General features: G+C 41.7%; 5 protein-coding genes and 1 long non-coding RNA gene across 9 annotated transcripts; 2 read left to right on the top strand and 4 right to left on the bottom strand.

The window, feature by feature from the left end:
- Window positions 1–723: 723 nt before the first annotated feature.
- LOC146648263 (organic cation/carnitine transporter 2-like) lies at window positions 724–8,654 on the bottom strand. Of its 2 annotated transcripts, none has more exons than XM_085389831.1 (10): window positions 8,071–8,654; window positions 7,776–7,879; window positions 6,661–6,815; window positions 5,718–5,889; window positions 3,489–3,630; window positions 3,213–3,307; window positions 2,872–3,086; window positions 2,590–2,772; window positions 1,435–1,570; window positions 724–1,123 (listed from the first exon to the last, which is right to left on the bottom strand). In XM_085389831.1, the coding sequence occupies exons 1-10, from the start codon at window positions 8,446–8,448 to the stop codon at window positions 1,051–1,053; spliced, it is 1,653 nt and encodes a 550-aa protein (XP_085245957.1). In that variant the 5' UTR covers window positions 8,449–8,654; the 3' UTR covers window positions 724–1,050. The 2 variants fall into 2 exon arrangements, with proteins under 2 accessions (XP_085245957.1, XP_085245958.1); XM_085389832.1 differs by having other exon boundaries at window positions 8,356–8,654.
- A 10,740-nt stretch (window positions 8,655–19,394) lies between these two features.
- onecut3b (one cut homeobox 3b) lies at window positions 19,395–33,055 on the top strand. Of its 3 annotated transcripts, none has more exons than XM_085388676.1 (3): window positions 19,395–21,161; window positions 27,322–27,410; window positions 31,163–31,406. In XM_085388676.1, the coding sequence occupies exons 1-3, from the start codon at window positions 20,069–20,071 to the stop codon at window positions 31,259–31,261; spliced, it is 1,281 nt and encodes a 426-aa protein (XP_085244802.1). In that variant the 5' UTR covers window positions 19,395–20,068; the 3' UTR covers window positions 31,262–31,406. The 3 variants fall into 3 exon arrangements, with proteins under 3 accessions (XP_085244802.1, XP_085244803.1, XP_085244801.1); XM_085388677.1 differs by having other exon boundaries at window positions 27,322–27,415; window positions 31,163–31,304; XM_085388675.1 differs by lacking the exon at window positions 27,322–27,410 and having other exon boundaries at window positions 31,163–33,055.
- A 4,803-nt stretch (window positions 33,056–37,858) lies between these two features.
- Window positions 37,859–55,268, top strand: LOC146648261 (uncharacterized). Its single transcript, XM_085388679.1, has 12 exons — window positions 37,859–38,158; window positions 38,347–38,409; window positions 40,259–40,684; window positions 40,891–40,951; window positions 41,531–41,666; window positions 41,892–41,987; window positions 42,215–42,507; window positions 42,790–43,013; window positions 43,296–43,496; window positions 43,611–43,800; window positions 44,053–44,150; window positions 54,813–55,268. Exons 1-12 carry the CDS (start codon window positions 38,057–38,059, stop codon window positions 55,047–55,049), a joined length of 2,127 nt encoding a protein of 708 aa, XP_085244805.1. The 5' UTR covers window positions 37,859–38,056; the 3' UTR covers window positions 55,050–55,268.
- Window positions 55,264–57,767, bottom strand: LOC146648260 (uncharacterized). Its single transcript, XM_085388678.1, has 3 exons — window positions 57,460–57,767; window positions 57,209–57,271; window positions 55,264–56,857 (listed from the first exon to the last, which is right to left on the bottom strand). Exons 1-3 carry the CDS (start codon window positions 57,559–57,561, stop codon window positions 55,748–55,750), a joined length of 1,275 nt encoding a protein of 424 aa, XP_085244804.1. The 5' UTR covers window positions 57,562–57,767; the 3' UTR covers window positions 55,264–55,747.
- Window positions 57,768–63,614: 5,847 nt separating this feature from the next.
- Window positions 63,615–114,662, bottom strand: lingo3b (leucine rich repeat and Ig domain containing 3b). The gene is made up of 4 exons (XM_085389653.1): window positions 114,459–114,662; window positions 73,030–73,639; window positions 71,529–72,272; window positions 63,615–71,385 (listed from the first exon to the last, which is right to left on the bottom strand). Exons 2-4 carry the CDS (start codon window positions 73,582–73,584, stop codon window positions 70,816–70,818), a joined length of 1,869 nt encoding a protein of 622 aa, XP_085245779.1. The 5' UTR covers window positions 73,585–73,639; window positions 114,459–114,662; the 3' UTR covers window positions 63,615–70,815.
- A 41-nt stretch (window positions 114,663–114,703) lies between these two features.
- Window positions 114,704–117,743, bottom strand: LOC146648258 (uncharacterized). The gene is made up of 3 exons (XR_014908623.1): window positions 117,656–117,743; window positions 116,497–116,585; window positions 114,704–114,843 (listed from the first exon to the last, which is right to left on the bottom strand). It is a non-coding gene; the product is annotated as an uncharacterized LOC146648258 (long non-coding RNA).
- Window positions 117,744–139,926: the final 22,183 nt, after the last annotated feature.

Below are 139,926 nucleotides of genomic sequence, written 5' to 3'. Positions count from 1 at the left end.
TGTTATTTTTTTAAGTTATCATGGGCAATAATTCTCCAGACTTTCGAAAGACCCTCTGTTTTTTCTTTGGACATTGGTTGATTTTTCACACAGGTTTGGCCAAGTTGTTGTACCTGACCATTTTCAGAAGACTATGTATCTGTTTTATGGTATTAAGCCATTTAACACTGACCTATGAATTATGGAAGCAAAAAAAAGCACTTTGAAACCAGTGTAGTGTCTACACATTGTAAGAGCTATTAGCTCAAACACAGCATGTCAGCATGGTGTGCAGTGTGTTCTTCAGAGAAAAACAATTGAAGAAACAAATGAACACAATCTGAAAATCATGTCTTTAGTGGAACACTGGAAGTGATGGATTTTCCTCATCAGAATCTGGACCACAGCACTGGGAACAGAACAAAATACAGCCAACAAACAAAAAAGAAGAGCTTGAATATTGTTCAAGAACCCTGGAGAACTATTCCTAAGAAAGCTTAAAAGAGTTCAGGACATACTGAAAAATAAGGGTGGTACCACTTTCAGGCTCTTTAGAATTGTGCAAACTATTTTTGTATTCCGAATGTATTTTTACACACGTTTCAATAAATCTGATTTCCCTAGCACAATATAATGAAATGAGGGGTGTTTTTCTAAATCAGCAAAAACTGGACAGACATGAAGACTTATCAAATTAGGAAAATCTATTTCAAAACCATCTACACAATTTATTTTTTGTCTACATCATTGTGAGATGCAGTTTATTTTAATAAATGTTGTAAATACAAGAGTGCATAAAAATACATTCTGAAAAACAAACAGACGAACAATCAAGTAGGCCAAAAACAAAAGCACCATTTAAGACTCTGGATGGAGAAAGTGTAAACCCAGGAATTTAAGTATATCACTAATTCTGCATGACAAGAACAAAGAAGCTCAGTTAACTTTCTTCAGATTAACCTCTCACAGTCCTACAGACACATCTTAAAGCTAACGATACATGTAGTTCATCTTCAAATGCATGTGGTCCTTCCACACTTGCTGTGTGATTTCCTTTCAGTAGATGGCACTCTAGTTCACTTCTTTGAAGCCTTCAGTTGCATCAGGTCGGGTTGAAAGAGCTTCCTTTGAACAGCAGGAGAAGCTTAAAGATATAAAGAGAAACGAAGGCAGAATGAACAGATAAATAAGAATGGCTAAAATACACACACACAAAAAAAAATGCTGCGATTCAGTTGGCTCTGAAGAATTTTTGCTCCTTTTAATTAAAATTTTTCTGATGCGAGCCAGTGTGTTTATATATACTGCATAATACAAATACATTAGTAACGGACTTATTATCAAAAGCTGGATCCTTTAATTTCAGGTCATGGTTATAGTGTACTCCCATCCACAAACATTACGCCATTAAAATAAAAGGGAAATCTGAACTCGGTACGTCCATCAACAGCATACCGTCTGATGTGTTTGGTCTGGATGAGAAGGTCAGGGAGTTTGCTGTTTCTGGTGTCTGGCAACAACATGCTAACGGCAGCAGCCATAATACTGGCTGTGCCAAAAATGATGTAGGGAAGGATCTTGCTGTATAGACCTGCAAGAAAAATAAAAGGCATTTAAAATGGAACGATGAGAGATCTTTTCACTGTTAAAAGGATTTCCACATCATGAAGATGTGCACAATACACAAGCATTAAGAATTATATTACAACATTTACAAATACATTTAAAACCAGATCAATAACGCAATATACTGGCAACAAAAAAACAAAACGGAAAAAGGGAAAAATGGTGTTAGCACATTCTCTTGTACACAATAATGGAAGGAGGTCAGGTTACCAAGATGTATTTCAGAAATAAAAAGATATACAGAGTCCAGAGAAGATGAGAAAACCATTGGGGAAATGAATATACAAAATTGTAACCAACTAAAAATAATTTCAAGAGAGGTGGAAAACAGACTTCCTTAATCAAACCACTTAAATCACACATGACAACTCTAGGTCACAGTAGAAATGAGGATGAGGCCTCTGATAATAACTGCATGTATAGTGTTATTTATTAAACCGTCAATCCTAAAGTGGACTTTGTCATTTGAAAGTGGCCTCTGTTGATTTTACACATTAAGGTCAATTCTGTTGTCACGGCTTCCTTCACTCAGGCTCATGAACTGCAAACCTATTACAGAAATCATGATCAAACCAGGATGCAATGTTAGGCTGTCCAATCAAAGTCCATCCATCCAGTTTCTTCTGCTTATCCGTTTTAGGGTTGCTGGGAGACTTAATTATCATAGGGTGAGACAGACAACCATAGATGCTTCACATCTAGTTAGCCTAACCCCACACATGTCTATAGACTGTACGAAGGAGCCAGACTACCCACACATGAGGAAAATGTACCGACTCCACACAGAAATGCCCTAACATGGATATAACTCTTCTCGCTGTGAGCCAGCAATGCTAACCACTGCCCCTGTTATCAAAGTGAAACACTAACTGAAATACTAAAATGCCAGATTAGCCCCGAACATGGATATTGTTGCTTCAGCTTTGATGCCCATGCACCTCCCCTAAGCTCTCTGACCGAAAAACAAAAAGAAAGCACACTTACCCATGTAAAGTAAATAAGGACATATGATAGCTCCTATTCGTGCAGCTGTGGCGCAGATCCCCAAGCCCATGTTTCTGACCACAGTGGGCATCAGCTCAGTGAAAAACACGTAGATAAAGCAGTAAGCAGCAGATACACCAGTCTTTCCCACCAAAGCCAACACCTGGACCATGATGGGCATGTCTGGAAAGAAAAAGGCAGTGATTAGAAAAAGTTTAAACAAAGTGCTAATCTACCGAGTGTTCTAGTTAATTCCTGGCACTGCTAATATTGTACACATACCTTCAGGAACCAGCTTTATAACCAGAAGCATGATACCGCAGAACATCAGCATGGTGAAGAGTAAAGTGGGCCGTGGAGCCCTATCAATCAGAAGCCAGGTGGCTACATACACAACAATGTCAATGGCTGCAGAAATGAAGCAGTTGAGGTAGATGTTTCCATGCAGGTTGCTGCTATTGAGAGAGAGCCCATAGTAGACCATGGCCACAGAGATCCTGCAAAAAAAGCATAATCAAGACTCAGCAATACAAGTTTGTTTTACATTAGACAGCATAATTATTGCTACTAAAACATGCAACACAATATCTGGCATTACTGTATGTTTCCGGAAAGCCCATTACCATATGAAAACACCTAAAATTGTTATGTTCCTTATGTTATGGGTGCGCATCAAGTCCATGTAAGTGTATGTCTGCTCTTCTTCATCTTTATTTTGCTGAATTAGACACAGAAAGAAACAGAACATTATAGAGCAAAGTCGTCTGTCCACACTGAATATATAATAATTTCAGATTGCATGGTGGAAAAGTATTGTGTGATTTCTACAATTTAAGTTATATTTTATACTGGAGCACAATGGCTTTCATAGCTCAAGGAAATAAAAAAAAAAATGGTACCATGAGCTCCAAGCAATCCCCAGCTCTGAATATGACCTCAGGGGCGGGGACTCTGTTCCACTGGGCAGCCTTACGTATGACAAGCTCAGCCTCCTCCACTCGACCTTTCTGCAAAAGCCAACGAGGCGACTCAGGAATCAAGCTGCACACACAAGAGCAGTGAAAAGCGTGTAGCAAAACATGCACCTCAAAACAAGATTTTTCCAGATTCAGTGAAAACACGTGTTATCTATCACAACTGTCACCCAAATGTCGTCCAGGCTGACTGACAACAGTGTTATCTTGTCTGAACTGATCGTGAGTGAACTTTGCTTTTGAGAAATTAGTTTCATGCGCTCGTAAAAAGGATAGTGAGGCTGGACTTTGTTTTATGTGTGTGCCATTCTGGTTTCTAAAAGAAAACGAAAGACTTATTGCATCACTCAGCAAAACCCTCAGTGGATTTGACAGCATAACAGTTTTCAGTAACGCCAGTTCAGTAATGTACGGATTTGATATACTGTGTGATACCAGATGTAACTAAATCTACATGTCAGAGTATATATGAGGAACAATTCTGAGGTTCATTAATTAAGTTCATTAATCTGTTTTATTTCATTATTCCTGTTTATTTAGATCCTGTACTGGGTTGGGTCCGTTGTTGTTTTCTCTCTCTCTGTCTGTGTGGTGGACACTCCTCCAGTATATATACACTCCTGTCAAAAAGATATTTTTCACTGGTTTTGACTCTAAGCAGTCCTTTGGAAAACTACGTACAACCTGTGATTCAGTAGCTTGTAGAACCACCTTTAGCAGCAATAACTTGAAGTAAAAGTTTTCTGCATGACTTTATGGGTCTCTCATATCGCTGTGAAGGAACTTTGACCCACTCTTTTTTACAATGTTGCTTCAGTTCATTGCAGTTTGTGGGCATTCGTTTATTTGCTCTTTTAAGGTTTTGCCACAGCATTTCAGTCAGGGTGAGATCTGGACTTTGACTGGGCCATGGCAACACCTTGATTCTTTTGTTTTTCAGCCATTCTGTCGCAGATTTGCTGCTGTGGCTTCAATCATTGTCCTGTTACATGACACAATTTGGATGAAGCTTTATTTGTCCGACAGCTGGCCTCACATCTGACTTAACAATACTTTGGTATACAGAGGTGTTCATGGTCGGCCTAGTGATTGCAAGGTGCCCAAATCCTGTGGCTGCAAAACAAACTCAAATCACCACCTTCCACCACCGTGCCTGACAGTTGGCGTGACATGTTTGTGCTGATAGGTTATTTTCAAATTTCCCTAATTTGGCCTTGCCTGCCTAAAGGGCATTATTTCAGAAATCTTCTGGTTTGCTTTGATGCAACTTGCCCTTGAACAGTTTTTTATGTTATATATTAACACAAAGACAAATAAAACCAAAAAAAATAGATTCGTTTAGCTTGGCTGGTTAGATTGAAGGATAAATAAAAAATATTCTAATTCCTTACGCTGAGTGACAGAATATGTACATGTAATGTATCTGACTAAACAAAAACATTATCTTGCAGGCATTGACTAACTTCTGTTCTAACTCTGCATTCATCAAACGTTCCAGAGTTACTTTCACAGTGAAACCAAATAGTACATGCACAAATTTTGATGTTGCCTGCTGTAACACGTCTGTTGGTCTCCACTCGCTGATCAAATATTTCTATAATGTATGTGAATATGTTTTATACTTTTCATAACAAGAAGCAAAGTTGCTGTTATGAGACATCCACATGCAGCATCACATGGAAATTGAGTTTAACAAGTAACTGTGGACTCAGTTTTCCAGTTTTGTTTAACAGGAACCTATAGCTACTTATTGACAAGGCTGGGCATGTCGTGAACACCACAAATATAAACAGCAGTTATGTGAGTTAGCTATGTCATTGTATCAGCTCCAGCTGCTCTGGTCATTTTCATCAGACCACAATATTATATATGTTTTATTAGAGTTAACCCAAGAGACTCTTATGTTATGTTTTTTTTTTTTTTTTTTTTTTTTTAAAAACAGCCAATAGCACTTACAATAATATCATGGTAAAATCTTTCCCCATTCAGATTTTTTACGTAACCTTTAACTGAATGCTAAAACCCGAATACTGACATGTTTCTCTAAAATTGCATTGCTAATATCGGATTAATGCACTGAAATGCAGGGGTGCACAAAGTCCTAATAAAATTCTCTGTGCACTGGTTACATGAATCATCATCCATTAGATTTACCACCACATTGGAATAAATAGGAAGCCTGGGAGGGCAGCAGCAACCAGCAGCATCCTCCAGCCACGTATGAAGTAAGCAAAGAGGGGCAATAAGGCATAACCAAAGCCAAACCCAAGACTGTGTCCCAGCAGAATGTAGGTCACCCTGGCAGACTTACTCAGCATTTCAGAACCTGGACAAGACAAAGATGAAGGATTGGGCTTTAATGAAAGGAAACATGAGAGGATTGGTTTTCTGAGACAATGGCTTAAAGGAGTATTTTACTTTAGCCTAGAGCCTTGGAGATGAAAAGTAAGCTACAAAAAGCCAAAACGCCTTTCTTTCAAGGAGCACAGCCTTAGATCAAAAGGATGCTCCTTCAATGCTTGAGGCACTTTATCTGATTTCATGGAGATACCTCTGGAGCTGAAAAATACAGCTTTGTTCAGACAAACAGGAGTCGGCAATCATAGTCAGAAGAAATTAAATAATATAATAAATTATGGTTAGGATCACCACAGATGCTGATTAGACCTCTCGGGGTTAAAGAAACTTTTATGTAGACTTTAATTCTGCTCGTTCACATGAAAGCTTCTATTGGCTGACCTTTTATTTATAAAATGTCACCACAGCGGAAGGATCAACGTGTTTGGCACAATTTTTTTTTTTACGCTGGATGATGTAACCCTACTAGAAACGTGTGTCTCCTCTGTGTTAGGTAAATGTGATATGTTTAACAAAAAGACAAGAAATAGTGATTAATGCTTCTTTAAACTGCCTCAACACAATACAACCAGGTTTTTAAGACCCAAAATGAATTGGTACAGCACAACCTTTCAATGGGTTTTGAACCACCGCCACGCTGAGGAACAGAAGCATGGCTCTGTGCTACACTTTGTTTCAGCCCTGGAGAATACATGCCGAGACTTCTTGAAGTGTGATAGGAGCAAATGGGCTGCCTTACCGAGTACGAGTGATGCAATGAAATTGGAAATTTGGCCAAGTCCTCTTAGACAGTTGAGGATAGTGAACATGACCCAGCTGACGGAGGTGACCTGGATCAAAGCGGTGACTGTTTGTAGGATCATAGTGAAAAAAAATACTGGCTTTCTACCAAATCTGTAAGAAAAGTTATGCAGAAATAGGGAATACAGAGATGTAAAGATGTAATGTCATGAAAACATAACAGTATCATAGTGAGTTTGGGCTGGTTATCAGTTTTACTTCTCTCTATTTTTTTGATTCTCTCAGATGGTATGGGTTTTAATTGTTTTCTGTCAGCACCACTGCTAAAAATTGTTTGGTTTCAGCTCATCAAATAATACATATGTAAATATATATATATATAAAAAAAAATTTAAAATAAAAAAACAACCCAAATACCAATAACTAAAAGTGAAAGAGACAATCTTTACTTGTAGCTTTGCCTGCTTGTTATGAACTAAGAAAAAGATTCCCTTCTACCACAGTAGTGCGTACACTATGTTGCTCTGTTGCCCACTACCTGGATATTTAGACTGAATATCTGCTTCCAGATCTTTGATCCGTTTACCAAACAACTTGCTGAGACAAGCGGATCATAGAATCCAAACTGGAAACAAACACAAGCCTCAGATGACATGAAAACAGCTCTGCAGGCTTCAACCTCAAACCTGCAGAGTTCTAAATACACTCTTGATAGTTTTCAGCCAGGAAATACATACTCACACAAAAGAACATGCACATTTAATACACAGACCTAAATTTAGGAGCCTCTTTGAGCCACACTCCTCCATCTTTCAGACTGCAGTATTAAATATTTTTACATGACTTATCTGTTCTGAAAACAATTTAACTCTCCTCCTAAAACTTTAAAGCAACTAGTTTTATTTGTAGGTCACTTTAGCAATCATATATCAAAAGCTTTTTATGATTTTTTTTTTCAATTCACCCAGGTAAGAAAAAAAAACTTTTTTAACCTTTCCTCGTGAAAAAAAAGAAGACAAAGGCTACTTGTTAAAGCCACGATATCTTTCAGCCTCCTTATCTTAACGTTTTTTAAACAAAGGCTGATTACATATTTTTATATGACAGACTTACCGGTCTGATAGATGTCCACTAATAAAAGATCCAATAAGTGCCCCCACAAAGAAGAAAGAGGTGGAGAAAGGGACTTTCCATGCATTGTCGCACACAAGATCCCACTTCAGTTAAAAGGAGAGAATATGGTTATTCGGGTTACGTTCAGACAAAAATAATAGAATAAAGTGAGTTTATTTCGAATACATGAAGCAATTTTTACATGTTTTAGCTCTCGAAGTCTAATGTCACAGCCATACGAAACAATTCGTGTACTACAGGCTGACTGTCAGTGATCATTTAGGCAGTACTGAACCTCAGAAACGATGGTGGTGGTGTATTTGTCAGTGCTGAAAACCCAGCCGTCCAAACACTGTTCTGTGTCATTGAAGCCGGCTGCTTTTTCTGTCCAGTTTTCATTGAGCTTGTATCGAGAGCAGCTGCCCGGTCCCATCCAGCTGCCCCGGTCATGGAAACCATTCTCCTGTTCCCACTCTGTGCCGTTGCGCGAGGAGCTGTTTGGGCTTCTGCAATAATGTTCGGGTGTATCCGAAACAAAAACCACAATTACACCCATGTATCCTGCGGGCATTGTACTTACACTGAGCAGAACCATAACGAGAATTTGAAAGAGCCCGTAGTCGCCCAGAAAAGACGTGATTTCGTCAAAGTCTCTGATATTTCCATTTGACATGCTCGCAAAAAACCTGGAGGAGCGCAAGCGAACTGTTTCTAGAGAGTTGCTTTAAGATACCTTATGCAACATGTCAAACCAGACACGCCGTGCATAGACGTGTTAGAAATTAAAAAGAAAGAAAGAAAGAAAAAGAAAAAAGAAAAGCAGACACCTGCAGACTGTAACTGTACTCTTCAGTCATTGAATTGCTTTTGAACCTTTCATCCCACAAAGCACACTTTTCCTTCCTGGTAAAACTGGAAGGGCAGCTTTTAACGCTTGCACAAGCGTATTTGGCTTATGTAAGGATACCATCTGCCACTAGACTACTTCTTTCCCTTACACGTACTGATAACTCCCTGCTCGCTGAATGCTCGATGATCAATCGGGATTTCGGACAGCTGTCTTATAAACGAATCTGTTAGTTGTCAATGTTAATACCAAGCCTAGTTAGTCATAACAAGCGTTCACATCAACGTCGGAATAAAATGTATGATTGCCAGGAACTTCTCTTCCCACATGCTGCCGCAGGGTTAGAAACCATAAACACTGACTGTGAACGCAGAGAAACACTCTGTTCTCAGTTTTCCTGCTCCGTGCATCAAACACCAGCTCTCCAAATCTCAGTTCGTATAAATCCAGACTAAACACGTTTTTTTGGTTTGTTTATTTTTGTTTGTCACTGCCTTTTATTTAATTACATAATTACTAATTTTTATAAACAGCGCCATAACTTTTATTTAAAAAAATAAAATCAAATTATTTTATGTTAATTTAACTTTTTTTAAATGTACATTTTATGTTATTGTTGTTGCTCATATGACTATCTGTGGATCAAGCCAGATAACACACACAAGTTAGTTAAACTGCAGGAATGTCTTAAAGACATAAAGACCTAAAAATCTTAGAAATGCGGTTTCTAGACAGATGTCCATTCTGGATGGCATTAATCTGGCCTCCAGAAACACTGATAGGAATCTTGGAGTTATTTTTGACCAGGATATGTCCTTTAATGCACATATTGAACAAATAGGACTACCATTTGCGCAATATCTGTAAAATTAGAAAAATCCTATCTCAGAGTGACGCTAAAAAACTAGTTCATGCATTTAATACCTCTAGGCTGGACTGTAATTCGTTATTATCAAGATGTCCTGAAAACTCCCTGAAAATTGAATTCATCTAAAATGCTGCAGCGAGAATATTGACAGATACTAGAAAAAGAGAGCTTATTTCTTGTATATTAACTTCTCTTTATTGGCCCCTTCTGTGGAACCAGCTTTGGATTCAGGAGACAGACATTATCTCTACTTTCAAGATTAGGTTTAAAACTTTCTTTTTTTCTAAAGCATATAGTTAGGGCTGGATCAGGTGACCCTGAATCCTCCCTTAGTTATGCTGCAATAGGAGTAGGCTGCTTAATTATTTGTTATTATTAATCTCTGGCTCTCTTCCACAGAGGCTCCTTTATCCTACTCACCCCCATCCGGTGGTAGCAGATGGCCGCCCCTCCCTGAGCCTGGTTCTGCTGGAATCAGAATCAGAATGTCATTATTGTCGTTGTCACAGGTACAATGAAATTACAAGTGGCACGTTTCTTTCTGCTAAAACTGACTTTTTCGTTCCCACTGTCGCCTAAGGGCTTGGTCATCGCGTTTTTCTCTGTTTTCTTTGTATTATTGTTGGGTGTGTAGCTTACAGTGTATAGCACCTTGAGGCAACTTTTGTTGTGATTTGGTTCTATATAAATAAAACAGAACTTAATTGAACTGAATATGCATTACCTATGTAGCTGTACACACAGTAATGTATATTCCTACACACACATGGAAAGAAAGAGCAACGTGATGTGCTGTCCTTCTTGACTGTACCTGAATAACCTGAGTGAAGGTTCAAGTAGGGAGATGAGGGATCGGCTGCAGCAGGCCTGTAACTGCTAATAGCATTGCCCAATTTCTCTTTGAAAGTTTTGTAGCTCTTGTGCTCTCAGGGCAAATTCTCATACCAACCTCTCTCTTTTCAATGCCTCTGCGCTACTGGAAACATGCCTGTTAGCAGTAAACAGCAGTTACTTTGACAGCGCTACAGTGTACAATTAGGGACAGGACTTTTGAATATCCTTTGTTCACTTTAATTTACTTTCACTTTAGTCCACATGTTACACCTCTACAGAGTTACACAGCCTACAAATAGGCTTACTCAACTGAGTATTGCTGAGCAGGAAAGGTCAATAGAAAAACTTTACCCCTCAGTTTTTCTATTTCATGCTGTTTGTACCATGAGGTGAGGTTGAACCCAGACAAAAACGTGGACTATTGAGTAATGATAAGTTTACCATTTGCTCATTTAATATTACACTGGAACCAGACAAGTACATCTCTATGTTGGCAACCAACTTAAAAGTCCATAAGTGAATTAATGGACTAACACAATTGTACTTGATATACTAGCAGCTAAGTTTAATAGAAGCAGCAATACCACAGGAGCTGTGCGCACAACCACCACAAGATGGTGCAACCCAGCATGGATTCCGGTACAAAAGGTACACCGGCTCTTAAAACAGGTGATTAACAGAAGCAACAGAATGAAATAAACATCCAGAACAGGCTTTATATGAAACACAGAAGTCCAAAAATGCACTTAAAATATATATTGTTGACTTATAGTAATTTAATTACATATAACATTTTCTATGTGATTTTGTTACAGAAAAACAATGTATTTGAATTTAATGGATTTTAGTATAATGAAAATGATGCGATTGGTACACCATGAATATTTCCTTGAATTGTATTAATTTATATATTTCCTTCCCTATTGATTTCTATATAGTCCAGTTACATTTTATTCAAAATTTTTACTTCATGAGGAAAGAATCTTTTTTTGCGTATGTAAATGCTGTGTCCAATACAAAATACCAGTTATGTAAACTGGAATAATTTATTTAAAATATGAAGGATTTAAGCATTGAAAAAACTGACCTCACTTATTACTTAGGGTTTAGTAACAAGGGGCAATTCACTTGTTCTAAAGCTAAAGTTCAGGCTCCTTGTAAAGGGTCACAACGTTAATCTTACCAGACTTTGGATGACTTAGATGACTTATTGGGGAAGAAAGAAGTTCTTGTGTACACATTTGATTAATTTGTCTATTTACTCCCCTTGAGTTTCAAACACACATTTGAATGAGGGAAATGAGTGAAGCGGTTAAACCGCTGACAAATCAAAGACATGAGAGCCGTGACATCAGAAAAGAACCCAGGTTAACAAATTTCCATAGGTACCAGAGCAGAGGTATAAAATGTATTTTATGTACACAACAATAAAACGGAAAACCCCTCAAATTTAAGTTAGTAACAAATCAGGTACCATCACATCCCCATCTTCCAATCCACATGCTGGCCACACCTTACCATTCTTTAGGCAGTGCTGTTGCCATGACAGTGCCTCTCTGGCCAGTCTATGGCGATGCCCTCTGACCCCTGGAGTGTTGACCTTTGGCCTGAGGGTCATCAAATAGGGTCAGGGGGTCAGCTCTTGCTAGAGGACAGTGAAAGCTCTTCACTGATTGGCTATGATTTGCCCTTTCCTTACCTTCATCTGGGTAACTGGCATATTGACCAAGTGGTCCTCTGCTTATTGTTAGCAGCTTTATCCAGTTTGCACAGAGTAGTGTGCAAGTGTGACACATATTTATGCGCCTGGCTTTTATTTTATACTTTGTGTATGTAAGCCTGAAAAAGTCATTGTTTTACCTCTCGCCTCCACCCATCACGCTTTCTTGAAGACCGAGTATGAGAAACACCTGATTAACTGCTGCACTTCTGCAGCCACCACTTACAGACTTAAGCTGCTGGGTAGCAACAGGGAAAGCCCTCATTTAGTAAGGAGCAGTTCAGCTTGGTCTCGTCTCTCTTTTCCTCTCCCTCCTGATGATCTATACCTTCTAAGCCCATCACTTGTCAATATCTTCACATTAATTTGAGAGAGACACTGTGTGGGGGCAGGGCAGTCTTAGAGGGCAGCGTACACGTTTGTGTGTGTGTGTGTGTGTGTGTGTGTGTGGGGGGGGGGGTACACAGAGGAGACAAGGACACAGGAAGGAGAGAGCGAGAGAAAGAGAGGCAGGGGAAGTAAAACGGGAAAAAACAGGGCAAATGAAAGCTGGAAAAAGGATGAGAGAGAGAAGAGTGTGCATGAGAAAGAGGGAACTGGGCAAAGAGGCTATGTATTCCTCATCACTCTTACACGTGGCTTCCCTCAAATATCAACAGCCCCCTCCGTTTGTCCAAATGAGCCCTGCAGTCAGCAGGGTCCGTAATGATAATGGCTGTTTGAGAACTGAGGCCTAGCGCGAGGAGAATCCATCATTGTCTGTCTGCCATCAGAACTCCAAGCCTCTGCAAAGAGAAAGTGTTTTACAACTGAGAGCCATGATGAGAAAAGAGCTGTTGTTTTTTTCTTTCCGTGCACACACGTCATGCACACACACCAAATCCTGACAACAATCTCGGACCCTTTAACCCATCATGAAAGACTTCCGGTGGATAATAAAAAATAATGGCTTATTCAATAACCATTCAGTCCTCCGCTGCCGTCCTTTATACTCTGATTTTTCCAAGTACTCAGAGACTCTTCACCTCTGACCCCATCCTGTAGGGCTGGACCACACCAGGGAGCAACAAACCTTGTAACACCGTGACCCCTTTCTTGGTGACACACATACATGATACATGACACATACACGGTGGCTGTAGCTCAGGAGGTAGTTGGTGGTTCGATCCCTGGCTGCTCCAGTCTGCATGCCAAAGTATCCTTGGGCAAGATACTGAACCCCAAGTGATGTGAATGTTAGATCTAATTGAGGGAAGGGAATAAATCATGTTTTGCCTAAAAAGAGTAGAAAATAAGATATAGAAGAACCAGTCCATTTACTTGAGCGTAAAAAACAGGGATGCAGTATCATCCTTCACTGTCAAATGGGTTCATTAGCCCGGTCCTAATAGTTTTTGAAAAATAAATTTCTCTCTGTGTTCATTTTTTAAGACTAATTAACGCTGTTCTTGGCTCAAAGGGGACGCCCAAGAGACCGTTTCTCAGCACCTCTCATTATTTTAACAAGACCTCATTTCATTTATCTCCCCAAAGCTACAAACAAGACACACACCGATAAAACACACATTCATTTTTACATAATTTTGCAACTCAAAACTCACTGCTCACTTTAAAGAAAAATCTGAGCGCAAACAGCCCACTCTGTTTCTGCACTGCTTTCGGTCGCATTCAAATTTGTCACCCATTTCTAACAGACTTATTGCAGAACATTTGAAAAGGTTTTAGGGTGGGTATCGAGTGCTCCGTGCTCCAGTGAATATTTCAGCCTTGAGGAATTCTTTGAAGTAATGGTCTGCTAAGTAACTTTTCTGCACTGAGCTCAATAGTTCCTCCACACTACTTACAGAAATGATTTTTCCTTTCCACGCAGGCTTTGTTGAAAAACGGTCTGTAGCACGCTTATTTGAAACCGAGAAATATTTGCAACATTGGGGCAAAGCAGGTGCACGTGTGTGTGTGTGTATGTATGTGTGTGTGTATGTGCAGCAGGGGGGGATTTTCACATTTTCCAGCTCTCCTGCAGTCTAATGGGTTATTTGTCATCAGCGGAGTAAAGGATTTTTAAAAGTCAAGCCAGGGCTGACTCCCTCCCTATCCTTTCTCTCACCCTCCTTCTCTTTCCCACTACCCCCCTGACACTTGCAATGGGCGATCGATAGGTTATTGATCAACTCTCTCTATCGCCAACCCACCAGACTAATCACCTTAACACCAGCCCAACTCCCCCCCCAACCCCCCAACTTCTCTTCGCCGTCTTTCCTGTTGCTCTGTGTTTGTGTTGCCCTGTGTCACACTCACTCTCACATTAAACTGTGCTTTTTCAACGTTTGGAGCTCGACATCGGCTTGATGAGTATGTTCCCATCAGAAGTACGCACACAGAACCTTGAATTTAGCCCAATAATAGAGCTACATCCTCGCATCTCCTTCTCTAGTTGCCAGTAATTGCCAGATATATTCCACCGGGCAGACGAAACAAGAAAATTTACCATCGAGGTAAACGCTCTTCATCTATCTTTCATTTCTTTCACTCTGCTCTCCGCTCACCGCTTCCATCGCTCTCTCTCTTTCTCCCTGTCTGTCTTTGTTCGAGGGGAAAATCGATGGAGTGTATGAAACCGGCATATTTCTTCGCCTCCTGCTGGAGGAGACCTGAGGGAAGCAGGCATGAAGGTGGCTCACAAAAGAGGTTTACATCCTCACTTTCCTGTTGTTTTGGTTATAGCCCAAATTTATAAAACAGGAAGTTCTTGGGTTAATCCTTTTGGTGCCTTTGGCAAAAAAATCGTGTGCATTTTCCATGTCATCTTCCCAGGCACAGACCGCACTCACTAGGTTCTGGCTGCAGAGATTGCAGAACCTTTAAAGTATTTTCCTTTCTAAGCATCAAGTCCCTTATTTGTTTCACCATGTATTAAAATCAGCACACCTAATCCGTAGAAAGCTCCACAAACACACAATTAAAAAAACACAAACACCTGATTTCCATGTCATGTGTTGCGTCTTGTTCTGTTTCATTGGTTTCAGGACAAACAAAGTCTGCCGAGGTCAGGAATGTTTTATTTATTTCTCTTCTTGGTGGAGCTCTTTGATTTGGGAGAAACAAATGAGGTCCAATCCGCCCCTTTTGGGCGCCACAAGGTTTTTCCAGTGGCACGTTTGCCTAACAAGCTGTTGCTTCACTTCTGTGTGGTGAAGATAAGACTTTTCCCCAAAAGCCTCTAATGGCAGATGAAAAACTGATCAAATCCCTGGAGGAGAGCTGAGGTGACCTTTGACCTCTGGATATAAAGCGGTTGAAGATGTCGCTCTCATTATATTCGTGGATTAAAAATGACAAGTGTGGTCTCTCCTAGCATTTGTGATCCATTAGGAAGATTACATTATTTACAATAAAGAGACATTTCAAATACTTTTGCATCACTTCTGAGCTGTGAAAACACACATTTGTTCTCAGTGTTTTTCTTAAAGGCTGCAACAAACTGCAGCAGCAGGCGTTCTCACACACACACACACACACACACACACACACACACACACACACACACACACACACACACACACACACACACACACACACACACACACACACACACACAGCCCTCACAGGAGAATTGATTGACTATTCTATCTCAATCTCAATACATCTCTCCTTCTGTTACTTAGCAACCGGTGCCTGTGAGGATATGGATGCTAGAGAAGTTGTACTCCTGTGCATTTTCACTTGATAAAAAAATGTGATTGATGAAAATGTCGCCATTACTGTGTTGGGAAATTCTGAAAAAAAGAGAGTTAGAAATAAAAGAGAAAGTGGGGTCTCAGGATCTCAAGCAGGGAGTTTATCCTTGATTTAAAATATAGAGTTAAAATATGTATTCTGTATTTCAGTATTAAAATTAATTTTCTTTAACCATTAAGATCCTTCACAGTCCTTAACAGCACCAAAACATGCAAAAGCAAACATGCACTTTAAGTCTTATGTTTGTTTGTTTTTTTAATTGTTTTACAAACACTACAGAAGTATGAGGATCTTATATTTAAATGATTCCATTTTTTTCTCTGTCGTATTGCATTTAAAAAAAGGCCAACATATTTCTATAGTGAGGCTACAGAGTTTCAGTCTTTAGGCTTTATTGTTCCCTCACCCAAAGACGAATTAAATTAATTTATCTATAGACAGAAGCAGGCTTTAGAAAATATGCAGACTACAGCAATATAACTGTTACAGGCAAAACCCAGACGCCGCTTAATGAATCTATAAAGTGTTTCATATCAGGTTTAAACCAGAACACTGGAGATTACATTTATTTTCCTCACTCCAAACAAGGTTTTCAACATCATGCTAATTTCACAATGTCTCACATGTTGTAAGAAAAACTGAGAGAGGTTTCTTCTGATAGCAAAGAAAGTTAAAAAAATTTATCAAAGCATTTCTCATTATGTGAATTTTAAAAAGATATACTGTGACACTGACTGACTCAATATTTGAAAATTAAAACGCATTTACTTAAAAAGTAACAAAGAATTAAATGATAAATTTAAATGTTTATATATATCATTTAATCCTTCGTTATATACACTCTTTCATGCACTCTTTTACTTTATTGCTCCCCAACTGTGAGTGTGAAATGTCTGTGCTGGATTTATCCAACAGGATGCTGCACGTTCACCAGTTCCTGACAACACACCAGCTAAAAAACGCTGAAAACCTCGTTTCAAATTTGTATATTTTTTTGTAAACTTTCGTGTTTCTGCCTCACGTGGACGGCTTAGATTTTTGGCTGTGGATTGCATATCTCACAGAAACAAAATTACAATCAATAAGTATAGATTTGCACAGAATGCAGTTAATTTAACATGTTTTGATAACCATACAGCAAAGTTTCTGAAGCCATTATTGTGTTTGCCAATAAATAGGCTGCGGGGTAACCAATGATGCGCCTGAGGACATTTTTGGTTTTGCTAGTCAGTCTTTCTTTGATAAATATCTGCACTGTGTATTATTATAACCATGTATTTTTTTTCTGCTGATGAACTGTAGAAAGCAGATTCTTTTCATCCAGAAGCTACATATGAAACATTTAATTTGGTTCTAATCATTTCCTGTGTTGTGCTACATTTATTACTGCTCTGTTATAATGGGTTCCCTGTATATGCAACAGGAACCGCGACTTTTCTCAGATCCACACTGCGTTTATCAAAACTGCACTGAATACAATATACCTGGCTGAAAAATCCAGGAATATACAGCTACAACATCCTACACACACACACACACACACACACACACACACACACACACACACACACACACACACACACTGACAATCATCCAACACTGGCAATCACACACGCGCGCGTAAAAGTGTGGTGTAATGTGTTGCGATCGTTTAGCTCCGGCTTGGTACCACATACCGACAACGAATGAAACAATAAAAACGGAATAAAAACTCTTGCTTGTGGACCTCGTCAATGCAAGAATCCAAATTAAAGGCCAAGGCGGATATTATTATTAACCGCGCTGAGTTTATGTTTTATGTTTTATTTATTTTTTGCTGTTGTCTTGAACAGAAAACAAACAGCTGACATTTATTTTTCAGCATTTTTCTGTTGTCAAACATTCACACGCTACAGGTCACCGCTGAAACGATCTCAAACAAATGCCTCAGTGTTTAGGAAACAGCACCGATGGAGGCTGAAATGATCGATGATCGATATATAGAGCGATGAGATCAATATCATCTTGGGGGGGGGGGGGGGGGGGGGGGGGGGGGGCTTAACCACGGAGCTTTATGGAATCCAGAAAGACTCGTTGGAATGGAAGATTTAATTTTAATTAAAAAAAGTCCTTCTATATTATAGTTATATCTAAAAAAGTATTATTTGCCAATAGCAATCAGTATTATTGATTGATAAAAATACATCTGCAAATATAAATAAAAACAAAAAAACAAAACAAAACAAAACAAAACAAAACAAAAAAACAGCTTAGCCACAGAGGGCAAAGCACACCTCTGCTAATAAAACAAGTGTGTGTGTGTGTGTGTCCGCTTTTCTTATCACATATAAGTATTTTACTTTCGAACAGTTCCAAGGTGTGAAATATTTACAATATAGCCCACAATTCCTATTTTTAGGCCTGTAAATAAAGCTCCACGTTGAATAAAAAATAATCGAAAAACAAGCAAAGTTCAGCATGCAGTCACAAAAAATATAAATTTTCATCATAAATGTCTTCAGAAATGGTTATAAGGTAAAATAATAATAATAATAATATTTATTTATTTTTAAAATTCTGTATCTTGCCTAATTTGGTACTTTGGCTGACTTCATTCACACTGCCTTTAAAAAAAATCTATTTTATGTTCTGTAATAAATTAACCGCATTACAGATGGATGAGGCCTAAAACTGCTGATGTCTTTCTCACGTCTTTCTTTCGTGGGTTTGTGGTTTCTTCACTTCTCTCTGTCTAAAATAAAACAAAACAAATACATAAAATATTATAATACAAACACGTTGGCCTCGAAAAACTATAAATGAATAAATAAATAAATAAACACAAATCTGGCACAAGATTAAAACTGAGATGTCTAAGGAAACCGTTTACAAGTCACACACACACACACACACACACACACACACACACACACACACACACACACACACACACACACACAGACGGGCAGCATCTGCATATCGGTCGGAGCTGAATGAAGCGGATGGTATAAACATCAGTCACCGGCACCGAGAAACTGTCCGAGTGTCCAATTAGGGACAAATAATAATAAATATATGTCTGCAAAGATGAGTGTACAATTCTTCTTCTCCTTCTCCTTCTTGTTCTTGTTCTTGTTCTTATTCTTATTATTATGTTCAATAAAGACATTACAGCTTCACTTTCAATTGCTTCAAATCACTAATTTCATATAAAATTAAGACGCGATCAAAAGTCAAGAAGCTGTGCTCTGATCGGTTCTGTAAATTTATTTACCTGTTAAAATGTTCCCGTCATTTACCTAAACTGTCATTTATTTATTTATTTATTTAATTTTTAATTTGTAAAATCTTGACGAACGATTTGGGAATAAAAATAATCTCGTCATTTTGCGCATCCGTCACTGAGGTGAAAATCCCAATTTGCTGAACTTTGGTGAACAAACGAGCAAGCTCTTCTCTTATTGGTCTGCAACGTTGCGATCCTAACTTTGTGACCTCCTTCACTCGCCCCCTCCACCACCCTAACCGGCCTGTGCCACGTCATTAATCTCTGTCAATCAATACTTCGATCAGGTTTATCACTAAGCGCATAAATGCAAAACCATACAGTCCGTGGGAAAACAAAGTTTATCTGTTAGGAGCTCCCGCGTCCATAAACAGATACCAACTGTATTTTACACAAATTTCGTGTCACTGGACCTCACCTGTCCTGACTGTCTGCCACGCGCACACAGGTGAAGGCGCACATGCACGCGCTATCAAATGACAAAGGTTGTTCTGCTCTATGGGGGATTTTTAAATCTTCTGCAAACTATAATCATGCAGACTCAGATAAAACTCGGATATTTTGTTTTTTTGTTTTCAAATTTTTTTGTATTTAGACTCGTTGTGTTTTAAACTCGGACAGGTAGACCGCGAGGAGGACTCTGCTCGTGTCCGCCCAATATTTGAAATACACAGATGCGCGCTCCCAGCTCTCTGGTACGAGGCTCAGCCTGCTCTTAGTGGAAGCGCTGTTGGACCAGAGATGAGATACAGCCCTGGAGAGCTCCTAGCCACATGAACGCCACGACGCCGCTGAGGCGCTCCGTCCCGTGTCTGCTTCAGACAGAACAGAACTCGTCCTCGCCTCACCGGACTGGTCGGATAATTGTTATCAATGGATTGGCATTCTAACGGGTTGGTATTTTTATTGCTCCGGTAGGGCTAGAGGGTAAGAAAGCGTGCGTGTGTTTGAGTGAGAGTGAGAGAGCGGTGAGAGGGAGAGACAGGGGGAGACGGTGGGAGGGTGGGACAAGGGAACATATATGCTTTCAGCCATGGAGCTCACCATGGAGAACCTTCACAGCGTCTCGTCACACTCCCAGGCGGGAGACCTCATGAACTCTCCGCATGCTCGGCCATCGCCGTCCCCCAGCTCTACTCCCCGGAATCTGGTCTCGCACGCTCCCGGCGCGCGGTCGGCCATGGTCTCCGGCATGCCCTCGCTTCTGGAGGGGTCTGGGGGAGACTACCGGACAGACCCGTCCGCGTTGTCCGGACACCTGCACCCGTCCATCAGCATGTGCGAAACCGGGATGAGCCTTAGCAACACATACACAACTCTAACCCCCCTGCAGCATCTACCTCCGATATCCACAGTGGCGGACAAGTTTCACCACCCGCATTCACACCACCATGCTGCCGCCCACCAACGACTCTCGGCCGGGAACGTGAGTGGGAGCTTCACACTGATGCGGGACGACCACCGTGGTCTTACCTCCATGGGCAATCTGTACAGTCACTACTCTAAAGAAATGTCCGTGTCCGGTATGGGCCACGGCTCGCTGTCCCCGCTTTCCAGCGGGCTGGGCTCTCTGCACAACTCCCAGCAGCCGCTCTCAGCCTACGGGCCCAGCGCGCACCTCCCCGCCGACCCCAAGATGCTTTCTCCGGTGTCAGGCTTCGAGACCCACGCATCCATGCTGTCCCGAAGTGACCAAGAGCATCTGGCCAGGAGTTTAGGGGGACATGGCCACGGCATGATCTCCAACATCAGCGGCATGCATCATCACCCGCACGGTCACCTTCACTCGCAAGCAAACGGCGCAGTAATGCTGGGGGACCGGGAGAGACACGGCCATGGACCCAGCCAAGGAGTATCAGGGTCAGGCATTCAGGCCGAGGAGATCAACACTAAGGAGGTGGCACAGAGAATAACAGCAGAGTTGAAGCGCTACTCCATCCCGCAGGCCATATTCGCCCAGAGGATCTTAAGCCGGTCGCAGGGCACCCTCTCGGACCTGCTACGGAACCCCAAACCTTGGAGTAAGCTCAAGTCAGGACGGGAGACCTTCAGAAGGATGTGGAAGTGGCTGCAGGAGCCCGAGTTTCAGCGGATGTCTGCTCTCAGGCTAGCAGGTAATATACAATCCCTTCAGCATTATTGCTTCACATAAAAAGCGTTCAGTCTTCCACCGTCGCCTCTCAAATAAAATAGAAGGATTCAGCACCACGGACAGTTCAGCCAGCAAAGGTGCGCAGAGGCACAGCAGCTTCATCAACGTAATTAGCCATACCCGCAATTCCTTCAACCGGAAGCGAATATGATTTGTGTAAAGACAGCGAACAAATCTATTTGTGTTTCCCTCGGATCTCTAGGAATAGTTACAGTGGGATGCAAAAGTTTGGGCAACCTTGTTAATCGCCGTTATTTTCCTGTATAAATCGTTGGTTGTTACAATAAAAAATGTCAGTTAAATATATCATATAGGAGACACACACAGTGATATTTGAGAAGTGAAATGAAGTTTATTGGATTTACAGAAAGTGTGCAATAATTGTTTAAATAAAATCAGGCAAGTGCATAAATTTCGGCACCACAAAAAAAGAAATGAAATCAATATTTAGTAGATCCACCTTTTGCAGAAATTACAGCCTCTAAACGCTTCCTGTAGGTTCCAATGAGAGTCTGGATTGTGGTTGAAGGTATTTTGGACCATTCCTCTTTACAAAACATCTCTAGTTCATTCAGGTTTGATGGCTTCCGAGCATGGACAGCTCTCTTTAACTCACACCACAGATTTCAATAATATTCAGGTCTGGGGACTGAGATGGTCATTCCAGAACGTTGTACTTGTTCCTCTGCATGAATGCCTTAGTGGATTTTGAGCAGTGTTTCGGGCCGTTGTCTTGTTGAAAGATCCAGCACGGCGCAGCTTCAGCTTTGTCACTGATTCCTGGACATTGAGTGGAATCCATGTGTCCCTCAACTTTGACAAGATTCCCAGTCCCTGCACTGGCCACACAGCCCCACAGCATGATGGAACCACCATATTTTACTGTAGGTAGCAGGTGTTTTTCTTGGAATGCTGTGTTCTTTTTCCTCCATGCATAACGCCCCTTGTTATGCCCAAATAGCTCAATTTTAGTTTCATCAGTCCACAGCACCTTATTCCAGAATGAAGCTGGCTTGTCCAAATGTGTTTTAGCAAACCTCAAGCAGCTCTGTTTGTGCTGTGGGCGGAGAAAAGGCTTCCTCTGCATCACTCTCGCATACAGCATCTCCTTGTGTAAAGTGCACCGAATGGTTGAACAGTGACTCCATCTGCTGCAAGATGATGTTGTAGGTCTTTGGTGCTGGTCTGTGGGTTGACTCTGACTCTTCTCACCATTCGTCGCTTCTGTCTGTCTGAGATTTTTGTTCGTCTGCCACTTCGAGCCTTAACTTGAACTGAGCCTGTGGTCTTCCATTTTCTCAATATGTTCCTAACTGTGGAAACAGACAGCTTAAATCTCTGAGACAGCTTTCTGTATCCTTCCCCTAAACAATGATGGTGAACAATCTTTGACTTCAGGTCATTTGAGAGTTGTTTTGAGACCCCCATGTTGCTACTCTTCAGAGAAATTTAAAAGAGGAGGGAAACTTACAATTGACCCCCTTAAATACTCTTTCTCATTATTGGATTCACCTGTGTATGTAGGTCAGGGGTCACTGAGCTTACCGAGCCAATTTGAGTTCCAATAATTAGTTCTAAAGGTTTTGGAATCAATAAAATGACAACAGTGCCCAAATTTATGCACCTGCCTGATTTTGTTTAAACAATTATTGCACACTTTCTGTAAATCCAATAAGCTTCATTTCACTTCTCAAATATCACTGTGTGTGTCTCCTATATGATATATTTAACTGACATTTTTTATTGTAACAACCAACGATTTATACAGGAAAATAATGACTATTAACAAGGTTACCCAAACCTTTGCATCCCACTATATCGCCTGATAGCGACTACTTGGAGCACATTTGCGTCCACCACACTTGCTGTTGTAAACTAAATTTGCAGGCCTGTAGTTTTTGATCTACACACAGCAAATCGCAATTGATTCACAATAAAACCTCGAAATAGTTGTCCTCCCAAGACGCCTGTTTTACGAGCTTGTGTTTGTGCGTGCGCACGCGCGCGCGCTTCGGTGGGGCCAACCAGTTGCGCGCGAGAATAGCGGGGTGACCCCAGGCTGCCTGATCAATACGCCAGTTCCCACTCTCCCTTTTAAATGTGGCACACCGATCGATGCCCGTATCGGAGCTGAAAGACGCAATGACTGCAAGATCTCTCCCGCTTTTCATTTAGTGCCATGTAGCACGAGCTTTACATTTAGAACAGGGGCAGGTATGATACAGGGTTCGCTTTAAAAAAAAATTTAACTCAGGACAGCAAAATGAAACTGTGATTTTCAGTGTTTTAAAACTTCAAACTTTGAATCACTAACACTCCAACCCGGTGTCCATTCAGAAAATTAAACATGTAGACCTAAATATTTATTTTAAAAAATGAAATATGTGAAAAATACTACTGCAGCCCATAGATGTGATCACCAGATCTATTTCAAAGCAACCTTGAGCTGCACAAACTGTTCTGATGAAATATTGATTGTAAACTGGGGCGGGGATTGATAACGTGGACAAGTACAAACAAGAAAATGTAGAGAATATAGAGTTTGTGAAGCTGAAAGCCACAAAAACTAACAAAACAAATAGGAAATGTTTCCCTTTCCCCCCTTTAAAATGACATATTTGTTATGAGATGGTGCTACTGAAAGGAATAGCTGTCCAAACCAATAAGATTTCACTGTATCAGTGAAATGCCAAGATAATGCAATCCAATAAGGAAAAATGGGCACAATAGATAGATAGATAGATAGATAGATAGATAGATAGATAGATAGATAGATAGATAGATAGATAGATAGATAGATAGATAGATAGATAGATAGATAGATAGATAGATAGATAGATAGATAGATAGATAGATAGATGAGGATTAGAAGCTGAGGCTTTGAGTGTCATTAATAGTGTTGCTCTGTCCTTTCAGTGTTTGCCTGGCTTTGCACATAGGAGATCAATAAGGCCGTTTCCCCTTCCCAACCCCCTTCTCTCCCACTCCCTGGTGCTCTCCTTCTGTGTTTCTCTCTCTCCTCTCTTCTTCTCTGCAGCACATGACAACAATATCACTAATCTTTCAGTGGTTAACCTGGCAACAGGCAGACGGGCAGGTTGTTTGGCTCGAGGAGCTCGGCGCCACAGAACAAAACAAAACAAAAAACAAAACGCTCAGTGGAGGAAAGGATAAATGAGAGCTAGTCAAACAATGCACTGAGCCATTTTCTATCATCTTACCTCTTACCAGAGCCATCTCTTAATGCCCATCAAACTTACTCGTGCCATGAGAGATTAATGTCGGTATTCTGTTTCTCATATTTTCTGAGGAATCCAAATGGGAAAAACTGGAATGGACAAAACTTCAGTCAACTTGGTTTAAGTGCAGAAGCAAGAAAAGCAAAACTGACATGTGGAAAAAAGGGCTGCAGGAGCTGGGAGATGCCATTGATTGAGTAAGGGCAGGCAGGTTTGGGCTTTGTGTGAACAGCCAGATAGAGGCAGGGTAGTGAAAGGATCAATACCGACCTTAATAATTGATAAGTTTAAGAGAGACGGAGGCGAGATGGGGAAGAAAGAGAAAGGCAGACAGCGGTTGTGTTAGCACTTGTAACAGCATCTTCTAGGTAAGCAAAGTCAAATCTGTGGTTAACAGCTGAGGACCACACAGCAGTCTTCCTGCCTAAACCCCACAGCACAGGGTGTGTAAGTGGTTTTCAAAAATGCTGTTTACACCCTAAACATCCTGTGAAACATCAATAGCACAGTTCTGACACCAACAAGGATGCTGTAGACTCCCACTGCTGAGAACTCGAATCAGATATTTATGAAGCTAGAAAAGAAACACGACTGTAGATTTGTAACAAGTGAAATCAGGGCTTGAAGGCTGATATCTAAAGACAAACACAAAGAGATCACAGCCTAGGAGGGTCTTACAAAGGGCACCAGAGCATCCAGCTGCCTGCCGAGACAGAGTAAGTGCTTTCTGTTTAAGTCAGCGAATCCTCAAAGCAATCCAAGGTTGTGATGTCATTTGATTTTAAAGGTTGCTATGCTTTATGGGGTTTGTAATGCATCTTTATGGAAGGCCTGCAAGCACATTTCATTGAGTGCGTGTGCACACATGTATGCGCGTATGTCTGTGCAAATGCTTCCACATGCACACGTGTGTGTGTGTAAGACTGGGTTATAGAGTGCGTCTGCACTATACATTGTTCAGGCTTATCTGACTCGCTCTGAATCGGTATTGATTTCCTCTCTTCTGCTCTCTTCGGCTCTCTCATATTCTCTCTCTCTCTCTCTCCTTCCCTCTATGCCTCCCCCCTTCCTTCTCTTCTGGCTCTGTACCAGCAGAGCAGAGCAGAGTCTTTGCCTCCCAGCCTTAATTCATCCCTGCTCTCTCTGTAACAGACAGAACTCATTTTGAATAGCCATTCCTGGCACAGTGGTGTCAAATATTTTGACACACTGTATGACTGCAGCTTAATGTGCTGCGACTTAGATTGGCAATACAGTACAACACAAAAAGAAGCTCTATATAGCTTCATAAACATTTAAAACAACCTCTAGCCAAATATTTTAATTCACATACAAGTAATAAAAATGAGCTGGTTGCAGAATACATAGAAAAAAGATGTGTGGTAATAAGAAGGTGATGCATTTTGTTTAATAAGAACTGATGCCCATAAGGAGGATATGTGGTTGAAATATATCAAATTTACCTTCTTTAGAGTAGAAATCAGGACTTGTGTTAAATAATAAACACATAAATAAACATCTGTTAGTAGTTTCTTAATTATCCATTTGCAGCACCTTGTTTTGTTAAACCTTATGTTGCTCATGGCAGTTTGTAAAAGGCCTGGTGGTGCTGAAAGGACAGCTCCTTCTAATCCCTCACAGCAGCATTTCGGTGTTAAAGGTGCAAACACCCAACCAATAAAACTGCATTAGTCAGGACTGAATTACAGCTTTTCAGCTCCGACCTTTTAATCTTTTTAAGCTCTTTCTTAAAAGTTATCACAAATTAAACTGACTTGACTTTAGAGTCCCTGCAGATGTTCTGTGTGTCAGAGAGCGTTTGTCTCGGAGATATGTGTAAGCCAGAACTCATTTTATCGTTATCTAGAATTTCCCTTTAATTTGAGCAGAAAATTTGTTCATTAAGCCAAACGGCCGGGAAGAGAAATAGTCCTTGTTTATAGGGACCAGATAATAATATCATTCATAAGTTACAGTACACGAGGTATTTTTAAGTGCTTGAAAAATATTTTTTGGTTAGTTTGTGTTTGTGTGTTTGTGTTCGATATTATTGCATGTTTGTTACAGACGGGACACTGCTTACTAAATCAGAGGCACGTTGTGCAGTTTTTTTTCTTTGTTTTTATTACATCAAAGGCTGAGATTATATTAAACTTTCGCGATAATAACTTAAAAAAAAACACACAGGAAAAAAGAAACAGAGAGATCACTTTGAAGGCCCAATATTTAAAGCTTGAATATAAAGTTTACAAATGAATCAGTCATCATCGAAGAAATAAAGTTCTACTAGATTAAACAACGGCTTGATTGTAAGTCTTTCTAAGTGTTTCGGGAACATTTCCCAGCGGCTTCTTTGTAGCTTAGTTTACAAAGATTTATTCGTTTTGTTCTCCTTTATTCGCCGTGTTCAGGGTCTCAAAAAACTGTCGAAATATTTGATTAAGGCTTGTGCTCCGTGGAGAGAATGCTGCGTTTAGTTTTTACGTTTTTAAAATAAAAACACAAATCTTAGAAAAACGAAGAGGCGCAAAACTTGGTTTACAGGGCTTACATGACTTTTATGGACTACGAGACAGGATCTAATACTCTGTAAAGCTGCCGATCACTAGTCTCAACAGGACAACACGGGCTTTAGTTGAGAAATAAACGACAGCTTTCAAATAAGCCAATCCTAATCAATCGAGGGTAGCCCGTTTTAAAGGACGAAGAGGCGGTTTGGTTTCAGCCTTGCGCAGTGTTGTGGTGGGAGCAGGGGTCATTCGGGCGCTTTACTTCCCTGCAATGCAATGAATAGGCCTATAGGTTGATCAATATAATCAATAACCGTACATCTGAGGAGGTGTGACAGAGAGTGATTGACACCAAACTGTTTCTCGCCTGCAGTAGTCCGTCCAGGGCGGGAGAGGGCCCGTCTCACCGCACACAAAGCCCGATCTCATCCGTCCGTCCAGGCGTCGACTAGCAGCAGCACGGTGCGGTTAGTTCACCGTCTGCCCCTCACGCCCCACACACACACACACACACACACACACACACACACACACACACACACACACACACACACACACACACACACACACACACACAGAGGTAAGACACATAATACTCTCCTGTAACATTAAACGAGTTGCCTTGTGCATTTTCATTTTCCCAAATCAAAGGAAACACAGGCCAGAGATGATCTTTTAATTGTAACTCACGTCCACTTATTGGCTTTCATCTCTCGAGGCTTGAGGACATAAAGCTGATGAGATCGAAGGATCTCATGTTTCCTCCTGTACACTAAACATTTCAATGCACACCAGCTAGAGAGTCTTCACACGAAAACTCTATTCGTTTCCTGGTATAAACAAACAAACAAACAAACAAACAAACAAACAAAACAAAACAACACCAAATATCTCTAATCGACTGCTTTCACACACGACTACCTAAAATGTGTTTTACCTCTTGTTGTTTCCAATTGACCTTTACTGTGCAGAGTTTTTGGCAAAAAAAGTTTCCAGATGCATGCCTTAAATCTCATTTTAACACAGGATCAGGAACCACGGGAGGCAGTCACGAGTGGTGTGCGTGACAGGTGTGGGACCTCTAAAGTCAAGCAGTTAAAGTTTAGAAACAAAACAGAATGAGTGTATATCAGTCCAATCAATTTTAATCGGATAATTGGCGATTTATTTATGTTATTCTAAGCAGAGTGTTGAAACGTGTAGGTTCGCGCATGTGTGCACACTTACTGCCCACTTGCGCACATTCACACACACTGAAAGGGAAAGCAGAGACAGCAGCCACCGGCAGCCACAGTCATAAAGCCGAGGTGCTCTTAAACGAGGCACAAGTGCAGCTTAACACACCGAACGGCCAGCGAGTTCATCTCTGGATCAGTAAGCGGTTGAGATTAAACAAAGTGGCGGTTGCCCTGATACCTTTGGCACCTTTGACACCAGGGACATATGAAAGAGATGACATGCGCAACTGCCACTTGAGACTGCTTGTCTCTTCAGAAAAGCCCATTTAGTAATGAGACACACTAAAGATAACCAATAACAGTTTGGTTCTTGTCTCAAGAGAGGTCGCTTTAATGAGTAGCCCCCACTTTTCCTTCCCTGTGGTCCTGTGTTTCTTACCGCGGCGAGGGACGTTCAAGGAGTCTCATTTGAAATTGATTGATTATCTGAGATATGCACTGACCATTGCGGGCCCAGGCCTAGTGCTAACTCCTCGGCAGATGTGTTTTGCAGGCACTGCACACAGGCCTCTGTGCTGCAGAGCAGCATCTGAGCTGATGGAGGAGACCCAGAGTGGTGTTGGCATTGTAAAATGGCCGGTAGCACAAGTTGTTCGAAAACAGGCATTACATATTAAATTATCACTATATTAGCACTAGCATTCAGTCATTACATTAGGGAGTATTGAGTTTGGTTTGAGACAGCACTTAGAGAGCCTTCAGGAGATTCTGGCATGGCTGGGCCTGAACCAATTGAATAAACGTTCCATGAAATGGTTCTGAAGTGCGGATCAATCAATATGGGGGCTATCAATCCGGGGGCAAATTAAAACAATTGAGAAAAACAACAAGAGGAAAAGAGTTGAGGAAGTCGAGAGGAGGGATGGAGGATACAATGCAGGGACGAGCACATAACCTACATTCAGCTGAGGAAAAATATCTTGGTAATTGTGCTTTGCTTGCAGTAACAAAGCGTGAACAATGACCATTCGCACACGTGCACGCGCGCATGCATGCATACACATGTGCACATTTATATTGATCCCCACCTCACAGTCAAATCTGTTTACTGCTGTTGTCTAAACCTGCTGTAAAGTCATCAATCATTTGCATACACCACCACCTCCACACTGCAGCCAGTCTTATTTATCTTCTGCCCCCACCCCCACCTTTCCTTCTTCTCATTCTTTCCCTGCACACACACACACACACACACACACACACACACACACACACACACACACACACACACACACACACACACACTGACAATCATCCAGCACTGGCACTGGTGTAGATATCAGTGATCATTCCTTGGCGCTTTTTAAGGTACATCCCCAAACTCAATCTCGTGCACGCGCACACACTTTATATGGCCTAAAAACTATGTAATCAGTGACCTATCTGAGACCCCCCCCCCCCCCCCCCAATTCAAAAGCACCCAGACTGGATGACTGCCACATTTTCTTTGTTCTTCCAAAGATTAACAATTTCTTCTCATCTGTCTGTCACAAGGCGCGTTCGCGAGCTACAATCCCCAGCCCGAGCGCGCGTCCCCCCAATACACACACACACACGCGCGTGCGCACATACACACCACCGAGTTCTCGCGGATCGATAGGGATCGATCGGGTGGGGAAGGGAGCCCTGATTACTGGACCACGTGTTCGGGAGAAAACCGCGGAAAATCGATCATTGCAGCTTTTTAGGGCAGCAGAACAGAACAGACTCCCTCCAGTCTCCACAGCCAGAGCCGAGCCTACTGACGGTGCATCCAGGCACGGCAGACCGCTTCTTTGTCAGCATTTCACATCTCCACCAGTTTCAGCAAGGCACACACACATCCACGATCACACTACTCTATTCACCATAACCGCGTTATTTCTCGATTAGTCACAAATCAAGCCAAATTGTTTACATACATAAATACTTCAAATCCGCATGCAGGTGAGTTATAACTCAGGCCTGCACAGGTTTTAGACATATTTCCTCTCCTCCTCTCCTCGGAGCCTGACGGTTTATCTCATGTCACCACACATTTGAAATAAACGTCTAGAGATACTTCAATGAGCAAGATGTTTACTCCTCTGAGTGTTACTGTTCATGTTATGTTCTGCTGCAGCAGCAGGTAGTAACCAACGAGAATATGTAGTGTAGCATTCAGGAACAGTAAGAGATCTGAGTGCTCATTTTCAGTCCTGTTATTAATATAAATGGTGCAAGAAAAACCCCGCTTAATTAACCAAGTCTCAAATTTGACTTGAACAGGGAAAAACACGGCACAGCTTAAAGATAAGGCCGCTGTTAACAAGTTTCACCCTGGCTAAATTTGTGATTTAAATGGACAAAACTAGACCTGTTCGGAAATCAATCTCAACACTTAGAGCGTGTTTGGCAACCTAAATAGCAATAATATTGGATTTTAAATGCGGAACATTAGTTTGGAAATCTACAAAAACTCTGTCATTGATATCAGGATAACCCCACCTGAAACAGAAACATGTGAGGTTTAGATATTATTTTAATATAGTTTAATATCTTCTCACTCAGAAGGCAGCCCGTAGTATAGACTCAATCACATTTTAAATATTTAAATTCGATCTGCTCCTCTCCTCTCTGTCTTCCTGCTTCTCATTCTTTCTTTTGTAGCTTGCGCATGCTCCTGTTTCACACACACAGAGTAATCTGTTCCCATAATGTGCCCTTTTCAAATAGCCAATTAGGGATCGTGATACAGGCCTAAACACATTCCGCTTAAGCATCAGGACTTCATCATCACACTGAAACATGATCATAAATAACCACTTTTAAACTTTTTGGTTCTACACTCTGCTTTTTGTTGCTATTTTTTTTGGAAATTTTTGTTCCCTGAGTATTATGTTAAATGTATAAATTATCTGTATCATATGTATTTTGTGCTCCACTATATGTGACACATATATAACATGTTATTCTTCTCTCCCTTCCTCCCTTTATCCGTCTCCTTCTTCTCTCCAGCATGTAAACGCAAGGAGGAGGACCGAGGACGGGAGCGGAACCAGGTGCCAAAGAAGCAGCGACTGGTCTTCACCGACCTGCAGCGTCGCACCTTGGTAGCCATCTTCAGAGAGAACCGCCGGCCCTCCAAGGAGATGCAGCTCACCATCTCCCAGCAGCTGGGCCTGGAGCTCTCCACCGTCTCCAACTTCTTCATGAACTCACGCCGCCGATGTCCAGAGCGCTGGGACGCAGAGGATCACAGTCTCGGGGCGCACGGCCACGTGCACACATCCCACGGAAACAGCAGCAGCAGCAACAACAACAACAACAACAATAACGGCGCCTCACCAATCCAACCTGGTACCTCCTCTGCTGTTTCCTTCTCCAAGGCCTGACGTCTGCAGGACGGATGTAGAGAGAATGGAGGGTTCCTTTCCGCTAAGACTCTCCGTCACTGCAGAGCTACCGAGCGCTGTGGCTTCAGACCACTCAACTGATCCATTTGTTCAGAGTACCGAGGACTCTGTGCAGATGGATCAGACCTTCTCGGTGTTATCTTTTGACCCGAATGCCACTCTTAGGGGCTAACATGCATTTTCAAAATGTGACTCTTGAAACCAAAGATCCAACAACCACATGTAGCCGTCAGGAAAAAAAAATCATCCTGAAAAACCAAAGAGCATCCATTTATACTAACCGCGCTGTGGGTGTGCGTGGAAACATGGAAAAGAGAGAAAGAGAGAGAGGGTTTTGCGTCAGGAAACAAGTAGCTTTAAAGACAGCCGGCCTGGAGAGGTCTTCACAAATAATCATGCAGCAGGTGTATCTGTAGGCCTGCGATCAGCTACACCCGCGTTTCAGTGCCACGCTGAGACTGATTGAGAGATGCGTTTATGTGTGACGTATATGTGAAACGATCTCCGCAGGTCGTCCGCTACCTGTGCGTAACGTTCACATCGCCCACAGTGGGGGTGTATTATTATTATTATGATTATTATTATGACTATTCCTCTGCAGCCACTCAGCCCGCTGCACGTCGGAGTAACAGCGCCATCTGCTGCCCAGTCTAACCACACGCCAACCTGTTCTCAGCGCGCTGGCGTTGCTCCTCACACAGCTGCAGATTGAACACCCAGAGAACCAAACAGGAGGAGAAATGGTTCAAACACACTCATCCAAACATCCAATGACACACATGCTGAATGTTTGCTTCTTTATATACACTGAGTGGCTGCACGGCCACAGACTGCATAGTCACTTGAAAGGTTATTTTCAGGTTACAAAAAGAAGAACAATCAAACAGGGATGACATGCCACACATAAAAAAAAGCTGTTGTCCTCGAGTGAAGGGAGTGAGGGAAGGTGGGTGCATTCTGTTCTAGCGGCCAAACACAGAGGTCAAATGTCACAATATAGGATCCTGAGTGCCAATGATGTTTGCCTCTTTATGATAATCAGAGAACAGACGCAGCCCACTTAGTCCCCCCTCCCCCACCCCCAGTGTGCCCTGCAGTGTCTGGTCTGTGTCATTACACACCTACAAATTGTGAGCACTATACGGCATGTTTGCCTATTTCATACCTCAGAAAAAAAAATTAAAAAAAGACAAGAAAAGAAAAACATTGATGTGATCCACATGAAACACAATGGAAATGTCTGTAAATAATCTTTAATTTCATCTCTCGTTCTCTCTGTCTTATCTATTCTCAATTGATCTACTCTCTTGATATGTGTCTTTCTTTCATTTTCTTTTCCCCCTCCCCAACTAATTGATGCGGGTAATAATAGTACCATAGACACATGGTTTCTTTCTCGTGACTATTGTGCTATGTCGTGCTGAAACAATATATAAAGAAGCACCTTGTTGACAAAATGTAAGAACTTAAAAAAAAAAATGAAACAGAATCAAAACAGACAAATCATCATGTCATGGACTGATCCTATGCACAGACGAGGAAGGGATACCAAACAGAGACAAACTGTGCATATTTGTGAATACCTGTTTGATGGAACAAACGGACTGCGTGGATGTGAAGGACCTCTTCCTTGATCTTTAAACTTTGACCTCTTTGAAATGGACAGTCACGGCATTCCTCTGCTGATTGTTTTCTTTTGTCACCATATGAATTGCCAGATTTTTTTGTGTCTTTTTATAACATTTTTTTCTGTGTGTGTATGTGTGTGTGTGTGGGCAAAGCCACTTGTTGTGTAGCATCTTCTAGCGGGAGATAATCATATAAGGGAGGAGACACAGACAGGAGGAGGAAGGGTGAAGCAGGGGAAGCGGGAGCATCAGAGGCCCCTCATGAGACTGGAAGGTAGCAAGGGACATTCCTCCATAAACCCATAAACTGGGAGGTGTAGTGCACGGAAACAGGTTGTTGTTATTTGGGAATGACTTTGGAGTCTAGACGGAGGAAAACTGCATTTTAAAAAAAAAAAAGTTAAAACCCAAAGCAGAGTGTTAGTGAGGGAAATATGTGTGTGTGTGGCTACCTCACAGAAAATAACCAGACAGTGACCCAGCCGTAAATACCAAAGATAATCCACACCTGCTGTGTTCACACTGGACCTGGGATGCACACACACACACACACACACACACACATGCAGAGTTGCAGACAGATGCAGATTTGGATGCACGCACTTCCACGGAGCAGTCGTGCTGCATAGCAAACACAGCCTGTTTGTTATGTGGGAAGAGTTGAGTGCCTTTTTCCTTCAACCAGGGGATGGACTGCTCTGATCACACACAAATATGCACACACATGTTTAAATGAGGGGGAGTAGGGGGGACACACTGGGTGAAGGGGGTGCAGCACTGGAGGGGTCCTTGTGATCTTAAAGGGCCACTTTTTCGGACTCTCGGCACTTCTTTTCACACGGTGAGGGGAAACCATCGCTTGCCATTCCGTTTTTTTTTACACACCGACGAGATCGTATCATCTCACCAAGTCCTCTTTTCACGATACACACACGCACACACACTCCTCCCAGAGATATTTTTGTGTCATTTGTAATCCGAGAGTCGGCGTGTGTGTGTGTGTGTGTGTATTTAGCTGTTTACAAAGCCCTTCACTCCTGCTCTTTCCTGTCTCTCGATGGCCACCATTTCAATTTAACTGGTCTGAAAACAGAAAAAAAAACCCAGAAACCAAAAAAATATATATAAAAGAAACCTTCCATCTGCTGTCGACACATGATGCACATTGGTGATCCTCCCCCGCTCCCCCCTCTTCGCTGGTCCCTCTTTCCAGGGTAGCATTACAACAAGGCAGGCATGTGTAGACAGTTCATCTTGATATACCTCAAATCTTGACTGTAAAATTTAATGTAGTGAAACAATAAGGACAATGTTTAGCAATGAGCGTGACATTAAAGTCACAACAAAATGATTGTTTGGGGGGTTTTATTTATAATTTCTATGAAACAAAGTGTGGAGCTTAAACTGGTTTTTGGTTTGACAGCTTTCCAGTTTTTTATTTGTTTCTTTTAAATTGTGTGCAGATTTGAACCGAGTCCTTTTTTTAGACTGAAAGAAGGGGCATGACATGGGTGTAGAAAAGTGCATAAGGGATAAATAAAGAGGCAATGACACAATACACATGCAGCAAAAGAAAAGAAGAAATCAACAAATAACAACACATCAAAGACAGAATGATTTCTGTTTTGCATCATTTTCTTTTTGTTCGTTTGTGTTTGAAAATTGTTTCCTATGTGTGTTGAAGTGATTCACATATTAAAACAAAAAGAACGAACCAAAGCACCTCTGTCATTTAGGAGTGGGACGAGCGATTCTTTTTATGCATGGATCCTATATTAGTGTATATAACCTGCGGGATGATCTGTTCCTCCACAGGTGGAGGTAAGGGGGAGAAACTGGGGGGGAAACAAACGAAAGACAAACAAACAAAAAAAGCTGGGTTTTGGTTTTCAAGTACATTCTTTTACCCTTGTGTGTTTTATGTGCTGTTTGTGTATTTGTATAAAATATGTATATTTGTATGTCTTTGAGATTCATTACTGTGTGTTTCCCCCTGTTGTTGTAACCTTTCCCTTTGTGTCCAGTAGTCCCTGCACTTCCATCTCTATATATCTTCGTTTCATACCACAGCCGCGAGTGTGAGTGTGGAGTTTCTCTGCTTTATTTTTCTGCATTTAATCTAAATTTGATCACCCTGGCTGTTTGTCTGCTTTAGGAAACAGTCGAAGCTGAAACAAACGGACAGCCAGGCAGCTGAAATACGCTTCCTTCCAGTGTTTTAAAATGGCGTCATTTGCTTTTTCCTTCAGTCAGACCTTAGAGATCTTGAAGCCCCAGTGTCGATGTTCTCTCCCTCTTCCCTTACCAATCAATCAATCAGAGCCAAGTGTCTTTGTGATGGTAGAGACAATCAATTTAAAATAGAACGGAGACAAAAAAAAGAGGAAAGATGAAGGGAGAGAGAAAGAGAGCGATGGAGGAGGGCAGAGAAACTGACTGCACAAGAGAGATGGGAGCAGAGGGGGAGTGATACTTTCATTCCTTGTGTGTGTGTGTGTGTGCATGATCACCTTTAACCTCTGCAGAGTGACCTTTACGGTGGGGGTCGAGGCACCTTGGACCCTCCCCCGGCAATGAGGGATCTAGTGGTGGGGATCTGACTTGTTAAGTGGACATCTAATCGAAGATGTTGATCAAATGCCTGCACACATGTGCACAGATGCATGCGACCATCAAGCAGAGAGCCTTTCCTCTGATCCTGATCTCAGTGATACAGTAAGGGTGGTGTCAGTCATGTGGGTCTGCCTTCAGTTTTTGGAGGAAGAATCAAGTAATAACTCGAGCAAATAATACACAAGGTGAAAACCAGTGTTGGTAAATTGTGTGTTTTGACGAAAACAAATAAAGAACGAAACAATTGGATGACTGATTTTCTACTTTTGTGTGATGCTTTTTACTATCTACTGTGGTACTCTGCTGCCACCTGGTGGCTCAAGGAGGGTCCTCAATTTACAGCTTCTCTCTACTCAGGTCAAATATCTCTAAATTCTTATTCTCCAGAGTTCAACCATCACCCCCTTTGTTTATTTATTTTTTACACTTATAGTAAATAAGGATTTAAATGTAAACAGGTAAGTTTAAAAAGTGCCCACAAAAACTGGAGATGGAGCTGGAGATGGCAGAGTTAAAGCCGTTGGGAGCGATGGAGAAGATTAGAAATGAGTATATCAGAAGGTTTGGGGACAAAATTAGAGGCAAGGCTGAGATGGTTTGAACATGTGCAGAAGAAGGATAGTGGATATACTGGACAAAGGATGTTCAGTGTGGAGCTGCTAGGCAGGAGGACAAGAGGAAGACCTCAGAGGAAGTCCATGGATGTAGTGAAAAAGGACATTAGAGGAAGATGATTGTCTCTGGCGACCCCTAAAGGCAGCAGCTGGAGGAAGAAGAGGAAGAACTCCCTGACTTTGTTGTATTGATTTTCTAAATTAATTTAAACATGCTGACATCTAAAATATTTAAACTTGTATAAAGTCCAAGATAAATATTATAAGATAAATATTTAAAAAAAATTAAAGCTAACAGTGCATATATAGAATAAGGGTTTGTTTCCATCCGTGCTCAGTTTCAGGTCTCCAGAAGTTGAGTCATCCATCCTTAAAATAAACTACCCGATGATGATATCACATCAAAGCTAAGATTTGCTTCACTGCACATGATTCAAAATTGAGTTTTTCTTGTGGAAAATCTAGACTGAGCCCATCCAAATAAGTAAATGTACATAAATAAAAAAAAAACAAAAAACAGAAGGTGATGTTTTTCTGAATCTTTGTCAATGATGGGAATAACGGCCTTACAAGTAACTGAGTTACAAGTTACTAATGGCGTTACTTTTTTCAGTAACGAGTAATCTAACTAATTACTATTCCTATCGTTACAACGGCGTTACTAACAAGAAAATGCGGTGTGGTCTATGGGGCGCCGTTTGTAAACTGAAACATGCCGAAATTAACAGCAACATTTTTCCACATTTAGCTCTAAATCTTACAAAAACATGTTTTTTCGAGTCATTTTTTACAACATTTAGTAAAATATTTGTAACTTTTCATATTTAAAACAGGATTTTAAATGTTAAATCTAAATGCTAAATGTTAAATCTAAATGTTAAATGTTAAATCTAAATGCTAAATGTTAAATGTAAATATTATATTTAAATGTAAATGTTAAATGTTAAATGTAAATATTATATTTAAATGTAAATGTTAAATGTCAAATGTAAATATTATATATAAATCTAAATGTTAAATCTAAATGTTATATATAAATCTAAATGTTAAATGTTAAATCTAAATATTATATATAAATCTAAATGTTAAATGTTAAATCTAAATATTATATATAAATCTAAATGTTAAATGTTAAATCTAAATGTTATATATAAATCTAAATGTTAAATGTTAAATCTAAATGTTATATATAAATCTAAATGTTAAATGTTAAATCTAAATGTTATATATAAATCTAAATGTTAAATGTTAAATCTAAATGTTATATATAAATCTAAATGTTAAATGTTAAATCTAAATGTTATATATAAATCTAAATGTTAAATGTTAAATCTAAATATTATATATAAATCTAAATGTTAAATGTTAAATCTAAATATTATATATAAATCTAAATGTTAAATGTTAAATCTAAATGTTATATATAAATCTAAATGTTAAATGTTAAATCTAAATGTTACGGGAAACTAAATATTTAGCTAATATGCAAATTTATTGTACGGGTCAACGGAAATACCAAAATAAAAGCTTCAAGAAAACCTCCCGCGCTAAAGTGTGCCGGTCGCGGTCAGGTTCTGTGTTTGCGCTCCTCTTACGGTCACTTTTGACTGCCATGAGCTGCTTCGACTATTCCCTACCAGCATGTCCAGCGATTTAGCTGAAAACATTGGAAGAGCCGTTTTGTCGGCCATCCAACGATTCAGCGGTAATGCACCCTCGACCTCACAAACGCCGCAGCACTTGGTAAGTTTATTGTATAGCATTTTGGACGGGTTGATAGCAGTGTTAGCAAAACTAGCAAAGCTAAATTACTTAGCTAGTCCTCAATTATTTCATTTGGTAGGCAGCAGACAGAGATCGAACATCATACAACTCTATTTATTTATTTGGTAGGTAGGTAACAGTCGTTCTTGATGTAAATGTTTCCTTAGGAATCCAGCAATGCACCTGGACCAAGTAGACCTGCCGTCTCCACTGGGATACCATACTGCTCGGTAGGCCTTCTTACACATATCATTTAATTCATTTATCATGAAATTTCCCCTTGTGGGACTAATAAAGGTATGTTATCTTATCTTAGCTGACTGGTTTTGATATACAGTCAGGTTCATAAGTAGTTGGATACAGACACATTTTCTAATGTTGCTTCTGTACATTACCAGAATGAATTAAAAATGAAACTACTCCAATGCAGTTGAAGTGCAGACTTTAAGTTTTAATTGAGTGGGTTGGACTAAATGAATGCATAAAAATGTGAGAGGGAAAAATTAATTTGTAAACACAATCCTATCATTTCAGAGGCTCTAAAGTAATTAGACAAATTAAATAACTGAAAATAAAATGATAATTTCTATTACTTTATTCAAAACCCTTTGTTGGCAATGACAGCCTGAAGTCTTGAAGTCATGGACACCACCAGATGCTGGCATTCCTCCTTACTAAGGCTCTGCCAGGCCTTTACTGCATTGGCTTTCAGTTGCTGTTTGTTTGTGGGCCTTTCTGTCCTAAATTTAGTCTTCAACAACTGAAATGTATGCTCAATTGGGTTAAAATCCAGTGACTGACTTGGCCATTCAAGAATATTCTATTTCTTTACTTTATTAAAGTCATGGGGTGCTTGGACTGTATGTTTTGGGTCATCTTCCATCTTTATTATTAAATGCTGCCCAATCAATGTGACTACTTTTAGCTGGACTTAAGCAGACAAGTATGTCTCTGAACACATTCAGCTGCTTCAGTCCTGTGTCACATATTCAGTAAACACTACCAGTGCCACTGGCAGCCATGCACGCCCAAACCATCACACTGCCTCTGCCATGTTTTACAGATGATGTGGTATGCTTTGGATCATGAGTCGTTCCACCCTTCTCCATACTTTTTTCTTGCCATCATTCTGGTAGAGGTTGATCTTGGTTTTATCTGTCCAAAGAATGTTTTTCCAAAATTTAGCTGGCTTTTACTAGATGTGTTTTTTTTTTTTTTTTTTTTTTTTTTGTTAAGTCCATTCTAGCCTTTCTATTCTTGAGGCTTATGAGTGGCTTGCACCTTGCAGTGAACCCTCTGTATTAGGGCTGTTCGATATGACGATATGAAAACATCTATCATTTCATATTATACGCTATCATTTGTTCTGTGGTGTCACAAAATAAATTTTACGTCAATATTTTTCATTGTTTTGATGGTCACTGTAGTGGCTGTATTAATTTCTTAATTTTCTTTTTTCTGTTATGTTCTCTTTGACCGCATGTTGTCTGTTCACAGTAAAATTTTCAAAATGCAAACACTACGTCTCAAATCAATTCCAGGCCTTTTATCTGCTTAATTGGTAATGACATCATCATTTTAATATGGATACCCTAAATTAAAGCTTAGTCTGCACATCATGTCCATGATATAATTTTGATTGGAATATGTTTCAGTAAACGGGCAACAAAATAAAACTTGTTAGGGTCCAAATACACACTGACCTAATTGCAGGCCTTTGCTACTCTAATTGAGTGCTCAAAGCACTTTATACAACAGATCTCATTTACCCATTCACATGCACAGATTAATACAAGCACTTTTTCTGTCCAACATTCGCACACAGTCATAGTCGGATAAACTCATTGGGAGCTCTAGATTAGAGCACCTGGGAACTGAATCACCAACTTGACCAACAATCACCAAATGCTAATCTACAAGATACAAAAGGTTCAGTTTTCTGTGTAATGGGTAGACAATAGTAAGATGGTCTGAGTCTACAGTTTGTTTGTTTGTTTTTAATGAACAGATAACAGAAACCTTACGGATGTATTGTAATGCATAGGTGTCTATCTGTATCTGTGTTTGAATTCATTTCAGGTTCCTCTTCCATCAGTTCCTCAAGCTCATGCTACGCGCTCACATTTTGTGAGAAAAAACAAGACCTGCAAACACTATACAAAAGATGTTGTGTGCTTGCCCTTGTCTTCAGCATCAACGTTTCTCATACCGAGAGGAGATTCACGAGCAAAACTAGCACAAGATGGCCTTATTGGGAAGATCTCCTTTACATCTGACTGGTCTGAAGCACAACTTAGAGAAGAAATAGCAGCAATCTTCAGAAGAACATTTGCACTGTCAACTGGCCAGACATTCCCTTTTGAGTATTTGAGTACAATTAGAGGATGTAAACGACTAATGAAACCAAATGTTTCTAGCAGTTTTCTTTGGGGTGGCCAAGAAGTTGGCTCGATTTGTTCCACCACCTGCCTCTATATAATGGCAGGGATACAAAAACCTGCACAGGTAAACATTTTATATTGCAGTGCAGAAATATTTATTGTCTAAAAAGTGAGTCTGTTCCCTTAACATAATTTTATTAATTGTATTAATTAATATTGCAGTTTCAGCAGGTGTAAACAGTTTTTAGTGCAGCCATGTGCCTCTGTGTTACCAGTGATTTGGTGCAACTGTATTTGATTTTATGTAGAACATGCTTTCTTTTCCCTCAGGAGGAACCAGAAGAGCTGTCTGATAGTGACTTTGAAAGTCCAGTCTGCCGGAGAAGACGAGGTATGTGATGTGAATGAAAACCTAGTGAGGTTCTAAGCTCGATGACCAGTTAGATTTTGTTACTGCAGTGCGTAATAATTCCTGGGGGGTTTGTTTGATGAGAGCATCGTTAATTTGTCCGATTGGGGCGATCGTGGCTCAAGAGTTGGGAGTTTGCCTTGTAATCGGAAGGTTGCCGGTTCGAGCCCCGGCTCGGACAGTCTCGGTCGTTGTGTCCTTGGGCAAGACACTTCACCTACCGCCTACTGGTGTTGGCCAGAAGGGCCGATGGCGCGATATGGCAGCCTCGCCTCTGTCAGTCTGCCCCAGGGCAGCTGTGGCTACAACTGTAGCTTGCCTTCACCAGTGTGTGAATGGGTGGATGACTGGGTGTGTAAAGCGCTTTGGGGTCCTTAGGGGAGACTAGTAAAAGTGCTATACAAATACAGGCCATTTACCATTTTAATGTTTACGAATTATCACAGGTGATTACAGCCAAGGAGGAATATGTGCCCAACTTTCACTTAAACTAATATAAGGATATATAAAGGCTGTTAACATTATGAAGCAAGTCATGCTGACCTTCTTTCCTTTGTTCAGTGCATCATGCGTTGTCTACAACACCAGGTGAAAGTGAGGCCAAGCATCAGGAAACAGAGAGCTGCATTCAAGAGAGTGAAAATGAGGGACAGGCAGAGGGACAGCAGATGTTTCCATATAATGTGGCAGAATTTGTGTAAGCTGTTGTCTAGGGGTTAAAGAAATCCTTCATTTTAGATGTTGTTTAGGATATTGTTTTGATGCAAGTTTCCAATTTGCATGTTTGGGGCTTTTTTGCTGAATGACTGTAACTTTAGGATTTACATTTAATTTTTTTTTTTTTTTTTTTTTAATGATGTAGTGTGAGAAATTCTTCAAGGCTGACATGTTTTATGATTTCTAATATCTCTTATCTACTTAGCCCTATTTTTCTGGAGGAAGATGAAGCTCTTGAAGAGGCAATTCAGCGTAGCCTCCTAGAAGAGTCTGATAGACAGAGTGAAGTTCATATTTCAAGGTAAGATTTGAAAGTAACCTTTGATAATTGAATATTTTATTTGCATCTTTACTTGCATCATTTTTTTGCAGTTACACAATTACAAAGGTAATTGCTCATTTCTGACTAATTTAATATGGACTATCACAACATAATTATATGTTGTAACTCTGTGCACTTGAGTCAAATGTACAGCAAATTTCCATTTTTCCCCAAGATCTGTTTGTCATTGTCCCTTTTTTATATAGGTCTTTTAAGAAGCTCAGCAAAGAAGAAATTGAAGGTCTTCTTAGAGCTCATAGTGAGAAAGTCATTACACCAGGAACAAGACAACTCCATATCAGTCGAGCCAATGTGTGGTCGACTGCTTTGCGTCAGTTCAAGAGACCCAAGTTTGCAGAAAGCTGTGAGATGCTTTATGTCACATTTGCAAGCGATGAACATGATACAGAGGAAGATGCTGCTGACCTTGGGGGGCCAAGGCGGGAGTTTTTCCGTTTACTGGTGAAGGCCATCTTTCAGGACAGTGGTGCTTTTGAAGGTAATAGGATTTCAGAGTCTAACTAACTAACTTACTTACTTACTCAAGGCCTAAAGGCTTGTTGACGACACTCGTTTTTATAATGTTACAAACGCAACAACCACCTGATCTGAACATTGTTTGACAGAACATTAACAAGTTAATAAATGACTACAGATAATAAATCTGTTATGTTCTGTGTGTCTGAAACAGTAAAAAAAAGTAATACATTTTTGTCTGTCAATCTCAAGATATCAGTTTGGGGTCTGTACAGAATATACTTTTTTGTGTGTTATTTTTCAGCTACACCAAATGGATGCACACTGAAATTTAACATCCTACACTTGCAAAATGGAGTATATCGAACCATTGGCAGGATGTTGTCCACGATAATAGTGCAAGGTGGAGAAGCACCTGCCTTTCTCTCTCCACATGTAGTAGACTACATTGTGTCAGGAGACATTCTTCAAGTACACCTAACACCGGATGATATAGGTGACCCTGAGTTAAGAGAGAATCTGAAAAAGGTGAATTGCAATATTATAACAAGAATATTGTAATATTTCCTATATTCACAAGTCTTCTGGTCTTCTTTTATAATATATAATAAATACACTTTTGGTTATTAGAGGCAATTCCATGTATTATATTTTCAATTTGTTTCCTTTTTGTTAAAAAAAAATATTGGTGAAATACAGCCAAATAAACCAAAACAAAAACGTTTCCAGTCCAATTAAAATGAACCATCTGCAGTATTTGTGTACACTGGTAAAAAACAAACATTTAAAGTGTTTTTCTTAAATATTTAGGTTGTAAATGCAACAACTCAACATGATTTGGAGGAAGCAGTCAGCTGCTGCGACTCATGGCGATATCAAGTTGAAGGTCTTCCACTCACAGTCACCATGGCCAATAAAGATCTGTTTGTGAAAAATGCAGCTCTATACCTTGCAGTTCTGCAACGGCAAAGCTGTTTCGATCAACTAACTGATGGCTTGTCCTACTATGGAGTGAGAGTTATATTTTTTCTGTATCAATTGGTCATTATTTTATAATCATTTAGAGTGAGCTACTTTTTATATTTAAAACTGGAATTTAACCATTATTTAAACTTTTCTGTCTAGATTTTATCACTCCTGAGAGAGAACCCCAGTTTGCGTGTTCTGCTTGACCTATCGGGGGAGGACAAAGATCTGACAGCCAGTTTAATTGCTGGGGTTCTCAGGCCAAGCTATTCTGTCCTTGGGAGCAACAGAAGAGTTAGAGAGGAGCTGATGGTGGTCAAATTTCGGGAATTTCTCCAGTGTGTCGAAAGTAAGCAGAAATTCACATAATGTAGTCTGGCCATGAAACAATTCGGGACACTAAAGTAAAACTTTGTCTTTTTATGTCACATGCGCGCACACAAAACAGGAATAAAGATGTATGATAGCTTACAACTGACAAGCAAGGCAAAGACAGAACCTCTGTATTTTTTATAAAAACATTAGCCATCATTTAGTTGTTAGCTCAAGCTTTAACTATTTTAGTGTCCCCAGGTTAACGGTGGTTTTTCTTTGTTTTTAGATGAAGAGCTGAGAGACTCACTTGGAGAAAGGACTCTTACCAAGGATGAAGAGGCATTTGTGAAGGCTTTGAGGCCTGGGCCCTATTTCAGGAAGCCGGTTTAGTGGAAAAACTGAGTAAGTATACCCTGAGTTAACGAAAACTCTGGGTTTTCGGTTTCACAAAGCGAGTTCAGCTGAAGCCTGAGTGAGTCACTATGACGACACACGCCGTGAAGCTAACCTGCCCCCTAGCAGGTTTACTACAACTAACCCTGACTGTCTCCGCCTCTTTGTCAGAAACCTGACAGTAGGAAGTGTCGGACATGGCGTGCCACTTCCTTGAAGAGCCAGTAGATCGTGAAGCCCAAATTCTCCGCAGAGCTCACCGCCGGGAGAGAGTGATCAGAGCGCGTTTGGACATTTTATCATTTCCTGATGATTTTCTGTGCGAACGTTACCGTTTCTCAGCACAATCTATAAGTTATGTGAATAACATCCTCAGGCCATATATTACGCATGTGACACATCGCGGACATGCTCTCAGTTCATTACATATTATTTGTATTGCACTTCGGTTTTTTGCAAACGGGAGCTTTCTGTATAATATTGGTGATGCTGAGCACGTTTCCAAGGCTACAGTCTGTCGGGCAGTCAGGAATGTTACAGTTGCACTGAAACGTCTCCTGTACACGTTTGTGGTGTTCCCCGGTCATAGACCCACAAGATTCATCAAAGAGGGATGCCACAAAATTGCAGGTATCAGGATGACCAAAACTTAATTTATGATGTGGTGATACTTGGACTACTACTTAAATTGTACATTTATTTTCACGGTTCCCAGGCGTGATTGGCTGTACAGATGGCACTCACATTCCAATCATTGCTCCTTCAGTAAATGAAGGAGACTATGTGAACAGGAAGTCTTTCCACAGCATTAATGTACAGGTACATAGTTCCCTGTAGCATTTCAAACTAACAAATTATTTCATCATAGTAATGGATGCTAATTTGTGTTCTCTGCACTGTGAAGATCATATATGATGCTGCCAACATTATCACAAATGTGGAAGCCAAGCGGCCAGGCTCTGTCCATGACTCACAAATATTCCGTGAATGTACACTGAGCACAATTTGGACATGGTGAGTTGAGAATACTTTAAAATATATAAAGACCAATTGCTTCAGGGACATTTGAACTGAAGTGTATCCTTCTGTCTTAGGAGAGTTCACTGGCTACTTGCTTGGTGATAGGGGGTATCCATGTTTACCCTATTTGCTTACCCCTTACCCTGACCCTGAACCGGGCCCACAGCAGCGATATAATCTGGCTAATTGCAGGACAAGAGCCAGAATTGAAATGACTATCGGAATGCTTAAGGCCCGGAAACGCTTGCCGCTGAAAATGCCACGCTACGGGAGTCGGTTAAATCTCTCACCGATAACGTGACCCAGCTAAACATTGAAAATAAAAAAATAAAAGAGTCCGTTATCGATCTACAAGCCCGTAGCATGAGAGATAATCTTGTGTTTTCTGGTATTCCAGAAACTGCCGGAGAGGACGCAGAGGCAACGGTGAAAAACTTCATTAAAATCCACCTGAAGCTGCCGGAGGACACCGTAAAGAACATCGACTTCGATAGAGTACATCGCTTGGGGGGCGCGCGGTCGCGGACCGGGAGACCACGGCCTATTGTGGCCAAATTCAGTCAATTCAAACAGAAGGAACAGGTGAAGAGTCGCGGCAGAGAGCTGAAAGGAACGGACTTCAGCGTGAACGACCAGTTCCCCAAAGAGATCCTGGAACGACGCAAGGTCCTGTTCCCAGTTCGACGTAGCTTTATCCAGAAAGGCTCCCGTGCTGTCATCGCTGTGGACCGGCTCTACGTGGACGGACAGCTGTACCGCGACCCCGGCACCACACCGTGGTTATACTGACTGCACTCCAGATAAGAACCCGCTACACTCTTTTCTTATTCATTCACACTTTCTCCTTTAAAATGTGTTTAACCTAGTAATATCAGTAGGATGTCATAGCAGATATAACACCGTCACCCTCTGTCATTGCTTTAATTGGAATGTTTCCGTTTCGTTTCCTTTTTTTTGTTGTCGCTCACAGTTCATGTGGTTTCTTTCTTTCTCTTGTCTTTCACTGCTGTGGTCACCTACTCCCCCACTCACCTACAAACAACACCCTCTATTTCTCCATATTTTCACAACACGATCACGCAAACACATCAGCTCAACGGCAGCACATTCACAACAGCCTCACAGCACGCACAGACTTGCAGGACACATAAGCAAGCCACGCTTGTTCATATTAGTGAATATTCACACACATAGTCAGACTTATGGAGTCTCTCACCACACTTCTTTTTCTCTTTCTATTTACAAACAAGGGATGTTTCCATATTCTCTCCACCTGTCTAAACGAAACACCCAGCATACATCATTAAACATACACGCACAATTAAGGGCATGCTGAGGTTTGTCACATGGAATGTAAATGGAGCTGGCACCAGAGGAAAGAGGTTAAAAATATTTAACCAGCTTAAAAAACTACAGGCAGATGTTGTTTTATTACAAGAAACTCACAAACCTGTCACAGGTTTAAATGAACTTAAAACACCTGAGTTTCCTAACGTGTTTGCAGCCGGTTATAATTCTAGACAACGGGGAGTAGCAATTTTAATACATAAAAATGTTAATTTTACAGTACTCGATACAGTTATAGATCCAGAGGGTAGATTTCTAATTATTAAACTATCAATATTGAACAAAAAACTATGTATTGTTAGTATATATGGTCCAAATGTTGATGAACCCTCATTCTTCCACGGTTTTTTTTAGTGCACTCTCTGAACACCTTGATTGCACACTCATTCTTGGCGGTGACCTCAACCTTGGACTAAATGAAGAAATGGATAGGCTCAACACAACAGGAACTCAGCGTAATTGGCAGTCCACAAATATAATCAAACAGTATATGAACGACTTTGGTCTTTGCGATGCATGGCGCTCTCTTCACCCCACCAGTAAGGAATATACTTTTTTCTCGCATGTTCATCACTCTTACTCTCGTCTGGATTATTTTTTGGTCAGCAGCTCACTGCTGTGTGACATTTCAGACACTGAGATTCATCCTATAGCTGTCAGCGATCATGCTCCTGTATCTTTAACACTAATGCACAAGAATAATACTACGCCAAGTAAAAACTGGAGATTTAATATATCACTACTTAAAGATGAAGACTTTATTAAATACTTTAAAAAGGAATGGACTTCATATTTAGACTTTAATGACACTCCCGGAATATCTGCTTCTGTTCTATGGGAAGCAGGGAAAGCTGTGATGAGAGGTAAAATAATTTCTTTCTCATCACACAAAAAGAAAGAAGAAAACAAAAATATTCAGGAATTAGAAAAAAACATCAAATCACTAGAAGAAGCCTACGCGTCCCACCAAGATCAGGAAACATTGAACAAAATATGCAAAACAAAACTAGAATTAAATGAAACTATTAATAAAAAAACAATTCCTTATACAAAGACTTCGCTTGCAGAATTTTGAACACAGTAACAAATCAGGTCGATTTCTAGCTAACCAGCTAAAAATAAATAAAGAAAAAACAACTATATGTGCTGCTAAAGATTTATCGGGGAACACAATATATGATCCTGGAAGAATAAACAACATTTTTAGGGATTTCTATGAAACTTTATACTCACCACAAATAAACCCATCTAAAAATGAAATTGATCTGTTTCTTGACAACGTAACTCTTCCAAAATTACTAGACAGTCAAGCAATGGAACTGGATTCGCCACTGACGCCAAGTGAACTCCAGGAAGCCCTGATAAGTATGCCCAATAATAAGGCTCCAGGTCCAGACGGCTTCCCTGCAGAATTCTACAAAGAATTCTGGACAATTTTGGCACCAGTATTCCACAGCATGTTGCAGGAAATCGAGGAAAAGGGCAGACTACCACCAAATATGAATTCTGCCAACATTAGTCTCCTGCTAAAACCAGGCAAAGACCCTTTATTTCCCTCAAGCTATCGTCCAATTTCTCTTTTAAATGTAGACCTTAAAATAATCTGCAAAGCTCTCTCAAAGAGATTAGAGAAAATGACCCCCCTCTTAATTCATCCTGACTAAACTGGTTTCATAAAAGGTCGGCACTCCTCAACAAACACTCGTAGATTACTTAATTTAATAGACTACTCATACGATAAAAACATCGAAGCCATAATATTATCTCTAGATGCAGAAAAAGCATTTGACAGAGTTAATTGGAAATTTTTATTCGCAACTTTACACAAATTTGGTTTTGGAAACTCTTTCATAAACTGGATAAGAATATTATACAATTCCCCAACGGCTCGTATCAGAACAAATGACCAGACATCCTCCAGCTTCTGTCTCCTGAGGGGCACCAGACAGGGATGCCCACTCTCCCCCTCACTTTTTGCAATTTTTATCGAACCTCTAGCAGCAGCATTTAGACAGGCTACAACAATTAAGGGCATAAAATGTAAGAACATAGAACATAAAATCAGTCTCTATGCGGATGATGTGTTGCTTTTTCTGCAAAACACACAAACCAACCTCTCTGAGGTAATTACTTTAATAAACTGGTTTTCAAGAGTTTCAGATTATTCAATTAACTGGCCAAAATCTACAGTTCTCCCCATTAACTGCTCCTTCCATAATTCTTCCTCTGCCCCACTGCAATCCGGAAATATTAAATATTTAGGTATTAATATTTCTCCTAAGCTTTCAGACTTAACTAAACTAAACCACATCCCACTTCTAAAGAAAGTAGAAGGCGATCTGACTAGATGGAAATCTTTACCCATATCACTCATGGGAAGGGTCGCCACTATAAAAATGATGATCTTGCCAAAAATAAATTACTTATTTTTGATGATCCCTAACAAACCATCACAAGATTGGTTCAGATCTCTGGATTCATATATTTCCAAATTCCTTTGGAAAGATAAACCCCTGCGTATTAGCTTAAAAACGCTACAAAGAACCAAGGATAGAGGAGGATTAGATCTGCCTAATTTTCACCAATACTTCTTAGCCAACAGGCTTCAGTTCATCTCAGAATGGTTAAAACATACCTTCTTAGTTGAGCCCTGGCTAGATGTTGAACAGGCACTATGCAAGGATCTAGAGATTTCAGACCTACCATTTATTAGCTCAAACATCAAAAGACATGAATGCTTTAAAAGTATCAACATCAGCTTTTCTCTAACAGCATGGTGGGAGTTTCTAAAAATAACGGAGTCTTCATTAATCCCATGCAAACGTACACCTATCTGGAATAACCCTGACATATTACAAAACAATAATATGATTAATTTCCCAGAATGGAGTTGTAAAGGAATTAAATACTTAGAACATATATTAGAGGGAACAGAATTTATTCCATTTGACAGACTAGTTGAACAATATGGGATCAACAAGACAAGGTTTTTAGAATATCAACAAATTAAATCCATAGTAAAAAAGAAATTTAACCTCAGTCAAGTTGAATTACAAACACCACTAAGTGCGGCACATTTTCTTACTCTTAAATCCCCCAAATTATTATCTAAAATATACAGAACACTTTCTAAATTAGATGAATCAATATCCCTTCCTACTGCAAAGTGGGAAGCAGATTTATCAGTCAACCTAGACCAAAACTTCTGGTCTCAGATTTGCTTAAAAACTTTTAAATTAATTAAAAATCCCAGTCTGCAATTAATACAATACAAAATACTTCATAGAGTGCACTATACAGGTCATCGGATGTTCAAGATGGGCTTTACATCTTCCAACAACTGCTCACACTGTCAAGGCAATACACCAGACAATTACATCCACGCTCTTTGGTTCTGTCCACCAGTGCAAAAGTTTTGGCGCGAGATATGTGAAGACTTATCAAAATGTCTGAAATGTAACATTCCAACCTCCCCCTTAGTGTGTTTGTTGGGCAGCTTAGATAATGTCACTTCAGAAAAGAATATAGCCCATATGATCTTCACTGCCCTATGCATAGCCAAGAAAACAGTCCTCATGAACTGGAAAAATAAAAATAATCTTAATTCTAACCAATATAGAAATTATCTATTAGATTACATTAGTCTTGACACAGCCTCTGCCACCACATTAGATCAATTGCTCTGGGCCCCTTTTATCAGCTCCATCACCTAGTGGGGGTGGGGGGGTCATAGTTTGGTCCCGCCTTCACTGTTGTGATTGGTGAGGGGGTAGGGACAGGCTTAGGGCGTCGGGGGGTTCCCCGGAGGCATCTTCCTTGGGGGGCTCAACCCGGGGTAGCGGTCACGTCCGGTTGAGGGCTCTGTTGGCTCTCAGGTGACTGTTTCCTCGCGGCTGCGTGCAGCGGGGCTAGGGGAGGGTCTGTGCTGACGGACGTGGGTTACTGACCTGGCAACCTGGCTGCCCCTGGGTGGGTCCGGGATGGGCGTGAGGTTTTGGGGGCGCTCCGTCTCTGGGCTGGGGCCCGGGCCGGGCCTCGGGGGCTCGGGTCCTGGTTGGTGTGTTGCCGGGGTTGTGGGCGGGTGGGTGCATGGGGGCCCGGCCCTGGAGCAGGGTGCCGCCGGTGCATCGAGCCGCCTGGGGGGCTCTTCAACTGGTGGGGGGGATGGTCACATCTTGCAGGAGCTTTCTTCTCTCAGGAACTCTCTGCAGGAGGGGGAGATACAGGAGAGGTGGAGGAAGATCTCAGCCTGGGCGTTTACCGTCTTATGTAGTCTGGAAGATGTGTGGTTGGTGGGGTGGGTGCAGTTTTCTCTGTGGTGGGGTTGGGTGGACTGTCCAGGGCTCTGTGGAGCCGGGGGGCGCTACTGCACTGGGCCCCGGTCTGATGGGCCTGGGCCCCCCTTCCCTGGCGGGTCGCGGAGGGTGGGAGTGCCTACTGGGGTCAGCGGGGGAGCTGGCCCCAGGGAGGGGTTACCTGCCCCTCCCTTCCTTCCCTCCCCATCTCCAGCTGCCTCCCTCTTCCCGCTCCTCCACAACCACCCACACATGCAGGGCCTTGGAGTGGGGGTATGTCACCAGGGTGCAGAGGAGGCTACCCCCCCCCCTTCTGGCTGCCTCTGCCTCAATTTTATCCCACAACTTAGACATTCACATTATTCACACTCTCATTACACATACATATAGGATCTTGGGGGTGGGCACAATCACGGAGTCCAAATCACCATCAGGGTGTATACCTCACCCCTGACGTCGTTGCCCACCTCTCAATTTTAAATACACTTAGTCATTGAGGGTTAGCAGGAGGGACTATGCGCTTACCTGCTGCTCCTTGGCAGGTAGCTCCATGCCCTCCTGGGTTTTAATTGCACCTTAGAACACATATGCATCAACACTACAATGAGCGGGTGGAGGGAGGTTTGGAGTCTTCTCCCACCCCCATTCTCTGCGGCCTGCTGGAGCGGGAGGGCTAGTAGGAGGAGTTGGCCGTCCGACTGCGGTCTGGGGTGTGGGGCCTCCCTGCTGCTGCGGAGTCGGGGTGGTCTGCCTCTCCCCACCGCAGGGAAAAGGGTAACACCACCTGGGTCTGGGTGCAATTCCCCCCTCCAGGGGCAAGGGTACCTAGACCCGGTTTGTAGAGTACGCTTGGGGAGTGTGATTGTGTGTACAGTGTCTCTTTATGTCTGTCTCCACGTTGGTTGAGTGTGGAGTGAGTGCATATGAGAGCATGAGGGTGGGAATGGATGTTTGTGTCTGTGTGTGCCTGTATGTCTGTGTCTATATGTCAGGTTGGGTATCAGACGCCACCTCTCTGGGGACACCTCAGGCCCTCCAAGGTTTGGAGGCCTATCTCCACCCACCACCACTTCCCCTGCCGGTGGCGGACTCCCTCAGGTGTCGGTGTGTTGGTGGTTCTTTGTGTCTGGGGGTGGGCGTCCGGGTGCACACCGGCTCACTCCTTGGCGGCCGCTTGTCGGGGCCTGGGGCCTGGGGCTCGGGGCTCGCTCGGGCCCCTTTGGAGGTGGGGTGCCCCCGGCCTCTCGGCCTAGGGCTCGGTCACTCAGGCGCAGCTGGGGGCCGGCGGAGCTCACGGGCGCGTCACTGCAACTCCCCCTGACTTCTGCTCCGCGGCTGCTGGGCGAGCCCTCATCTGGGACTCTCCTCAGCTCTTACTGGGACAGTGGCGCGACTGCCCCTCTGTTGGTCTTCCATGGTCTCTTGTGTTCTGGGGGCCTCTGGATGTCTGGAGTTTTGATCTCCTCCATACCCGCTTCACACCCTGGAGGACGGGGCTGTGGCCCCCCCACACTCCCTAGCAGATCATTACATGGAGAAACCTTTGGAATGCAAGCATGCTGATCCACACAGGTATGCACACATGGGTATTCACAGACGCGGACTAAAGCTTTCTTGGCTGCTGCCTCAAAGCACACTGTGCGCTGTCTATCTTGCGTGCTGCACAATATCGTTTATTACTTAGTAAATACTGATATCTATGACTAGCTAGTTTATTGTGATGGTGCTTTGTTTTCTCTATTATTATGTTGCTCTTTGTTGTTTGCTGTCTCCTCTGTTTGTTTTTGTTTGTTTGTTTTTTTGTTTTTTTTTTTTCTCCATACAGGTGACCCAGGAGTTTTTTTTTTTTTTTCTCTCTCTTCCCCCCCCTTCTCACCGTCTCTTCTCCCCTTTGGTTTTCTTTCTTTCTCTCCCCCTCCCTCTCTCATTCATTCCCCCTGTCCTATTTATTAAAAAAAAAAAAAAAAAAATGACAAAGGATGAACTGAAGCTCTGCCATCACGTAATGTCGCATACTGCTGTTTCTGATGTCATTTAGTAGAAAAGAAGAGAAAAAAAAAAAAAAAAAAAAGAATACTTTAAAATATATAAAGACCAATTGCTTCAGGGACATTTGAACTGAAGTGTATCCTTCTGTCTTAGGAGAGTTCACTGGCTACTTGCTTGGTGATAGGGGGTATCCATGTTTACCCTATTTGCTTACCCCTTACCCTGACCCTGAACCGGGCCCACAGCAGCGATATAATCTGGCTAATTGCAGGACAAGAGCCAGAATTGAAATGACTATCGGAATGCTTAAGGCCCGGTTCCAGTGCCTGCAAAGACTCAGGGTCACCCCAGAAAGGGCATGTGACATTATTGTGGCATGTGTGATTCTTCACAACATTGCCACAATTAGAGGAGAACACTGTCCTTCTGAACCAAACATCAGCAGTGATCCAAACCATGAACATCCTGACCCTCCCACGGACATACAAGATGGAAGCGCAGTCAGAGACACCATATGTCACAATCATTTCTTTTGACCCATCACCTCAACATGTTGAAAGAAGAATAAACAGATTTTTTGTTCAACTGGCTTTATTGGTCGCCTGTATTTCCTGTACACAAAGTATTAAAAGATGTACACCTCATAAAGTGTCTCTGTTGCTTCTTCCTCTGTAACAGCTGTCAATGTTTCTTCATTATTTTCCTGTAGTAAAGAAATAAACAACATTGCTGTTCTACTGTAAACTCATCTAATCTGTGGAGTATTACTCACAACTGCATGTTGGTCTGGCTCAACAGGAGGCTGCACCAGATGCAGTACACCATCACCATCAACTGATAGAATATGAGGTTTATACAGGTCACTTATAACTTACAAGGGACCAAATGGCAATTAACAAACATACCAATCACCTTACACTTCATTGTCATTATGCTCTCAAGGACAACCAAGACTGAGGGAAGGCAAAATCAGTCGGAAAATTACTTCACTACAAAATAATCCATTATGGTGAAGAGTTTATCAGATGAATGAGTGGCACTGCAAAGGTGACTGTGAAGAAAGGATGTATGCACATCATGTATTATTTTGAATTTACCCCTTATGTCGGCACTTGTGTCTTGCGGGGTTATTGACTCAGAGGATATCCCCGCAGAGATGCCTTTGGCCACAGGGCGCCCACTGTTTTGGCTGAGGGCCAACTGCTCAGCCTCTGTGTAGTGGTGGTGGAGGACCCCCACCTGTTTTTCGGGCCTCCGCTTTTTTTCTGTTGGCTATAACGGGCCACATTTGAGCATACAGAGTAAGCAAATATGTACTTGTAATGTGTTCAGATAATTTCAATAAGTGCTTACAGAAAGGAAATTAATGTAGCCTCTAACTGCAATTGATTTACATGGGACAAACAGACCAAGCACTGTGGCTCATAATACAATTACACCTTACCTGTTTGGACTATATTTTTATATTTCATTTTTACTTGCTGCCAGGCACGTTTGGGGCCTGTTGGGTTGCACCTGCGCTCACATCACATCACAAAATAAAATGTATAAAATAACAAATAAAATAACATATGATAAAATAACGTTAAATGGGTGGAAATCCCTAGATCAATGTTTAAATTAACACTCACGCATTGACTCTGTCAGCTATGCATGCTCCCTTTCTTTTGCAGCTGTGGCTGTGTTACTTTTTTCCGCGGAATTTGCATGTTATCGGCATATGCTGCCATCAGAATTTCGGCCTCAAGCGCTGTGACATACATTGACCGCGCCTTCTTTCCCTCCGTCTCCATGGTGACTCGCTTAATCTGTGCTCCGCTTATCAGGGCTTTATGTATCCTCGTCCGCGCGCTTCACTTGGGGTTAAAGCAACTCCGCGTTGACTGAACTAATTGTTATCAGCCTTTCTGAAACCGAATATTCCGAGTTGGACAGTTCGGGGTTACTCAACCCTGCGTATCGTTTTTCACTCTGAGTTTTCTAAACCGGCTTCCTGAAACAGGGCCCTGGTCACATCTTGGCTTTTGCCACCAGGAGCAGCAAGGTTCCAGCCATAGGTTTTCAACCAGCTCCTAAAATAACATTCATTCACGATGAAAGCAAACATCTCCCGATTGCACACACATGTGCAAATGAGCTTCAGCTTTTTGTGAATGAAACAACAATGGCTGATGATGATGCTTTTCATTACTGCTTCTTAGTAGCACTCATGAATGGAGCTTTATTCAGCACCATCTAAACATGTTCCAAAAAAAGTGAAATTAAAATGGTGGGTTTGTTAACTCTAATCCTGTTCATTAATTGTAGTTTCAAGTAACTTTGCTTCATACAAGATAGTTGAAATAAATTCTGACTGCATTTAATGTTGAAATGTAATAATTTTCAAAGCTTCAATAGATTTATAAAAATGCTAACTCTGTATTTTCAACGACAAATCAATAAAGTCACTGGTGTAATACAATAATTTTATTAAGCTTTTCTTTTTTAAACAAGGACACTTCAAAACAGTTTATGCACAGAGTATACTAAACATGCTTTGTAGAACAAGCCAGGATTACTTAGACATCTAACAGCAACATTTATTAAGACTATTGCAACTTTACAATGATTAAAACAATACTGTAGATAATCTTGTGAATTGATTTAAAGACTGACTGTTCCGTGTTGATAATTTTCACTGTTATACTGTATTACAGTGTGAATTTGATCTTCAATCTGAATAACTGGTTTTACCCATAAACTAAAAGTGGTTGTAGCCTTCTGAATAGCCTATGAGTCACTGTCAGTCATTAACTCTGAGTCCTTATGTGGCAGGAGGCATCACTGCTAGAGGGGAGGGGCTTCTGCAGTAGTACAAAAACTGCATTTGCTGTACAGCATTTAAGAATATTAAGTGTCATCACTCTTTAGAACATCACTGGTATCCTGTGGTTGAGGTCACACATTTACAAGTTTGTTAAAAATATACTGCTGTGTTCGTTGAAACAATGTTTTACCATTATTGTTGTCTTCTTCAAAAGGGTGAATGCTTGTATATAGCTCTTGTAAATCGCTGTCATTTAATGGGACAAACCTACTTTCAGAGTTTGACAAGGAGGGTATGGAGACCTCTGCTGTAGAAAGTTCTGGGTTGTGACGATGAGACACATGAGTTCCGCAGGCAAAAAGCTGGATGGGAGTTCTATTACCTTCAGTGGAAACAGAGTGATTGTTATATCCAGCTTTGAATTCCTTCAAAGTGCGGTTGATTCGTGGTAGAAACACATAATGAAGGCAAAATAGGTCTGTTGCATTTTCTAAGTCTAGGATACCAAGTGATTCCAATTCATAAAATATAGGTGCATAAATGCGGCTACAGTTGTTGTTTAAGTCTCGGTTGAAACGCTCAATCCTCTGGTTGTGCACAGAACTTCCCATTAAGACAGAGCTTTCACCCCTGCTTGCTCGCATGTCCTCCCAAATCTGAGCATTCTCTCCGTGATCAGTCCTGATATGCAGGGGTCTGCCAAATTGTCCAACAGCTGCAGTAAAGAGGGCTTTCACAGTCTCAGCTCGATTATTGCTGGAGCACTGAAGAAACATCAACATCCTGCTGTATCCATCTATTGCACCATGAACAACAAACTTCCAACGAATCAGTTTGTGATTTCCATCTATGTGCCATATGAAATTTGGATGAGGCACAGAATATACTCGCCGAGCAACTGCAGTTCTTCTCCTGGATAGAACACCAGCCGAGTCCACCCTCCGCAGTGACTTTCTTACGCGCCATCTTTGAACCACTATGTTTTTGGAACGCAGATGACCCATCAGCATCACTTCTCCAACATTTGGATGTTCAGTTTTTATTTGGGACACTATCTGATCTAACTCATGGTCACTGATTACATTGAATTTTGACTCTGAGATATTATAGTCTTGCAGTAACTTATACAGAGTGGGCCTGGAGATGGAAAGGATAGATGCAGCTTCAGTAAAAGATGTTTTCAGGGAAAGAACATTTTCCAATTCCTCTTTGGAAATCTGAAGCCTTCCTTGGTAACCATCCTAGAACACGGCACAGAAAATCTCAATGAGCACAATTCTATAACAAAAGATGGGTAATTTGAGGCAATTGTACTGTGACAGATTAGCTAGAGTAATATTTTATCAATAGTTTTAAAATATGAAAGTGAGCAATCAAAAGACACTTCACAGCAAAAACAGTAATAAAATATGACGTAAAACTTGTGAATGTTGTTGGTGGTGATGTGACACTGCTAGTGATGGACCCCTAAGAAGATGAAATGTATGTAGAATCAGAATCATTACTTTGACAGGATTTAATTTAAGGTGACATATTACACCAAAGAAAAAACAAAAATTAGTCAGCTAAATGATATGTGTAAGAAGGCCTACCGAGCAGTATGGTATCCCAGTGGAGACGGCAGGTCTACTTGGTCCAGGTGCATTGCTGGATTCCTAAGGAAACATTTACATCAAGAACGACTGTTACCTACCTACCAAATAAATAAATAGAGTTGTATGATGTTCGATCTCTGTCTGCTGCCTACCAAATGAAATAATTGAGGACTAGCTAAGTAATTTAGCTTTGCTAGTTTTGCTAACACTGCTATCAACCCGTCCAAAATGCTATACAATAAACTTACCAAGTGCTGCGGCGTTTGTGAGGTCGAGGGTGCATTACCGCTGAATCGTTGGATGGCCGACAAAACGGCTCTTCCAATGTTTTCAGCTAAATCGCTGGACATGCTGGTAGGGAATAGTCGAAGCAGCTCATGGCAGTCAAAAGTGACCGTAAGAGGAGCGCAAACACAGAACCTGACCGCGACCGGCACACTTTAGCGCGGGAGGTTTTCTTGAAGCTTTTATTTTGGTATTTCCGTTGACCCGTACAATAAATTTGCATATTAGCTAAATATTTAGTTTCCCGTAACATTTAGATTTAACATTTAACATTTAGATTTATATATAACATTTAGATTTAACATTTAACATTTAGATTTATATATAACATTTAGATTTAACATTTAACATTTAGATTTATATATAACATTTAGATTTAACATTTAACATTTAGATTTATATATAATATTTAGATTTAACATTTAACATTTAGATTTATATATAACATTTAGATTTAACATTTAACATTTAGATTTATATATAATATTTACATTTAACATTTAACATTTACATTTAAATATAATATTTACATTTAACATTTAACATTTACATTTAAATATAATATTTACATTTAACATTTAGCATTTAGATTTAACATTTAAAATCCTGTTTTAAATATGAAAAGTTACAAATATTTTACTAAATGTTGTAAAAAATGACTCGAAAAAACATGTTTTTGTAAGATTTAGAGCTAAATGTGGAAAAATGTTGCTGTTAATTTCGGCATGTTTCAGTTTACAGACGGCGCCCATAGTGGTCGCGTTACTATTTTTTAACAAACAGACGGTTGAAGCTGTCTTCAGTTTACCGTAATCTGGGCGCTACAGCTTTAAGCAGCTGCTCACGCCTGCGGAGGCAATCACTTTCTGCCTGAAGATCACTTTTTGGCACAACACCTGGAACTAGGGGGCAAAGCAATCGCATGAGTGCTGCTGTTTGACTGAGGAAGAATAAAGTAGTCGTCGTTAGCCAATCACACGACCACTTTAAGATGACAAAGCAAAAGGGTGAGATATACCAGTTTTTAAATTGTGTTTTTCCTCAATAGTTTCCTCATGTTTGCTGTCTAAGGACAGCGCTAGCAAACGCTCTCTGCTTATGACCAAAAAATTAAAAACAAACGAAACAAAACAAAAAACAGCCTGTTCGTTTTGGTAGAAAAATGCACCATGTTGACCAATCAAAAAATGATATGGCAACATGATATTTGGTTGTTTAGGAAGTGGAGGAAGTTTTAGGAGTGACAGCGAGAGAAAGAGAGAGAGAGAGAGAGAGAGAGAGAGAGAGAGAGACAGCAGAAAGAGAGAGAGCGAGTTTTGAGATGTGAGATATTTGTGACGTTTAGCGTGTTTGGGGTGTGTAGTGAATGTGTTGTCTTATGTAGTTAGTGTAGTGTGTAGTGTTGTGGATAGTTTTGTGTTCTGTGTCAGAACAATGAGGCGACTGCTGTCTCCAGGTAGAAACAGGAGTGATACACCTGCTGCTGTCAGACCTGCAGGTATCAGGCTGTGATGTTCTCCTTTATAGTGGATAGAAATAATTTTTTTGGAGTGGCACAAATAATTTGTGTGGCATCTTATTGAATGCAGAACAGCTGACACGTGAGGTTGTGCTGAAAAGAATGATACCAAACAAAGTAAATAGTTTTTAAAGGTGAAATGTAGAGGAAACATCAAAAGTAGTCAAAAATGGCCAATTATACCCTGGACCCCAGAGGGTTGAACCTTTCTTTCTTTCTTTTCTTTTTTTTTAAAAGTAAAGCAATAGTTACTTTTCAAGTTATTAATTACTTTTAGAATCTTGTAACTCAGTTACTAACTCAGTTACTTTTTTGAAGAAGTAACTAGTAACTATAATTAATTACTTTTTCAAAGTAACTTGCCCAACACTGATCTTTGTTAACAAGGGTAAGTACAGACTAATTATAATAAGTAGCTCTGCGGTCTTTTATCAACAAAGACTTTTAAAAAAAGTACAACATAAACACTTTTTTTCTAAAAAAAAAAAAAAGGTCTCCTGGATAATTGTTTAATTTCTGAGAATGAACCTGGTTAATTTTGGAAAGTTATTATTTTACTCATTGGTTGTGGGTATTTACATAATTGCTTTTTTAAGTGTGTGTAATTTATTTGTTCAATCTAAAACACATTAGGTCTCCAGAATTAATAACACCTTATGTTTGAGTGTTCCTGGAGCTGTGGTGCTAAATCTTGAGAGAAGCCTTTGGCTGTCAGAGTGTCACATTAATGCTCACAAACCTAACGTACAACTGCACAATCAGACATGCTTTGTAATTTTACCTCCATGTGTCATACAGTGGTTTTTAAATTAAACAGTCGAGATGTGACTGAAGTGCACAGTTTCAGCTTTAACTCGAAGGCTTTAACAAAACTTTGCTTTCACGACTTATAATTGTTATTATTAAACTATAGGAATTTCTATTCATGTTTAGTCTCCTATTTTCAGCTGCTCAAAAGTAGCCGGACAAACCAATGAACATTTTTACAATGACTGAAGTCCTGAAACCATGGACATTACCAGATGTTGTGTTTCCTCCTTCTCGTTCTTGTGTGTAACCAGTGGTTTGGACCTCGCTCTAAATTTTTGTGAAGGTGTCTCTTAATTGTAGACTAACTATAGATACTACTACCTTCTCCAGAGAGCTCTTTACTTGGTTAGATATTGTGAAGTTGATTTTAACCATGCCGTCATACATGTTAGTTATCCTCTGAGCCAAGCTGGTCAGTGCGTTCTTTCTTTTAAAGAATGAATCACATTGTTGATTTGGCTGCTTCTAAAGGTTTTGCTTTCTCTCCAAAAGGTTTTTGGTTTGATAGTCTGATGATGGCCTTCTTCACTTGTACAGACGTCTCTTTGAGCCCTTTAAACCAGATGTTTGAAAGCCTTAATTAATCATGAAATAATAGGATAACAGGCCTAACTATCATCAATTGTCAAGATAATTTTGAACTTCTGAAAATTGGGAACTGAAAATAGAAATGGCTGTAACTCATTTACTACGGTACTTTAGGTAAAGCTCTTAAATTAAAGCTAAAAGTCTGCACTTCAATCACATCTTGGTTTCAATTGAAATCCTCTCTGGTGGTGTACAGAGTAAAAATAACAATGACTGTTCAAAAACATATGGACTTAATTGTAGTTCTGAAGATCTACAAACGTGTGTAATGTTTGGTTCAACGTGGTGACATAAGCTTGTGTATTACTGGGCCATTCTATAATTAGAGTCCACAATATATCTTTTTGAAATATCAATTTCAAGCTATGATCAACTTTTAATAAAAAAATTAAATAAATAAAAATAAAAAAGGGTTCCATCATTACAATACACTACACTCGAATTAGTATTAGCTTTTTTGCGTGGTTCAATTTGCTAAATGTCATGTTTTACTCATAATTATTATTCAGATGCATGTTTTTTGTGTATTATTTTCATTATTATTTGTTCAAAAATAACCATTAAAACATGAAAACATTGTTTTAGAATAGAATAGAATAGAATAGCCTTTTACTGTCATTGTATATGAACAATGAAAATGTGGATTATTCACTTTCTTCGTGACCAAGAAATTTCTGTAATGTCTATTACTCAGCAATAGTTTGCCTCAAAGTCACATAAGCATCAAATGATTTCAGCCCCTTATGTGGAGCAAATTTAAAATAGGGGAGACCGGGGATAGTTGTAACATTTTTGACATTTCTGTCTGTAACTTGGAGGTCTTTTAAGGTAGTGGATTCAAAATGTAATGCAAATAGTGCAGCTATTTTCTCTGCAGCACAATTACCCATTGCATGGTATGGTCTCAAACACGAAGAGTGAAATGTTACAATTAACCCCATAGTCTGGGTTAGTTGTAACATATCCTGGGGTGAAATGTAACACAATGAAATAAGGGTACTAACAAAACATTAACGTGTAATCTTTGTTTATTCAACACATGAATGCACTTAGAGCCATTTATGTAGCTATGTGTGTGTGTGACAGAATGCAGAAATCTAGCTTTTGAACATATTCCAGCCCCCCAAAAAAGACAAATTATGGAATTTTCTGCAACTGAATATTTCATTAACTTTGGTTGGTCTTCCTTGAGTTTGGCCTCATTGGCTCAGTGGGCATTATAACCTACAACTCTTGCACCAATTTTGAACATAACAATGAAGCTGAAAAAATGTAGTTGTTCACCAGCATCGCAATTCCATTACTTTTTATCATGGCTTACCTTGGTGTGGTTTGCAAAGTGCTTCAGAAAGATGAGGAAATCTGTTTCTTGCACCCATCCTGATTTATTTCCACTACCAGTACTTCCTACTGGTCCATCTCTGACACAGTGGTCTGCATAATGTATGTGTGGGGAACACAAACAGTGGAGGAATTGTGTTGCCAATGGCATTAACCGCATATACAAATGCGACCAGTGAACCTCTCTCTGCTGATGTCGTTGCCCCAACTTGTTTAATATAAGTTAAAGTAATAGTGTGGCAAGTTGTAACATCTGCATTATTGTTACAACTAACCCAGACTATTGCTGTTACAACTGACCCAGACTCCTATAGCCATGAACTAGCTAACATTACAGCCAACGGCTAAAACATTAGCACTAAAGACCTACACAGAATATATCCCCATAGACATACAAATAACATAATTTAAGTTTGATGAGTTTAACTGCAAAGCAGATAATGCGATTACAAATTGAAATAAAGTAGAAAAACTTACTTTTTGGCATACAAATTACTTTTTTCATGTTAAATTGTCTGTGTTCGACAAAATCTGCTGATTTTTCACATGTGATAGCAGAACTGAATTGGGCATGCACAGGATGAGTCACATCATTTGAAACTTAGCCCTGATTGGAGAAATTGAAAGTGTTACAACTGACCCACGTTACAACTATCCCCGGTCTCCCCTACAGTGTGTTGAGTTTCTTCTTCTCTTCTTTGACATTTCTTCAGTGTGACTGCATCCACAGAGAGAGAGGGTTCACTGCTCATCAACTGTGACACCAACATGTTGTGTACTTGCTTTAGATGTTAGTTTGACAGAAATGTAGAGACTTTTTATTTAAATGTGAGTTGATTAAGACCATTAGCACATAGGAATTAGCACAAGGGATCAAAATGAAAGAAATGCCAACCATGTTACCTGGAACACAGCTGACAGGTTATCAGGGAATAGTATGACTGTTGTCATACTTTATTCCTACATTTAGTGTTTTTCATTAAAAATAATACATCACCTATTATAAAACCTTTAAAAATTATAATTTCATAGTAATTCACTGGATACTTTTAGAAAGGATTAATGTAGCTGATCTAAACTGTAGTTCATAGTCTAGGTACAGCATTTATATTACACTGAGTGAATAATTACAGTAAACTTCACTACCTGATTAAAGGAGCATTTGTGTTCCATCTGTATTATCTTCAGCAATATATCAACAAAGCAATTATTTCATGAAACATGGCTCATTTTGATATGATTCAGTGGTTTAATGAGGTGGCTTCCTGCTGACATTTGCACAATCTGATCCACAACTGCAAAGTGCTCCTTTAAATCATTACATTCATGCTCCGTGTTTATAGAAACACAAAAAATGAAAACGTCTTTATTCTTTAATTTTTCTCCTAAAACAACCTGTGATTTTTGTGTGATCAATCTTATAACTGTTGGCTAAACGGCAATAAAATTGATAAGGTAGATTTCTAGAGGGGGGAATAGTATATAATGTTATAAAACCCTCTAAATTCAGTTGATATCAGCTCTCAGAAATCCATCATCAAGCCCAAACTTCATATTTTCAAAACCTCCAAAATGAATGCGTCATTCACGTCTTCTACGACTAAGATTCTCTGTAACCAGATATTAAATGTTCATTTTATTTAAATATTTCAAAAATTGTCAGAGCTTCAGCTTGACAGTTAAAGGATTTTGAACACTACTCGGGTGTGTTTTGGAGATAACTTGCTTGCTTAGTAAAAATAACACTGTTTTCTTCACATTTTTGGCTGATATGAATTCTAACCCTCGCTATAGAATCACTCTGACGAGCCTCAGACTCTAATGTGACACACACAAAACAGGGAGGCACACAGGATTCAGTCGAGTCACATCATGCTTTTATGACGAAAAAGGAGCTCATTTACAAGACAGACGGTATATAAAACATACATTTAAATTAAAAAAGAAGTCATATGTGTTCTATAGACAAATACATTATTGTCTTATCCTTCCCTTTGAGACCAAGCAGCCATGGGACTGAGCAAAACATGGGCGATCCCCGGAGAGAAGAAACAGCCGATAAATCCTATTTTACTATACCTACACTATTTACAGTTCAACAGTCATTTTCCTCTGTCAGACATGGCAAGGAGGTCTACAGATTGGATGACATGATATGGCTAATAGATCTAATATGTACAGTTCCTGTTCTTCTTCTCCAAGGATCCACTTGCTATGGCACAAAATTTACATGCTAGAAATATTCACGTACACTCAGACGCTCAAGAAGCCGGAGAGGATCAGAGTCCAGGTTTGGTATTGATTGTATAACAGTCTCTTTGACATTAATGATTGATCGTTTTAACGCCATTCGACCTGATAAGCTGCTGTTTTTACGTTGGCTCTGCATTTAGTTGGAGCTCTCGGCACCCATTCCTAGGTTTCAGCGGTCAGCGACAATCACGCGAAAGAGGAACAAATATCAAAGAGTGATGGATGGAAAATGTTCTGAGATACTCAACGAGGTCAGTGCCAGGCTGATAGATAGATAGATAGATAGATAGATAGATAGATAGATAGATAGATAGATAGATTGATAGATAGATAGATACCTTAAGTATCAGTATTATTTTACCTGTTTGTATTGAATCAGAGCGCACCAAGAAATGCAGAGCTATACCAAATGAAAGCTTCCTCTAAAGAGTGGGAGAGGCAACAGAGCGTTTTATTACCCCAGACCTGGAAAAAAAAAAGCATAAAAGCTGGCACCATCTCGTTTTAAGAGGAAATCATTACAACAACAAAAAAGAGGTGTAGAAACCTAGGAATGAGTGCCAACCAGGTCTATGAGAGCTCTGTATGCCTCCTCCTACTCCAGAGAGACTTTGAGAGAGTGACAAGATTCAAGATAGATCAATGAAAGTATGCCATTAACAATCCTGTCCCCACACAGCATGATTGATCAGTCCCACCACCCTGCTTGGAATATCAATAGCTTTATCAACAGCTTACACATCAGAGCAGATCATCTGTTTGAAGATAGATATGTGTAAAAGTACAATCATCCCAAGTAAACAAATGCTTCTTTATATATATATTCGTGAATGCCGGTGACTCTTTGCCCCCTGGCTTTAACTTGTACCAGATTAAAACACACGTTAGTCGTTTCAGCCAGTCCCATGGCCAGCAACGATGGCACCCATGGCTATCTGTACAAGTGTAGGTGAGAGTTTGGCAAGACCAATCACTGTATATAAAAGGCATGCATAGATTTAATCTGCTAAGACCACAAGAAAGAAACTTGTTTTTTTTTTCTTCTCTAGAGAGTAGCCGATCTTTTGCTGAGCAGCACTTAATCATATACAGAGAAAGAATAATGCTGTGAAGTTTTCTGGGGGGAGGGTTTGGTGAGACTGGTGGTGGGGGTTTAAGTGTGTAATCTCCAGACTTAGAGCAGTTTGCTTTTTGATGAGATGGAGGCCTCTCCTGCTCCCACTGCAGGCAGAAACACACCCAGTGCCAAGACAGGGGTCACGCTATGGCTATAAGGAAATCAGTGAAGCACTGACTTATGAAGCTAACAGTCAATTTTCTCGCTTACCTGCTTGAGACCCCGAGCTGTTGCTTTGGTACAACAGTCATCAGGATTTGTTTCCTATACTCACAGTGACCACTGGGGGTCAGTATTGTCACACAGAAGGAAATGGAGGTGATTTTGTTTGTGTGTGTGTGTCTGTTGGGGGGTGGGTGGGGGTCTGGTCAAGGTTAAGATGAAGCATTTGTCTGTCTGGGGTGCTCTAAAGTGTTTCAGCAAAGCTCTGCAGCATGCTCACTTATATCAGGCGACAGCGATTGTTTGCATCACCGCCTCTTTGCCTGAGAAACTCATCACAGGTCATATCTCTGTCTGACACTGATGCTGTTAAACAGCTAAAAGTCTATTTGCATGACACTCTGTCTGAGAGGCCCGTTATGGAAATGGGACTAATGAGCCAAGTAATCACCCAATCAAGCCAGGCTCGCTCCTCTGTCATCCTATTACTGCTCGTCTCAGCTCTGATAAATCTCAAGTCTAATCCAATCAAAACCAGCAGCTGTAGGACGCGGAGCAAGAGATGGATTTATTTAGAGCTAACATGGAATCAGAAATGACAGGAGACAAAAATGTAGAAATGTAGTCCTGAAGATACGACTAATATGGTTCTTTTGATGTTGTTGTGGCCAAAATTGTAAGAAAACCGCTTAAAGCGTTTAAAGGAAAGCTTCCCTCAGTGTGCTAATGGAATGGAAACAATGGGACACACACCAAAAAACCCAAATATGAATAATTCAGGCTTGACGCCACGACTGTGGTGTGTGTCCAAAGGGTTTTTTTCGTCTTGTTTTGTTGTGGGTCTTTGAAGAGTTTCCTCAGTGGAAGGTACGCTAACGGTGAGGTTGCTTCTGCTCCTGCTGTAAATGGGACGTCTAGACTACGGTGTACCAACCGCAGGCAAGGACAAACCAGCGGAGGGAGCGGGGGATATCTCAGCCTACTTTCTCAAGAATCGTGGCAGAGGAGATGAATCAAGCTCGCCTCCACTGGTATCTACAAACACAGAGAGTCTGTCAGTCAGAGTCAGGCAGGCAGCGGCTCAGCTGCAAAGCTGTGTTGTGTGCTGCAGCCTTTTTGAGGAGAGCTGCTGAGGATTTTTTTTTTTGGAGAAGTGTCTTTTTTTTAATCAGTTTAGCATACCAATAAAACCTTTGAAAGCAAACCTCTGCTAGGAAATTTAAGATGCAGGACATTTTTTTTAACAGCATCTAGCTTCAAGCAAGCTTTTGGAGCTTGAATAGACACAAGTGCTTCGTTCCAACCCCGATCAGCTGGAGGTGTCAGGTTTTTAATGAATGGACTACCTCCTTGTCAAGATGACTCAGTGTACCTCAGTAGGCAGAAAGCGAGCGTATAGGCGTTTAGTCACGGCTCTGCAACAACCCAACCTCTTTTCTGCATTTGCAAGTTAAATTGTGTCAAGATATCATCAAGAGAAAGTACGTACAGTACAGTTCACAGAGTTTCACACGCAGAGAAAGATCCCAGAATGGCACTGTGCAGAGAGGGAAAAGTTCCAGACATTTTTATTTTAAGGAATGGGTGTGTGAAAAATGAGAACCAGTGGGTTTTTTTTGTTATTTTGTTTGTTTGTTTTGATTTTCAGGGAACCTGGGTCACCCCTTCCTTTCATCTTTTGTCTCCAATGATCTAATCACTGCTCCGTGTTTGATGGTATCACGAGGAGCAACACATCATAAGACAACAACACTTACTCACCAGTCACAGTGAACACGTGTCTACTACCGCACAACCATATTCCAGCCTAATACTGTGAACAGGGACAACGAGGAGATGAAGAAAGAAGACGGGGGCGGGGGACGGGAGAGGGGGCCACGAGGACGGTAAAGAGGGAAGAAGGAGAAGAAGGTCAAAAAATGAAAACACACCTTCATCTACGCTTACAATTTGAAATCGATGTTTACACAATAACACCATCCACAATCGCTACGCACATTCTCACTGTCATCTAAACCTAAGTTTGCACTGAGAAGTACCGGGGGATGGAAACACAGAAGGAAGGGCTGAGGGAGAAGAGATATCCACGAAGGCAACATCCTGTTCTCAACACCACCAGAGCCAAAATGGCTGCAGACCCTGTCAAAGACACTGTTAAAAAAAAAAACAGGCTAATTTGTTCATCTATTCTTGTTCGGCCTCATGAATCTTTAAGAGCTGTTCAGTTATTCATTCTGACAGAGAGGCTGTGGTTTCATCATTCGTTACAAGCGACAAAAATGGAGTTTGCAAGATTTAACTCGCAAAGGAGTCTGAGGGTGTCTCTTACCTGGGGGAAATGATTTTCAAACCATTAAGTTGCTATATAAAGCACCGTTAGACCCTCTGCTACCCCTGACATGTGTAAATAGCAGCTATTTTTCTAATCTAACTAATCTTTTGGCCTTTTGTTATTGCTATATCCATTCTTCCATCCTCTTCCGCTTATCTATAGTCTACCATGGTTTTATTTCTTTGTTTTCTTTTTAAATTCTATGAAACAACATTTAGCTTTAACATATTTTCCATTACTTTAAGGTTCTCTTCAGAGGCAGGGACATTAGCAGTGATAGCTATATGTAAATAGACATATTTACCTCACCACAGGAAAAAAAAATGTTTTGTTCTTTTTAGTTATTTTATTATTATTATTTTTAATCATCATTATATATATATATATATATTAACAGGATTTCACCACACAACAGGACACCAGCCCATTTCTCTTCCTCCTTTTTTTGTGGCTTCGATCCATTGCTCATACCGAGGCTCTCTGGGCTCTGGATAGCTTTAGCTATATCCACTTTTCCATTGTTAGTTTCTTTAAAATATTAATGTTCAGCTTGGTGATTTAAGTATCTGATTAGGTCTGTCATTACAAAAGTTTTTGGGGTGTTCCTCCCCTGCGTTTAACTTTGGTGAGCTTTGCTTATTTGCCTATGCTGCTGTGCACATGTTGTGCATACTGAAACGCACACACATGAGGCTCATTGGCCGGTCACTGCTGAAAATCCGTCGATTCCTGTCCCCAGCTGATCGATCGGCGCACCTCTAATTTGTTCTCATTCAGGATTTGGTTGTATTAAAAGACACTGCAGTGTGTGAGCTGCTCAGTTTTCATGTAACTAAAGTTAACATCACATTTATTATTACAGTGTGATGTATGGACATGTCCATTAAAAAAAATGGCAGCAGCTAAAATGTCAAATTCGAGTATTCAATAAGCCAAAGCTGTCATCAGGATGAGTGAATCAGGCTGTGTTTTACAGTCTATGGTAAATCCATGATTAGTGTGTAAAGTTTTAATTTCACAGCTTTTAGTAACTAGCAACTATCAGTTTCATCTGTTAACTTGCAAACATTTTTTTCTTCTCCACAGAACAGCTTTAGATCAAATCTCAGCTGTGAATGAACTTAACGCTCTGCCTGCTTTAGGCTTACGTGCACCTTGAGATCTGAAAGGGTGCTACTGCATGAGGTGTTGAGAAGAGGACAATCCCACATGGAGGACGAAGAACATTAAACAGCCAAAAGGTCACAGAGAACAACTGAAAAAAAGAAAAAGAAAATGAATTGAAGGACAAACAGAACACTTAAAAACAATTTTTTTTTTGTCTTTTTAGTCTTTTTTTCCATTTTTAAAACCACAGTACTACTCTCCACTATACGATGCACATGGCGTGGGTAGGGTTACACGACTTCATTTACATTTTAAATCCTCGGTCTCCAGCCAGGGACCCCTCCCAAAGGAGGACCCAGTGGGGGTGTGTGGGGGATTTGGGTGAGGAGGGGGGGAAGCACTGGGCTAGGGGGGCAGAGACATTCGCACACCGGCCCTCTGAGAGACAGACAGAGAGCAGCGAGTGCTGCACTTTGTGATTTGTGGATTTTTATTGGTCCGTGTGTCGCTGAGTGTTGTTCCTATCAGAAAAAATCACCTCAATGTGGTTCTATCTCCTCTGAGCACGTGCGTGCGTGTGTGCGTGTTATGAGGTGAAACTTTATGCAAGCCCGGTGACAGCAGATGGTCTTGTGATCATTGCGACAGCTTGTAGGATGGCAGTGGCAATAATTATATAACTGAATCATGCACACACTACTGTATAAAAATACAACCTACACAACTATGGCTTAGCTTATACACTCACGAATTCACATCACTTCTCTCTCAGAGAATGGACTTTTAGCTTTATGGCTCCACATAAAGTATTGCTGGAATGTTTTACAGTTTATCAGAGTAAATATGCATAACCATTCTCACTCTGTAGGCTAGTTATTTCACTTTTCCTGAGAAAAGGGGCTGTACGTGTGCCGCCTTCCACTCGTAGGATGAGGGTGTTAATGTGTGTTAATGTGAACACCTCCTAGTGGGCCCGTGTGTCCTCTGTCTGCCTCTAGGTATGAACCAACTCGCCAGGCTGCTCCCCCCTGGCAGCGCTGGTAGGGTTGGGTGTCCACCAACACAGCAGGGAGGAGGGGCAGGAGGCAGGTTGACCCTCTCGTGTTGAAGAAGAGCACGAACGGGATGCAGGGCAGAGGGAGCAGAAGTCACCTGCCTCTTCTACCCAGCAACCCTCTTGTGGCCACCATCCCGGTCCCTCCTGTGTTGGTTGGCATGGTTACAGTGGTGGCCTGTGACCGGTGGGCACGACTTTCAAACCAAACCCACCGGGCCACAGGCAGCTACAGCAACTCTCAGCCGGTGCGCTCGTCCCAAACTCACACAGCTAATGTTGTAAAACCTCACAAAGCTCACAAAGAAGAAAAAGCCAGATTTTTTTTCTTGCTTTACGCAAATCTTATTATTTTTCAGCTTTTGTGCATAAAAGCAAAGGCCATATGATAATATTCATAAAACATTTTGCTCTTTGTTATCCTTACTCCTCAGCGGTGGTCTGAATAAATAGAAAAACATATTTAACTGTCTTTCAAAGCTGTGTTTTTGTGAGTGGTACAAACTTACAGCTTAAAGCTACATGCATGATTAGCAGCACGGCAGGCTTTAGAGAGAGTGATTAATGGACAGAAGCTCTCTGTACTGAATTTCTTTTCAAATCCCTGACTCTACAAAAAAGAGAGAAATTGAAATTAAAAAGGAAACCTTATCATTTCTCATTAAAATAAATGAGAAACAGGACTATCACTGTTCCACAGGCCAGTGATCGTGCCAATTTACATCTTATCACCTATATTTTCTTTCTTCTGTGCCTATTAAGCATAAATGACAAGTAGCTAGCACTCCTTAAGGTATAATTTAAGCAAATTTTGACCACAAGCTGAATAAAACTGCTGAGAGATCAGGGTCACAAATCAGACCAAATTGAGAAGTGGCTCCGGTTTTGATGTGGGCGCTCGAATGAGTGGAGCCACGGACAGGGGCTTGTGCTGTCAAGCTTCTTTGCGAGTCAGAGGCTGTGTGCGTTTGCGTGCGTCAAACACGTTTATGGGACGTGCTCATGCCTCCCCTGAGGGACCCCTGGCTGCGTTGTTTCATATCATTTTCATGTTAAACTTCCTGGTCCCTCCTGAAGAGCTTCCAGTGACGGGTTCAGATTTCCGGAAGGAGTACTCCACTGTGAAGTTGTTCCTGCGTTGTCCGCGTCCCCGGCTCCACACGAACAACAGCAGGAAACAGAAGAGGACAACCCCGAGGAACGTGATGCAGCCCATTGCCGTGGAGACCAAGATGGTGGTCAGGTCAAAGGTGAACTTGAGGAAAACGCGTGTGCTGTTTAGATTTGTGTCGTTGAAGAACTCGCTGCTGTACAGTGAGCGGTTGAGAAAGAAGGCTGAGGCGGCATCCAGCGGTTGGCCACGCACCGTGAGTGTGGCAAAGTAGGTGTCATTGCCTCCGGCGTTACTGGCTATGCAGATGTATGTCCCACTGTCAGTGAGCTGGGCGTAGCGGATCTCCAGGGTGCCACTTGGGTGAACTATAATGCGCCCTGAACTCTTAGTTGTGATCCGCCTGCGCTGTGGGGAAATCCAGACAATAGAAGGGGGAGGGTCTCCTTCGGCTCGACACAGAAAACTCACCGGTTGGCCTTCACGAGCGATCATCTGGAGAAAAAGAGTGAGTGGATGAATAAATGCACAAGTTTAAAAAAGCACAGCAGATATCTATATGTAGGAATATTTTAAAACCTTAAAACAACCTTGTTTATGGTTGTAGAAAGTTTAACAAACTCATCACCATTCATTACCTGCTGCAGTTTTCGGTTGCGTATCTTAGGCTTCTGGCATGTGAAGTGATCGAAGAGTGCAGAATCGGTGAAGGAGCTGAGGCTGACGCCTTGCACCTCCACCGGCCCCGCACACACCGGCACTCTGCCGTCAAAGTTGAGGGTCTTGCGTCTTTGCAGGATCCACAACAGACGGCAGTCACACATCAGGGGGTTCCCGTCCACTCTGAGGGTCTCCAGACTGTTGACAGAATGGAAGGAGCCCTCTTCCAGTGTCTGCAGGTCGTTTGAGGAGAAGTTGAGCACGCGGATCTGTCGGAGGCCTCCGAGGGCATGGGGCTCCACCGTCATCAAACCTGTGCTTACCATGATGAGCTCCTTCAGCCTCAGCAAGTCTTTGAAGGCCCAAGGCTCTAATGTGGTGATGGGGTTGTAGGACAGGTTAAGGTGGGTGAGGTGGGCAAGGTTCTTAAAGGAGGACGAGGGGACAGAAGTGATGTTGGTGTTGGTGATGGAGAGCCAGTGGAGGTCCAGGCCCTGAAAACTGAGAGGGGAAATGTACTCCAGGTACGGCCAGTGGTCGATATCCAAACCCCGCAAGTTTGACAGCTTGCGAAAGTTCTGGTCCTCCAGGGCAGTGATGCTGAGGTGGCGAAGGCGAAGAGTGACCAGGCTGCGGAGGTAGGACAGCGTCTGACCAGAGATGGATGTCAGGTTGCAGCGCTCTATTGTGAGGTCCTCCAACCCCAGCAGACCTGAGAATGCCTGGAAATAAGAAAAACATAATGGGAATCTGGGAATCACTGTTTGCTTATACATATACATATATATTTATTTATGTTTAAGTAAGACAAACAGACAAAACTTGGTTCAGTATTTCACCAGAACACATTTTTGTTGTTGCTACTGTATGTGAGGTACATGCCAAGAAAAGGACTCGTTTAATTTTTAATATTTCATAATCATTCTCAAAGGAAAATATCAGATTTGTGGCCATAGCAACCAGCTCTGATTATGACGAGTTTTAAAAGTGCTGAGACATTTTTCTGGTTTTCTCTGAGGTCTTTGTGTTTTAATAGTGCCTTAATCTCTTAATACGTAATTAGAAACAATAAATTCAAATAAAAGTAACAGAATCATTTTTTACACACTCCATTTGAATGTGTGCTGCTGTTATTGTAAGTATTGCAGTATAACAGTAAAACAATATTTCAATTTATCATTTTATTTTTTGACACAGAAAAAAAATATTCAGATGTGTTTGGTTTCTTCTAAGTGTAGTCTAAGTAACAAACCAAACACTGAGCTGAGTGCTTTTTTTACTTATTCATGGGGAAGCTGGAAATGTGTTACATGGATGCTGTGTAACTGGTATCAGTGTTTTTATCTATGCAGGAAAACGAATAGACTTTGCCAAAATGTCACACCAGGATTTTTTAAAAATAAAGTGCAAATTATTGTATCCATTTCCCATTTCATCAATAAGCTCAATTCACTACTGGCCAGATGCTTAAGAGCTTACCTTGTGGGATATATAAACCAGGTCGTTGTCTCCGACCTCCAAGTGTTTTAGACTTTTCAGGTCCTGGAAGGTGTAGTCCAATAAAATCACCATCTTGTTCTCACTAAGGTCTAGGCTGGTAAGATTGCCAAGCTTGGCAAAGGCTCCCATGGGCACCAACTTCAACTGGTTCCCCCTTAACTTCAGCACTTTAAGACTCTGGAGGGTGGAGAAGGCATTCGGTTCTAACGTGGAGATGAGGTTCTCACTGAAGTCCACTTCCTCCAGTCGTGGGTACGGTGCCAGGTCTCCCGCCTGCACCCAGCGGAGCCGGTTCTTGCTGAGGTCTAGGAGCCGCGTCTCTGTAGGAATGCCCTCTGGGATGTTGGTGAGCCGCCGTCGCTGGCACGACACTGACCTTAGCTGGGCTGAACACTCGCACCGTGGCGGACAGGCGTGGCTGTTTCCTGGCAGTGTCAAGGTTAACATGGTAACCAGTGAAGTCGCCAGGACCCATCGCCACAGCTTCGGCCATGGCACTAAGGCACGCCCACCATGGCCAGGAAAGCCAGTCATGGCCCTGGTCCTCTGACTCCTCGCCTGTTACAGGCAGGGTGAGTGCGCCAGACACCTGCAAGACGAGACAAAGGGAAAAACAGGAGTTACAGAAAAGAAGTGAAGGGAGAAATAGAAAACAAGGACGGAATAAATATGTGATGAAGAAGGGAAAGAGGATGTAAGAAGATGGAGCCTATAATATACCCTATCAGCTCCCAACCTCATTAAGACAGGCCTAAATCCACAATGTTGTAAATTATCAATGTCTCCAGCAGTTTAAGTAAAGGAGTTGAGAATTTACTGCGGAGATTTGGGGCATTTCGTGACACAGCACTTAAACATCGCAGATGAGATCCCGTCACAGGAACAAGGAGCGCTTTAAGATAGTTTAGAAGATTTGTCTTTTCACTAATTCATCTGTGGTTTCAGCTGGAGAACCGGGATGCCTGGAGCCATGAGAGGGAGCTTCTTGCTTCAGCTGAATTCATGCATCTTGCATCTCCTCCGTTCTCCTTCCAGCAACGAGGCTGTCTGCTCCAGTTTGACAAACACAATGAATTTATTATAATCACCGTGCATAAACAAAGATGGAGCTCCTTAATAATCACAGTGTGTGTGGAAACCATGCACGCTGTGACGAGGAATAGGTGTTTGAGCCATTGCATGCATTCGAACAGGTACGCTTGGATGCAAGTTTGACATTTTGCTGGGTATGAATTAAAAATGCTTTGAGGGAAAAAGAGATGAATCATTTGTGCTTTAGCATTCCTTCAGGCAGCCGGTCATCTCTCCCACACACTGTTTTCAACATGAAGACAGTCAAAGAGCACCTGGCATTGGATCTGGAACACGGCTCTGTGTCCATCCAGCTAGCAGAAGTTTCATACTTGAGGAAGATGCCATTTAAAAAGAAAGTTTGGCTAGAAGAAAGTTTTTTTTCTTCTCTCAAACAACAACTACTGACCAGAAACCCCCAAATGTTAAACTGTTTGTTTATTTTTCAGATTCAATGGATATGAGAGAGAATATATCATCACCACCAGGGAGTATCATGTTAAAATGCACTCTGATGCTGTTTCATGTTAAAATGCACTCGGATGCTGGCAGAGGAGGAAGGCAGAGCTGAACAGATTAATAATATATGGGTTGGTTTGTGCGTAATGGGCAGTTTTCAGAGGGCCAGCCAAACAGTTAAAAGAGCCAAAAGTTGGTAGGCTCTCTCTTTTTGTCGATGAGGCCGTTGCTTCAAATTTCTTACAGGAAAACAGCCTCTAAAACGCCTAATCATATCCGACTGTTTCGATGCATTGGCATCAATGGGATCAAACGGGATGAAATGGGATTTAAGCTAAATATAAATGACAGCTGACAAATTCTATGCACACATATGCACATACTCGTATTTTCACACACAACCACACAAACTCAAGCTGTAGGAAAAAAAATCCTCCAGAGATTCTGTCTCATCTACTAAGCCTCAAGGTGGATAAGTCCTTCAATTTTTGACAGGCCTGGAAAACACTGTGTTTACAGATCCCATATCTGAACAATCTGATAGAAATCTGGCACAATCTCTCCTTTCGCTGGGAGACAAAACTCAAAACACAGAGAAGCTGCTGTGCAGAAACAGACTGACCCACTTCTCAGCAGCAACTCGGCCTCGCACTGTCAACCATCAGCAACTCACCATGACCACAACAACAGAGCGGCAAACTCGGTGGAATAGTGCCCAGGAGAAAAACAGAGAGATCAGAAAAACTAGCAAAATTCTATCAAAGTCCTGAAATAATGAGATTAAATCGCACATCAGGTTCTGTGTCCTCGTGTCTTCATGGTGACTGTTGTGGAAACACTGATGATTTTTCTCCTTCTTGCACCTTTTACCCTGCTAAAGATTTAGATTGCATCCCATCAACTATCATCCAAATAACATGAAATGAAACATGAAATTTTAAAGGAACCACGAAGTTAAAAAGTAGTGCTTTTGGTCACTATTTTGCTGCAAGTCAAAGAATTTACATCTTTAACCCTTAATCACACAGGCCTAGAGACTGGTGGGCAGGGACACAGACTTTATTAATCCCACACTGTTACAACAGCACAAGTGTCAGCAAGAAATAAAAAAATAAAAATCCATCCATTTTTTCAGCTGGGATGTTGGAGCCTATTCTAGCTAGCATAGGGCGAGAGGTGGGGTACACCCGGGACAGGTTGCCAGTCTGTTACAGGGCTAACACAGCGAGACTGACAACCATTCACACTGAGATTCACACCTATGAGCAATTTAGAATTACCAGTCAATGTGACCTCACTAACTGCATGTCTTTGGACTCTGTGGACTCAGAGAGAACCCACACAAACACAGGAAGCACATGTTAGCTCAACACAGACGGACAAAGTGCACAAATAAAAAAAAAGGCAAAAAACTATACAAGAGTTATTTCTACCATTCACAAATTGTCTCTATATAGAGTAAATACACCCACAGAGAATTTTTCATATTTGGAAAAGGTGTAGTGGGAGTGATAATACACACAAGTACATTTTTGCAGGTATCTATTTTTATGTGTGGATTATACAGTCTGACTGCTGTCAGGATGAAAGACAACATTCTTTGTTTCCTTTTTTAAAATCAAAATATCTTGAAAACGTAAATTGGCATTCATGGTCCCCCGAGGATGTTCTATAAAAGTTTTTTTTTTTTTTTTTTTTTTTTGTGTCCCGTTTGGATCTTTAGCCATCAGAATTGTTGTCTTAAGGCCAAGAAAGATGCCAAGCGGATTTATTTTACCAAGTGGATCATCATGGCCTTGCCATATTGGTCCATTTGATTGACCTTTATTATAATTATGAATTTATTTTATTTTCAGTTGCTACAAACGGGACAGACATGACTGGGGGATAGGACAGGGAGAAAGAATGAAAGAAAGAGAGGGAGAGAAAGAAAACCAAAGGGGAGAAGGTTTATAAAAGGTTACACAGAACATAGTTCAGTACTTGTGATTTAATGCTCATTTAAAAAATGTTAAGATTTTGGCACGTTATTGTTAAAATGTTGAACATTTGCCTGTAAAAAAAACCTTTTGAGTTAAAATTCTGACACATCTAGCGAAGATGTGCCCTGAGAGCGTGTTTGGGGCTACTGTGGGCAGACACACGAGCCCCAGTACCAACGTGAAATATAGGTCACATCTGGGCTCTGCACTATGGGGCCCAGACAGGTCCCAGTGGGATATCCAACAGTGTGGGTTGCCCACACTAAGCAAAGAGAGGCCCACAATGGGGCATATTATAGGGAGCGTACCCACAACTGCCCTACTGGGGCCCCACCTAGACCCCACAGTGGAGAGCTAATGCCATGGTATATTAGCGATACCAACTGGTGTGGAGTGTGGACCAGAATGTATTTTAAAACAGAAAAGAAAACAACTATCAGCTGCTCATTTAAAAAAAACGGGGTCACCACAACAGGTATATCTGCATGGTTCATTTAGCAGAGTTTTACACCCGATGCCCTTTAGATGCAGCCCCCTGCAGATTTGTGCTTTCTCCCATGGGATTTATTGCTTATTAGGCAAGTATGTAAACTACTACACTATAGATCATCTCACTAAAAACCAACCAACCAACCAGCCCTCCACTCAAATCCTCTGCATAACATGTTAGTATGTTTAAGAAATTTGAATATTCTCTGATACCAGAATTTACTGATGTTTTGAATCAGCTGTCTTATCTCAGCCTCATAATTCTGACACTATTTCTCCACAGTTGTCACATTTCCCTGTCTTGTGTTTCCTAACATACAGACCCCACATGGGATATCCTATATAGGCCCTATATGTGTTTTCTATAGACAGCCTATAGTGGGCTACCCACAGAATTCCCTCTTGAGAGCAGAAAGGGCAAAAATACGAACATAGAGTTTGGGTTTGGACAGGGTTTGCACACAAAAAAACACAGAGCACCCCATAGGGCAAAACTGCCGTGAGCCCATTTTGATCCCATGTGGAATAGATGCAGGTTGCCCACACAGCCTCACAGCTACCCACTGTGGGCCTGCATGGGCATGGTTGCTGGGCAGACATTCAGCTCTACACACAGCTGTTCCCATACATAGCCCGCTGCATGACTATAAACTCTTCACTCAGTGTATCCAGTGTCTCCATGTGTGTGTTAGTGTACATCTTGCCCAGCTCTTTGGCATTGTGATGGATGCAGCCTGTCTCCGCACCCCCATGAGAGTCATCCTACGGGTCAGTGGCAGAGTCACAGTATGAATCACTGAGCTTACATTGTCAAGGCAGACAAGGTCCTTACTGCTTGACTCAAGGACAGACTTGGATTCCTTAACACACACACTCTCTATCAGACACATGGGCCCAGTGCTCTACGCATCATCTCATGAGCAGGTGATAAATACACACCTTGACTCTGACTCCCAGGCCACATACTGAAAGAACATTTTTATATGTTGTTGCTTTAGTTGCTTTCTTTTAGATTAGCAGCCTGTCCCTCAAAGTTTAAAAGCTCAGTCTTACATCTTATCCTGCACCTGGACAGTGGACCTGCACGGAAGTCACAACAGGAGTCCCTAAAGCTGCCATACAACCTGCAAATGATCATCTTCCAGATGTTATGGTAACAACAGGGGCAAATCCCACAGTTGTAGCCAGCGAGGAAGATAGAGTCACAGGCCAGCTGTCCAAGGAGAAAAAAAAGAAGAATGGAAGGAGAAACAGCCCAGAAGCTAAAAATAACTAAAATTTGATGGCTGACCTAATGAGCAGATGTTTTGGAGCAACATTCTTTCTCAGCCACTGCACAGGCAAGACACTGATGACCACAGCCAGATGTTTCAGACACCGGTTGTTTCACCTGCTTTATACAGTCAGGTTAGTCTGATTATAAACACCACACACTCTTCCCAGGGCTGGACTGGGACAAAAAAATCGGCCTAGAGACCGGCCCCCCAGGTATTATAGGAAAAGCCATTTTTAAGGAGCCATTGGAAACTCTACTAACTAACCTTATGAATAAAATAAAGTTCACTATCAGTAACATCACAGCACCCACCCAGCTGTATAGAAACTCCGTCATGCTAGCTAGTAGCAGTAGGAGTTATTGTAACTGACTGTAAAAAGTCAGCACAACGAAAATAAACTGCACCTAAACTTGGTTTATATCTGACCCAGATAGACTGCAGGTCATAACTTCTTACCTGAAGAGCAGTTCACCTGGCACTCGGACCGGCGGCCGCCTCGGGTCTCTCCTCCTCCTGCCTCCCCTTTCTCTCATCCACCTGCTGGCCTCCACCACTTGCTAATGTTACTGAATCTGTGGAAGCTCCGCGATGCCACCACCAAACAACTGAGTTATTTTTACACGTCTCCCAGCATCTGGCCAATCCACCACCTTTCATTGTTTATACTGTTACCAAAAAAAAAAAAAAAAATCATTGGCCCATAAAAACGAACAATCACCATCGGCCCACCGGTCAAATGCCCGTATGCCCAATGGCCAGTCCAGCTATGACTCTTCCCAAATAACTGCAGGGAAAATAACATCATTGTGGTTTGGTGTGCATTTGTATTTGTGTGGCAGTGTGCCTGACCGTAAATAGGTCATGCATGTTGACTGGTAGCCTTTACAAGCCTTTATATTTAGCCGGCAGAGCGTAGAGCTCCTCTCCCCAATATCCCTTCTTTAGTGTCCCTTCTTCCTCAGCTTTCTCGCTCTCCTTCACTCTCTCTCTCTCTCTCTCTCTCTCTCTCTCTCTCTCTCACACACACACACACACACACACACATAATAAAGACCTCTCAAAAATAAAATCACACTTTAGCTTTCGTGATGGAGGTGCAGTCAAGCAGTCAGCATGTTATTAGAGAAAGCTTTTACATTTTATTCCTGCAAACAAACAGAGTCGCTAACTTGACAAGTTTTTATATATCAGAGGAAAGCTGACAGTTTGTACTTTCCATTGCTAAGTAGCTATAAGTCCAATATTAAATCTGTGCTTAGTCACTCCATTTTAAGCCCAAGTCAAGTGTGGAATAGAGTTTAGCAGGTCTTGTGGGGTTGCACCCAGTGCCAAAGAAGAAAGGAAAGTAAGGGGGCATTTTAATGAAGATGAGAGTCAGACAAATCTCTGTTTTGCCACATTATTGTGATCTACAGTGAATATTAACTAATGCAAGTCAATATAAGTAAGCCTAAAACGTCAAATTAAGTGTTTTTGTGCTGCTCGTCATCAAAGTTAGAGCTCCTGAAGGATCAACAACTCCCTGACTGCATTGCAGAAAGAGAAAAAACAAAAACAACACCCAAACTTAAATCCTAATGACCACAAAGGAAAACTGAAATCAAAATATAATTAGGGCGGGTAAAGAAAAAAACAAAGAGGAAAAGCCAGAGGAAGAGGCTCACAGTACAGGATCCCCACAGTGATGAGAGGAACAAAGCTGCAGTGGGAATGCACACATATAAAATATGAAGCGGAAGAAAAGTAAAACAGAGGAAGTACACAGGAACACACACAATGTAGTAACTAGATCAACATCTTCAAAGTTTTCAGTCATTTGTCTGCAACATCCAGTGACGGCAACACTGTGACCATAAACCAAAGCTCCCAAAGCGTCTGTAAAAACAGAACATTTTCCAAGCTGCACTTCACTGAGCTGCAGAATGCAACGTGAAGGACACTGCAGTTGTTTGAGTTTGCATAAAGAGATGATACTCATGATGGTGCTCTGTGCCACACTACCATATCATCGCCGTTCTTGAAGTACTCTGAGTCACAGAGTCTGCGAGTTTGGACTGATCGAGACTGACATGCAGTCTGCTTTGACCTTCAGCTGATTAGAGCCAAAGACAAAAACCTTTGACTCGACTGCAGCTGTAATGTTTAAATGGACTACACATTGCTATATATAAGATCTAGCTCATATTCAGCCTGAGATGCACTCACTTGCTCACTTTCAGGAATCTACTAGGCACAAGTTTGAATTACGGGCAGAAATAATGTTGCTACATCTGCATCTTGAATCAAGACTGTACAAGATATGGAAGACACAATGAAAACAAGAAAGGGGCTAAACAACTTCCCTCAATCATACCATCACAGGTTGTAGTCCTCAACCAAATATCACACACTGAAATGGCTCAAGGTAAAAAGTCTTTCCATGAATCTCTAAAACCAGATTCTCAATGACGTAGGAGCTCATCTGCTTCATGATCCTTCACAATTTACAGGTTATTGTAATGTGTGATGTGCAGCAAGCAGGTGAAAAGTTGACTGAACTTTACAAACTAATTCGAATTAAAGTCAAGGAGGTTCACAAACAGTCATAATTATGATAAATCTGACCAGCAAATATAAGCTTGACCTTGAGAAAAGAGACCCATTGAGACCCATTAGGTGATCATTCTGTGCAGGTTTCACAAAAATCAGACTGACACTGTGGGATGAGCAGCAATTCTTGTGAATTGTTGAGACGCCATTGCATAAGCTCATCGCTCTTCCAGCTAATGAAGGTGGCCAGTGTAAGGCTAGCTAGACCTGAGGTCCCAGTGCAATATGAATTTGGATATTCTTCTATGTAGGCAGTTATCAGAGAGGGCCTTGCCTATTTCACCAAGACACTATCAAACCACATTCTGCACACATTACAACATCATTGCTTCACTTTAAACCAGCGTGCGGTCCAGACCTGCCACCCACTAGAAACACATGACACCAAATGCAGCTCAGAGATATTTTTTTTCCAGTTTTTAACTACCAGGAATTATTCTCCTCAATTTTGAGGCCGTTACAGAGAGGTGGTCTGAAAAAAAAGTGACGCAACACGGTGGTAAACATGGCCCTGTCTCATTTTTTAAAAACATTTTACTTTGATCACATTTAAAATTAGCATGCAATTTTCTACGGTTCTTTTTAAATGAATTTAGGGGTTTACATGATTTGCAAATGATTGCATTCTGTTTACATTTCTATTTTACACTGCATCGAAATGCCCTGTTTTGAAAACCCCTCTGAAAACCCTTGTTCGCCCTGAGTCTCAGTGGTTGCACTAACCATCATGCTCATGCTGTTGAGCTGTGGATGCAAAGTAACATATCTGCACTGTCAGTCTAAATCCTATCATATACTCCTGACAATGCAGCACGGTGAGACGTGTACAGCACACCCCGCGTATTATCACCCTGTGCTGATGACTGTCTCCTCATACTGTGGATGATGTTTCATGAAATGAAAGATGCTTTCTGACTCACAGTATTCTACTGTATTGTTTCCCCTCTAACCAGGCGATCCCCAAAATACTTCACAGATCTCTGTGACTTCTCTCAGATTCCACCTCTGTTTCTTTCTTGACAAGCACTACAAAGCGAGACAGCAACTGATGCTGAGAGTTAGTTAGTTAGCAAAAAAAGTGTCATGAACTAAGAAAGCTGAACCTTTGCCTCAGTTGTTTAACTGCATCAAAGTCTGCCTCGATCACAGAGAAACAGAAAGCCAGCGCACTGCATCGAGAACAATGCCTGACAGCCACAGAGGAACAACAACAACAGAACAAACAAAGCTAAAACAAGCTGAGCTAAAACCCCACAAGACAAGAAATAAACAAATAAAAATATATGTGCTGTTTGTTTATTAAGAGGAGAATCTCTTCCAGCTCTCAAACAGCGTCTTCAAAAAAAAAAATTACTTTCATCACGCCAGAAATAATCTAAATGTTGCAACAACTGTTTGTTAAAAAAAGACTACACATATATGTGCACACACACATATATGTGCACACACACACCAAATGCCAACACCATAAATGTCCCTGATTTTAGACAGGAGCTGTCTGTGTTGGTGTGTGGGCAGAAGGTAACGCTAAATGGATTAGAAGGGAATGAGCCCAAAAGGTCGTTTCATCTGTGTGAGTACGAGTGTGTGTCTGTGTATGCTTTCACTTTGAACTTGAGCAGCACTGAGACCTTAGTGAGGGGTGACGCACACAGCAGGGAGTCAGACTGGCAAATGCTGTGACAGTGATAGCTTTAGTGTGTATCAGTTTCACTCGCTGCAACAGGAGGTGCTTAAAGTGATTAGTCACATGCAGCTAATCCATAAAATATGCTGACATAATGTCAATTAGTCAGCAAATAGCCACAGAAGTACCTTGGTATGGTAGCTTGGCTTTCTTTCACCTGAATACTAAGTAAAATGGTTTAAAAAGAAAAAGTCATCACGACTGGAGGTGGGGTGTTTTCGGGTTTTAGGAGATGTCAGATTTGAAGTTATTTAATGTGAGCTTTTGGTACAGATCTGGTTTCAGCTACACATCCAGGTATTATATAAAGATATCTTAAAGTTTTAATTTCTGCCAGATTTATGCTCTGCAACTGGCAGACAGGTACATCAGAAGCAATTCACTCATCATGTTTATTGTGGTTGGCCGTCAAATCTCACTGACTTTCAGTCTTTGGTCATCATGTTGCTGCCAATCGCTTCCAGTGCTGACACAGCTTTAGGCCCCTGAAGGTTTTAATCTATGTCAGACATTTCAATGAGGAGAGAGAATTAGAAGGAACTGAACATGATTTATTGATATACAGAATTCAGTTAAGGTATTTGCTGATTAGACTCCGATTGCCCATCACAGCCGAAGGGAATCCCAGCTGTGACAGGGATTAGTGCAGGACCCGTATGTCTAGACGCTGGTGGTGGAGATGAAGATGTAAGCTTCGATGGAACCTCAGTAACATGAGAGAGGTGGAAATGGGGAGTAGGTGGGATGCACAAAAGTGTCTGCCAGGGAGATTGACACATGCGCAGTGAGATTTAAAGCTTAGAGAGTGGAGGTTGAGTGGCATGAAGAAGGTGGGCAGAAAGATGATTGGACTAGACTAGTGATGTCACAATGAGCTTGTTAGTATTGAAAAGTGGAAGTCATGCAAGCTTGGATCAGCCACCAAACACCTGGGAAGCAGACAGATGTATGGATAAAGCTCTTCTTTTTCAAACTTTTGCATACAATTTTCATTACAATTTCTACATTTCCTAGCAACCACAAACCAACAGGCTAAAATGACTCATTTGTAGAGTTTCTGCACATATAACATGTTAGAAAAGCATTGTATAGTTTTCATTAAACAACAAGAGCATGTAATTTATATCCACAAAAATGTAATTATGCATGATACACTGTAATGCCTAACCACCTAACACTAATGTCACAGACAAAATTTTACTGTAGTACTGGTATGGACTAGTTATTAGCAATTGCTGACAGTAGACCCAAGGCTAGCAGACTACCAACCAAATGACTGACTGATCGACTCAACAACCAAAATAACAGACCAATCACCTGGCCAACCAACCAACCTACTGAGCAGTAGAAAAACAAAACACCCAGCCTACTATTCACATGTTTTATTGATTTAATAGTAAATAACCATGACCTGAATATTAACATGAGCTCCAGTTCTCTTAGATCTGTATGCAAACAGTATGTATGTGATTTATTAATACACTGAGTGATTTTGTAAGTCTATTTCTATTCTGTTGATATCAGCAGACAGGAGAAATCATACACTGAAAACAGCTGAAATTAATCTGAATCACTCCTTAATATATGCATATGTTGTATGTGTACATTACTCAGTATTAAGAGAAAATTAATATTTCTCAATATTAACTTCTATTGATCTGATCCCAGAGAAACAACACTTCACATACAGATCAAACGAATGTGTTTTACTGTATTTTTGACTATAAGCGATCAAGAAATCTTCAAATGTTAAGTGGATACGTCTATTTCAGAGAGGACACCTTCTGATCTGAGTAAAGGACGAGAATCAGGAGGTAATTTTCTTATTGGTTTCACAGGTCTCTGCACATCTCGCTTATTTTTTTCCAGTCAAGTCAGTTTCTGAGGTGCAGTTGTTTTGCAGTTCTTGTTGCAACTTAACAAGTAATTACTGTATGTAAAGTGTCCCTGTGAACATGCATATTGTGAAAACCCACCTCTTTGATGTCTCATGATACTTTGTTCCCTTTGCTCCCACTCATTGCTGGCTTTGTTATTTTTCTTTTTGCTGTAGTAAGCGAACTGCTCAGTACAGATCAACCAGACTATGATAAACATCAATGAAGTGTGTGTGTGAGTGTGCGTGTGTGTGAGTGTGTGCGACAAAGAGAGAGTGTGGGCAGGTTTCAATCCCCTGAAGTGATTATATGTGAGCATCAGTTCTTTCTGCTGTAATTATTTACTGTGCACTGGCTGCAGACGAGACCTGAAACTCTGTAGGTACTTCATGATAAATCAACCCTCTGAAACAGATGACACTCCTTGTGTTGCAGCTGATCGAGTCTAGTCGGTCAGATTACAGTAATAACTGAAAATCGTAAAGAATGAAAATTGGTTGAAAGTATTCATAGCCGAAAGCAAGCGCTAAATATTTCTCAGCATCTCGGCTTTCGCAGCAGCCATTCTGTGAAATCCCTCATGCACCTAAAATAGATTAAACTGGAATCCTTCTTGCAAACACACACACATATATACACATATACACACACACACACACACATACACAGTGTTTCCATCTCATTTTCTTCCTCTGCCTTTGTTTCCTCTCTCGCTTTCTGTCTGTAATCTGAAAGCTGAAGACAGTCCTGTTTGACAACTGTGATAAATATACACACAGGGAGGCTGGGATTAAAGGGAAAAACAAAACACCGCAGCATCCTGTGAATCACTTCAGATGCTGTTTGTTCTCTGCTAAAGTAGAACAAACGTCTATGAATTCATCTGCAGACCTGTTGTGTCCCATCTGTTGCCTTTCATTAAATCTTGATGAATGAAATATTCCAGTTAAAAATCTTAACTGACATACATTGTGTAATTTGTTGAGGGGAAAAATAATAATTTAAGAGTCCTGGTGTCACAAATCAACATTTTGATAGCTTGTGTGTTCCCTTAAGAGCTGTATGTATAGTATGTGCAATAAGAAAAAGCACCCACCTAGTACCTAACTAAGTAAAAATCCACTTCAAGTGTGAGAATGTCAATAAAAGCAAACGGTTTAGACATTTGTAGGTCTGGATGATTCAGTTGTCTTACTAGGATCCCACTGAGGAAATACATCAATCTGGCAGGGTTTATAAGGCCATTTCCAGACAATTTGAAGTTCATCATTCTACAGTGAGAAAGCTTATTCAGATGTGGCTAACCATCAAGATAGTTTCAGATATTCCCAGGAGAGGATGTACAGTGGGGCAAAAAAGTATTTAGTCAGCCACCGATTGTGCAAGTTCCCCCACTTAAAATGATGACAGAGGTCAGTAATTTGCACCAGAGGTACACTTCAACTGTGAGAGACAGAATGTGAAAAGAAAATCCATGAATCCACATGGTAGGATTTGTAAAGAATTTATTTGTAAATCAGGGTGGAAAATAAGTATTTGGTCACCTCAAACAAGGAAAATCTCTGGCTCTCACAGACCTGTAACGTCTTCTGTAAGAAGCTTTTCTGTCCCCCACTCGTTACCTGTATGAATGGCACCTGTTTGAACTCATCATCTGTATAAAAGACACCTGTCCACAGCCTCAAACAGTCAGACTCCAAACTCCGCCATGGCCAAGACCAAAGAGCTTTCGAAGGACACCAGGAAAAGTATTGTAGACCTGCACCAGACTGGGAAGAGTGAATCTACAATAGGCAAGCAGCTTGGTGTGAAAAAATCAACTGTGGGAGCAATCATCAGAAAATGGAAGACATACAAGACCACTGATAATCTCCCTCGATCTGGGGCTCCACGCAAGATCTCATCCCGTGGGGTCAAAATGATCATGAGAACGGTGAGCAAAGATCCCAGAACCACACGGGGGGACCTGGTGAATGACCTGCAGAGAGCTGGGACCAAAGTAACAAAGGTCACCATCAGTAACACACTACAACGGCAGGGAATCAAATCCCGCAGTGCCAGACGTGTTCCGCTGCTGAAGCCAGTGCATGTCCAGGCCCGTCTGAAGTTTGCCAGAGAGCACATGGATGATACAGCAGAGGATTGGGAGAATGTCATGTGGTCAGATGAAACCAAAGTAGAACTTTTTGGTATAAACTCAACTCGTCGTGTTTGGAGGAAGAAGAATACTGAGTTGCATCCCAAGAACACCATACCTACTGTGAAGCATGGGGGTGGAAACATCATGCTATGGGGCTGTTTTTCTGCCAAGGGGACAGGACGACTGATCCGTGTTAAGGACAGAATGAATGGGGCCATGTATCGTGAGATTTTGAGCCAAAACCTCCTTCCATCAGTGAGAACTTTGAAGATGAAACGAGGCTGGGTCTTCCAACATGACAATGATCCAAAACACACCGCCCGGGCAACAAAGGAGTGGCTCCATAAGAAGCATTTGAAAGTCCTGGAGTGGCCTAGCCAGTCTCCAGACCTCAACCCCATAGAAAATCTGTGGCGGGAGTTGAAAGTCCGTGTTGCTCGGCGACAGCCCCAAAACATCACTGCTCTCGAGAAGATCTGCATGGAGGAATGGGCCAAAATACCAGCTACTGTGTGTGCAAACCTGCTAAAGACCTATAGTAAACGTTTGACCTCTGTTATTGCCAACAAAGGTTATGTTACAAAGTATTGAGTTGTATTTTTGTTATTGACCAAATACTTATTTTCCACCCTGATTTACGAATAAATTCTTTACAAATCCTACCATGTGGATTCATGGATTTTTTTTTCACATTCTGTCTCTCACAGTTGAAGTGTACCTCTGGTGCAAATTACTGACCTCATCATTTTAGGTGGGGGAACTTGCACAATCGGTGGCTGACTAAATACTTTTTTGCCCCACTGTACCAGCAAATTCACCCAACGGTCAGACCATACAATGTTCAGAGAAAGTGCTTAGCTTTATAAATTTGCAACAAAACTAACCACAAAACTTCTGGAACAATGTCCTTCAGACAGATCTGATCAAAGTGGAGATATCTGGCCAAAATACACGGACCCAGATTTTGGAGAAAAACATAGCCGCACATATCGTGTCAGCACAAACCTCTTAAACTAACTTTTAAGCACGGTGGTGTCAGGGTTATGATTTGGACTTGTTTTGTAAGAAATATAACATCCAACTGGAATAAACTGTAAACTAAGCAAAAGGACAGAACACACAGTTGGCGAATGAGGGAGATCGCAGCACTGGATGGAGGGAAGCACGGACAATAAATACATGAGAGGGAATCAGGGCAGAGAGGAAACACCTGGGGAACACAGCTGGAAACAATCTAACAGACGAGACCGGAAGACCCAAAACTGAACATGACACGCACCCGCAGGAGACTATCAAAGTAAAGCAGGAAGTACGGGGACACACACACTGAGACACAGACTGACAAAACCCAGTGAACAGAGTGAGACAGAGCGAGGAGCAGTAGCGAGGCGCGAGAGACAGAGTGAGAGAGTGAGAGGTGAGAGAAAGAGTGAGAAAGCGAGAGGCGATGGGGCAAGGAACCCTAACAGACTGAAATGCTGTGGCGGGACCTTAAGAGACCTGTGAACAAATAAATGCTGCAAACCTCAATGAATTCTTGTTAATAAATGTGGGTCAAAATTCCTCCAGAATGATGTGAAAAACTGATGAAGCCATACATACACTGCGTAATATGTCGTGCGTTGTTGTTCATCTGAAGTCAATGTGTCTAAAGTCAAAACAAGAGAAAGAAAAGAAAAACAGGTTGGGGATGAAACCCTTTGTGCTCTACGTGAAAAACATTCATTCATAAGTTTTAATAACTTTTGTAATAATACAGTTATATTTTATGTGATGGCCTGGGGTCCTTGTTTGGCCTGCCTTCTGTTTCCTCCTTTCAGGTAATTATCTATGCCTCGTCATCACAGAGGAATGTCTTCATCTGTTTAAGGGTCTAAAAATGTTTTCCTCCCAAGGTGTCTCTCTTTCTATCTTGCTTTCTCTCTCTCCGCCAACCTGAACAGCTGGTGTCTTTCACGCATCCATCTTTGTTTTCATTTAATTGCGTTGCACTTATCCTTTGTTTGTGCCACATGTCCTATGGAAACACCCACAGATTTGTTTGTTTTTGGCTCAGCTTTGAGTTAAAGTTTTTATTTTGCTGTGGATCTCCCTGTTTTGCCCAGAATGAGCCGCATTTAACATCTATACGCTCGCTGTCAACAAATCCACCGAAGAATTGTAAGCAAACAAATTCTAGTATCACATATTTTTGGTACAGGCAAAACTTAAAACACGATATTCCTCAGTGGATCTGACCTTCATTGTTATTTAAAAACTAGAAAAATAATCCTGTGTGACATTTTCATTCATGTGATAATGTCATGCAAAGATAAGCAAATCCCACATCCCAGTCTACTGCTGGACCATTGTAATAATGTATATAAACTTTTAAAATTTGTTTAAAATATGTAGTCATAGGAAATCTGGAGATTAGAACACTCAGTTCTAATTTCACATTATTAGAACACTGGAATAGTGAAGCTAATTTAAAATGTAAGTGAATGATTATTAGCCATCAACTGGTTACTGGGACAGAAGAGGTTAAATGTTCTTCTGGTCTTCTGTCTCATCAAAAATGAAATGCTTTGAAAACAAAAAGCATTTCAGGCAGTGCTCACTTTTAGTGAACATGGATCTTTTTGTTTTGCTCAAAGGCATGGCACATTTAATTAGCTGTAGCTATTCTGATGATTCTCACACCCCGCGGTGTTTCGACCTGCTTTTTTCTGGCTCAAACCTGAGCACATGGCTACACATACTGAGAACGCAGACACATGAAAAACATACACAGCATGCTCTCTCTCTCTCTCTCTCTCTCTCTCACACACACACACACACACACACACACACACACACACACACACACACACACACACACACACACACACACACACACACATATAGGTATAGTATGTGTGGTAACAACAGCGCAACAGAGGGCAATCTGGGTGTCTTATTAGATTGTCCTGCCACCATATGGTCTCTGCTAAGGTGTGCTCAAGTGTGCATCTGCTCAACCTGTTTAGATTTTTTTAGTTGACTCCCAGTCCACTGCGTGACATCAGCTCCTAATGATGCGATTTCATCTGTGGGTTCAGGGGTCATAAATCGTGTGTGCACTGGCCTTTTCCACTAAGTCGGCAGCAGTTGTAGGATGCCAGGGCTAAAAAGTGAGCAGACTGGCTTACACCCTAACAAAAGTCACCTGTACAAACTTACGTGCAGGCAACTTAAACTCTCTACTCACTTTACTGCCTATCACAAGATTGTGAGTCAAGTGTGAGGTTTTCCCTGCACACATATTTGCCTTTTATTCATCATCATTTAACAGTTACGACACTATGAGTGGTCTTGTCATTCAGTGTTGCCCTGATTACTCAGCAGGTTGGAACCAATACTGACACACTCTCCATGCTGAAGGATGTGTGGAATCAACCTTTAATTTTCATATCAGATCTGAGAGACACTGCTGTGATATTGGACTGCACTCCTTATATGAACCATGGTTCTTCAGGAATAATGAAGAGCTCGCTCTGCCATATTCAGAGTGTTGACTTACAAGTCATTAAGTCTGGTACCTGCACTGCTGAAGGTACACAGAGCTGCACAGATTGTGTCTGTGCACACAGGAATAAGCCTGTGTTTACATGTTATGAGCGTACTGACGAGAAGCATTTAGCTTGGCAATTGTTTAACCTCGGGTGTAATTAACCATGAAGGGCAGAGATTATTACACTAACAGCAATGTTGCAAGTTTGGAAGAAAAAAACTGGGAGATGAAATTTTTTTAATCAAAGTTGACCTGTTTTATTGAAAAGAAAGCACACGCGAAATCATTTTGAGTGACACAATGACAAGTGACTGAACAGCCCTGAATTAGTCTCAGCCTTTAGGGATCTGTGGCCTTATTACTGGTGTGGATTGAAATGACTCATTAATTATCTCACACATGCTTCCCAAATACAAAAAAACACAAACTGGCCACTGCCATCAGCTTTATGTAGTGGCAGTATGGTATTTTCCCATTTGTGTTTTTCTTTTCCCATTCAGGGTACTTATGGGGCAGTATTTAGTAGGTCACTGGGATAAAACACACCGATAGACAAACTTCTCCTTGGCGCAAACAGGAGACTCTGTCATCGCATTTCTCATTACCAGGCCCTAGACGGGATATGAAGGGAGTTCATTTCTGGTGTAATTTCCCTTCTAAAGGCTAATGACTTTCCAGATAGCAAGATGGTGCGGCAATCCCCAGTGCCGGTCATTGGGAAGTGAAATCACGTCTTCTTGTCAGCGCCAACCGTGCGGCTGCAGATTGTGATGATAACTAGGCGACTCGTGTGAAGGAAAACATTTCCCTGGAGACATCTCACCTGAGAGGCAACAGCCCATTTTTTCACCCTGTACAACTCAGTGTGTATGGGCGTATGTTTTTCAGTGTGTGAGTGTGCTGTTACGTCCCTGTGGTATCAGAAGCAAGGAAATTAATTCAATTCTCCGGCTCGTTAAGATAGGTGAAAGCTGGACAGGGAATAAAAAAGAAAGATAGCCGACACTTCCTTGATATTCCACCGCAAATACGTAGGGTGCAGGACGAAGTGTGATGAAAACCAACTGATGAGGCGCGGGGGATTGAAATAGATAAGTGTAAAGCTGCATAATATAACCACAATATGAGTGAAGAATAGATTTGGGCATCAGGGGAAGAGATAATGGACATGGAGGACCGTAAAGAAGTGAGTGTGATGGATGGAAGAGGGGGAAAAAGGCAGACGGGAGGGAGGTAAGAGGGACACTCTGTCTCACTCTGTCACTAATGATGGAGGAAGGTCAAAGCTATTCCACAGTTGAGAGATTCTAATGATGCAAATTAGGCCTGACGCTCAGTCAAATGCCACAAGAGGGGCCCAGAAATCATGATGTTGCTGAATAACACACAGTGAAACTGTCTGAGGGTTGAAATTTAGCATTTTAAACATCCTAATTTATTTATTTATTTTAATCACAAGGCAGCAGTGGCAATTTAAAAGGCCACATCATCCCAAAGAACAAAACAGAGCCTGACTGACTGAGCCTGGTACAAATATATAACTGTCTGTGTGGCAAGTAAACAGCAAAGAAAAGGAACAAGTTGGAAGCAGAAAGAAGGGGGAGGGGAGCAGTGTAACAGCTTTTCCTCCAGCAGTCTTTGAAGAGCAGCACGGTGCTGGATTCGCATGGGGAGAATTTATGATGAATATGTACATAGCTTTGACCTGAATGCATAAACTGATCCCAAATGCACCTTCAGTTTCATTCAAGCTCTCTAAATTTCTTATTCTTTTTTAAGGAAAATGGTCATATTGCAAAATACAGGCAAAGAGGAAGACCGTGACATCATATAAATGTGTTGTTCCACATCAAGAAGGATGCTCATGCACAGCTGAAACGTGCAGAGTAGGTATGAGGATAAGCACGGCATATGTGTACATGGCAGGAATGTAGACAGCAGCGTAATTGCACTGCTTCATGGATAATGGTGACCCTGTTAGCCTGAAAGCTTATTGGCTGTCTATTTCTCTGATTCTGCCGGAACAACCAATAAGAGCCGCCGCCACCGTTTCAGATGTGGGGATGAAGGAAGAGAAAGAAGGGGGGGAGAGAGAAGGACGGTGAAATAGAGGTGAAGGTTAGGGGAAAAAACCACGGGTATGGATGGTGTGGGGAGGGGAGAGAAATGGAGAGTGACAAGGTTGGAGATGAGGGATAAAAGAAAGCAGGAAATGTGGAGGAGAGAGCCGAATCCTCTGTACTGAGGAAACAAAGGCGACAATCCCTAAGCAGTGATAAAGCCGCTCGGCTTGCGGTTGTACAACACCAACAGAGCATATGTGTATCTGTGTGTGTGTCTGTGTGTTGAACAGCTTTGTGTATGTGTAAAATGATGGTGCTTCACAGAACATTAGGTGATCATCACACTTTCCGGATCCTCTTCTCACCAGAGATCCCAGAGGAGGATATTTACTCCAAACACAGACACACATGTCTGTATACACACATATGTCTTTGAAGGCTTTGCAAACGCTTCAGAGACGGAAACAGATTATTGTGAGGAAGAAGAGAAGGAAGACGAGAAAGACCACAAGGGAGGAAGTTTCTGGAAAGGTCATAACCGCTGTTGAACAAATAAGAGCTGCGGGAGAAGTGAGGAAAAGGTGAAATGATGAAAACACACACACGTGCACACGCGCGATAAGAAACGGAGGATAAAGGAAGACGAGCCAGACGGGGGGGGGGGGGGGGGGGGGGGGGGGAGAGCGAGCTCTGGCCACTAAATAGGATGTCAGGTTTGCAGATAGGTCAGGGTTGGTTTGCTGATTGACACCCGACTATCTTGACAGCACTGTGACAGTTTCTATTTGCCAGTCCGTGTCTGCTCACACACACCTCAACAGCAAAAAACTATATTTTCATGTAATCGGAATCAAAATCATTTGGCCAGCTTCTCATAATGACATTGTTTGTTTCGCATACCATGATTTTAACATTAATATTCAAATTGGTAACATGTGAAGTTTGTATGCCGGGGATGCTTCCACTGATATTAAACCACAAGGTGACTTTGTAAGTCTGTATTTGCATTAAGGTTAAGATCTCCCATCTTAAGACTTAAATATTTTTACAACCTGGTTGTTAAAAAACCCTGCCTCTTGTCTCTATATCTAACTTCTTTTCTTCCTTTTAAATAATCTGGCTAATTTGTCTCTCATAAGTGAGAGAAATGTACGCAAAATCCCCACATTGCAGGAAAATTCCTTTAAAACACGGGTGATAACCGATCTTGACATTTATCCTCTGGTACATCCTTTTCTCTAGAAGACTTGGCCACCGCAGGAGGAATGTCAGTACCCCGCACTAAAAACTGATAAGAGAAACCCTTAACAGCTGATTAGTCAGATGATTTCTCTCCCAAAAAGCAGCTATCAAGTCAATGATGACAGACCCGCCTCCCTGAGAGAACAGTAGAGCTGTCAGGGTCCTTGAGCTCCTAAAAGAAGCTGTGGGACTCTGGCACCGAAGACACACAGAGATGATTGGAGTTCTCCCTAGGGAGCATCCAGTTAAAATTCAAGGACTCTCTCTTTATCCCTCATTTTTTTCCCTCTAATGCTCATCTCGCTCGCTCTCTCCCTCTTAGCGAGGTCATGGCTGAAAAGTTTCAATGATGCCCCAGGAGGCAGAGAATAATCATCCAAGTGTGCATCTGCGTCTATGTGTGTGTACTCAGCTGCATGATCGACCTTATGTGCGCACAACGCCAAGGGTCTGCATTTATGGCAGTGATGGCGTCATGTATGGATGTGTAGGAGGCAGATTGCTTGATGGCCTCTGTCACAGGGTTATCAAATCCATTGCCGGCAGCGGTCAGTGTAGCATTTGGACCTCGAAAAGGCCATCTGAATCAAAGTGAGGAGCATTTCATCCTCTCTCCTGTTATTTCCTTTTCATGAAGTATCATGAAAGTGAAACCGAGAGCTTGCGGGACTCATTTTAGGCCATTCGATAACTGTCATCTTAAACAGCAAACATTAAATTGGTGTCAAGCAGTGAGACGGCATGCGCTCTGTAATGAGATCAATGGATGCCTCTGAAAGGGAGGAAGCTGTTGACATAAGCTGTCAGCTACATGTTTTGCCATCAAAGCTGTTCAACAGAAATCTGCAAAAAAAAAAGAAAAGAAGAAGAAGCAAACAGCATTCATAATAATGTTTTCACACTTACTTAAAGATTCATACAGGGTAATGTTCAAACCTATCAATACACAAACATCATGTAAAAACAGACAAAAAAACACATCCAAACAACACAGCTGACTATATCCAGAGACAATCCTATCCTCTCTGCTTACCATGCAGTCCTTCCCAAGGACGCAGAAGACATAGAAGAATTGTCTCTATCTTCATGTAGAGCGAGTGAACTGGTGGGAGGAATAAGAGAGAGCAAGTGGGGAAGGAGAAGAAAGAGTGAGCGCTGCAGGAAAGGCGCTGACAGCTCGCCGTTCGAAAATAGCCTGAATAGCACTGCTTCAAAATAATTCCCTTTTTCTCCCTGATCCTAATTTCAACCACAGTGGCTGAATTATTCATTCTAGACCAATGACATGCAGCGAAGGGGACAAAGACTCATTGCTCTATTTTGATTCACATAATAAATTCATGACTAGATGTTTAAAAGAAAAAAGAAAAAGGCGAGGGTGGAAGGAGGAGTGGAGACAGTGGTGGTGGTGGGGGGGGGGGGCTGGGGGCGGCGGCTCGGGATATGCGGTGAGCGCGAAAAAGTGTGAAACAAAGATGAAACGGGAAGGGGCAGAGACAGGGGGAGAACAAGGCTCTCAAATGGGGAAAGGGTGCACAGGTTTGGGAGATAAATATTTCAAAAGGAGCTTTTGTGTAAAAACCCACACGAAAACATGAAGCCATAGCACACGCCACATCAACCAAGAATCAGCTGAGAGGGAGGCTGACACCTGGCGAGGAAAACTGAAAGGAGAGAGAATCAAATGCTAACTGAACACCACACTATGGGGATTAAAAAGCCCAGTCATGGTACATTCAAAGGGTGTTGTAGGTAAACTTAGCCATCACACCAAACTATTCACTGCACAGATTCTTGTCCTCTCAAATTACAGACTCACCACCGCCGAAGGACTGACCGAGAATCGTGAGTGAGTGGATGAAGGAGAAACTCAGACAGGCTACTGCTTGGTCATGACTGAACAAGAGACCCACACCTTGGTCACATGACTGATATTTAGCTGACTACCTAAGGCCACATGTAAGTCCACACAGGAAGAACCAGGCTCTGTTTGACATTCCATCCTCTGGTTGCCTAGGTAACCCTAGTTACTAGCAGGTTGCATGTAAATCAACAGTATCCTTTGCTCTCATTGGTAGTTGCTGCAATCGCTTGCCTGGAAAAAAGTTGATCTGGGGTCCTGTGCACTTTGCGTCACCAGCAGCTATTTCGTTCGCACTTGCTTGCTTGAACTCGCCAAACGTCATTCACGCTCTGTGGTCTCTGGTCAACATACTGCTGCTAATTACTTCGGTTGTGGAGCAGCTTAATATTGTTTATGCTAACTACTTGTAGTTGGTGAATGGTTCCAAAGAACTATATTAAATGAGTGTGATTACATGAACAACATCCCCAAGTGAACTCATGTTTGTGATGGTCCAGCTGTTTTTCCCTGTAGTCTCTCTGTGTTATCTGGCAGGTTCCTGGTAGGTGGGGTTAATTAGTAGAACTGAGAGCGCCCGGCCAGCTTCCCTGGAGCATATAAGAGCCGGGTGTCTCAGCTTTCATCTTTCTCTTCATTCACCCAGCACCACTGTATTTGTTTGTTTGGCTTTAGCCTGTTTACCCTACACAACAACACACGCTTCATGTTTGATCACTCATCCAGCTGCTGACACACTTTTAACACTGACTAACACATTAAATATTGTTACGTTTTTTTTTGTTTGTTTGGGTTTTTTTTTGCTTTGTTTGGTTAATAAACTGTTAAAAATTTGGTTCAAGTTGTGTCTCTCCCATTATTATTAGTCATGGCTGAGTCAGATCATAATGCTTATCAATATTAAAGGACTGGATGTTAGCTGAATAAGACAGCCTGTATTTTCTGAGGATAACACAGTGTAAGAGTGTTGCATTACAGGTTGTTTATAGCCACAATGTGTTACAAAGATTAAAGATTGGATTTGTTTTGTTTTTTTTACCATGAAGAAAAACTGTTGATATTTTTGTCAGTGTCCCAGAAAGAAACAAAAGCCTAGGATGTTGTTTTGATGCTGCGAGAAACTGGAGAAAAGCAGGAAAAACATTCAGCCTCTTAGCCCAGACGAACAAAAGAATCATTTTTTAATGTTCATGAATTCAAGTTTTTTTTCATCTTTTTTGTATCAGTGAGTACAAAGTTTTGAATTTAATATGAATGATATTAATTTCAGAAACATGTATTTTGTCCTGAGAAAAGCAAGGAGGCATCACCATGGCAACAAAACCTTAAAAGATGTGGTAACTGTCGCATTTTACCGCAAACCAATATCTTTTTCTAAACCAAGCAGTTTTTAATGGCTAAAAATAACCAAGAGAATTATTTACTTCAAAATGAGTTGAAAATCTGTGAGGTGACTCGAACTTGGCTCTCTGGTGTGAAATGATCCACTCCACCACCGACCCCTCCAACATCCAGATGTGAAATCTTTTGCCTTTTAAAAGTGGATGCGGACATGAATCTGTACATATGGGGTGGGCGGCTGTCATGTTCAGAGACCTGAACATAACTCCAAAACTTTCATTTTTTTTCAGCTATTCAGAAGTGAACTTGGTGGTGTTTTTATTGTCTTGCTGCATAAACCAAGTGTGCTTAAGCTTCAGGACACAAACCTGGACATGCTCCAGGATTTTCAGGTAGAGAGCAGAATTCATGTTTTCATCAGTTACAGCAAGTCGCTCTAAAGCAGCAAAGCAGCCCCAGAGCATCACATTACCACCACCATGTTTGACTGTTGGTGTGATGTTCTTTTTATGAAATGCTGTGTTTTACACCAGATGTAATCAGACTCAAACTTTAAAAAAATGTTCAGTTTTTGTTTCGTCAGTCCACAGAAAATTTTCCCAAAGTCTTGGGGATCATCAAGATATTTTTTGGCAAATGTGATATAAGCCTTTGTGGTCTTTTTGCTCAGCAGTGGGTATCGCCAAAAACTCTCCCGTGGATGCCATTTTTGCCCAGTCTCTTTCTTATTGTTGAATCATGAACTTTGACCTTAACTGAGGCAAATGAGGCCTGCAGTTCTTTGGATGTTGTTTTGAGTTCTTTTGTGACCTCCTGGATGAGTTGACAGTGCGCTCTTGGAGTCATTTTCACTCCTGGAAAGTTCACCACTGTTCCAAGTTTCTTCCTTTTGTGTATAAAGGCTCTGACTGTGGTTCCCTGGAATTCCTGGAGGCTTTTTTTCAAGACCAATGGATATTTCTTTTTTACATAATGAGAGGTAGGTTTTGTTAATTTATTTTGGGGGAAAAAGCTAAGTTATCATTTTAAAACAGTGTTTGTATTCATTCTTTGACTAATATTAAATTTGTTTAATCATGTGAAACATTTAAGTGTCAGAAATATGGGGTGGGGCGATGGGGGTGGGAAGGGGATAGATATCTCACAGCACTGTAAGTGTAGGTCAGTGTTAAAGTTATGTCCTGGCATCTTTAGTCATGATGAAGTCTTGATGAGGACAAATAGTAACAATAAGAGAAAACTGAGTACATGATAAAGAGGATTTTGGATGATTTTGCTATCCTGAACTGAAAACACTGCATAGTGTAACTTTTAACTTTTTTTTTCTGAAGAGAGCACCTAGAAAAACTTTTGTCAATTTGGTAATTTACGAAAAAAAGATGATCTACAGAAGAAGAGCCAAATTGCCACAGGCTTGTGTCCTTTTTAAACAAACCTCAATTTAACAAGCGGTTGTTACAAAGTGAGTCAGGGGACACGTGGCGCTACAGAATCTGTCACGCAAGAGCTGATGAGGAGCTGCTCTTTATAAATGGGAATGTAAATGTGCACATTAATAATTCAGGCTGTCTTTGTTTTACCTTTTCAGGGAGACAGAGCGATCTCTGTGGTTGCAGCCTCTATTGTCTGTACTTTGCTTTCAAATAATAAAACAAAAATGCCCCAACTGCCTTGCTAAAAGGCAACACACAATGGAGTGAATGATTTGAGGCAGTTTTGCTGTATAAACGAGAGGAGATGCCAACCAAATCACTTTGAAGAGGCAGCTAACCTTCAGGTCTACACGAACTTTAACAGATATTGAATACATTTGCACAGTGACTCAACTGTTGGCCCTTTCATTATACGTGACATGCATAAAAGACAACAACGACACGCATGTGCTGGCATGCCCAAGTGACTTTCACATGCCTCCAGTTCTGCAGGAAGGGTGACGACGAACATGCGACCCTGGACGAATGTGTGGGTCTGTGTATATATGTGTGTACGCCAATGGTGAACTGTCCTGAGGCATTTTGCAAGCCTGTTTGTGTAGCAGTGAGGCAGAAGTAATGTCTGAATCTGTGTTCCCTCAGAGCGAAATGTATGTGCGTATGTGTGTGTGCAGAATAGGGGGTCAGCGCTGAAGGACAGCAGAGAAAATCCATCCATCTACACTGAACAAGACTAATTACTCCCAAAGGAGTGAGAAAAAATAATTCAAGCCAGATACAGTTTACAGAAAACTGGATTTTTCTTCACTCTGTGCCTGAGGAAACACTCATGATACCACAGCTATGAAGTACTTTTTTCATGAAGCGATTAAAAAAAACAAAACAAAAAAAAAGAGGATTTGTTGTGAAAACATTTCTTCTGATTCTGGTGTTTCTCATCAGTACTCAAGCATGGCCCAAGCTAGAAAAGTTGTACAACACTGTGCAAAAGTCTTGAGCCACCTCTCATTTCTTTATACATAGACTTTATTATACAGACTAACTCAAGTGATGAGCTAGTTTTGTGTTTACACAAAATTTAGGTAACTACCATTTCAACATTTTATCTTTAGCAGTTTGTTACTAGCAGCTTGTCACAAAACACATCATTTGTTCCCATGTATTTAGCTGAATCTATTAACAGATCAGACAACAAACTGATTCCCAAAGAGCTGTTGCACAAAACCTTGGCATATCGCGTCTTGGTGTGCATTGTGTCCTTAAGTTGACAAGTTGAAGACAAAAGAATAAATGGGTAGATAGACTAAAAAACTATCTACACCAGATGAACAGCATCTGAAAGTTATGTTCTTCAGAAATTGGCACAGGACCTGAGAGAGACATCGTATCCTTTAGCTGATTCATCTACTGTTCACTGAAATCTCATCAGAAGAAGAACCACAGTGAAATATTAGAAGCTGCACAAGAAACTGAAAATAAGTGGCAACTCCAGGTCTTATCGAGTAATGAACCCAAACTGGAAATGTATGGTTCAAACCGTTGTCATAGTTTTGTAGTTTATAAATCATGATTATATAAAGTTCTTACCCTTTTCAACAAGCCCACTCTGCCCCAGTTTGTACATGAAGATGAAGAAGGAGGACCCAAGTGCAGACATGAGCAGGCAGGCAGAAACAGTTTTAGTGGGTTATTAAAGTGCAAATTGAAGCTTACAGGTGGAAAACTGGGACAACAAGAGTGAAACAACAAGAGCAAGCAGCCTTCCATGATGTGACAGAAAAACAAAGGCTAGATGGCAGGTATAAAACCACACAACACCTGGTGGGTGGATGTGGTGTGATCGACTGCAGGGGTGAAAAGAAAAACAAGGCAGATGCTTGAGCTATGATGTATAGTGTCGTACTTTGTCTGTTTCATCTGTACAATGTTTAGATTTCATAAGACCCATCATTTCAATCATCAAGTGAAAGCTAGTTCTCCCAGTGAAAGAAAAAATATTGTGTTCTGGTAATTGCAAGTTTCAGTTTGTCAGTTTTAGTTCTGCTTATTGATTGCTTAGTAAGTTAGCTTGACTTTAATCTAAAACACAGTCACACAAATGTAAATTGCCCTTAAAGGCGTTTCAACTTCTCCAAAACATTTTATTTTCCTCTCCAGCCGTTTCTCTCTCTGCCTTTTGTGGAGGAAATCACATTTTAATGTCTGTGGGGAGCAGTGAGCAGTGTTCACAAAATGATACTTGAATCATTAAAATCCAATTTGCAGGACTGGGGCACAGCACTCCATCACAGCTATCAGCCGAGCCGTCCTCTCAACGCCGCACCGTTTGTGTTGTGCCTGCACAAACTGAGGGATCAGAGAGGGAATCAATAGCAATACGGCATTCCTTAACAGAGTTCTTATGGATCAGAGAGCCGTTCATCTACTGAGAATCACAGATGAAAGAGAGAAAGAGAGTGACAGAGAGAGAAAGAGGAAAATGAAGCGTACGAGTGAGACTCACTGGCCTTATGTGTGTAAAGAGCGTGCACTGCAGACACACACACACCTACACACGCAAGCCCGTTCAGCTATCTTAGTGAGGACCTTCATTGACATAATGGTTTCCCTAGCCCCTAACCCCTAACCCTAACCATTAAAAATGAATGCCTAACCCTTCCCCTAAACCCAACCATAACCTAATTGTAACCCTGACACTAAAACCACATTTTGAGCCTCAAAAAGGCCTTCAAAATTGTGAGGACCAGTGAGTGTGTCCTCACAAGTGACTGTTGGTTCTCACAAGTATAGTAGAATGCAGATTTTGGTCCTCACAAAGATAGCTAGACAGGAACACACACACACACACACACACACACACACACACACACACACACACACAGAAACATTTGAAGAGTGTTCATGGCTCGAAATCATGCTGTTAGAATTAATGAATAACGTCCCCCCTGCCAAAAGGTTGGGCCTACAGATGGCATTACATGGCAATGCACACACACACACACACACACACACACACACACACACACACACACACACACACTGTGGAAGTGGAAGCCAATCACTTGCATCAGCAGTTTTGAGAATATTGTACATCAGTATGTTTAAATGTCAAACTAGGTCACTTCAGGGCGTCACATGAATTCAAAAATTAATTATCACACAACTGCGTAATAACACTTTCACCTCCTTTATCTCGCACACATAGACGGAGTACAGAGAAGCAGAGAAGCAGAGAGTAGAACGTGGAGCCACAATATCCTGTGTGTTATCCTTAGTTCAGCTGCATTATTAAAAGATAAGATTATACAATTTAACCTGCATTCAACATTCAATTAACAAAAGGCAGGGATGGCTACGCTCTCACAAACACACACATATGCACGCATGAACGTTATCTCCTTGACCTGCATTAGCATCTGCGGTGAGCAAAGCCGCACACTTCATGACCTGCATCAACTTTTAATGAAGTCTGAGAAACACGATTCCTTTATTCATGCAGGTGAAGTAATGGGAGGACTGCTACAAACACACACACACACACACACGCACGCACACACACACACACACACACACACACGCACACACGCACACACACTGAGTTGTTGGAACCAGTTCCTTTTACAGCAACAAGTGGTGAGACTTAAAACAAGCTCAGCTTTTGTGTCAGCCTTTCTGATTCAGCTGAACACCCGTGAGGTAGTTGAAGGTAGTTGGAGTCTCATTTAAAAGGTAACCACACAGATGTTGTATCACAAATTACTCCTAACTTAAAGGCCACACAGAGCTTTCAGAGCTTTTTACTGACATACTAATTTATTTGAGAACCAATGGTCTTCATGGTCTCTTTATGTGTTGGCTTCTCTACATTGCTCAAAAAAGTATATGTATGTTTTTTCTTTTAAGTTTGTCTTAGTTTTGTTCAAATGTTTTTATATAGCGCCAATTAACAGCAACAGTCGCCTCAAGGTACTCTATGTTGTAAGGTAAAGACACTACAATAATGCAGAAAAAACCCCATCGATAAGATGACCTGCTATGAGCAAGAACTTGGCGACAGTGGGGAGGAAAAACTCCCTTTTAACAGGAAGAAACCTCTGCCAGATCAGGATCAGAGAGGGGCAGCCACAGAGAGGGGCAGCCATCCGTCTTTCTCCTGAATCCAAGCTGTTTTTTGTTTGGTTGCTTTTCTCCAAACCACTCAGTAATGATTGCCAGTGTAAAATTCATGTGAAACATAAGCCACAGTGCTGATTTCTCATGAGAGATTAATGTTTTTCACTTCATCAAATAAACACTTTAATTTTAGATTTGGTACATTTGGTACACAAATCTGTGTAAACAGATATCTGCAGGCGGGGGAAAAGATTTCTCTTTTGGATACCAGAAGCTATCTGGTTTTCTCTTGAGGTCTGAGTAGTATTGATGAGTTAATGTGGGATGCTGGCTCATTATTTACAAAGGTGCAGGTCTTACCACTTGTTTTCTTTTAATGTGGCAACTCCTTTCATGGATGTTCTTAAACTGCTAGCTCTGTGCTGCTACTAACCCCGTCTGTACAGCTCTAATTGGCCAATTGGACAGTGGAAACAGCCGTTGATTGAGCACAACAGCAGGCTGATTTGAATAACAAAGACATTGTTGCTTAGTGATGAGTACCCAGACATCTGGTTTTTGAGAGATGATAAAACTCTGGAGAAAATTTAGAATCAAAAGTCATGCAATGGTGTAAACAGGTGGAGGTGTGGAGATTGCCGTGAACTACTGGTTTGATGACATAAGTCTGGATGTGCTGGTGCAAAACAGTCTCTTCTCATTTTTATGTATTTCAAATGCCGGTTGAATACAAATAAAATGAAATTTGCAGATATTATAGAGAATCACAGTAAGCGTCAACACAGCGCTGCCTGTTCAAGGTCATTAACTGCTAGCTTTAATGTGACAACTCTAAGAGCCAAACTGTGTATTTTTCATAGTCAACACAAAGTCTCTGTATTTCCATGACTTCCTTTTTCTCTGTTTTGAATGAGAACTGTGATAGTAATAGCTGTTGGCAGAGTGTGACATTAAATGCAGTTATGCGATGCTGCCACAAAAGGCTGTTTGTCTTCAACAGTTATTTTTCTGCTCTGTGTGGATGAGCAAGAAACCTTATTAGGAGTGTTCAGAGTGAGGTGTCAAGGAAGACAAAAGCGCCACACACATGCAACAATGAAAGGTTTCTTTTAAAAGACAAGACAAGCACTTAATGTCGGCAAAATGAGACTCTTTCGTGGCTCTATCAAGCTGGTGTTAAACTCTTTAACATGAAAATGGGATGGACACACCTTTAAGGACTTTGTATCTCTCAGCAGGGGAGAGTTTTGTAATTAGAAAGGAGAGATTTAGTTACTTAATCATGGCTAAATTGAATTTGAGCGTTTAATTGTAAAGACATTGAGAATAACTCAAGGGATGGTTGTGTCAGACTGAATAATGAAGCAAAGCCAAATGCTAATTCATTATGAGAGCTAGGCAAGAGATAGCAGGTGACCTTAAAACTTTTCCTATCGGACCCAAGCAGCAGGGAGACAAAAGAGACAGAAACCATGTGCATAGTGAATGAACAGCAGAACCTGGAGCGCTCAGGGGTCACGTCTGAGAAAACGCAGCCGAGAAAGTAAATTAAAGAAGGAGAAATGGAAAGTGAAAGGGCAGCGTGAAGAAAACAGGGCAAAAGTGTGAGGAAGAATAATTCATCACGAAGGAAAAAGTGAAGGAAAGAGAAACAGCAAGTGAAAGAAGGAGGAGGCTGAGGCCGCAGAAGTGTTGTACTTTTCACCTGCATGTTATTTGGCCTGCAGCAGCCGCCTGCTTGTTCATTATTGACTGGAATCATGCCCTTTACTTTACGCTGTACATGGGAGGCTTCACCAGCGGCCAGCACCTTAAAGGCCTAATAACCTCACAGAACACACGCTGAATGATACTGGAAGTAAGACCATTAACTTCAGTTTCTGAGCGACCTCTAATGCAACATGAGCCTCCGTACTGCAATTCAAGACTTTAATAAGGACTGGTGTTTTATTGTGTGTGTGTGTTTGTGTGTGTAGCTGAGCATGGATGTGCGTGTGTGTGGGCAGACGTGGGCGGTGTGGATGTGACTCTCTGCCCTTGTCCGTGCAATCACCTCATTCGCGATCGAGCAATCTAATAAAAACAATCCGCCATGCTGGACCTCATTCTTAACCTCAAGGTTGACTATTGTCCTCTCTCTCTCTCTCTCTCTCTCTCTCTCTCACACACACACACACACACACACACAAGCGCGTGCAGACACTTGTGCACACACTGACATCAAAAGCTCTTTCAGCACGCCCACATACCCCCGGTCATCGTCTCAATCAAATCCTTTCATTGCACAAGAATCTTTCCTCTTTTCACGCGTCTCCTCCGGTGGACACATAATGCTCAAATTTTGCTCCCTGAAGCTTGATCCTTTCACATATATCTTATTCCTCCATGATTGGTATTGGTGAGAATACAACAGTGCTCACAAAATTGAGGGCTGATCTGCAAGAAGCTGAAAAAAATTCTGAAACAAAGAAAACTGTTGATTTTTACCAACCTGCACATCAAGATGTAAAAACAACTTTGGGGTATGAGCGCCTCATATAGTTAACACAATAAGTGCACTATCCTACAGATGATAACACATTCTTTTGGTAAATATTTGGTACTAAGGGGTAGAGTTGTCAATAATACATAAATAAATAATGTCATGGCTAGACGGTCCTCACTGATCGTCTTGCCAATTTGTTGTGGTGTTTGTGTGTACTGTGTCGTGTTCTCCTCTCCATCCTGGGCATGTGTTTTTCTGCTGGAACATGTACTTCCGGAAGCTGTGGCACGGAACGGCAGTTGACCGGAGGGGAGTGTCCTAAGCTAGAATCATCGCACCTGTGCAGAATTACCTTGCCAGCGCAGACCTATTTAACGGGGCGGTTGAGTCACAACCAACGCTGGAACGTTGAACTAAACCGGGTAGCGTAGTCATGATTAGCATACCCGGTTTGTGAAGGAGAGGACGTTTTCGTTATTGAGCGTGTGTTTTTTCTCATCTGCCTCCAGGGTTCAAGGATTGGAGGAGGAGCCGGCACCAGGAGTTGTTGTGGATTATTACTGCACTGTCACCGTGAGGAGAGGTCGCCGTATCACTGCACTGCCCTTTTTGGATTATAGACTCGAACTGTTAACTCACCTTTTCACTGTAAATAAATCCACTGTCATTCTGCAAGGAGTCTCGCACCTGAGTCCTTTAATCCAATTCACCATGACAGAACGTTCCAGCCAAGTGGACTCAGCGGACTCGGCACCTTGGCGGCGCGAGCTGTCGCTCCAGGCGGCGCTACTAGAACGCCATGAGAACATGTTACAACATTTCTCCAAGGAGCAATCAGCGCTAATCCAGGTTGTGACAGAGCTAAAAGGTATGTTGCTATCTCCACCTGGAGCTGCTGGGGGGCCTTTACCAGTGCCACCTCCGATCAACGTCGCTGCTGCTTGCCCACTGCCCCCCTCCCCTCCTCTGCCACGGCGTGAACATTTGTTGCCAGTCCCAGAAAAATTTTCCGGAGATTTGGACAAGAGTAGGGGATTTTTAATGCAGTGTGCCCTCACGTTTAGGCAGCAGCCTCAGGCTTACGCCACTGGTTGTTCTAAAATCACCCTGATGGTGGAGCTGTTGACAGGTCGAGCCTTGCAGTGGGCACAAGCGGTCCTAAACTCCCAGCCTCAGATTTCCTACACTGATTTTTTGAGCAAATTTCGAAGTGTTTTTGATAAAGGAACTAACCCTGACAGTGCGGCACATAGGATGTTTGTTTTGAAACAGGGCCGGAGGAGTGTCGCTGACTTTTCGGTGGATTTCTGGATTCTTGCTGAGGAGACTGGTTGGGAGGAGACGGCGCTCCGGGGAGCTTTCTTGAACAGTCTGAACGAGGGACTGAAGCGTGAGTTGGCTTCCAAAGAATTGCCTAAAACCTTGAGTGCATTGATTAATTTATGTATTAAGTTGGACGATCACCTTCGGGAGTTCAGCAAGCGGACACCGGGAGGCGCTGGGTGGCGGACTGGATTACCGGCCCTGGAGTGGAAGGGGACGGACCCGCGGTCAGCGGAAGAGGAGGAGCAGCCGATGCAGTTAGGCGGAGCACGGTTGAGCTCCACAGATTGGAGGAAGAGACGCCAGACGGGTGAGTGTTTTGCATGTGGAAAGAAGGGACATTTTGCTGACGCATGCCCCTCTCGGGGAAACGACCAGGCCCGTCAGTAGCTGTGGGAGTACTGACGGGTGCGACCATGAACATTGCTCCCCATCTGAGTTGTTCTGCTAAGTTGGTTTTTCAATCTCACACTCACCAGTGCCGTGCATTAGTGGACTCTGGAGCTGAACAGAATTTTTTGGATGAATCGCTCGCTAGGCAGTTGGGCTTCCCCGCGGTTCCTCTCCGGGAGCCTCTTCAGGTTTCAGCTCTTAACGGCAGCCCGTTAGCGGCAATAACCCATCGCACTGTTGATCTGACTTTAGTTCTTTCTGGTAACCATGTTGAGAGAGTTTCCCTGTTTCTGTTTAAAGCCCCCGGCACCCCATTGGTCTTGGGGTTCCCATGGCTCAAACAGCACAATCCGCAGATCGACTGGGCTCAGGGACGCGTGACAGGCTGGAGCGAGTGGTGCCATGAACATTGTTTACGTGCAGCGGTGCCCAGTTTAGTGCCCCTAAATCCGGCGGCTCAGGTGAAGGCACCCGATCTCTCAGCCGTCCCTCCAGAGTACCACGACCTGGCTCAAGTATTCAGCAAAGACCTAGCAGTGTCTCTCCCGCCTCATCGCCCTTATGATTGCGGGATAGATCTGCACCCTGGCACCCCATTACCCACCAGCCGGCTTTACAGCATCTCAAAGCCTGAACGTGAGACGATGGAGCGCTACATTACAGACTCTCTCGCTGCCGGCTTGATTCGCCCATCTACATCCCCTCTGGGGGCTGGATTCTTCTTTGTACAGAAGAAGGACAGGTCTCTCCGCCCCTGTATTGATTTTCGGGGCCTGAACAAGATCACCGTCAAGAACAGATATCCCCTCCCTCTTCTTGTCTCAGCGTTTGAACTACTCCAAGGGGCGACTATCTTCTCCAAACTCGATCTCCGTAATGCATACCACCTGGTTCGTGTTCGTGAGGGGGATGAATGGAAGACGGCGTTTAACACCCATTTGGGGCACTTCGAATATCTGGTCATGCCATTCGGACTCACCAACGCCCCTGCTGTCTTCCAAGCAATGGTTAATGATGTGCTGCGTGACTTTATTAATCATTTTGTGTTTGTCTATTTAGACGACATTCTCATCTTCTCTAAGACTCGAGCCGAACATGTGAAACAGGTGCGACTGGTGCTGCAGCGTCTGCTGGAAAATCGACTTTTCGTCAAGGGTGAGAAATGCCAGTTTCATGTTCAGTCTGTGCTGTTTTTGGGGTTTATTGTGGAGGAGGGGCGGCTACGAGCCGATCCTGCTAAGGTGAAGGCAGTGGTGGAGTGGCCCGAACCCAAGACGCGTCGAGAACTGCAAAGGTTTATTGGGTTCGCCAACTTTTACAGGAGGTTCATCAGGAACTTTAGCCAGGTGGTTTCTCCCCTCACACAACTCACTTCTCCCAAACTGCCCTTTCTATGGTCTAGTTCCGCGCAGCAGGCATTTGCTCGTTTGAAACAACTGTTTTCCTCTGCTCCCATTTTGATCCAGGCTGACCTCACCCGACCATTTGTGGTGGAAGTGGACGCATCGGATTCGGGGGTGGGGGCCGTTCTCTCCCAGCGGGTGGGTGGCAAGCTGCATCCATGTGCCTACTTCTCTCGACGGCTGACCCAAGCGGAACAGAATTACGACGTGGACGATTGGGAGCTCCTCGCCATCAAGCTGGCCCTGGAGGAATGGAGGCACTGGTTGGAGGGAAGTGAACACCCCGTTGTGGTTTGGACGGACCATAAGAACTTGGCGTATATCCAGGCAGCTAAGCGTCTTAACGCACGTCAAGCCAGGTGGGCCCTGTTCTTTACACGTTTCAATATCACTATAACCTACAGACCAGGATCACGCAACACAAAACCCGATGCTCTCTCACGCCAATTTGCACCACACACGGATGACGGAGAGAAGCAGAGACCCATTCTGCCCGCCACTTGCATCGTGGGAGCTACGTTGCGGCCTGCCCTACCTGCGCTCGCAATAAGACCCCCAGTGCCCCCCAGGCCGGTCTCTTGCACCCTCTGCCAGTCCCCAAGCGCCCCTGGTCGCATGTTGCTTTGGATTTTGTCACTGGTCTACCGTCGTCATCAGGTAACACGACCATACTAACTGTTGTAGATCGTTTTTCCAAGGCGGCGCACTTTGTGGCGTTGCCCAAACTCCCGACTGCCTTAGAGACGGCTCGGCTCCTTACCGAGCATGTTTTTCGGTTACATGGGATTCCACAAGACATTGTTTCTGATCGGGGCCCCCAGTTTACTTCCCGGGTCTGGAGGGCGTTTTGTTCAGGACTAGGGGCCCGTGTGAGTTTGTCTTCAGGTTTTCATCCTCAGACGAACGGTCAGGCGGAGAGGGCGAATCAGGAGTTGGAAACCATGTTACGCTGTGTGGTTTCCTCGAACCAATCCACCTGGAGTGACCAGTTGGCTTGGATTGAGTACGCCCACAATTCCAGCACGTCGGCAGCCACTGGCGTGTCTCCGTTTGAAGCGTCGCTGGGGTACCAGCCACCATTACTTGCCATCACTGAAGGTGAGCTGGCCGTTCCCTCCGTTCAGCATCATATGAGACGCTGCAGGTGGGCGTGGCGCGCCACCAAGGCGGCTCTGTTGAGGACGACGGCGCAGAATAAGAGGTTGGCCGATCGTCGCCGCACTCCGGCCCCTGCCTATCGTGTTGGACAGCAGGTGTGGCTCTCTTCCAGGTATATTCCCTTACGAACTGAATCCAAGAAGTTGGCCCCGCGTTTTATTGGGCCCTTTTTGATCCAAGCTGTGTTGAATCCGGTGTCTGTTCGTTTGGCCCTTCCTCGCAACATGAGGATTCATAATGTGTTTCATGTTTCCCAGGTGAAACCGGTCCGGACCAGCCCTTTGCCCTCCTCCGGTGGACACATAATGCTCAAATTTTGCTCCCTGAAGCTTGATCCTTTCACATATATCTTATTCCTCCATGATTGGTATTGGTGAGAATACAACAGTGCTCACAAAATTGAGGGCTGATCTGCAAGAAGCTGAAAAAAATTCTGAAACAAAGAAAACTGTTGATTTTTACCAACCTGCACATCAAGATGTAAAAACAACTTTGGGGTATGAGCGCCTCATATAGTTAACACAATAAGTGCACTATCCTACAGATGATAACACATTCTTTTGGTAAATATTTGGTACTAAGGGGTAGAGTTGTCAATAATACATAAATAAATAATGTCATGGCTAGACGGTCCTCACTGATCGTCTTGCCAATTTGTTGTGGTGTTTGTGTGTACTGTGTCGTGTTCTCCTCTCCATCCTGGGCATGTGTTTTTCTGCTGGAACATGTACTTCCGGAAGCTGTGGCACGGAACGGCAGTTGACCGGAGGGGAGTGTCCTAAGCTAGAATCATCGCACCTGTGCAGAATTACCTTGCCAGCGCAGACCTATTTAACGGGGCGGTTGAGTCACAACCAACGCTGGAACGTTGAACTAAACCGGGTAGCGTAGTCATGATTAGCATACCCGGTTTGTGAAGGAGAGGACGTTTTCGTTATTGAGCGTGTGTTTTTTCTCATCTGCCTCCAGGGTTCAAGGATTGGAGGAGGAGCCGGCACCAGGAGTTGTTGTGGATTATTACTGCACTGTCACCGTGAGGAGAGGTCGCCGTATCACTGCACTGCCTTTTTGGATTATAGACTCGAACTGTTAACTCACCTTTTCACTGTAAATAAATCCACTGTCATTCTGCAAGGAGTCTCGCACCTGAGTCCTTTAATCCAATTCACCATGACAAATAAAAATCGATACTCAGATATTAATCAATGCTAAAATTAATACCGGAGTCACTCATTTACAACAAACAGTGTAAACAACTTCACACAAACAAGTAGACACAAAGCTCTTCCCCTCAATAACAGGTGAAATACTGGACATTCATAACACTGAAACACTATCAGAGGTCTGTAAAGGTCCCGTTTCAACAGCATGGAAGTGCACATGTCAATATTAGCCATCTAACTATTAGCAGTTAACCAATAGCCACACTAGCCACCTGTTATCCTTAACGTGGTAGCTAGTTGACTTTAGTTAAATAAAAGATAAATAATTACTGTAGGCTGAACAGATCACGGGTGGAATATTGAGCCGTGACAGAGCAGATTACGGACATGTGGAGAATGGGCACAGTCAGAAGTTTCTCACTGTGCAGACCAGCAAGAAAACCATAGATGAATGTGTGGAGAACTAATCCAAGCAAATAAAGAGAGAAATCTGGAGCACAGCAGCCGAATCAGACAACTTCAGTCTTGAAGAGCTGAGGAGAAAAGCTGTAGACTGAGGTGGAGCAGTGAGAACAGTGGGTGAGATAGACACTGCAGGGAAGATGTGAACAAGATGATAAACTTTTCTACTTTTGCAATAATTTTTCAAAATGTGTTTCGTATTTTTTTAAAGCCAGTTGTGAGGTCAGTTTTAAAATACAGGCAGCGTCTGGTTCAATTTTTCAAAATAAGACTTGCTTGCAATTACTTCTGTTCTTGCAGGATGGGGTCAAAATTTTCAAAAACTGTATCAAGCATTGAGTATTTTCCTGGATATTGGTATTGAGTTTGAAAGTCTAGTACCTTGACCACCCTGGAGGGAAAACAACTGTACAGATTCTTCAGTGTCAGAGAAACACAGTCATTCACTTACAGTCACACTTTCTAGCCATCTGACAAATTCATCTTTTTAGCTCCAGTTTTGGTCTCTACCATCTCCAGGAAATCTTTAGCCCAGTGCTAAAGGTCACGTTAGAGCTTGTTCATTGACAGGCAAAAAGAAAAAAAGAAAAAGAAAAAAAAAAGAGCTTGTTCATTGAAAGGAAAGTGTGCTGCTGATGTAAATGAGCTGAATGAGAAATTGGGGCCGGGTAGAGGAACCTGGTACTTTTTAGGGTATAAATCAAATTGCATCAGTACTACGACTAAAAATTCATACAAAATCAGCCAGTGTCAAATTGCGATAACAGAGGGAGTCAAAGAAGAAGAAAGCAAGTGAGACGATGTGTTGAAGAACAAAAAAACATATGAGGCCGTGGCGAGTTGAAAATCGACTCAGATGTGGTTACACTTTTACTTTGCAATGTTTGTAACGCAAAATGCTATTTGCTATTCAACGGACTGCATCTAAGCACACACACTCCCACAAATGCATCCGGGGTAGCTTGGAGTTCGATAAGATAGTTGAACATGAGACAAGGACACTTGAAGATGCAGATACAGGGATGGAACCACTGACATTCCAACTGGCTGGCAGACAACATACTCTACTTCCTGAGATAGTATGTAACCTAACATGTAACCGTAACCAATAATCATCTACTCCTATAGTAGTTTGCAAAGCATGTGACAGTGATGTTAACACACAGACACTGTCGACCAAGGCAGCTGGTGTAGAGTGTAAAATGTTAAAGATAAGCAAATCTTTCAATAGTGGAATGTTGACTTATTTTGTTTGACAACATTTCAAAATTGTAATAAAGGAGGAGCAGACAACAGCTAACCGAATCGACAAAAGGTACTTTTGGATGGCGGTACTTAAGTCCAGGTTCCGGTATTGGTTTAAATGTCAAAGGTACCCAGCCCACACATAATAATGCTGAGTTGTAAGGCTTAAAATAGGCATTCATGTTCATTAAACATTGTGATCTCAGCTCTATCAGGTCTATGTTAGGTTTAGTTAAAAAGTCTCACATGTGTGGAGGAGTAACTTCTATTTTCTGAGAGTACAGGGTGTTTCAAATAGAAGCAACCAATTTAAAAAGGCAATATATTTAAAAGTAATGAGCATAGAAGCTTGTGGTAAATTTTTAAATACAATATTAGTTTTTACATGTAAACCTTACAATGTTCTCAAGTGCTCAGTGTTTCCCCTTCCAGACAGACATATGTCCACACAACAGTCAAACTCGCAAAAGCACGTCTGCTCGGAAAAGTATGGTAATTGGCATAGATGTGGGCGAATAAGTCTTTTTCTTTAATGTGGATTTATCACAGACATTTCAGATAAGCTCGCTTCTACCACTAAATAAAGGTGTTTGGAAAGTCAGTTGTCTTCTTTACAAGCTCTGTGCCCACCTACTATAACATGGAATAATGGGGAAAAAAGTTAAAATAAAATACAACTTGTACAAAAAACGATTTTCTTTTGTAAAGATTTTGTTTCCAGCAATGATTTCATCCTCTTCATTCTTTTTCATCACCTTCTTCCCCACGGGTGGCTGAAAACTATCACGTTGCCAGCATGTCCACTCACTGGAAAAACACATCTGCAATAAGCACCTGTCAACACAGAGGCCAAACAGTTCCACCCACATTCTCCCACTTTCCTGTCACACTCTCGGCCCTTTCTGTCCTAAATATCCCTCTGACGAGCCTTTCACTACATCACTTTAATCTCCTCCTGTTTAATTTTATGTCGCGCTTGCCTTCTTCATCCTTCTATTCGTGACATTCTCTTTCTCTTATCTAACTTCTCATTGATTCAACAGTGTCTCATTTCCAGTCTTGGTCTTTTCACACACTACGCAGACTTGGCAGCAGAGAGGACAGCGATATTATGCTTCAGGTAGTTGGCAAGCGTCTGCACTTAAAGGGTCATACTGATGGTGGGAAGGTGGGAATAAGTGCATGTCTTTGTATACGTGTGTGAAGGCTGGCTCATTACCAGTGGCGATTATAGAAAGAGGGTAAAGCAACAGGAATAGAGGTAGCTGAAGAGTCCGTGAGTGCAGAAAAAACTCTCAGACACAAACAGCAAGTTTGCCTGTATGCTGGGAGCTATCTGCCTGCCAGCAGTGTCTGAGTGAGTTCTTTTTCCTGTTTAGTTTTCAGGAAGACAAGACCGAGCAGCGATAAAGTTAGAAACCCAAACAAGTTAATGAGGAGCAGGAAGTAATGAGCTGATTCCATGATTAGAGGCATAATTCATCTGTACACTGAACACCCCACTCCTCCCAGATTGAGCTTCATATTTATGTATCTGTTCCAGATCTATCTGAGTGGTATTAACATGAAGTGGCTTGTGTGCTCATGCTTCACTGCTGCTCCTTTGCTCATGGTTCAGGCAACCATTAAAAAATGGCCATGAAATGACCACCTATCCTTCACTTTCATTGTTGAGGAGACAGACAGAAAAACCAGCCAGCCATGATGTCCAGAGGGGAAGATTCAGGTAAAGGTAATTGCTTAGCAAGAGAATGAAACAGGAGATAGGATCAGGAGGAAAGGGAGAGAGGTGACAGTCTATAATTGGAAATGGAGAAAGGAGGAAGATGGTGGAAAAGGAATGAGACTGAGAACGAGGCGGGGGGTGTTAGATTCAAAGAAAAAGGGGGGGGCTGATAGCTAAAGCACCTAAGACATACTTGCCAATTGCCCCCTGCCACAACACACACACACACACACACACACACACACACACACACACATTGCCATATGCCCCCTGCCACAACATGACATAACACATGACCACGCATGACACGTTACCACACATGGCATCCTGCAGTGTAGCATGGGTAAAGTAGAGCTATTCATGTCTCAGACCAGAGTGAACAAACAAGTCCTCACTTCAGCTGTTTTTCAGCCAGGTTATCATTTCAGATAAAAAAAACAGACTGCAGACTGTGAGCAGAGCGCATAACTCATGTAGGTAATGTAATGAGCGATGTTATAACTAGAAGAGTCGGGCGATGTGAAACATGACAGCATTCCATCAGTGAAGGTTTATTAACATTCATCACTTGGTCAGCTTGTGAAGCCTTTTTAAATACCTCTAGCTGAGTGCACAATTCAGATAGGCGATAGTAAGAAAGCATGATCACACACACACACACACACACACACACACCCTCTCTTGTTCACTCTCTTTTCTTTCCTGCAAGTATCTAAGGGCAAGTAGGGAGCCTTGTCAGGATGGGTAGTCGTCAACCCTTAAGCCCAGCAAACGTGTACTGTTGCATTTCAAGTGTGTCTGCGCTCTATTTGAAAAAATCACAGTGGCTGTTGAGGACAAGATGTACATGCCTGTGTGTGTGTGTGCGCGTGTGTTCTGCACAAGTTAACATACCCAGGGCTGAAGCGTGGTCCCTGATCCCTCCTCATCTGTCCAGCTGTGTGCGTATGTGAATCTGTTTTCCTGTTCTCGTTGCCCGCAAGTTTCTGACGCCGCTCCGCACGTGCGAGCCCTCCGAGCCTCAGGTCTCCCTCAGTCTGTCTCACTCTCAGACCTTGGCATCAGCAGCTGTACCAAACGTACCACTCATCCCCCTCTTCTCTCTCTCCTTCTCCCTCCCTCCCTCCCTCCCGCAGGCACGCTCGTGTGTACGCGCCTCCGTTCACTCCTTGTTGATTAACGTCCCAAAATAAGAAGGGGGGCTCACGCTGAGACTTTTCTCTCTTTCAGCCGGTCCTCATCAGCTGGTCAGGGTAGCCTTCATCTCCCTCCGGTATGGCTGTGGGATTATGAGGAAAAGAGAGGGAGGAATGGGGAAAGGAGCGTGCTGTTGCTGTTGCCTCTGCCTCCTTCAGTATGAGCGCCTCTCTCTCGTTTAGCATGCTTTTCATCTCTCTCTCTCTCTCTCTCACCTCTCTCTCGCTGCTCTCTCGCTCTTTATCTCTCCCCAACCCCCTCCCTCCCTCACTTTTCTCAGTCACTCTCTATCTGCTACTGCTCAGGCTGTTAGGATTCACAATTCAGTGTGCTGCCGAGCGTATGGCTGAGGGAGCCTCTAAACAACAGGGCTGGATAAAGAATAAAAAGAATGACAGCAAAGATTAGAAGACAGAAAAACAGCAGATGTATTTGTAAGAATAGATAAGAGGATTAGTAGTGCTCCTACTACTACTGCTAGTACTGCAGTCATTTAGAAAACAGTAATATTAAAGGTAATTCTAAGACTTTTCTAATAATCCAGCAAACATGGGTTGTACATGTAAATCACAGTTAACCGAGCTCAATTTGCCAGTATTTTAATTTACTCCTTTACACGATTCGTAGTCGTTTCCTACATCATCTAGGTTGCTCTCTTTTTATCACTGATTGCACTGAATGATAACAGCCTTGCGAGGGTGCCAGCAGGTAGAGGAAAGTGCCGACTGACAATGTGCATGGGCTTGATAACAAATGATAAGGGCCATTCACTGCTGTGGCTACATCTGAATCAGATGGTGAGGTATATGTCATTTTGGGCTAGAGTTGCATTTGTGAAAAGTCCAACTCCAAATTCTTTGAGACCTAGCCTCAAGTACCCTCGGTGCAGAGGTCCAATCTCCTCTTCTTATTAGCATTGACCTAGGAACAACTGCAATTCATCATGCTAAACAGTGGGAATGTGAAAGGTGACCTTTAAATCTTAAAATAAAGGCATGAAGGTGTTGCATCCTGCTGCAGCAGCTCTATACCAAATAGCACCGAGCTGCTCCTGATTAAAGACAAATGGTGAGTATAATATACAAAAAGAGGATTTATGATGAAATGTCATTCTTCCAGTGAGTTTGTTCTTTTTAATCACCTCCCCCATTTTGCCTGGAGCATGCAGAGAGAGGGAGCGAATGAGAGAGGAGGAAAATAGACATTTTTATTGTTCGGTCCTGTTGCCTTGTCAGGGTAGATCAGATCACAGGGAACTGAGGTTGAAACACACACACACACACACACACACACACACACACACACACACACACACAGAAACCCATTCTTCGAGCCTGACTGCCCCTGAGGTCAGTTAACAGCTCATCACAGGAAAGGAGAAGTCTGGCCTGCGACCCCGAGGCCAGGGGTTGGGCAAGTCATGATGCCTGGTGGAGGCCAAGTCCAGCAAACACCTACCACTCCCACCTCTCAGCCAATCTGACCTGCCTGCCCACACACATACATTAAAACATCAGATCACGTGTTCTTCCTTTGCTGAACCCCCAAAAACATTATAGATAATATTATAGATAACTAAAAAAAAAATTCTTCTTTAACCAGAATGCCTTCTGGGTGAGGTGTTTTGGATATGTCTTACTGGGAGGACTCCCCGGGGTGGACCCAGGACACACTGGAGAGATTTTCCCTGCTACAAACAAACAAACAAACTGATCTTTCCCCTTTTCTAACTTACCAAGAATTCCTTGAACAGGTCATCTGGCTTTTTATTTAAGTAGACACAGTTTTTAGAACGCATTCCCGTCGAACATCAATGCTGATATTCTGGTGGAGATAAGAACTCAATGTGAGACAAGATTTTGGTTCTTTTCCACCTCTTCCCAAACCAAAGTCAAAAATATTAACAGATGAGTGATTAGCGATGAGTAATTAAACAATGTTTGACAACTCACATTAGTGACATTCAGTGAGGTTAATGATTGGTTAGGCACTGACTCTTCTGAGTCAGATCAACAAATATATGAACACAAAACTAGAAGCTTTTCAATTTTGACAATACATGAAAGCTTTCACTTTTGCTTTAATCAATTCTAGACTGTTCAACAATATAATTATTAATTGTACCCCTAAAAATGTTAAAAAGAAATAGAAGATTAGAACTCAGCAATATGGATTCAAAATCCTATCACAATATTTTCTGGTATTTATTACGATAACAAGAGTTACAATAAAAGATAACAGTAACCACAATCACATCTGAGCCACTTTTGTTGCATCTACTGACAGACAGAACTAGCTGACCAACTTAAAATGAAGGGGGGAACACACAAATTGTCACTTTGATAATCAATGGAACTGATACAAGGAGTTAAATGCATTACATATAGCTGTATTACACATAATGCTGCATTTTAATGACACAAGATAAATGCATGTCTTACACTTTAATCACTGATATTAACCCTAAACCAGATATCAATACGGGGTAGAATTCCTTCAAACAATGTAGCAACTTATTTGATGCATGTTTCTAAAATACACTATACATATATTTCATTCTTCAAACGGATAGGATCGCTGGCGCTCCTGGTGGTCATTACTGACACCAGGGAGCATGCGCGGTAGATGTTGGGAGTAATTTTAAAGCTGCAGTTCTTAGTAGGCAAGTTGCAGCTTAACATGAATCGTAAAACATTTTGGGAAATTACACCGATTTTTTTTAAATGCCTGACTACTAACACCTGTGAGAGGCATACAAGCTAGAATGCTAAAAAAAAATTACCAGACATCATTTGTTTTAAAATAAAACATACAGAAGTACTCCCGAAAATGTCGGATGTTTATCATTTAGTACACATTAACCAAATTTGTCATCCTTAAATGGTTGTACTTACCAAATAATCCTCAAATGGCAATGGATTTTATCCAGGCTTCTGAGCATGATGCAAGTTTCGGTTGAAAATGGCAGTTGTTCAAACTTCCACACTGCACATGTGCAAACTGAGAAGTACGGAGAGCCTGTTAGGACAATCCTCTTCAAATTAAAGTGCTGTTCATTTTAAATTAACTTTTTACGTTGGATTTAATGTACTGCATTTTGTTGTATTGAAATATTGTGTTATTAATTAAAATCAAAACAATATCCTTGTGTTTAGAGTTAAAAATCAATTGGTGACATTAATTTTAACATAAAACGTTTACATAATGCTAGCAACATCAATGTATCATTTCTTAGAGTGTAGCCTGTGCTCTGCTCCACATTACCACCATGGTGAAGATGGAGACTTTCAAACAGGAACTTCAGGTGTTTTGGATTTTGGAGTGTACCAAGCTGAATTCAAACAGAGGGGTAACCAGTACTGTTTTATATAAAGATATAATGAGTAGATTTAATGTTTGTGTTTCAGTGGGAAAAGTCTAGAAATGGTCATTTGAATGTCTTTATGTTGTTTTTGGATGAAAATGTCAACTACATGAGTTAACTGATACATTTCCATACATGGTTTGATCCTGGTGTAAGTGGGGTATATAGGACAGGGATAGATTCTCCTTAGAGAGTTCAGTGGAGAGCCTCATTATTAATTTGCTGGCTAGTTCCCCAGTAGCCACAAGCCTTGCCCTGGGTTTTGTTTTGGTCAGTTGCCAAGCTTACTTATGTTCTATTGAACAATTTGATACATTTTGTGTAGATTTTCTTTATTTTTTCCACATAAAACCATCCTGATCCGCTTTGTTTATCTGGTAAATACTGTAAAAATCGAGAGGAGATACTTCCTGTCTCCACATGCATTTATTCACTCCAACAAATTGTTCTAGCTAAGACTGATGGCTGCAGATTTACCACCTTTCATGAACACCACACTCTTCTTTAGAATAAAAAAATAAAAATTAAAAACTTAAAATTGTGGAATTTATTCCTTGGGTCTGCCTTAAACAGCGGTGGATACACTCATGTTGTTGTACAGTGATATGTGCACAATGTGCCGTCACAGTGGGTGCAGAGTGTTAGCATTAAGACTACAAATGCTGTGGGTGACACACTGAACCCAAGTGACAGTCTTCTTTCTCGAAAGCCCACATTTGGGAGGAATTTAAGTTGCACTGACATTTTGGACAGAATACGGTGGCATTTGAATTCTGAGTGCAGGTGGGACGTGGGTCAGACATCATTGTATCAGATGGCTTGGAACAAATATAAAAGGAATTATCGGGTGGAAACCAAACCTGCATAATGGAGCTAGGTGTGACTAAAAGCTACTGCAAGGAAGGTATAACTAGCCAAATACAGGTGAATGTATATAATAAATGGAGCTGTTTAGCATAATTTTTTTGATGTTCAAACCCAACAGGGTTTTTTATCTCGCTTGGAAATGATTCAGGCTAACAGCATGAATCACAGGCTTAGGCTTACTCCAAAATATGCAAATTAATTCCACAACAAGAGCAACTTCTTACAGAAAACAGAAGATTTGATTAAACATGAATATATATTAGCTGTCTCTTCTGTGTTTGTGTGTGTTCCAGTCTTTATAACCCCTGTAAGCAGCTGTGTCATGAAACTAATCACCGCCTTGTCCATTACTGTTGTGTTTGGCAACTTCTCTACATTTCAGTCTGTTCAAAAAGCTGACCATCAAAAGCCGGGGGAATTTTTATCCGTGACTGTGGTACACTGCCAAAAATACCACCAGCTGCTTGTATTACCTGAGCTATTTCCCATCAAGTAACTCTATACTGGGGATGTCAAAGTCTGAAAGCATGGCGACTTATGTGTTAAAAATGTACACATTTATTGCTCGGTAAGCAAAGGTCAAGTCCTTCTTTTTCTCCAAGTCCATTATAGTTCAATAATTTAATAGCTTAGGGTTACAACCACCTTTAGCATAAATAATTGGAAGTAATCGTTTTTCTGTAAGACTTTACCAGTAACTCACATTGGGGTTTTTTTGTTTTTGTTTTTTTCACTCTATTACTCTATTATTTATTAATATCTGCTTGGTCAAGAATGATATGCCAGTAACTGAAAGCAGAGGACTTTGACATGAACCACAGCCAGCAAACAACAGAAAAATCCAACTATCTTTGAAGAAACAGTGCTACCTAATCCATACATGAAACAAAACCAAGCAAAACAATGTGTTAAACCCAACTACGTAACTAAGCAACAAAAGGAGAAATGCTACAACACAAAAACATAGTTTGGCACTTCTGTTTCAGTGATCTGTACAAGGAGTGAGTTTTTTAGTTTGTTTGTTTTTAATCCTGTCCTGTCTGGCAGCTTTTGCAATTTGAATTTTGATCTGAATTCACTGCTGTGCCAAACACATTTTTCTTTTCCAAGATCAGTTCTATAATTTCTCTACAGGCTCCTCTTGTTCAGGCTTTATCTGTTTATTTCTTCAATTCTGTTTGTGTTATTTCAGTTATTACATCATAAGCGGTATACAGTCTGACAATGTTTAAGGTAGGACAGGCAGAAAAAAACAAACCCCCCTTACGTGGCAGGGTGTGTGAAACAGGGGCGTAGGAAAATTGGGGTGCAGATCAACCCCCTACTCTAAGGTCCAAGGATTGAACCACTGGCTATCTGATTCATAGTTAACAAGCTCTTCTTCATTGTGGATGACGTTTTGCCCACTCTTCTATACAACATTACATTACCACAGCTCTCTTAAGATCCCCCATAACATTTCAATCAGGTTAAAGTCTGGACTTTGACTGGTTCATGCTTTTGCAAGACCCAGTTTCAGCCAAACTTTAGCTGTTGAATGGACAGCCTCACATATGACTCTAGAATACTGTGGTATGCAGAGGAGTTCATGGTCGAGTCAGTGATTTCAAGGTGCTCAGATACTGTGGTTGCAAAACAAGCGCAAATCAAAACCTCGTCACTACTGTGCTTGACAGTTGGTATGAGGTGTTTACGCTGTTTGTGCCAAACGTGGTGCTGTGCATTATGGTCATTATGACCAAGCATCTCCATTTTGGTCTCATCTGTCTTGTAATTTGTTCAGATGCAAGCTGTGCTGGCATGTTTGTTTGTTTGTTTTTTTTAATAGAAAAAAGGCTTTCTCCTGGCAACATTTCTAAACAAGCCATACTTCTTCAGTCTTTTTCTAATTGTACTGTCATGTCACGGTAGCGTTTAATGTGCTAACTGAGGCGTGTAGAGCCTGAGATGTAGCTCTTAAGTTTTCACAGTCTCTGTGCACAAGACTCCATATGTCTACATTAAGAGGTACTTTATACTCTCTTCCAAATATAACTCTAGTGTGGTATGAACTAAACTAAGAGTCCACGCAAAACTCAGCTATGGCTAACACAAGCCTTCAGGACCCTGTTTTTCAGTGGGTTCTGTGTTTAGCAGAAAAAGATATAGGAAGGAGTGAATTTACTGTTAAGAAGACTTTATTTTAAATGTTAAGACATGCCACTGGTCAACAGCTTCATCTTGAACAACTCTATTTTTTTTAGCCTTTGCTGAAACTACATTGCCAGAACAACCTAAAGCAGAAAGTGCACAGCTGAAGGCTTGTTGCTTAATTGCAATTTCAATTATGTTTTCGTAACAGTTTTGACATTTTTAAATAAAACAAAATCAGAAGAAATTAAAGTATTTCTTCAGTTTCATATTAATTCATTTTGTTGACGTATTCTCAAAGAAATGCAGATGTTTGAATGTGAGAACATTTTAAGCAGCGAAAAGCCATACATACAAGTGGGTGATACATTTAGCGCTAGTCCACACCTGTGTTTATCAGTGGTTGATCTAGAAAAGTCTCTTTTCTTTTTTTTCTCAGACAGAAACACTTTATTTGTGTCTGACAATAACAAACTGACTGCCCTGTGGCTCAGCCTGTGTCTGAGAGAGGGCAGCTTACTCTCTGCTCTGTACCTGAGCCAGCCACGCCATGGCAGGTAATAACTTTGCTTTGGGTGCAGCCGAAAACAAAATGGATTTACGAGAAAAGGGTAACTTTTTTTGTCCTCTGTTGTTCACCTTCTCCGTGTTGCCCGTCTCATTCTTGCATGTCTGCTGCTCTTATTTGGCTGAGAGAGAAAAAAATCCCTGATGGCCCATTCATTAGCAACAAAATTAGGGAAGAGAGGAATAGCGGGTAACTGTGATGCTGTCGGCAGTACAACACTGTTATCTGCTCTAGTGTGCGTGTGTGTATGTGTGTGTGTGTGGGTGCCACTGAGAGTCTTATCAGTGGAAACAGACCTGGACGTGAGCAGGGTTGCGAGCAGGAGGAAAAGGTGGATGGGGGGGGGATTGGAGGAGGGGCAGGAGGAAGGCAACAGTGAAATTGAAGGGTAAGAAGATAAATAGGAGAGGGGAAACGGGAAGAGAGGGGACGATGGACAGTTGTATGAAATACATCAAACGGTTATGTGATGTGTTGTGAATGAGTACAGTGTGAAATATAAGTCTAAAGAGCAGGAGAGCAGGAGAAAAATCGGAAGAAAATGTGATGTGATATGAGTGGGTAGAAGGGGGGGAATGGGAGGAAGAAGGGAACAAATGTTGGTTGAGGGAGAAGATAACTAAAAAGTGATGAGGATGTCTGTTCAGGTGGGACAAGGCAGGCTTCAGAAATTATGTTTTTGATGGACTGATCTTCTACGCGGGTCCCTCGAGGGTCGCCACATGCCCTCATCTCTCACTTTAGCTCGTGTCCAGAATTTTGCCATGCGGCTTCAGATGGGCCTGAAGCGTTTTGTGCAGTGTGCTTTCACATCATGTATACAACAATGGCTGCTGCAGGAAATGACATTAAACTATATAGTTGATCTGTGTCACTTTATTTGAGTGTTAGAGTTTAAATTATGTGTGGTTCAAATCAAATTCTCATAATGGATTTAGTCTCTTTGGCACGAACAGGGCAACACATAAACTGATTGTTTTGGTCACTTGGCAGTAAAGTGTTGAAGCATTGATTTATTATTAATTTAATAAAGCTGTAATGGCACACTGACAAAGCCATTACACATCCAGCTGACACATGGCCATGTTCTCCACACCTGATGAATGTTCTCTCCCCATTTTTGGTCTCATACCAAGTCTGGCTCTTCAGCAGCTAACTGTGTTCATCTATGCTTTTTTTAATCAGTCACGGCTTGCGGTTTGGTGCTCTGCAAGACTGAAGAGAACAGCAAGTGATAAAAGTGACAACTCTTTGTCATTAAAAACGACACTAAATATTTGCAATGAATAAAAGCAAGTCAACCAGGATCATCCTGATAAAAGGAAGTGCCAGTTTGCTGTTGGAAGGCATTGTTTGCTTGTTTCACTGGGAGCTTTTTATCCTGAATAGTTGTACTCACTTCCTCCAGTACACAGCTGAATACAGTCCTGCACCCCTGAAAATTTTAATGACTCCCTGTAAGCTAGAAAGCAGCCTAAAACCTCAAACATGTGCTGCCCCCCCCCCCCTTTTGTGCTTTGAGCAGAAAGCACAAAGCTACATACGTTGCCCAGGTGCTCGGTCTGAAAGTACTATAACAATAATTTATGCCTCGCAGTGGACTCTCAACACCGTCATCTGCTCCTGTTATGGTTTCATCTCTCAAACCATAATATTTTCAGAACAAATTGGCTTTGTGAAACTGATTTCAGGGGCGCAACAATGTGCAAAACATCTTGAGCCAACCCTTATTTGTTTATTTTTTGCTATGTAATAGGAGCAGCAATTTATTGAAACTTGTGGAGACATAGATGGAAATACAGAATGTAAGGCAAAAAAAAAGAGTTTGTCCAATTCTAGTGAGCTTGAAAATCTATATTTTACCACTTTTATTCTTCATCCTCTGTTAGAACTCTCTTAGCAGCTTACTTGTAATTTATTTAAGTAGTCTTGTCACGGTGAGTTGTGTGGCTGTCAGTGGCTGGACCCACGTGCAGGACTCGGAGACAAAACATTAACTTAAACGACGGCTTTATTTGCTGGAGAGTCACCTTTGGACGATGCATAAATAACAACTTAAACTAACTAGACAGGAGATGCTGAAGGAAGACGACCATGGATACACACACAACAAACGTGGAGGACGCAACAACTGGCAGGGAAAAACACAGGGCTTAAATACATACTGAGGTGATTAGGGAATGTGAAACAGGAGGAGAGCACAGCTGGGACTCATCAGACATGACAAGACAAGGGGAGGCAAAACTCAACACATTGACATAGTACACAGACTTTCAAAGTAAAACAGGAAACTGAACAGACGTGGACTAAACTAGGGGATACAGTGACAGAAATCAAACCCAAGAGAATCAAAACACATCATGAAAACAAAGATAACTAATACAAACAGAAAAACACTGAGTCCACAGACTCAGGACCGTGACAAGTCTTCAGGAATAGTTCTCCGGGTTTCTTGAAGGATATTCAAAGCTCTTCTTTGGATGTTGGATGTTTGCCATACTTCTTCAGGAAAGTTGATATGTGGGGTCTGGTATTTTCAGTCCACTTTTTGTGTAATTTGGCATACTTCAGCCTTTCCTCCCTGTTTCCTTCCTTAAGTATGGCTTCTTGACAGCCACCTTTCCACTGAAACCATTTCTGATGAATCTTCAGTGAAAAGTAGATGGATCAACTGATGGGCCAGATGCATCTCTCAGGTCACGTTTCTGGGTTTGTTTTGGAGGTTTTTGTTTTTCCTGTTTCTTAAGGACATGACTTTCAGATACTGGTTATCTGCTGGAGATACTTTTTTGGACCACCACTTCTTCTTTTGTCTTCCACGAGTCCAGCGTTGGCAATTTTTAAAGGACACACTGCAGACCATGCGAAGATATCCCAAGTTTAAGGGAATCACCTTGTTGGGGCAAGGTGAACCACTCGTGTTTTAGTGACAAGCTGCTAGCAACAAAGTGCCTAAAGATACAATTTAAAATCGTCTCTTTGCTAAGTTGTCTGTTATGTGTGGACATAATACTTTGAGTTTGGTGCCTTTTCTATGCTTGAATGATTCATAGGGCAGTGTTAAGTGGTTTAACAAGAAACAAACAAACAAAATGAAAATGGTAAGGTACAGGGATTAGGCTAAAAATCAGTAAAAAGGCAGCCAACCTCCAAAGGAAAAAGTTTGAAGGACCTCCAGGAGGCCTGGAGAACTATTGCTTAAGACTGACTGTTGGAAACAAAATATAAAGAAAAGAGAGGTGGATGAAGACTTTTGCACAGCACTATATAAATGATCAGATCTGCCTCAGAATGTATAATTATCAATAGTATATTGATGTCACAAGTTGCTGAGCAAATGTCTGCAAACATATGGACAGATACCAAAATGTTACCGTGTTAGTTAACATGTTCTGGATCAGCAGATTAAGTTTTAGGTGAAGTGTCATATAATTCCCCTAATTAATTTGTGTTAAGGCTTAACTTTATGCATGGTTAACGGTGTAGGCACATTCAGTGCCAACTAGGCGGCTAGTTGTCTGCTAGGTGTCACCTCATGTTGTTCGACTCACTGAACAGGAACTCTCTGTCGTGCTCGATGACACACTTTGGAACATTTTTCAAATAATCAGCTGTATAGTTAAGTGCACCAAAAGTTTTTAGATAATGAACATCTATGATTTTATTTTTCATGGTAGCACTAATAAGCAGATGTCTGGGTACATAGAAAATCATCTTGTTAACCAAGCGAATTAAGTTCAACCCATTTTCTCCAAATATTGCCTTTTCTAGCTCCAAAGAAACAAGATGGAAATAAGATGGTCCACAAGGTAAAACTAAATGCTTCAAAATGTAGTAACATCGTCTGTCCATTTACCTCCATAGCAACCAACCAGGGGCCATGAACACTAAAAACTTAAAGAACATAATAAACGTAAATTTACAGAATGACACTCGCACAAATTGTGTGTTTCTCAGTGATAGCATCAGTGAGAGTAAAAGGCATCATCAGCAATTTGCTCCACAAACACTCAGCAGCTCTTGAGCGCCCTGAAGGCTCCACAAATGCACATTGCCTCGCTCAGAAGAATCAGCAGGCAGTCAGAGCCAGTGTATGTGACTTCCAACAGAAAGTCAAAACAAGCGGCTCTGACATGAAAAGACAGGTGATGAGAGGGGAAATGAAAAGGAGTGTCAGGAAATGTAAAAAAAAAAAAAGAAAGGGGGGGGGGGGGTGACAAGAGAGCTTAGTGGGATGGAGATGCTGTGTACTTTAGAGGAGAGAGATGGAAAAGTAGAAAAAGATGATCTCTGGATGGGGAAGACAGTGTGTGTGTGTGGCTGGCTCTAGACAGCTGAAGATAGAGAAAATGGACATTGGGGTGTGTGTGTGTGTGTGTGTGTGTGTGTGTGTGTGTGTGTGTGTGTGTGTGTGTGTGTGTGTGTGTGTGTGTGTGTGTGTGTGTGGGCCAAAAAACAAGTTCCCATAGGGTGAAGACATATTTTAAGGTCAGGGTTAGGTAAGTAGTGGCTCTGGAAAAGGTTAAAGTAAGACTAGAGAAAATGAATGCAAGGCATTGTAATGTGTCCTGGATACCAGACTGTGTGTGTGCATGAGGTGGTGTGTGTTTGTGTTAAAATGAAAACAAATCTGCAAGGTGTAGAGACAAGGAATGTGTGCGAATTAAGAGATATGGAGATATGACAGGGGAGCGGCCCTGTGAAAATCAATGCAGCTATGACTGAGAGAGATAAAGTGGATTGAGGAGAAGTGGGGCAGGGGAGGAGAGAAAATGGTGACAATAAAGCTGGAAGAAGGGAAGACTTGAGAGAGGCAATGAGAGAGCGATAAGGAGAGAGAAAGAGACAGAGGGTGTGATGAGTATAGGAGAGAGGAAGATGATGTGAGAGGAGCTGTTGTTTGTCCTCGGGCTGCTCTCTTCGAGGAAGGACAAGAATGTGGGGGTGGTTAGCAACATTTACTGACATAAACTGAGAATGTGTGTGTGTGTGTGTGCTCATTTTTCACAGCAACCAGTCACCAATAACATTATATAAGAATGATCAAAACAGAAGAAACCATGGCAACTGTAATCCACTAGTAGCAGCCACTTGCTACACAGAAAGAACACAAAATCAGGTGTGGCAATGCAATTACAGACGATAAATATCACAAAAAAAATCATTCCCTCTTTAATATTCTGGGCCTGATGTTATTTTTACCATGAGAGGGGAGAGGCACTTGCAGCCTAACAGGGAAGAGATGTTTTTGTTATCGTGCCACTGCAGACCGCAAGGCTCTTAGTCAGAAAATTTCTGACGGGAGCCCAGACAGTGACAGGCATAGCTTCTGGGAGATGAGCGTATTTCAGGCCTAAAACAGAGGCTTTGATGGACAGAAGATCAGGGCATCTGTGTCACTGATGACTCCGTCGCTTCCCAAAACTCAGGCACGAGCCTCCAATGACTGTCTGGATCCCCAGCTTAGGAGAGGATGAGGGGATAAATGAAGTAGCTCCAGAGAATGCCGTTTCACTAGCTACAGCTTAAAAGCTCATTTGCATCGGTTTCACCATCACACAGGCCTAAACTGGGTCTTGCATGGCCTAAATACCGGTTAGCCCACCTGTCTTTACTAATCAACCCACAGGCCTTCAAATTACTTATCAGAGTAACACAAAAACAGACCTACACAGCAAGTTTCCGTTTACTTTAAAGCCTCTGCCTCTGCCTTGTCTGTGGGCACCAGCCACATGACTACACACTGAAAGTAGAGTTTTACAAAAAAAAAATATTGTTGTGCAAATTCTAAACGTAGTTGTTTCATTTTTTTTTTTATAATAATACACTTGGGTTGCTCATTAATCTTTTGGTCATTAAGCTCTAATTAATCTCTAATCTCTAAACATATCAAATATTTAAACTGAGAAATGACCATCTTACCATTTTAAAGAAAAAAAAAGTTCTTTTTGTATTTGATGTCTTTTAAAAACAGCTGCTGGACTTTTGAGAGATGAATGTTGTCCCATTCTTGTCTACTGTTCTTCTTTGTCATATTTTTTGTTTCATGGCGTGCTAAATGTTTGCAGTTGGTGAAATGCCTGGGCTCCAGGCAGGCTGATTCAAAACTGAGTGAACTGAGTGCCGATAACAAGCCGAATGGTCCCTCTCCTCTCTAGTCTGGAGGATGTGGCGTCCATGTTTTCCAAAAACAATTTCAAATTTTAATTCGTCTGACCACAGAACATTTTTACATTTTGCCTCAGTCCATTTTTAATGAGCTTTGGCTCAGAGAAGATGGCAGAATTTCTGGATCATGGCACAGTGAACTGTGTTCACAGACAGGGATTTCTGGAAGTTTTCCTGAGCTCATGCTGAGATTTCTGCGACAGAATCATGTCAGTTTTTAATGCTGCGCTGTAGGCTTGAAGATCAGTCAAAGATTTTCAGTCTCGTCCCTTGCGCCTTGCAAGAATTCTCCAGGTTTTCTGAATCTTTTGATGATATTACGTACTGTAGATAATGAAATATTCACAACTTTCACTTAAGGAACTTTATTCTGAAATTGTTCCACAATTTTGTATATAGAATTTTTCTGCAGATTGATGAACCTCTACCCATCTAAACTCAGCATCTCTAAAATGCTCCAAGACCCAGTTATGTTAATTAATGTTAATTATTAATTGCCAGTTGCCAATTAATCTCATTAGCTGCAAAACATTCCTCCAGCTGTTTCTTTTTACTATTACTTACTTTTCCAGCCTTCTGCTCCCTGTCCCCTTTTTTTTAGATATGTTGACCAACCAAATTCAAAATGTGCTCATATTTTTTTTCATGAAATAGTCAAATGTCTCAGTTTAAATATTTAAAATGTTTTCTATATTGAATGCTATGATTTGCAAATTATTGCATTCTGGTTTTGTTTACCTTTAAAATAGTGTTTTAGCATTTTCAGAATTGGGTTTTATTGGAAAAAGAGTAAACAAGCTTTCTTGTTTGAACATCTCTAAGAAGAATATGGCAACGCAGCTTAACTTTGCAGAGCTACATATGAACAACTCACAAAACTGCTGGAACAATGTTCTTTTGGACTGATGAGACCAAAGTGGAGATGTTTGGCCATGATGCACAGCACCACATTTCATGAAAACCAAACACAGCATATTTTACACAAAGATCTCTTACCAACCATTAAGCATGATGGTGGAGGGGAGGTGATAAGTTTGGGTTGTTTTGCAGCCACAGGACCTGTGCACCTTGCAGTCACTGAGCTGACCAAGATCATCCTAGAAAAAAACCAAAGAAATTTGCGAAGTAATTAAGATTAATTCTCTGGAGACATGTTTGAGAAAACAGCAGCTTTGTCTCTGAATTTTTAGTTGAGAGCAACTAAACCTTTAGACTTCTGCTCAGCACTGTGTGGGCACGCACAGATTGTGTTTTGTTTACTTCTTTATCACCTTCCTGTTGGTTTTATTGAACTTGCTAGGCATTGACAATATCAAAATAAATCCACAACAAAAGCCTGATCAGCCAAAATTCAAAGTGCATGATCCCATCCCGGCTGCCCTAAGGAAATGCAGGTTTATGAACTTATTATCAAATTCAGAGAGTACACCTGCATTTTGCATCATAATATTCCTTTCTTTTTTTTTTACCTCAAAATACTCACATAGATGGGAATAAATTAAGAAGCACTGTGAGTTTCAACCTCAAAGAGAAAAGCTTAGCTGCTTCTTAATTTACTGTTAAGGCTGATGGTCAGGACTCCAGCAGGGAGCCAAGGGCCCTCTAAATGTAACAAGGAAACAGCAGCTTGAAAATGGAGTCAGCTAGTAGATCCACTGAGGTCTTTTATGCTATAATTAAAACTTTACAATCAAATCTAAAAATCTCTCGAGGCCACTGCAGAGAGCCGAGCAGCACTTTCCTCTGATATGTGTTTAGATTTCATCAGTAGGAGACATGGAGCGAGAGGAGAATGAATTAAGCGTCTGCGTCACCTTTCACATCTCAATTCTGCCACTTGAAATAGGTAATACATCATCACTTCCAAAAACGTTGGTGTGTATATAAGTGATTGAGTGTCAGCAGGTCAGCGGTGGGGCTGTGGGTGATTGCCTCACATCACCTGCTGATATAACATTATTATCAAAAACTGTGGCAGGAATGAACAGAAGGCATAAGGCAAACTCCCCGTGAATCAGAAGTTTCCATTCAGAGCCATAAACAGGGCATCTGTCACAGTTGCTCATTCAGTATTCCATCACATAGTCGCTCCAGACCATATGGGTAATAGGAAAATTCTGGGTAGCTAGCCAAGCATTTTATTACAAAATGTCTTGTCCTAAATAATGATCCCAAGGATGTGCTACATCAGTTCTTGATGTTAAATATTTATTTTTGATTCAGGTGTAATTTGTCAGTGTTCTGAGTTTACCGTGAATGTATATAAACATTATACATTACATTACCTGGGACCTATCTCAACTTATCTTGGGTAACACATTCACAAATGTGCTGTAGCCTGACTGATGACAGCATGCTTTCATTTTAATAAAGCTATTTATTTCCAACCAGAGTTCCCTTAAGTTTTCACCAAGATCTTATACTGATGGTGGGAGAGTTACATCTTCTCTGGGACATCCCCAACACTTCCAGTGGGGTTAAGGTCTGGCCTCTGTGGTGGCCAATCCATGTGTGAAAGTGGCTGAACCCCTCTTTCACAGTCTGAGCCTGATGACTCCAGCCATTGTCAACTTGGAATTCAATTCAATTAAACTTTATTTAAATAGATCCAAATCACAAATCACCTCAAGACAGTTTATTGTCTATTGTAAGATAAAGAACCTATAAGAATGCTCAATCTGATATCCTCATGTTGGTATTGTTCCTACATCAACACAATTAATGTGGGATCAGGTTCAGCACTGCAAATGACAAGTCGCATTTTTATGATGTCATAATTTTGCGGGGAAAAAACCCTGCAGTTGTCTACTCAGGATCGGTTATGATATACTACAATTATAATATTTTCCCTTACCAGTTGGCCAACTACCAGTTTCTAAAGAAAAAAGGATTATTGTTTTTCCTTGATATTAGATCTTTGCCACTAACATAATTAAGCTAACGATTATGCATTGAGTCAAAGATTTACAACATCTACTTTTATATAAATAACTAACATCAAGACAATAAGAAAATTAGGACACGGCAAACTATTTGAGTCATCATATCATCATATATGTCCCTGGGCCAGATACACCTACAATAATAGAGAGAAGACCCCAACAATCAAATGACCCCTTATGAGCAAACACTTGACGACAATGGGAAGGAAATCTCCCTACAGGAGGAAACCTCCAGCAGAACCAGGCTCAGGGAGGAGCAGCCATCTGCTGTGACCCATTGGGGTTGAGGGGAGGGAGACAGGGAAAAAACACACTGTAAAGAAGCCTGCACTATCAAGGAATAGTAATGTAACAATAATAATAATATGAAAATTGGTTACATTTTGAACTTGGCTTATGAATATAATTCCTGAAAAAATAATGAAAATCATTTGTGTCTTTCCTGCAGTTTGCGTGTAGTGCTAATAAGCAGGTGTTAGTTTCCTAATATGTGTGTTTTCACTGCAAGGATGTTAGCATGTCAATGCTAGATACTGTATATCACAGTACAGCTTCATAAAGCTGCAGGCAAGGCTGAAGATGTCTTAATGAGAATTGATTCAAATAATTTATTTTATTTGTATCACTGGGTCACAGAGAAGAGCTTCTGATAGAGGTATCCATTATGTTGCTGCTTATTTGTATAAAGACAAATACACATAGGTTAATGAGCTGGTAACAATGTAGCGAGAGAAGAAGTTTATCAGTGCATTTAAACCAGCTCGGTGTCGTTACGCTCTAATTACTCGCTGGAGTTTTCTCATTTCGCAGTAGGTCTGACTGAGCTGTATGATACTGAGTGGATGCCCAGGTGCACATTACATCTATTGTGTCTAGTGCTGAATTGTATTTATGAATATCATCATACAGCCAAGACAATGGAGCAGTTGTTGAATAGTCACCCTCTCTCTTTTGTTATGAAACCTGTCCTCATATATCATATTGCCAACCTCTACGGTTAAAATGCTGTCACATTAAAAACAAAACTATTCACTTCTCCCCCCACACGTGAAACTTTTCTGCTTATAAAAAGATGCACATACGGCAAGGTAATTTATGCACATATTCATCGTCATTACCTTCCCTTTTCTGTTCCCCAAGATGTCTCCAATAGATGGGAGCAGAGCCCGGAGATGAGTCCTTGCACACGCTGGCTAAAGATAAAATGAAAGAAAAATGAGTCAATTAATGGGAACCAACAAGAGTAATGTCTTTTGACATGTGGAATGAAGTGTGAGGATCACATATTGTCAGTGCAGATGCACAAACAGAAAAACACAATTACTATGACCGTGCATTTCTTGCAGTTTGTTGCATCCCACGCAGTTTGCGTGTGTGTGTGTGTGTGTGTGTGTGTGTGTGTGTGTGTGTGTGTGTGTGTGTGTGTGTGTGTGTGTGTGTGTGTGTGTGTGTGTGTGTGTGTGTGTGTGTGTGCGTATCCGATGATCTTTGAAAATAGCTTGTGACATGAGGAAGGCCAGAGGACACAATGCTGAATCATATTGGTTGCTCCTCATATTCGATTCTCTTGTTCTCCCCTTTTTTTTAGGTGAAAGGACACATCTCATGCCTGAGGCTTCTCTCACCTTCCTGTTATTTTGGGGTTTCATTTTCTCTCAGCATCGATCTGATTTGAGAGGATAATAGGGCATCAGAGAGCGAGACTTGTTCGTTTTCTTTAAGACTGCGAGTGTCAGAACATTATCTGCTTATTAAAGGGTGCTGTTGTTCATAAGCAGCCGGCTGGAGAGCCCTGCTGCTGTACCTAATCGGGACTGAGAGCGTGACGCCCTGATTAAAAACCCACTGAAAGCACTCTCACATGCACACACAAAACACACACACACGCTGTCCATGTCTGCATTAAAAACAAACCAAATGTCTCTTAGAGCCTGCATCATTTCTAAGCTTCATTCTCAGCCATACCAAAAAAAAGGCCTTTGTATTGGAGGTGCACAAAAATATACTGCGTTTATATTTAAGGTTTGCATTCTGTGGGTGGAAAGTTTTATATCCATTCTAATGAATTCATTTTCACCCTTCCATTTGATTTGTTTCCTAAAATCAAAACTAGTATTATACAGAATAATACACCCATGACTCACTAGCATCATGATAGAGAAGCAAGTTTTGAACTTTCTAGACTACTCATAGCTAAGTAAAAAGTAAAAAGACGGAATCGTCTCGTATTCAGAGAAAATATTAGGCGTTTCGTATTGAGCTGAAAATGAACACAGTTCGTCCCGGATTTCAGCTAGGATGGAAAAAGACACAAAGCTGGAGTTATTCTGTCTTTACGCTACACAGCTGTTTCTTCTTCTCTCATTCTCCCCCTCCCTCTCCTGTTTCTCCTTCAATCATGAAACTGATCAATGATCAGCTTTTCTCTCTTGTTTGTTTATCGCCCACTTTGCGCCAGAAAGAGGAAACCAGCGGATGTCACGCTAAACAACAGCAGCACGTTTAAGCTTGATCAGCTGTTCTTAGAATTTATTTAATATTAATTTCTAGTATCAGCTGATGTTTGCTGGAGCCACAGCTGTAAAGCTGCTGGTCATGATATCGGTTTGGTTATGTGATGAGAGGGAAACATGAAGATGAAACCAGGAGATGTCCTTACTGAATCATCAGAGCTGAACAGGTGATGGAGAAACAGGTTTACCTTTTAGGTGACATGAATGAGTTGAAGGGAAGTTCTGAACTGTTTCTGAGAGACAAATAACACCAGGATCCTTTTCTAAGTAGCTGACAGCTGGTAACTATGCAGGGGCGGGTCTAGCAAAGTTTTCCCAGGGGGGCCAGGTGGGGCATTAACAGGGAGAGGTGGGCACAAAGAAATACTTTCTCATTCTCATTTAAAATATCTAGCTTTTAATAAATAATCATCTGAGTCTTACAACCAAAGTTTTTATCTGATGTAAAATGTATAGAAATCATACCTATACCAACAAGACAGTGTACATCACTGTCACAACAGCGTTCATTTTCATTCAAAGGCTTTATGGCTTTTCCTATAATACCTGGTGGGCAGGTCTCTAGTCAAAATGCCAGTCCAGCCCTGAGACTACATCACTGATCATAACAGAAAATGACACTACAACCTCATTAGCACATGAGCTCTATTTGTATATGAACTGTGAAAAAAAAACTGCCACTGGGAATATTCTAAGAGTCTTGTGTAAAATATAAAGTAGCTTAAACCATCAAGGATCACGTGTACATGTACAGGTCTTTTTTTTGTTCCACTTTGATGATAATTTTGGTTTAGGTATTAAATATGGAATAGGAAAAAATGCTATTCCATTTGAAAAATGCTATTCCATTTGCACTTGTGCAAAATGTAAAAAGAGAAAGAAAAAAAAGAAAAGAAAAATAAGTGTGGTAAAGCTGGAAAAAGGAAAAGAAAAATTATTTTAATCCTCGCTGTCTGGAAGAGGATTGATGCACATGGACTTAAACAATGATGTAAAAGACATTTTAATTGTTTTCCAATTGAAAAACTCATAACACTAAGGAGAAAACAAACCAGCAGTATTTATGGTGCATCTCAAAGACAGATATTTAGATGTAATAACGTAATAAAAAGAGTTGTAATGCTTTAGGATATTAATATTCTGCATATTTGTTGCTTTTGTGTGAATGTGCATGAACTGGTAAATCTTTATAAGTGTATTTGTTTGATTAGCTTTGCAAAAAATATAATTAAAATATTTCTCTCACCACCCCTTTGGTGTGGTATATGTGTGCTCCACCAGCTTGTGTCCTTTGCCAGAGGCCCAGGATGTTCTGAAATACGGTATATTCTTTGGACAGATAAAAACCAAAATGAACTTGTGCTAAAATTAAGGAAAGAGAAAAATACGGAAAAGCAGATAAATAGCTCATGATCTGAGACATGCCACATAATCTGTCAAACACGGTGGAGGTAATGTTTGTTTTTTGTTTTTTTTCTTTTTTCTTTTTTGCCTGTCCCGTTTGGCTCTTTTGCCATCAGAATTGTTGTCTAAAGGCAAAGAAAGATGCCCAACGGATTTACTTTACCAAACTGACCATCCCAGCCTTGCCGTAATGGTCCATTTGATTCACCTTTTATTGTTTATTTTATTTTCACTTACTGAATACGGGACAGACTTGACTGGGGGAAAGAAGGGGAGAAAGAAAGAGGGAAAGAGAAACAGCTGAGAAGAGGGACGGGGGAGAAGGGCAAAAGACAAAAACCAACAGAATGGGTAGAGAAAAAAAAAGAAGAAAAAAAAAAAGCATATATCAATCACCTGGATCACCTGCTGAGAAAGCAAAAAGAAAACAAGTAGAAGACAACAAGAGTAATAGAATAAACAACATCACAATGATATATGGGAATATGACAGTAAATACTAAATATTAAACATTATTGTGCAGCACATAAGATCAACAGAACACAGTGTGCTTTGAGGTAGGAGCCAAAAAGGGTGTAGTTTGTGGGTGTGATCACCCGTGTGTACACCTGTGAGCATGGACGCGCTTGTTTTTTCAAAAGGTTCCTTCATGTAATGATCTGCTAGAGGGTGTGGGGGGCCACAGCCCCGTCCTCCAGGGCATGAAGCAGGTATGGAGGAGATCAAAACTCCAGACATCCAGAGGCCCCCAGAACACAAGAGACCAAGGAAGACCAACAGAGGGGCAGCCGCGCCACTGTCCCAGAAAGAGCTGAGGAGAGTCCCAGATGAGGGCTCACTCAGCAGCCGCGGAGCAGAAGCCAGGGGGAGTTGCAGTGACGCGCCCGTGAGCTCCGCCGGCAGCCAGCCGTGCCTGAGTGACCGAGCCCCAGGCCGAGAGGCCGGGGGCACCCCACCTCCGAAGTGGCCCGAGCGAGCCCCAGGCTCCAGGCCCCGATAAGCGGCCGCCAAGGAGTGAGCCGGTGTGTACCTGGACGCCCATCCCCGGACACAAAGAACCACCAACGCACCGATGTCTGAGGGAGTCTGCCACTGGCAGGGGAAGTGGTGGTGGGTGGAGATAGGCCTCCAAACCTTGGAGGGCCTAAGATGTCCCCAGAGAGGTGGCGCCTGACACCCAACCTGACATATAGACACAGAAATACAGGCACACACATATACAAACATCCATTCCCACCCTCATGCTCTCATATGCACTTACTCCACACTCAACCAACGTGGAGACAGACATAAAGAGACGCTGTACACACGATCACACTCCCCAAGCATACTCTACAAACCGGGTCTAGGTACCCTTGCCCCTGGAGGGGGAAACTGCACCCAGACCCAGGTGGTGTTACCCTTTTCCCTGCGGTGGGGGGAGGCAGACCGCCCCGACTCCGCAGCAGCAGGGAGGCCCCACACTCCAGACCGCAGTCGGACGGCCAACTCCTCCTCCTAGCCCCCCCGCTCCAGCAGGTCGCAGAGAATGGGGGTGAGAGAAGACTCCAAACCTCCCTCCACCCGCTCATTGTAGTGTTGATGCATGTGTGTTCTAAGGTGCATTTAAAACCCAGGAGGGCATGGAGCTACCTGCCAGAGAGCAGCAGGTAAGCGCATGGTCCCTCCTGCTAGCCCTCAATGTCTACGTGTATTTAACATTGAGAGGTGGGCAACGACGCCAGGGGTGAGGTGTACACCCTGATGGTACTTTGGATTCCGTGTATCGTGCCCACCCCCAAGATCCTATATGTATGTGTGATGAGAGTGTGAGTAATGTGAATGTCTAAGTTGTGGGATAAAATTGAGGCAGAGGCAGCCAGAAGGGGACGGGGGGGGGGGGGGGGTAGCCTCCTCTGCACCCTGGTGACATACCCCTACTCCAAGGTCCTGCATGTGTGGGTGGTTGTGGTGGAGCGGGAAGAGGGAGGCAGCTGGAGATGGGGAGGGAAGGAAGGGAGGGGCAAGTGACCCCTCCCTGGGGCCAGCTCCCCCGCTGACCCCAGTGGGCACCCCCATACTCCGCGACCCACCAGGGAAAGGGGGCCCAGGCCCATCCAGACCGGGGCCCCACAGAGCCCGGGACAGTCCACCCAACCCCACCACAAAGAAAACTGCACCCACCCCACCATCCACTCATCTTCCAGACTACATAAGACAATAAACACCCAGGCTGAGATCTTCCTCCACCTCTCCTGTGTCTCCCCCTCCTGCAGAGAGAGCCCCTGAGGAGAGGAGAGCTCCTGCAAGATGTGACAATCTTCCCCACCAGTTGAAGAGCCCCCCAGGTGGCTCGATGCACCGGCGGCACCCTGCTCCAGGGCTGGGCCCCCATGCACCCACCCGCCCACAACCCCGGCAACACACCAACCAGGACCCAAGCCCCCGAGGCCCGGCCCGGGCCCCAGCCCAGAGACGGAGCGCCCCCAGAACCTCACGCCCATCCCGGACCCACCCAGGGGCAGCCAGGCTACCAGGTCAGTAACCCACGTCCGTCAGCACAGACCCTCCCCTAGCCCCGCTGCACGCAGCCGCGGTGGAGGTAATGTTATGGCATGGGGAAATACAACTGCCAGCAAAACTGGGCCACTAGTACAGGGCTACAGTACAAATGAATATTTGTATGAATGGCCCAAACCACAAAAGCAACCCAAGATTTTCTCAAGACAAAGAAATAAGACATTCCTTAGTGGCCAAGTCAGCTACTTCGTGTCAACACAACAACTTCCCTACAGAACATGCTTTTCAAAACTGAAAGCAGAGAGATCCACAAACAAGCTGCAACTGAAGGTGGCTGACCTAGCAGAGCATATCAAAACAGGAAGTACAGAACAGATTCAGTGATGTCCATGGGTGAATACCAATGGCTGTAATTCCTAAAAAATGAATACAAAGTTTTTGTTAAACCTCTTGAATTTAAGCTGAAAGTCTGCACTTCAGGTAAATTTTTGATTGTTTGATGGAAAATTCACTGCAGTGGTGTACAGAGTCTCATTGTCCAACAAATAATAGACCTAATTCTATATAAATTTGGTAAGTAGAGAAAATAATATTTATCTGGGAACACTGTCTTGAGATGTAAGTGTGAAACTGATCAGCTAGACTATCAAACATTCCCACCCTTGCTCGTGAGGACCGGAAACACTAGTCTGCACATTAATACTTTAGTGGAGAACAATGTTGTTTAGCTGTGGGTTCTGTTACAGCTGTTACACAGCGACCTGACACCTCTCTCTCTTTGTGCGGAAGTTGTAAAGAAGTAAGGGTGAACACAAGACAGACGATAGCACCACTATAGGCACTACTGTGTAGTATTTTGATCAATATAATAAGTAAACTGATCTAGGCAGTGCCAGAGTAAACTCAAATGGACCAATGTGTGACCACATACTGCACAGGTTCGTGGACATTAGCCTCCAAGGAAATAATACACTAGATACACTAATCAGACATGGTGTGTGTAATGTCTGGCTCAAAATTCCTCATATTTAAAATATTCTGTATCACATACAAATGTATGAATATGCACAATATTAAAGATTTTTATTCTGCTTGGTTGTGTTTTTTCTGTGTTTCCTATTTTTAGACTGCCTTTTCTTTTGCCATTTACACTGGCTAATACATCCATCAGCAGTAAATTTCCTAGCAAATACTGCATACAATAAAAAATAAAGTAATGCAGAGAAACACGACATGCTTTAGCAGAAAATTTACACACGCACTCGCACCTATAACTACATGGGAGCCTTTAAGCAAAGGCTGTCATTAATCTTTTACCTCCATCACTCTACTACCTCTCCACCTCTTTCTCTATTTCAGCATCTCTCTCTCTGGCACCCCACTCTAACCTTTCATTCTTTGCCCTCCTCCCAGTTTTGTGCCTCTCAACCCTGTGGTCATAAGCAGTGAGTAGTTATGTATGCATAAAAAGGAAAAAGGCAACGAGAGAGATTTTTAATTAATTTTTCCTGTCTGTATCACCCTTTATCCACCTGCTCTGCAGTCCTAGCAGGCAGTGTAACCTGGAGTCAAGCCCAAACCTCCATGATGCTGGAATTGCAATTATTTCTTCAACACCCTTATCACAAAGCACAACATTCATCCACTGAGGTTTCTCCCTTTTAAAGGAGTTTTAAAATAAATGTAGGGCTGAAAGCACACACTTTTTTGTGTGTAGTGTCTCATCTTTGACTTAATTAATACAGTTCAGCAGAAATAAATACAATCCACATTATTAAAGCTAACAAAATTCTCCACATAGCTCTGGTACCAGGTTTATGAAAGCCTAAACATCTTTTAGCCTATTTATTCAACTACAAATCACTGTGTAGTTATTCTATTCTTTTTATAATTCGCCTGTGTAATAATAATAATAATGGATTGCATTTATATAGCGCTTTTCGAGACCCTCAAAGCGCTTTATAATTCCACTATTCATTCACTCTCACATTCAGACACTGGTGGAGGCAGCTACAGTTGTAGCCACAGCTGCCCTGAGGCAGACTGACAGAAGCGAGGCTGCCATATCACGCCATCGGCCTCTCTGGCCATCACCAGTAGGCTGTAGGTGAAGTGTCTTGTCCAAGGACACAACGACCGAGACTGTCCGAGCAGGGACTCAAACCGGCAACCTTCCAATTACAAGACGAACTGCTCTTGAGCGATGATCGCCATGTACTATGTATTTATTTATAGAACGTATTTCACCAGTACAAGCAAACATGGATGTTGTGACATGCAGACAGGACTCAAGTGTAGCTCCAGTGATGGATTGGGTAGCCTCTTTATTGAACTCCAAACCCCAAATCAAATCTTATATCCACACAAATTATTCCATATGCTGTACCTCACGATGATACATGTAATTTCATTGTTCAGCACCACTGACAGTGCTGTATATATACAAAAAGTAAAGCTCGACACTGGTTATTCTTCAACTCAAGATGTGTGTTTCTATGTAACCACAATCTTAATTTTGCCCTAATCTGATCAGTCATTTTCTCATCATTATTAGATTGTACTATTCAAGTATAGATAATGTGGTAATCAAGATGTCTGTGAAGGTTCTCAGTCATCCAGGTCATCGTAGTCTAAGGAGCTTGGAAAGAAAAGCGTCTGGACTTCTTTAAGTTGCTTGAAGACGTTTCACCTCTCATCCGAGAAGCTTCTT

This window comes from Rhamphochromis longiceps, linkage group LG18 (genome assembly GCF_057381845.1).
Source record: "Rhamphochromis longiceps isolate RC_006_pf linkage group LG18, R_longiceps_female_GT1.1, whole genome shotgun sequence".
Lineage (NCBI taxonomy): Eukaryota > Metazoa > Chordata > Actinopteri > Cichliformes > Cichlidae > Rhamphochromis > Rhamphochromis longiceps.
The sequence above is the reverse complement of the archived record's forward strand: the minus strand, read 5'-3'. Positions and strand labels throughout refer to the sequence as shown.

Coding starts and splice junctions, on each gene's coding strand:
- LOC146648261 (XM_085388679.1), top strand. CDS start 38,057: ATGTCCAGCGATTTAGCTGAAAACATTGGAAGAGCCGTTTTGTCGGCC. Junction 40,685..40,890: donor GGATACAAAAACCTGCACAG/GTAAACATTTTA, acceptor CTTTTCCCTCAG/GAGGAACCAGAAGAGCTGTC. Junction 43,801..44,052: donor ATTTCTCCAGTGTGTCGAAA/GTAAGCAGAAAT, acceptor CTTTGTTTTTAG/ATGAAGAGCTGAGAGACTCA.
- onecut3b (XM_085388675.1), top strand. CDS start 20,069: ATGCTTTCAGCCATGGAGCTCACCATGGAGAACCTTCACAGCGTCTCG. Junction 21,162..31,162: donor GTCTGCTCTCAGGCTAGCAG/GTAATATACAAT, acceptor TCTTCTCTCCAG/CATGTAAACGCAAGGAGGAG.
- LOC146648260 (XM_085388678.1), bottom strand. CDS start 57,561: ATGTCCAGCGATTTAGCTGAAAACATTGGAAGAGCCGTTTTGTCGGCC. Junction 57,272..57,459: donor CACAAACGCCGCAGCACTTG/GTAAGTTTATTG, acceptor ATGTTTCCTTAG/GAATCCAGCAATGCACCTGG. Junction 56,858..57,208: donor CTGGGATACCATACTGCTCG/GTAGGCCTTCTT, acceptor GCCGTGTTCTAG/GATGGTTACCAAGGAAGGCT.
- lingo3b (XM_085389653.1), bottom strand. CDS start 73,584: ATGACTGGCTTTCCTGGCCATGGTGGGCGTGCCTTAGTGCCATGGCCG. Junction 72,273..73,029: donor TGGTTTATATATCCCACAAG/GTAAGCTCTTAA, acceptor TCTTATTTCCAG/GCATTCTCAGGTCTGCTGGG. Junction 71,386..71,528: donor GCAACCGAAAACTGCAGCAG/GTAATGAATGGT, acceptor CTTTTTCTCCAG/ATGATCGCTCGTGAAGGCCA.
- LOC146648263 (XM_085389831.1), bottom strand. CDS start 8,448: ATGTCAAATGGAAATATCAGAGACTTTGACGAAATCACGTCTTTTCTG. Junction 2,773..2,871: donor TATAAAGCTGGTTCCTGAAG/GTATGTGTACAA, acceptor TTTTCTTTCCAG/ACATGCCCATCATGGTCCAG. Junction 1,124..1,434: donor CAGACCAAACACATCAGACG/GTATGCTGTTGA, acceptor TATATCTTTAAG/CTTCTCCTGCTGTTCAAAGG.